General features: G+C 46.8%; 4 protein-coding genes and 3 long non-coding RNA genes across 27 annotated transcripts; 3 read left to right on the top strand and 4 right to left on the bottom strand.

Annotated features, from left to right (window-relative positions):
• Positions 1-568: 568 nt before the first annotated feature.
• On the bottom strand, positions 569-27,973 carry DMTN (dematin actin binding protein). Of its 11 annotated transcripts, none has more exons than XM_032332084.1 (16): positions 27,797-27,973; positions 11,841-12,046; positions 11,486-11,560; positions 10,936-11,091; positions 9,979-10,023; positions 9,548-9,647; positions 9,111-9,167; positions 8,747-8,899; positions 7,957-8,081; positions 7,291-7,396; positions 2,906-2,970; positions 2,719-2,767; positions 2,527-2,534; positions 2,283-2,348; positions 1,924-2,004; positions 569-1,802 (listed from the first exon to the last, which is right to left on the bottom strand). In XM_032332084.1, the coding sequence occupies exons 2-16, from the start codon at positions 11,856-11,858 to the stop codon at positions 1,689-1,691; spliced, it is 1,218 nt and encodes a 405-aa protein (XP_032187975.1). In that variant the 5' UTR covers positions 11,859-12,046; positions 27,797-27,973; the 3' UTR covers positions 569-1,688. The 11 variants fall into 11 exon arrangements, with proteins under 11 accessions (XP_032187975.1, XP_032187978.1, XP_032187974.1 ...); XM_032332087.1 differs by lacking the exon at positions 27,797-27,973 and adding an exon at positions 23,366-23,474; XM_032332083.1 differs by lacking the exon at positions 27,797-27,973 and adding an exon at positions 22,189-22,312.
• On the top strand, positions 27,850-29,838 carry LOC116584153. The gene is made up of 2 exons (XR_004283071.1): positions 27,850-27,934; positions 29,550-29,838. It is a non-coding gene; the product is annotated as an uncharacterized LOC116584153 (long non-coding RNA).
• Positions 28,277-37,003, bottom strand: FGF17 (fibroblast growth factor 17). Of its 2 annotated transcripts, none has more exons than XM_032332100.1 (5): positions 33,437-37,003; positions 33,222-33,258; positions 30,382-30,559; positions 30,068-30,174; positions 28,277-29,135 (listed from the first exon to the last, which is right to left on the bottom strand). In XM_032332100.1, exons 1-5 carry the CDS (start codon positions 33,469-33,471, stop codon positions 28,842-28,844), a joined length of 651 nt encoding a protein of 216 aa, XP_032187991.1. In that variant the 5' UTR covers positions 33,472-37,003; the 3' UTR covers positions 28,277-28,841. The 2 variants fall into 2 exon arrangements, with proteins under 2 accessions (XP_032187991.1, XP_032187992.1); XM_032332101.1 differs by having other exon boundaries at positions 30,382-30,526.
• A 23-nt stretch (positions 37,004-37,026) lies between these two features.
• On the top strand, positions 37,027-58,881 carry LOC116584152. 3 transcript variants are annotated; one of them, XR_004283069.1, is made up of 3 exons: positions 37,027-37,485; positions 44,857-45,028; positions 58,641-58,881. It is a non-coding gene; the product is annotated as an uncharacterized LOC116584152 (long non-coding RNA). The 3 variants fall into 3 exon arrangements; XR_004283068.1 differs by lacking the exon at positions 37,027-37,485 and adding an exon at positions 40,104-40,148; XR_004283070.1 differs by lacking the exons at positions 37,027-37,485; positions 58,641-58,881 and adding exons at positions 40,104-40,148; positions 45,717-46,099.
• Positions 38,549-59,458, bottom strand: NPM2 (nucleophosmin/nucleoplasmin 2). 7 transcript variants are annotated; one of them, XR_004283067.1, is made up of 7 exons: positions 59,073-59,458; positions 58,875-58,960; positions 58,574-58,699; positions 58,129-58,148; positions 40,913-41,006; positions 39,967-40,154; positions 38,549-38,949 (listed from the first exon to the last, which is right to left on the bottom strand). XR_004283067.1 is itself a non-coding variant. In XM_032332098.1 (7 exons), the coding sequence occupies exons 1-6, from the start codon at positions 59,218-59,220 to the stop codon at positions 38,938-38,940; spliced, it is 654 nt and encodes a 217-aa protein (XP_032187989.1). In that variant the 5' UTR covers positions 59,221-59,458; the 3' UTR covers positions 38,549-38,835; positions 38,916-38,937. The 7 variants fall into 7 exon arrangements, 4 of the variants coding, with proteins under 4 accessions (XP_032187989.1, XP_032187990.1, XP_032187988.1 ...); XM_032332098.1 differs by lacking the exon at positions 58,129-58,148 and having other exon boundaries at positions 38,549-38,835; positions 38,916-38,949; XM_032332099.1 differs by lacking the exon at positions 58,129-58,148 and having other exon boundaries at positions 38,549-38,700; positions 38,916-38,949.
• Positions 59,459-64,228: 4,770 nt separating this feature from the next.
• On the top strand, positions 64,229-88,727 carry LOC116584154. The gene is made up of 3 exons (XR_004283072.1): positions 64,229-65,116; positions 87,619-87,785; positions 87,882-88,727. It is a non-coding gene; the product is annotated as an uncharacterized LOC116584154 (long non-coding RNA).
• XPO7 (exportin 7) lies at positions 69,506-109,438 on the bottom strand. Of its 2 annotated transcripts, none has more exons than XM_032332081.1 (28): positions 109,332-109,438; positions 108,665-108,811; positions 106,367-106,460; positions 105,642-105,808; positions 104,518-104,610; positions 101,767-101,871; positions 100,242-100,407; positions 99,542-99,615; positions 97,336-97,455; positions 94,123-94,269; positions 92,797-92,969; positions 90,850-91,043; positions 90,074-90,179; positions 87,304-87,439; positions 86,733-86,806; positions 85,496-85,576; positions 84,340-84,403; positions 83,744-83,852; positions 82,694-82,800; positions 80,288-80,376; positions 79,440-79,547; positions 76,967-77,049; positions 76,540-76,754; positions 75,913-76,051; positions 73,986-74,146; positions 72,919-73,017; positions 72,114-72,241; positions 69,506-71,102 (listed from the first exon to the last, which is right to left on the bottom strand). In XM_032332081.1, the coding sequence occupies exons 1-28, from the start codon at positions 109,350-109,352 to the stop codon at positions 71,009-71,011; spliced, it is 3,294 nt and encodes a 1,097-aa protein (XP_032187972.1). In that variant the 5' UTR covers positions 109,353-109,438; the 3' UTR covers positions 69,506-71,008. The 2 variants fall into 2 exon arrangements, with proteins under 2 accessions (XP_032187972.1, XP_032187973.1); XM_032332082.1 differs by having other exon boundaries at positions 104,545-104,610; positions 109,332-109,437.
• Positions 109,439-117,698: the final 8,260 nt, after the last annotated feature.

Below are 117,698 nucleotides of genomic sequence, written 5' to 3'. Positions count from 1 at the left end.
ACTTCAGGTCCTTGTCTGCACCCCCTGGGAGGCCTTAGCCAAGTCACCCAAGACCATGGGACCCTTTGTCCGTCAGCCTCCACTGAACCCGGGCTCCACTAGATCTCACCCATCGTTTCTCCACTGCTTGGTTTTCCCTGCCTGCTCTTTGGTAGTCGCCTCACCCCTACTTCTCCACTGCTGACCTCCTCTGTGGTTTGGCCTCCCTGCAGACTAGGAGCATCGGGCCATGAAGGGGGCAATCACGTCCCGTGTTGATGAGGTGGATTACCAAGCTGAGCGCTCGGGGCCTCAGCACAGGACAAGCCGGCTTTGCCCCTGACTTTCTGCCCTTCCTCTGCATCTCCGTGCTCACCCAGCCCCTGAAGAGGAGGCAGCAGCTGGGACCCTGCAAGGCTAGCCCTGCTTCTGGGGCCCGGGGTTGAGGGAAGGGCAGCGGGTCTCTGCTGTTTCCCCCTCTTCCAGCCCTTGGTGCTTCCCATCTGAACCCTCACTCCCAAGACTTCCCTCAGCCTGACGTCACCTCTCCCTCCTACCCAGATCTGGTGGCTCAGAAAGAACAAACAGATTTGGGGACCCAGTGCAACCTTTTAATTCCAAGCAGAGTCCCCCTCCCACAGCATTGTCACACACACACACACACACAGTGGAAAGGGATGCCAGGGTCTGGGCAGGAACAAAACCCAGACCCGGGCAAAAATATATATATAATTATATACACATATGTATCTGTAGAGAAGAGAAGCTGGGAGTGTGATTTAGGTAGGGCAGAGAGTTAGGAGAGAAAGCAGCTGGGGGGTGCCCCAATAAATTACATTCTTTAGACAGCGTGGTGGGGGTGCATGGGAGTGGGCAGGACCTGGTGGCCAGGACACTCAGCCTGGTCTCATGATCCATCCAAGAGAGCCTGAAGGCCTGGGTTCTGACCGGGATTGGGTGCTGGAAGTCTAGCTGACTTTGCCTGGAGGCTGACGGTGGGCCGGGGTTCTGCCGAATCCCCACTCTAAGCCAAGGCTTCTGGGGAAGCCACAGGGCTGGAGCAAGAGGCTTTGAAGCTTAGGGGTCATGAGGAGAGAACAGGGTGAGCTGGAGGACAGGGTGACCTCATTGCTAGAGGCTGAGCTCAAGTCGCTCCTGCTAAGAGTCGGAGAAGCCAGAGGCCCAGGTGCAGGGGAGGCTGTCCAAGGGGAGGTGAGGAGGCGTGCCTGGGTGCCCACGGAGTCCCGTGGCTCTCCCTGCCTGCCCAGCTGCTTCTCACCATCACCCTCCTCCCAGCAGGCCCAAGGGTTCTACCCACCCACTGGTCAAGATGACCAACACACCTGCCCACTAGGTGCTGCCTTCCCTTCTCCTTACTCTCTTGGGGGGACTCTCCTGTGGAGGTGGGGTGGGAGAGGGTGCAAACATTATCTCTGTGTGTGCTGGGCTCCGGACGGGGTTTGCCCTGTGCCTCGAGGGCCAGGGGGAGGGAAAGGGGCTCCTGGCTCCTTGTGAGGAAGCGAGTTCAAGTCCCACAACCCGGGCCCTGCAGAGGTCTTGGCTTCCCCTCAGCTGGGGGTGGAGCCAACCCTACCTCCATCCCCCCGCAACCTGCTCCCTTAAGAGATGATGCCTTGGGGTCTAGCGGCCCCAGCTCCAGAGCCCCGAAGCAGCAGGGGAGAGCATCAGTCACGGAGTGGGAAGGGTGATCAGAAGAGAGAAGCCTTTTTCTTGAGTTCATTCCGCTTCCACAGGGCCAGCTTGCTAAACTCTTCAGGAGACATGGAGAATACCCTTGAGAAGTCCTCGGCTGACAGATGTCTCTGGAAAGGGGACACCCCGAGGCAGCTTAGGGACAGGGGCTTGGGGCAGGCGGGGCCAGGTGACTAATGGAACACTCAGACAGAGAGGGCCCTGGGTCTCCCACGCATTTCCTCTGCATACCTCAAGCCTCATCCGGTCCACACCTGGAGGCAACTTGGTTCTCCCCTTATTGGTCACCACAAGCATTTCGTAGGGATAGATCTGGGGGAGAGGGGAGGGAGGGGGCAGCCTTAGGCCCACAGAGCCTCCTGTCAGCGTAACCCCCCTCAATTCCCTGGGCCACCTATCAGCCTGTAAGGGCCACTGGGGCCCACGCCATTTTTGCCAACCATCTCCCCCAACTTCCCTGCTGCCCTCCCATCACTGACCCCTTAGTGCATTCGCTTCCCTGGCTTCTCCCCACCAGCTGGCTGGCCCGCCCCCACTGCAGACGGTTCTGTCCCCTGCCCACCACCCCTGGCTCTGCCCCTGCCCCTCACCTTCTGCTCCAGCACACAGGGCAGGGAGTTCCCCCGGTCCATCCTCCCCCTCTGGCCCTCTCCGTTCTGGGGAGACCAAAGCCGCAGTGAGCCAGAGTGGGGCAGGGAGACCTCCCCAGCCTTACCCGGGGGCTTCTCGTGTCTTTACCATGCAGCTCTGTGGCCCCGCACCTCCCCCCCAACACTCCCTTCACCCGTCTGTGGCTTCTGCTGCTCCGCGTGCTCCCCTCCAGAAGGAGCTCACCTGCAGGCCTGCAGGAGAGAAGAGTCACTGTCCAGAGGCAGCTCTGAGGTCAGCAGGCCTCCAAACCTGCCAGCGCCGCCTCCCCAACCTCCAGCCACAGCCCTGCCCACATCACAGCCGCAGGCTGCCCTGGGGCCTGTTGGGGCCCCTTTCCCTGCTCGCCTGACATGGGGGGGGGTCCCTGCCTCTCACCTGGGCTTCCAGTCTCACTCCCAGAGGGGCTGAAGTCTGTGGACTGTAGCTAGAAAGGACATGAAGGGGTCAGAAGGAAGCTGGGGAACTCCGCACTGCCCCCCAGGATGCCCCAGCAGCTCAGTCCCTCTGAGGCACCCAAAGGCACACTTCCCTTGCAGTCTGTGGTCTTCCTCTGTGATCTTACCCGGCTCAGCGTGGTCCTGCCATAGGCGGGGAGAGAAGATGACTTCGATGTTCCTGCATGCAAGGCTGGGAGAGAGGAAGAGGGCCTGTTCAGTGCCTTTGTTCTGACCATCATTCTTGAGAGGGCTGCCTCCCTGGCCTCCTCTGCCAGAAGCAAGGTGGTGAAGCATGGGCCTAGGGGGGCCCGGGGGGGCCCTGCTGGCTTCTGGCTAATGCCCATTACCTTCCACAAGTGCCCTGTGCTCGCGGCTCTGAACTGTCTCACTAAGTACACATCTGGGGACGCCTGAATGAATCTGTTGGTTGAGCATCTGACTTTGGCTCAGGTCATGATCCCAGGGTCCTGAGATTGAGACCCGCATAGCGCTTTTTGTTCCGCGGGGAATCTGCTTCTCCCTCTCCCTCTGTCCTCCCCCCTGCTTGTGCTCTCTCTCTAATAAATAAAATCTTTAAAACCAAATACACACACACACACACACACACACACACACACACACACACACACACACACACATCTGGGTGTAATGCCCAAGTGTTAGAATTGATAGGTCAATGATGGCCAGAGGATCACCATCCTAAAATGAAACTCAGGGCTGCAAAAATATATCTGAAATTTAGTCAAAATAATTAGAACCATTACAATCTTATCATTAGCAATACTAGTGATCAAATTTCAGACGTTTGATACTACAATACAGAAATGATCATCCTCCCCACCACCGCGCCCGCACCATGAGCTGCTAGACTGTACCAGCAGCTACTGTGCAGCACATCTGTGGGGTGCCTGGTTGGCTCCGTCTGCACAGCACAGGACTCTTGATCTCAGGGCAGAGAGTTCAAACCCCATGGCGGGTGTAAAGCTGACTTAAAATTATATATGTAGACTTCCCATTTGCAAGATCAGATGTCACTTTCAACTCACACATTTCAATGGTAGCGCTTAGCTTTCTTGCACAGCAGACTGTAACTCAAGGAAACTGGTTTTTAGTTAATAGGTTTTTCTAAAAAAGAACTTTGTAACTAATATTCTTAGTTTGGCCAGATCTCAAGACTTTCAAGTCCAAATGCTAGAAACCATTGGCATTCTATGGCAATCATTCTGAAAAAGGTTTTTAAGGTGTACTTACTTATTTAAGTAAGTAATTTCTATAGCCAATGAAAGGCTCGAACTCATGACCCCAAGATCACACACTCCTCCAACTAAGCCAGCCAGGCACCCCGACAAACGTTTTTGTTTGAAGGTTTAGCCTTAATAGATTCAAAACTGTAAGAAATTGTCTTCTTAAAACATTCCTTTAAAAGCTGTTGTTTGGAAGTTTTGTGAGAACAAAATGTGTTTTGAGGAACTTTTCTTAATACTTTTTTTTAATACTTCTTACTTTTGTACAGGAAATTATCTGTTTCTACAAAGATCAGTCATTATTGAAGTATTTCACTTTTTTTAAAAAGATTATTTATTTATTTATTTGACAGAGAGAGAGATCACAAGTAGGCAGAGAGGCAGGCAGAGAGAGGGGGAAGCAGGCTCCCCACTGAGCAGAGAGGCAGAACTCGATCCCAGGACCCTGAGGCCATGACCCTGAGCCGAGGGCAGAGCTTAACCCACTGAGCCATCCAGGCGCCCCTGAAGTATTTCACTTTATAAAAAAAGAGATTGTATTTATTAGAGAGAGAGAGAAAGAAAGAGAGAGAGCTTGCACAAGCAGGGGGAGGGGCAGAGAGAGAGAGGAAGTAGAATTCCCGCTGAGCAGAGAGCCTGAAGTGAATCTTGATCCCAGGATGCTGGGATCGTGACCTGAGTTGAAGGCAGATACTTAACGGTCTGAACCACCCAAGCACCCCAGCATTTCCCTTTCCTGAGAATAAGTAAACATTTACATTTCAAGTGACTGACAGAATTTCAACCTACAGAGCACGTAAGATTTTTACTTCAAATTACTTTTATTTATTTTCAAAGATTTTATTTATTTATTTGACAGAGAGGGACAGAGAGAGAGGGAACACAAGCAGGGGGAGTGGGAGAGGGAAAAGCAGGCTTCCCATTGAGCAGGGAGCCAGAAGCAGGGCTGGATCCCAGGACCCCAGGATCATGATCTGAGCCGAAGGCAGAGGCTTAACGGCTGAGCCACACATGCCTCCTTCAAATTACTTTTAGAAAGCTTATTTATGTTTGAAAGTGACCATTTCAATGTTACTACGAAGTCAGAATGACATTCCTGTTCATAATTCTGAAATTGTTCAGGGCCCCTGAGGGGCTCAGTGTGTTAAGTGTCCGACGTGATTTCTGCTCAGGTCATATCTCAGAGTCCTGAGATCGAGCCCCACGTTGGGCTCCGGACTCAGCGCAGAGTCTACTTGGGATTTTTTCTCTCTCTGCCCCTCCCCCTGCTTACACACATGTGCTCTCTATCTCTCTCTCTATAAGTAAATTTAAAAATCTTAAGAAAACAGTCTGAAATTGTTTAGGTGGATTAGCTATGACCGTAACCTGTGCAATCACATGATCATCATCACATACAAGTTCAGGGATGCCAAAGATGATGAGGAAGTAGACGTTTGGCTCTCCACTTTGTCAGGCCAAAACGGAAGTTGAAAGGCTAATTCTGACTGAATAGCAAAATCTGGTGGAACATGAAGACTGAATCCCACCTTCGGGGCATCTTGCCACCTGCCTCTTTCTTCACGCCTTCACTATTCTACATTCTCGAAGAAGGCCCTGTTGTAACTCTTCCCACTCATACTGAAGCATCATCCTGGGGACTCAGTGTCCCTGTGGATGACCGTGCACATTTGGCCCTTATGGCTCCTTGAAACCCCCCACGCCTGTGGCCTCCACCTGCACCCCCCGTTGAGGCAGCCCCTTACATGGCCACCCCCGGGGTCTTGTCCACAACGCCAGCACCTTGACATCCGAAGCCCCGGAATCCCACTTTGCAGCCACTGCAACATACCCTTCCTTGTTTGCAACTTCTCCTTAGCCTCACTTCCAGCACATCCATTCATCAGGGTCATGGGGACCTCCAGGATCTTGATCTCTACCCATGTCCCCGAGTTTCGCTCCATGGTCAGCAGGCCCCCGGCCCCTCCTCCCTCAGGGCCTGCCTCATGCAACCCTAACCCTGGATCAACCAGCTCCCCTGTCCCTGCAGGCCTCAGCACCCGCTCCTGGACCCAAGTCCCCAGCCCGAAGAGCAAGAGACATTTCAAGAGCAAGAGGCATTTCGAGGCCAGAAGATGGCTTCTCGCATCCTGAATCCTGCTTGGGGGCAGGTGGTGGGGTGAGCTCCAGGGCACAGCTTCAACATCCTCCCTTCCCTCTCTTCTCTGCACAATCCCATTTTCTCTCAAGGTCTTACACAAGCTGAAGACTCACCTCACCCTGCAAGCTTCCGGCTCAGTTAAGACCCGGCTCCCACCTACATGTGCTTCAAGCCCAGCATGTCCCAAACTGGTCCCTTCGTCCTTCCCCCAAGACCCACACTCCCTCATCACCTCAGTTCCAGGTTTGTCCCCACCCAGCACCCAAGCCAAGACCCCCCACTCGGCTCTCTCTCCACATCCAATCAGCCACTTAGTCTGGCTGACTCCATCTCCTGTATGTTTCTTAAGCCCACAGCCTTTCTCTGGGCCTCGGCATAGCTTTAGCCCTTACCCAGCCCCTTGGAAAATGTGGTGGAGTGTCTCCGAAGATGGCCTGCCTGTTCTCTCCCAGCCTGTGTGCCTTTGAGCCACTGCCTTCATCAGGCAATGGAATGCCTCTCCCCTCGCCCTAGTGGAGGCTGCCCGCTGAGCTGCTCTGACCAACAGGAGTGGAGCTTGGCTCCGAGACTAGGCTTTCATAGGCCTCAGAGTTTCAGGTTGGGTTCTCACATCTCCCTCCCTCTGCTGCAGCCATGCGGCTCTGGGGAAGTTCGGGGTAGACTCCAGCGATGAAGGTATAGTACCCAAAGCCCAGGCTACCGCGTCTCTGGCTGATCCGTCACCCCAAGGCACACTCTGGGTTCTGGAACTGCAGGCTCCTGCAGGCCTGTAAGCGGACCAGAACATTTCCTGTTCCTTACCTCTGCTCCCACGCTGTCCTCAGTGTCTGAAGAGAATATATCTTTTCACTCTTTATAATCCCATGTCCAGCATATGTTAGACACTCAATAAATGTTTTGTCAATGAAACAAAATTTGTTCATTCTGCTTTAGCTGATACTATCTTTTATCACCTAGTCTTATTCCACGATTGGTATCCTTGCCCTGAGGAGAGCGTGATTGCCTTGACATGCCAGTGACAGAACCTTCTGTCTCCTGTACCCCCATATGATAGACGGACTCAGACCCTGTGGTTCTGGCCTCGAGGTCTGGCCACGTGATTTGGGGCCCCAGCTGTGGCACTCACAGGTATGAAAGGGTGTCCTGTCAGGCAGAGAGCGGGTTTTCCTCCGGATAGGCAAGGACTTTTCCATCTCTTCTTTCAAGATCATCTTTCCCAAGTTGGAAGTAACCTGGAGAAAGAGAGAGGAAGACTTCCGTACTCAGTTCTTACCTCCAGCGGAGCCGGATACCTGCATTCCCAAGCCGCTGGTTTGTGCCCTGGAGCCTGTGGGGCCTGTCACTCTGGTCTGAAGCGCTGCCACACTGGGTCTGGCCACCCCCGAGAGCAAGGAGTCGGTGCTGCATCCAAGTGGCCTCTGCATCCCAGGTCACTCTCCCAGAGCACCAGCCCCAGCCACTCTTGTGGCCTTTCCATGACTCCCGACACCCTCTCTCCTGCTGTTCTTGCTCCTCTTCCCACGAACTTAGCCTCCTGAAGCCTGGCACTGGGACGGGGGCACCCTTTTCTTTCCCTTAACCCTAAGTTAACTAGTGTTCCCCCAAAGCAGCGTGAGGTCCTGGTGTCCCTTCAGCAGCAGCAACCCGATGTCCGGGAAAAAGCGGAATTCCTTATGTTCCTACAAGGATTTTCTTCAGGTACAAAACCATTCAGAACAGAACAGCTAGAGATCTGGGACTTTTGTCCCCAAGAAGATATGGGCAGGGTGGCTGGGGTGAAGCGAGATGCTACCTTACTGAGTTCCTCTCGCTGACGCTCCCTGAGAGCCTTCATCTCCTCCCCGGAGTCATCATCTTCCTCCTCTTCCTCTTCCTCTGCCCCCCTCCGAGATGCCTTCCTCTTCCTCCATTCTGTCTCTGGGGAACACGGGCACAAGCAGGCTCATCAATCAGCCATTCACTCACCAAGCATTTATTAGGCGCTGGGCTGCCCCTTCAAGAGAACACTACAGACTACTTTGTAAAAAATAAAAGGAGGGGCGCCTGGATGGCTCAGTCGGTTGGGCATCTGTCTTTGGCTCGGCTCATGATCTGGGGGTCCTAGGATCAAGCCACACATTGGGCTCCCTGCTCAGCGGGGAGCCTGCTTCTCCCTCTCCTCCCTGCTGTGCTCTCTCTCACTCTGTCTTTTTCAATAAAGCAATAAAAGCCTTAAAGAAAAATAAAAGTAATGTTCTCTAGCCTTCTGGTAAAGCTGAGTAGGCAACACATAGTCACATGACCTAATTCTCTCATTCCACTTTCTCTTTTCCAGAACAGAGCTCCAATCCTAGAGCCCGGGATGCAGACATTTGGTCAATGTCTGCTGAGTTGTCCAGTTAAGTGAATGGAAAGGGAGGGGAAGACCCACAAGCAGGACCATGTACACCAAGAGCTAGAGGAAGGCAGGGAATAGCGATGGGCCATGAGTGTCATGAAGGACAGAGGGTGGCAGTGGGGAGAAGGTGGGCTCGTGGAGCTTCAACACAGACTATGAGGTGGTGTCCCGGGCCTCCCCTCCCCTCTCCAGCACGGTCTCCTACCCACGACCGCCAGCGACGGGGGGCATGGCCAATAGTCGGTTTCAATCTTGGCCGGCTGGTTGGGGTCGGGCGGCTGGGCTGCAGGGAACTTGGAGGACTCGATGATGAGGTCCTCGATGAGGTGCTTGCTCTGAGGGCTGCCTGCCGTGGACTCTGCGGGTGGAGGCCAGGGTCAGTCCCCACCCCGAGTCAGGCCACTTCAGCCCACCCGAGCCCCCGACTCCTTCAGCTGTCCCGGTCATACCGTGGTACCATGTGTGTGAAAACAGGGCACAACAAAAAGCACTGGGCAGAGGTTACGTGCTGTTATGGATGGCTTTTCTCCCACGGCCTCCCAGCCCAGCTCAGGGAGGGGAGCCCTCACCTCTCTGCTTGTAGATGGGTGGCTTCTTGTAGATGTTGGAATCTGGGCGGGTGGTCTCTGTGGACAGGGAGCAAGAGCCGATGAGAAGGATATGCTGATGGTGGGCAAGACTGGCTCATTGAGGAGAAGGGCACAAATGGGATGGGAGAAGGCAATGAAACTCAGGGGCTCCTGCCCAGAGCCAAGACAGAACCAGAGTTTCTGGAGCTGTCTCTCAAGGGGCTGTTTTCACACTTTTCTTGTTGGGTGGGAGCAAAGGCACAACAGGGCCCATCATTTTGGGGAGTTCTGCCTGTGGTCCTGGCAAGAGGGGATCTGGCCATTCTGGAGTGAGCCTATACCCCAGAAAGTGGGGGGACTGAGAATAAGAAGCTTCGGTGCCTGTAGGAAAAAGAGATCCTCGGGGAAGGGTGCCCCACCCCGCCATAAAAACCTACCCGGATGGTGGAAATGGGGTAGCGGAGTCCGGGGGGTCCCAGTGGTTCTTGGGGCTGAAGCCTGAGAGATAGTTCCAGGGGACCGGCTCTCCGCCCATACCTGCAGAGCAGAAGTGCGGTTGGCTAAAGCTCCCAGGTCCCCCACCCTAACCCTCTCCAGCCCATGGAGACACTGCTTCACCTCACTCCACCATCTCTGTCCCCCCAACCCTAGCAGCCCACGAGCCCCCAACCCCAGGGCAGAGGAAGGGTGTCCAAGGGCTCGACCTGCTGGTGGTGTCCGACCCAGGGAGAAAGGGCTAAATGAGGTCCTGGGTCAGACAGACAGATGGCCCCAGAGCTGGTCGGCGACAGGATGAGGTCATCCTTCGGGCCCTGCATATGTGTGGGGGTGGGGAGCTGGGCAAGTGTCAGGTGTGGGGCAGACTCACCTCTGGGGATGGTGGGGGGGATGTGGATTTGGGTGACAGTGAGCGCTGCGGATGGAGAGGAGGCTGGTCAGAGCCACAAGGGTAGGGGTAAATCCTCAGCCCTAGAAACCCCGGAGGGACTGCCTCATCCCCCACCCAACTCTGCACCAGTGTCTGGCATATCTTGGAGCTGCATCTTCTCTCTCAGTCCTTGCCAGTTCCCAGCACTGGCCCTCCAGCCTTCTCCCTCTTAGTGCTCTCCTGGGCAGAGTCCTCTCTTTCTCTGCAGGCACAGAGAAGGCACGGATCTTGCGCAGTGTGCTTGTGGTCCGCAGGCCAGCTGGAGGTGGCTCTGGCCTAGCACTCAGGGTAAGGGCCAAGAACCTTGCGCATCCAGGATGGAGTCTGGGCTCCCTGCCAGGCGGTCAAGTCTCCCCCTCAAGCCTGCCTCTCGGCTCCCCTGCTCAGCGGTGCCACAACCCCTTTCTGGAATAGTTTCCAAAGCAGCTGCCGTGGGTTACCTCTGGCACTTCCATCCCCGGTGTGGAGGGTGGCCGGGGAAGTATCACCTCTATTTTACTGGAGGGGAAACTGAAACCACGCCTTCCCATTGTCACTCAGCTAGGACTTCCAGCCTCCCAGTAAAGCGTTCCGGGGGGGCTTCGGGCCAGTTTGGTCTTTCTGTGCACTCCCATGCTTCTCCTCCATGGCCCCTCACCCCCTGCTCTGCGAGGCTGCCATTCAAACGTGGCCTTCCCTGTTCTCCACGTGGAGCTACCCCCCAGCCTCCAGCCATCTCTGCCGGCTCTCCACAGACACTGAGCGGATCATTGGTTGATTTCTGCCCACAGTTCCCTTTCTTGTTTTGGAGTCTTGCCGCCAGGAAAGGAAGCAGGAGAGGGATTCCGCCTCCTCCCCTGTGTAGCTGGGGGAGCCCTTCCCCCAAGTCCCGTCCAAGAGGAGCCTCCCAGCCCTCACCTCCCGGCTTCTGGGCAGCTCCACGTGCTCCAGGAGAGAATAGGTAAAGTGTGGCTCATAGATCATGAGGTCAGGCCGCTCGATGTCCAGGATGGCCTTGTCCTTGGGGATGGCAGCCAAGTCTTTGTAGCCCAGCACCTGATTGTCCATCTTGGCCTGAAGGGAAATGGCAGGAATGAAGCAGACGTGCTGAAAGCCTCACTAGCATTCTGACCTTACAAGCTAGACTTGCCATGTCTCAGGAAGAAAACGGGCAGCATTTGAGATACCAGCTCCTATTAGTTAATAATTCTATTGTTTGAATTTTTAAAGGTCTAGAGAGTCACCTTAAAAAATGATGGTCCTTCACCTAGCACTTTGGGTACAAGGAGGCAAGACCAGACCAGTGGAAGCCGGCTGTGGGGAACCTTCTCTGGATTTCTGGCTTCTCTCTGCCTACCAGTCCCGGCAGAACCGTCGTCTGGGAGGCTCTGGGTGAAGCGGCCCAGCACGTTCCCCACCCCACTCCCTCGTCCCTGCCTGAGGGTGCTGGTGGCCGAGAGATACTCACCACGATGCTGGAGGGAGAGCCAGGAACACTGGAGTCTCGGGAGGAGCTGACGCTCCCAGGGGAGGTCAGTGGTTGCTGGGGAGAGTGAAAGGCGGGCGGGTGGGAGTGAGCGTGCGTGCCAGGGCCGGAGCGGGCAGGGCTCTCCACCGGGTGGAGGGCCGGGCGGAGGCGGGGGGGGGGTGGGGTGGAGGCGGGGGAGGGCTTCCCTAGGTCTCTGAGGACGCAAGGTGCGGCGCCGCGGGCAGCCACCAGGTGGCACCGTCGACGCCCGACCTGCCTCTCCGCGGGGAAGCCGACCCCAACCCGCTGCCCAGGCCGCCCACCGCCCGCGGACGTGGGGGCGGCCCCCGCGCACCTTCTGCAGCCGTTCCATGCAGCAGGGAGCTGGCCGGTCGGGTCACTCGCAGAGCCCCGTGCGCGAGGGGAGACGACAGGGCGTCAGGCTCTGCCCGGCTCCTGGGCGCTGCGCGCTCCGGGCCACGAGAGCAGGGAGTGCGTTCCGCCGGGCTGTGGCGTCCTCATCCCTCAGCGACTCTCCAGGCAGCTGACCGAGCGCCGGGCCTGCGAGGGGAGGGAGAGCGTGCCTGTGAGCGCGGTGGCGCCCCGGACCTCTGGGAGCTCGGGAGAGCAGGGCGGAAGGGAGCCGGCGCCCTCCAGGATCGCGGCTTTCCATTCGCTCAGCCCCAGGAGGGCCAGCGCGTGTGGACAGCGAGGCGGGAAAGCGGAGGGGCTGCACTTGTTTTTGAGCCATTGTTCTCTGGCTGGAAAGGAAATGACTGCAGGGGTCAGCCGTTCCGTGCAGCCTCCGCATTCCTGCTTTGTCACACCTGCCGGGCCCTGCCCTGTCCTGGGGCCGCAGTCGGGTTTCAGGCCCAGTTTCTCACTCCCCTTGGCCTTTGCCAAGGCTTCTCCCTCTGGCTCTGGGCTGGCCCCCGACCCTCTGCCCCACCCCCCAATCCATTGGCCATTGTGCTCCCCTCTGTCTCATAGCCCAGAGGGTTCTACTGAGCCTATGAGGTGGACAGACTATGAGGACTGGGGCTGCCCTCTGCACTGCTGCTTCAAGGCAAGGCAGCACCCCTGCCTGCACTGCTCTTTCTCGCTCCTAGAGAGTTGGGTCTTGTCTGCTGCAGTAGATTATGAGTTCCCTGGGGCCACAGTCCATGTCTTGGTGTCTCCAGCCTTCATGGGCAATTCCTTTAGCAATCCTCCTTCCCCTCTCCCCCATGTTGATCATGCAATAACCATTCAGTGAATGGCTGGCTAGGTTTCCAGCAATGGGGATAGTGGGACTCTCTGTGACCCTGGGCAAGTTACTTATTCTCTCTGTGCCTCACCCTTCTCATCTGTAAAATGGAAGTACTAGTATCTCTGTCCTGGGGCGACTCTGAGTATTAGATAAGTTATAACAGGTGAAGTGCTTAAAACATTATCAAGTCTAGGGAGAGTATTAGCTATTATTATTTCTTTTTCTTCAAGGACTAATGAACTTTGATGTCTATTCCATAGCCAGTCTTTACCACAGTGGGTAATGGCCATTAGTGCTCCCAACCTTAACACCTGTTACTTTGTATCAGGCCATTCTTGGGCTCACCCTCTCTCCACCCCCAAAACCACCTGCAGGAGCAGCCCTCACTCCCACTTCCCTGCTTCTGCGCATGCTCTCCCACTACTCTCTGTCCACCTCCTCATCTCCCGGATCCTGGATGCTCTTGCTCTGGGAGGCCTCCCCTGCTATGCTAGTCCTTCTCATAGCCCTTCACTGATATTCCAGTGCGACTGAAAAACAAACCCATATAACTTAGCCCTTCATTATATGTTGCCTAATGCAGGAACATACTTTTTCACTAACCAGAATGAGGGCGAACTTCTGGAGGGCAAAATAACAAAGCAATTGCCATCCTGTTTAGAATGCTCATGCTAGGTACTTTGATAAGCACTTTTTTTTTTTTTAAGATTTTATTTTTAAGTAATCTCTACACCCAATGTGGGGCTTAAACCTACAACCCCAAGATCAAGAGTCACATTCTCCACCAACTGAGCCAGCTGGGGGCCCTAATAAGCAGTTTAAAAGGATGATTCATCTCATCCCCTCCGATATCCCTATAATGCAGACCCATTTACAGATAAGAAAACTGAGGCTCAAAGAGGTTAAAAAGTTGTCCACAGTCATGGAGCTGAAAATGACTGTGTCTTCAGCACTGGCATGGTTCAAAGCGCCTAGCAAGTACTGTGTTGCTAGTACTGTGTCAGGTGCATTGTGGGGAATAGAAGAAAATCTGCCACATTTCTCAAGTTTCTTTTGGAATTCTAGAATCAAGTCCTCTCCAAGACAAGTCCCTGGCTGTCAGAGCCACACTAACTATTTGGTGCCCATGGAAAGACTCCATTCCAGAGCTTTATCCTTCTCCGGCCTTCTTAGCTCTCCCTTTGTAATGCTTTTATAACTAGGTGTCTGAGGATCAGCATAAACACTAATATACATTCAAAGAGCTGTTAGCTCTCTTTCACTTCTCTCCGATCTTTACTATGTTTTGTTTTTTTTTTAAAGATTTTATTTTTTTGAGAGAGAGAGAGAGAGAGCGCGCACACACAAACTAGGGGAGCAGTAGCAGAAGAGGGAGAAGCAGACTCCCTGCTGAGCAGGGAGCCTGATGTGGGACTTGATCCCAGGACTGTGGAATCATGACCTGAGCTGAAGGCAGATGCTTAACCAGCTGAGCCACCCAGGTGCCCCTACTATGTTTTTTTTTTTAAAGATTTTATTTGTTTGCCAGAAAGAGAGAGAGAGAGCACACAAATGGGGAGTGGCAGGTAGAGGGAGAAGCAGGATTCCCCACTGAGCAAGGAGGCCGATGTGGGACTTGATCCCAGGACACAGGGATCATGACCTGAGCCAAAAGCAGACACTTAAATGACTAAGTCACCTAGGCATCCTTGATCTTTACTGTGTTAATAGCCATTGTCAAACTAGCTATCTACATGGCTTAGCTTTACAGCCAAACACTCATTCATCCACGTGTCTATCCACCTATCCATCTCCATCCGTCCATCCATCCATCCATCCATTCACCCACTCACCCATCCATCCACCAGTCAACTAACCACCCACCCAGTCATATCTTGCTTTATCCATCCATTCACCAAATACTTCCTGAGCTCCTACTCTGCAATAACTGTAGGCAACGCTCTGTGATAAGTCTTACGGAGAAAAAAAAGATGAGGCAAGGGAGCCAAGCTGCCCCTGCAGAAATAAGGCGTATATGTAGATAATTCCCACGCAAAGCAGAAAATTACATATGCCAGATAAGATAATAGAAGGAGCTTTGAGAGGTCACAGGACAAGGGATCACTTCTGCTGGGGTGTCGAGAAGAGAAAATAAAAAAATATATTCTTTACAGGAGGTATTTGAGGTATGCCTTGAACGCCCAGTTTGAGTTCATGCAAAAAACTAAAGAATGGACTCTTGAAAGAGAAGGCAGCATGAGCAAAAGTAGGAGCATGGGGCCGGGGGTAGGGGGGCAGCACTGGGTCTGTCTAGGGAACAGCAAATATGGCTGAACTGTAGAGCTCATGAGGTTGAAATCTGTGTGGAGCAAGAGGTTGAGGATCAGATTATGGAGGCCTCCAACCCAGACCAGGGGATTTCAATTGCATTTTGTGGGCAACAGAAGCCATAGAATGCTTAGAAACTTCTTTCAAACAACTAAGTGATAGATCCAAGCAGTGCTTTGAGATGATGAATGTGGCTGAGAGAGAGGACTGGACAGGAAGGGGCAGCATGGACAGACCAGCCTGGAAGCTACGAGAATAGTTCTGGCAGGGACTTGTGAGGGCCCAGACCCTCGTGTGTGGCCCAAGATGGAGTAGAGGCCAATGGGAGAGATCCTAGAGGCAGAATGTGCAAAACAGACTCCATCTGGAGAGGCCCCAGGACAGAGGTGGGTGGCTGGCTGGGAGGCAGAAGAAGGGGAAGCAGTGAGCTCACTTGGTGCCCACTTGAGGTGGAGGTGGGCACCGCTGACGAGCAGGAGGACGCGGAGGCTGAGGGAGGAGTGGGCTGGAAAGAGAAATGTAGGAGCCATCTGACCAGAGGGGGTCTGAACATGAGGTCGCCAAGGGAAAGAAGTTCAAAACCAGCATCCTAGGAAACACCTAGGGGACTAGAAGAAAAATCATCACAGATGGCACAAAAGGGACCAGGAAAAGAAGATGGCTGCTCCCTGGGGGCAGGGAGTGTGTCTAGTGCCTCTGAGCACAGGGAGTTCGGACAGGTGAGAGCGAGGGTGGGAGGGAAGGGCTGAGGAAAAGCCATGAAGCCCAGTCTGTGGCCAGACAAGGAGAGACCTGCTGGATGGAGTATGGCTCTCCATGTTGGTGGCCTCTGGGAGCATTTCCAGAGGAAAAGTGAGGCCTCCTTGCAGGGTGGGCCTGGCTAGGACACAGGGGAGGGGAGTGGGGCAGAAGGGCCTGAGGGGGTCAGAGAGTGGCTTCAGAGGAGGTCTGATTGGCTGAAGGTGTTTAAGGAAAGGGGAGACTGGAACTCACTTGCAGGCACTGGGGAGGGAAGAGTGGAGAGGAAGAAGGGTCCCCTGGGTGAGGGATGCGGTCCTGGCCCAAGTGGAGGGCTGGCTTGGGAAGGGAAACTCGGCTTCCCTGGAAGGACAGAAAAGGGAAAGAAAAGAGAAACAACACAGGGCCGTGTAGCCTGGGCCAGGCTCTTATTTTTCCAGGAAAAGGGACAGGGAAGGCCATAGGCAGATCTCACAGGTCGGTGGGACAGAGGCTGCGGAGAGTAGATGAGGTTGGGGGGTAGCTTCAGGCTGAACTGCCAGGGAGAAGAGAGTTTTGGTGTGTTCTGGAGCCTCAGACTGAGCCTGGTGGTGGCTGGGGCACCCTCCCCTTGAGGACCAGCCAGTGTGGGGGTGGGAGGGGTGGGGGCGTGGGGGGGGGCAGGTGGGTACTGTGGGAAGTCGACTGTGCATCAGAGAGGAACCGCCAGGGGAAGGGCCCCTCTGAGCGAAGTCACAGTGGAGCACAATCCCACCCTGAAGCCACACTCACAGGTGTGGAAACACTGCCTTCAGGCAACGCTGCTCAGAAACGGATTCAGGCTTCGAAATAATGATGTCTCTGCTCTGGTCCCCCAACCCTATCCAAAGCAGTCTGCAAGCTGGTGCTTGTCCCCTGGGCTGGGTCTGCCCCGTGAACCTCAGGGTCTCCCTGACCCTGGGCCATACTTGAGTGTGAGGCTTGCCTTAAGAAGTGAAGTTCTTACTGATGAAATATTTGGGGTGGAGTGTCCTCTCTCTCTCTCTCAGGAGGGAGAGAGGGAGGAGAGTGAGAAGGAGGAAGGAAGGAGAGAGGGAGGGAAAGAGGGTTTTCTTGGCTTCTCTCAAATCCCATCTTGCAGGCAACTCCCTACACACACACACACACACACACACACACACACACACACACCCCGCCCTCCCTTCCCAAAGCTCCTTCCCTCTCAACACCCCCCTCCCTGTTCCCCAGTCCTGACCCTCTCTTTGTCACACACACACCCTGTCTGTGTCACACAGGCACAAGGCACAGCCCAGGTCCCAGCAGCCTCTGGTGGACAGAGACCAAGAGGGCAGGCTGCAGCAGGAAGGGAGGACAGGGTGGAAGGAAAGGGAGAGAAAGGCAGTAGAGGTAGGCAAGCCCATGTGGCGGAGAGGACCTGCCGGTGGCTCACTCCCCTCAGGGGCAGGGCTCCTCGCTTCTCCATCTCCACCCCGCACTCCCCCCCACTTCCCCCAGCAGCGGGCCTTATCAGAGCCACCAGCCCAGCCCCACCTCACACCCCCCTCCCGCCCCCACCTGGCATCTGCATGTCCAAGAGGACTAGAACCTCTGGGCTTCAGGCTGGGGGTGATAAGATCCAAGCGCCCTGGCTCCCTGGTTGGGAAGAACCACCGCTGGGGGCCTCCTGTCCTAAGCCCACCGGGGCTCCCGCTGTGCCAGCCACTAGGTGGGGACGTTCAAGCATCCCCTCTACCCTTAGGGCAGGGCAGCGCCCTCCCCACTTAGAGCCCAGGAACCACAGCTGAGAGGAGGACTTGCCAACCACCGCTCAAAGAGAAGTCGGACTGGAATTCCAACCCAGGCCTGTGTCAGGTCAAAGCCAGTGGACACTTCTCAGTGCGTCCCCGGAGATCCCACTTCAGTCTGAACTTGGCCGACATGGTGGAGCCACCCAGATCCCTGCTCCCCAGCCTGGCCTGTGGACAAGGAGCCGAGAGGCTTTGTGCCCCGGGCAGGGTCAGGCCAGGCTGGACACTGGTGGTGCAGACACTAAGGGAGTTACGAAATGAGGCAAACGAGCTGTCCAAGTGGGCTGAAGTCAGGGTGGGCAGGAATGTTGCCCCTCTCCCTTTTCTCTAGTTTCACTCGCAGTGGGACCGCCTGCCTTGCCTCCTCCCTGGTCCTTCTCCACTTCTTCTTTCCCTTCTCCTTTTCTTCTCTTTCTTCATCTTTCCTCCCTCAGCTCTGTTTCCCTTTCACCCTGTCCTGCTCCTGGCCCTACCCCCACAGTTACTGTGGCAACAGTTCCATGCCAGAAATAAAGGCAGGATCCAGCTAGGTCACCAGTTCCCAAAACAGCCTCCCATCCCAGGGTGGAGCGGGGAAGGGCGGGCAGGGGCAGACCAGCAGCAGCCGGGGAGGCCTGACGGTGTGTGTGCATGTGCACGTGCGTGTGTGTAGGACACACTCATGCTTGCCCCTATAGGGTGTGGGAGAAAAGGGGAAGGCTCCTAGCTTTGAGCTGGGGTTCGTGGACACCCCTGAAGCCTAAGCCCTCTCTCCCCTTTTCTCCATCTCCCCATCCCCCTTTTTAAAGCCCTGCTCTGTCTGCTAGGACGAGGGTTGTGGCTCCTCTAATGGCAACACTACACAGCATCCTCTCACACTCTGATAGAGCCTCAGGCAGGGGCAGGTGGGCCCCCGAGTCTGGGTCCCTGTCCGAGAATCCCCTGCTCAAGGCCCTGACTGGTCTTTGCTCCTGAGGGCAGCAGGCCTGGGCCCAGGCACCCTCTTGCATTCCCCCTACCTCACAAATATGCATCTTGTCACCCAGTTTCTCCTAGATGTCTTTTGGGTTTCTGTAGCCTTTCTCTCTCCCTTCCCTCTGAAGAGGCCTCTCTTTCCGAGCTCCCCCCAGCCCCTCAGGCTCAAGTGGTCCTCAGCACATTTATGCTCTGGCCTCTATTTATAGTCTGTCCGGCTGGTGGGTTGTGGTGTCCCTTGCAGAAGCTGGATAGAGAGGGAAGACACAAGAGTCTTGTGTCCCAAATTCAGCTTTCTGAACTCTGAGGGGATCCCTATTCTGGTACACACACACACACGCGCACGCACACACACGCACACATGCACACACGTGAGCTCCAAAAGAGGAATCCCTACAGACCTGCACCCTGAGGTGAACAGCACGACTTAAGTGTTCAGCATATGGAGAGGCCGGCAGCTTGGAGGCTCACACGTGGACACAGCACTGCACCCCCACACAGGAGCCCACGCTGACACACAGTTGCAGAACCCAGGCGCCCCGCTCGCAAGATCACGCCCCCACTCTGCCAGCAGGGCCCCCCTCCCCACTGTGACACACGGCGCCGCTGACACCCACTCACACCCATCCCCAGAGCCTCCCTGGCCCCCTGCCCACACCCACCCGTGTCACGTGCGGACACCCCCCTCCCTGAGCCAGGCACGTGTACCGGAACATACACAACAGCACCGCCCCCCCCCCATTTACCAAAGCCCAGCCACCTTCCTTCTCTTACACCTGTCCCTGCTCCCCTGACTCCCAGGCCCCAGCAACACTGTCTCCTGGGAGGGAAACACCTAGCAGCGCATCTGCCCAGCAAGGGGCACAGCCAGCAAGAGGGCGCCTCTGGGTCCTTTGGGGCCTGAGCATCTGCTCGGCCCCCAGCCCCTCCAGTCCCTCCAGCCCCTCCAGCACTCCTGCGGCAGGGGCCAGGAGTGAGCAGTGGCCAGGAGCAAGCTGGTCGGCCTGCCGCCACGCCCTGCCACCCAACCTCAGTCTGCATTTCGCTCTCACCGCAGCCTGACCAGCCAGAGCAAGAAAGGGGCTCCCCAGGTACCTCCCCACAGGGAGCCCACCCATCACCACCAGCATCCAGGTGTCGGTGTGTCTGGCTTGCCTCTCAAGATCTGTGGCTCACTGGGAGGGAGACTGCTCCCCCCACACACGCTCCCTGTTATTCAGCAAAGAAAGAACAGCGCCCCTGCTCACCCTTGTCCCCTCCATCCCATCACTTGGACTTCTGCACCACACAGCTAGGTGAAGGGAGTACTGGGGTGACAGTACGGAACAGTCCCCTTCCTCAAATCAGGTTTGAGGAGCTCAGACCCAGCTAGTCCCAGGGGCTGGCCAGGCGGGACCGGTTCTCCCACTGAACAGGGGCCACGGCTGACCCCTCCCTAAGGGATCCCTGCCACCACCCACAGTTCAAAATACCCACAGAGGGGAAGGGAGGGATGGGAGACCTTGGCACCTACCTCTTCCCAGACAGTGTGGCCCAGACGCTCTGAGGCCCCAAGGTTGGCCTGGGCAGGCGTAGGCCCAGGTCTCAGGGCTGCTGCTTTTTCTCAAGAGCCAAGGTAATAGGCGTCTTTTCCAGGAACCCAGCCGTGCTTTCCCAGAGCACAAATAACAGGGAAAAAAGCCGGCTTGGGGTAGGTGGGTGGGTGGGTGGGTGGGGGGAGCTGGCACAGGAGGGGACCTACCCTCTGGGCCCCCACCCCCTCGTCCCCACCCAGCTTCTCCGGAGCGGGTGCGTGGAGCCTGCGTCTGGCGGGGCGGGCCGCTGGCTCCCCAGGCTGCACCCTCCCCACCTCCACTGATAGCAGGCGGCTGGAGGGTGTGTGCGTTTGTGTGTGTGTCTGTGTGCGTCTGCTCTTCCACCTCGCTCGCTGCAGCTCAGTCCATTTCGAACAAGAGAAGCATTAACCAGGCATCATGACGAAGCAGAATCGGAAGCAGTCGCGGCGAGCTGCTGGCCTTTTTCCCTTTCGTATAGCCCCAGCCCTGCAACACTCATGCACGCGCATGCACACACACACATACACACACACACACACACACACAGCCCCTCAAGCCTCCTCAGAAACTGCCAGAGTTTGAGTTGGGGTAAGGGCCAAAGGGGGCTCTGCTGGTAACCCAGGGGTGACACCTGGTTTCTCCCAGCACCTGCGTCTCCTCCTCAAAACCTAAAAGCAGCCACGGAGGATCTCTGGGGGCCCTGCCTCCCTGGGGTGCTGGAGGGCACAGATGCTCAGGGGCAGAGAGAGGGCAAAGATGCCTGAATCTGTCATCCAAGGAAGGATTCTGGTGCCCCTTCTGGTGAGGCATGAGCGAGAGGATCTGAGAAACCCAGTCCTCAGCCTGGGAGATTGGGCTGGCCCTTCGGTCACCCAGAGCCCCTGGGAACTGTGAGAAGGACCCCATTTTTCGCCAGAGCAGCTGCATCTGGAGGGAATTTTCCTGCCAGGTAATGGCCCAGTCCCAGCACAGGACTACAGGATGTGCCTTCCCTGAGTGGGAAAACCTTCACCACTCCAGGACCCTGCCATTGGCCCTTTGCTTCTCCCTGGGCTCAGAGCAGAGCCTGGTTCATTTGTGATCCCTGGGGGCAGGGCAGGGAGCCCAGCTCGCTGACCCTGGCCATGGCCCCAGCCTCCTCTCCACTTCACAGCAGACTTGCCTACCTAGGCAGACCTTGCTGTTGCCCTGGTAACCGCTGCCCACAGCCGGTCAGCTGATGGTATGAGCTGTCCTTGGGGAAATGTAGAATCTGGGGAGGGGGCTCTGGGGTATTTGAATGGAAAATCACAGGGGAAGGGTTTTGAGAGGGACAGGTGAGAGTGTGCCCCAGACCTCTTTCTCAAAGAAAAGGGGACAGGAAGGGACAGGTAGGGACAGGAAGGGAAGGATGTCTGGGGTCATGGAAGACAAACGAATGCATACGGAAGGATGGGCTCCAGCGAGAAAGGAGAAATGAAGAAGGCAGGCAGCTGAATGGCTGAGGAAGGCTAGAAAGAATTTAAACTAAGCTGCTGGGGAGTGGCTGGGGAGAGGGCCCCGTAGGAAAGAACCAGAAAGCCTGGGAAGAAACATTTAATTAGGGGGGAAAAAAGGTCAGGACCTGATGCGAGAGGGGGTGTACCTTTGATGTGGCAGGAGGGGCCAAGCCCTGGAGGAGGGGGAACCAGCCCTTTATGTGTAATCAGCCGGGTCTCAGCCAGCCTCTCCGCTTTCCTGCCTTCAAGCCCACCCTCACTGGCCCGGCCCCGCCCGGCCGGTTGTGCACAACCTCCTGCCACCCTTCTGGGAGACCAAGCACCAGGTGCTTTTCCACCACAGCCTGTTAGGACCCCTGATTTTTCCTGACCTGCTCCCACTTGCCCCCTAGCAGACCCCACCCCAGGAGATTTGTCTTCCGGCGCAAGGGTGGCCAGAGGTAGGGGTGGGATGAGCTGTCCCGGGGAAGGACAGCTGTGGACAGGGGCCTGGAATGAGGGGTCTCATGAGGAATGGCTAGGAGTCGCTGGGCAGGGAGGAGGGGAACATTCTCTGTGAAAGAAGCACATCGGATAGAGTGGGGGAAGCCAGGGGAGAGGGCAGGGGGAGGGGGAGGGGAGGGCTCTCCAGTACCTTCAGGGGCCTGGGGCGTGGGGCAGGAGCGCCGCAGCTTCCTCGGTGACATACACCTCCATCCCTCCGCGTATCTCCTCTCCGCCTCCGGTTGCCAAGACAACCTGCCGGCTCAGCCGCTCGTGGCAGCAGGGAGGGGGGAGGAGGCGGCTGTGGCTCCCACTGCCTCTTCGATGATGGAGGGAGGCGGTCTGAGGGCTGCCTTGGGTGGGGGTGGGGGAGCTGCAGGGCTAGGGCTCCCACTGAGTCTCCCCTAACCCATTCCATGAGGCTCTGGGGTTGGCCCCTGAGGGCGGCCTTAGGACAGCCCTAATTCAAGGCCATATAGCAGGCCGGACTTGCGGACAGAGGCAGCCCTGAGCAGTGTCGCCCATTCCAGAAAGCTTGGTGTGCAGCTGGGGAAGAGTGATAGGAACAGGGAGGGATGACTTCTGTTGAAGGGTCAGAGGGTGGCTTCCAGCAGGAAGGCAAGGCCCTGATCATGGCTGGGGTGGACATGGGGCTGCGGGCCCAGAATTCTGCCCCCATCTGACCTCAGCTCTCCCTGAGCACCTCCTCCTAGCCCTGAACCCTCTCATTCCCCTTGACCCAGAGGAGAGTCTTCCAATCCTGCAAAGCCCATTCCCGTTGCCGCCCACTCTACAGGAATGCCCTTGCACAGGGTGGGAAAGCTACCTTGCGCAGGAAGTCTGCCTCCAGCCAGCCCTGGAACAAGGCGACTGCGGAGTTCGGGCTCCCTCTGTCGGCCTGAGGTGTGCTGGCTGTCAAGGTCATTCCTTAACTGAGAGGGATCCTGGGGTGTGTGTGTGTGTGTGTGTGTGTGTGTGTCTCTCCACCCGCCCATGGGGAGGGCACAGCCAGGACAGGAGACCCTTCTCTCACCCCCCATGCGCCCCCTCTACCCTCTACCCTCTACGTCCCCTCTGGTCTTGGCCGACAGTGAGACTTGCTCGGCCCACCAGTCCCTTCCTCCTGAGAAGGCTCCAGACTCCTCAGGGCAGGCGGACCACCCTGCCCAGTCGCTTACCTGCCTCCCCTTCAGGCTGGGATGAGAAGGGAGGCAAAATATTTTCCCAGAAGCAGGCAACACTGGACACCAGTGCCTGTTGTCCAGGACCCAGGGTAGGCTTCCTGGGCACCGCTTGGCCATACCCAGCAGCTGAGGGGACCAGCATACCTTTAAGCTCAGGAGTGCCTGGAGGCCTTGAGGATGGCCCCTTGTGTCCTTCTCAGGCAGGCAGTCCCAGGGCCCAGACACCTAGTTCTTGGCTCCTTTCTGCAGAGAGAGCACTGGTGCCGGAAGTCCTGACTGGACTCTGGCCCTGCCGCCAGCCCCCTCCGCCAGGCCTGGCAATAGGCTTCCCTCCTCTCTCAGTCTCACTCCATTGCCCCTCGCCCCTCCCCATGCGCCAGCCTGCTAAGGCTGGGAGCACCAGACACTCTCCCCTATGCCTGGGCCATCTAAACATTAACTCCTGGGGAGGCTGACTAAGGGCACCTAGGCACCTAAGGAGAAGGGAAATCTGACAAAGAACTGGGCCACAGGAATAAAAGGAAGGAGGAGGAACTAGCAGGGACCTTTTCTCAAGAGTTCAGAAGTCACACTCCCCACCTCTGTACACTGGGCCATCTGCCTCAGGGACCCCAGACCCTCAGTTCCCAGCATGCTGCCGCAAGACCAGTCTCCTCCCAAACCCTAACACCACGACTGCATGGTCACTCTCTTTCTCAAAGCCCACGCTACCACAAAGCCTTCCACAATGTGACCCAATCTTTCCCTGCCACTCCTCCAGGCAAACTTACAATTCTAGCCAAACCCATGGACTGCTCACCTTCCCCTGAACGCACCTCACATCTTCCTGCCTCAAAGCCTTTTTCCTCATGCTGTTTTCCCTGTCAGTATCTTCCCTTGCCTGTCTTTTCTGCGGACTGGAATCCTGCTCATTCTTTTATTTTGTAAGAGGTGGGGGGAGGGGCAGAGGGAGAGAGAAAGAATCTCAAGCAGACTCCCTACTGAGCTTGGAGCCTGATGTGGATCTCCGGACCCTGAGATCATGACTTGAGCCAAAATCAAGAGTTGGACACTTCCCCGACTGAGTCTTGCCCCTGAAATCTTGCTCATCCTTAAAGATCATGCAAACCCCAGCCCTGGCCCCATGCACTCTCCCGTCCCTGAACCCACCGTGCCTGGCTGGAAGTGGAGACCATCCCACTCAGGTGATCAAGAAAGGCAAGAATCTAGACGGTAACCCTCACTAGCTTCGACCACAGATGAGTTCATCTCTCTGAGTCTGCGCTGGCTCACACATGATATGGAAACAATGTCACCCCTTGAGGAAGGGGCTATATGGGGGAATGCCTCACATGCTGCCTGGAGCATCTCCAGAGTTCCATGTATATCAGTGTCTTTATTTCTAATAGCTCCTGTCTCCTTTCCCCCTCTTTTGGGATGTACCAAATGCCACTTTGCTATTTTTTTAGGTTTGAGAGAGAGATTTCCAGAAGTCCTTAAATTTCAAGTGTCTTGAGGTCTTGACAGGGGATGAAACAATATCTTGTCCACCCTTTTTGTTTGCTGAAGGGCTAGTGCAGTGTTTGTACATTGTAGGGAGTAAATAAGTATTTGGATTAACTGCTTAGGACCTGTCCCCGCCCGAGTCCCGCTAAGGATGGAGGGTGGAGGCAGGATTCTGGTTCTCCTTCTGCCTCCATCTTGAGGGACTGCAAGGTACTGGGCCAAGGGCTTCTTTCTCAACCTTCAGTTGGTTTAATTCCCTCGATAAATACTTGTGGTGTAACGCACAACCATTCCACAAGCAGGAATAAGGACAGTTCTGGACAAGCTGTGGTATGTGCCATAAGGCCAGGGCAAGTGGGCAGCCAGAGAGCCCCGTGGTACCACAAGCGACTGCTAGCCCAAGAGAGGAGGCAGGTGTACGGAGCACAACAGACAGCAGTGGTCTCCGCATGCAAGCATTCTGGAGAAAGGCGTGCTGGACAGCAGGAACCTCACGTTCAAAGATGGGCAGGGGTGCTGGCCGAATGGCAAGGGCTGCTGTTTTGCCACAGCCCCTGGAGGGGACTCATAGGGACAGGGCTGAGTGGGGTTGTACAGGAGCTAAGGAGTCCACTGGGGATCGCATAATGTGGGCAGAGCTGCGGTTTAGGGTGACGGAGGGTGAGAGAAATGTGTGATGTCCTGGAGGGGGTGGGGGTGTCGGGAGGCAGAGAGACAGGACTTGGAAAGCTACTGTAGTAACTGAGACAGACCCTAGCGAGGTCTGGCAATGGTGCAGAGTTTTCGAGTGTGGGAGAGAAAGCAGTGGTGTGCAAGGGGATGATGGCTGACGTGCTGCATTGCTAGGAGAGACTCAGCAGGAAGAACAAGACGAGAAGAGAAAGGCAGAAATCTTAGGCAATGTTTCTGTGAAGTGGAGCCAGGGAAGTGAAGGGTCCCAGTGACAGAGAATGAAGAGGTAGGAAAGAGCTTCAAAAAGGGACAGTCCTTCATGGGATCCAGGGCTGAGGCAGAGGACACCTAGGTCTGAGGCCGGGGAGCTCACTGGCCACTGAAGTATGAGGGATGGGGCTCAGTATAGTGACTTTAATACAAGCCAGCTTGCAGGGACTAGAAAATGAGTGGAGCCCCCCCCCCCCGCCCCGCCTCATCTGGCTGTTGGGAGGACAGGACAGAGGAGGCGAGATCTGTATGCGGGCTGTTCTTAGCTGGAGGTTTTGGTAATCCTGACCAGCACAGGATCTGAGGCACCTGCTGCCGCCTCCCTCTACTTGTTCACATCCTCCCAGAGATGGATGCACTCATCTTGCCCTAAGTCTTCCCCCACGGTGTCCACCCCCATTTGCACACTTGCTTAGAAACTTCTGGCCCACAGAAGCAGCTGGGATTGCTGCAGGCAGCTATGGGGTGGTCCAAGGTCCTCAAGGAAGCCTTCTCCCTCCCCTACCCATGTTAAATCCCTCGAGACCCCATGATCCGAGATCCATTGCTTTGGCCTCTTTCTTTCAGCATCTTTGAAATCAGCCCCAGTTCGGGGTGGGGGGGAATGAGCAGAACAGACTTCGCCAGAGTATGAAGAGGCCCTCTGGGTATGGAGCCTGGACTTGGCAGAGGCACGAAAAGGTGTGGTGAGAGGGTTCAGAGAGCCAAGCCTGAGACCCAAGGCCACCAGCAGGCGTCAGACGTGCCAGGCTCGGGGCTCGGGGCTCAGGGCGGGGCGAGGCGAGTCACTCTGAGATGGCACAGGCCTCAGAGGCCGTCTTCCTCCCTCACCCTGCCTACTCTCAGTCCCTCCTCACCAGGTTTCACCTCAGAAAGCAAGAAAGGAAACAGTGAGGGCTTTCTGGAGCCGGCCCCCAGAGGCCTGTCTGTGCTGGGGAGGTCAGAGAGAGGGAGGGAGGGGCAGGAGAAAGGCGGAGAAGAAAGCAGAGCAAGACAAAGGGCTCCCGTCCACCTTTGAAGCTGTCTCTAACCCAGCCAGGGAGGGTGGGGTGGGTCTGAGAAGCCGGCTGGGGGGAGGCAGTCTAGAGTTATAAAGAATGTCTTAAATTCCTGTGGAAATCAGCAGGATTGTAAGAGCCCCCCTCGCCAACACACCTCCTTCCCAGCCTCCTACCCCTGCCCCCCAAGTCCAGACCTCCACACCTGGGGGCCCCAACCCTTTGTCCTCAGGTAATTGCTGGGTGTTGCCCCTGTGTTTAAAATCCCATTGAATTCACCCGTTATCAGCTGTGGCTCCGGACCACCCTCTCTACCCCCCAACCCCCAGAAAACCACCCCCAACACATCTCCTGCAGTCTTCACCAGGATTAAGGCTCTTTGTGATGTGTGTGTGGGGGAGAGCAACCTGATGCAAAGCACTTATGACAAGCTGGGGGAGAATGTCTGTCCCAGGGCCTGGGGGACCTCCCTCTTGGCGGCTGCCTTCAACCTGCTCAGAGCTGGGGGTGTCAGACCGCTCCAGTCCTCACCGAAGGAGAGGCGAGGGACCCCCAACCCCCACCGACTCCGACTGTTTCACCCACCTCCCATTTTGACCGAACCAGGCTCCTCCCCAACTTCCAGATCGGTCCTTATAGGCCATTCTTGGGAAAAGTCGGGGAGAAGGGAGGTCTATTCATCCTTTTCCCCTCTCTCTCCACAACACTTCCCTCTAATAGCTTTGCAGAAAGAAGGGGAAACTGAGGCTGGGGGTCCGACGACAGAAGAGCGGGCTGGGGCGGGGAGCCTGCTAGCGAAGGTCTTTCCCCTCTACAAGATTAAGCGCAGAGGAGGAAAGAGGCAGCCTTTATGGCCTCTTAGTTCTACTCCCCAAAAGCACACCTGGAGGCGTCTGGGAAAGCCCACCCGAGAAGCCGGAGCGGGGGAGGGGGCGCCGGGCCCCTAACCCGCCCGCCGCGGCCCCCCTCCCCACAGGGAAGCGCGGCCCAGCCCGCCGCCTCTAATTGCGACTTCCCCTCAGGTGTGGCCCCCGCCCCCGCCCCCCGCGGGGACCCGGGGAACAAGAGGACGCATTCTCGCCCTCACTCCCCCCTTCCGCTCGGCCGAGCCCTCCTCCCCCATCCCCCGCCTCCCCTCCCCCCTCCTCACCGGAAAACAGCAATCCGGCTACCGGCGAGGAGGCTGCGGCGTCCTCCGGCCGCCCTGGCGGGCGCTCGGGCCTCTTGCCCCGACCCCGGCCCCGGCGGCTCGCCCGCCGAAGGGCTTGGGTTTGCTTCGCCCCAACAGGTAGCACGGGACGCGCCGTGCCAGCCAGGAAACCGGAGCCCGAGCGGAGGGAGGGGCGCGCCCGTGGGTCCCCGGTCCTGGGCCCGCCCCGGGGCCGCCAGCCTCGCGCCGGGCGGAGGTGCGGGGCCTTCCCGGGGCCACCCACGCCCCGCTTCCCCTGCGGGCGGCGCTGCCCTTCACGCCCCGCGCGCCGCCCCTACACCTGCCGGGTCGCGCCCGGACTCGGGCCACGGGGCTGCCGCGCGGCTCGTCCGGGCTCTGGTCCGCGCCGCTCAGCGAGGCAAGGTTGTTACCCTCGCGGTTTGGGACTTGGATCCCTCCACCCCGCCTTCAGATAACCCGTTTGCAGGAAAATGGTTTTATTCTGGGACTCGAAATTGGGGATGGGGGTGCAGGCCTGGGTAGCGGAATGTGAAGAATGGCCATCTCTCTCTCTCTTTCGCTTCCCCCCTTTTCTTTTTTCCTGAAACAAACACAAAAGTCCCTTCCTACAGTCTGGCCAGGAGGAATGTGGAGGCTGGGAGCAGACTGAGGAAGACTCCGCAGGCAGAGTTTAAAGAGAACCACCTCCGGACCGTGTCTGCAGGGCCTTGAATCTGCTGCCCTTTCCACCTGTTTTAGGGAGCCTGCATCCGAGGGAACACTACAGTTCCTCGCCTGGGGGTCTGCCCCACCCCCTCCCCCGGGGCCTATTTCAGTGCGGGGGTCTGGGGCGGCTGCCCGGAGGCCCCAGCCCTGGTTTGTGGCAGTCCCGCCCCTTTCCGGCTCGAGGCTCTGACGCTGGTTGGTCTTCCCGGTCCTCCTTGGGGGCTCTGGTTCCCCTCCCTCCACCCCAGCCCAGTCTTGGGATTAGGAAGGGAAGGGGATGGGAAGGCTGGTGAGGGGCAGCTGCCCCCAGTGTCCCCGACTACGTCAGGGGCTGTGGCCTCCGAGTGCGCTTGGTCCGGCGCGTGGGTGCTGAGCCCACGAACTCGAACTGTTTCTGCCTCTCCGCGTGGTTGGGGAAGGGCAGCTGGCCCTGGTAGAGGCGCTTGATGAAGTGAGCCTCTCGTTGGTTCTGGCGGCTGCGAGAAGCTTGGCGGGGCCGACCCTGCCTCGTGAAGGCCATGAACCATCCCTCGTGCCGGGCATTCTGGAAGGCTGTGTAGTTGTTCTCCAGCACGATCTCCGTGAACACGCAGTCTTTGCTCTTTCCGCTGGGCTGCGGAGGGAGGGAGGGAGAGGAGGGGTGTTCGTCCACCCAACCTGTCTGGTTTGTCTGACTTTTGGACCAATTTTGTGGGACAAAGGAGGGAGCGGCAGGGGGCTGTGTGCCCAGGGGTTTCTGCCTGGGGAGGTGGGTGCCCTTGTTGGAGAGGTAGAAGTGGGAGAAGGGAACAAGGTTTGCTGGGAGTCAGATCTGAACTTAAATACAGGTTTGTCATTTGGAAGTTGTACACCCTGAGCATGATGTTTAGCCAGTGGTATAGCATGGTAACTGTTGGGTGGAGGCCAAGGAGGCAACAGTCTGAGGAGAAGAATGGGCAGCTGTCTGCAGAATAAAGACTATGTAGGAGCCACACAGCCATCCATTTGGCCCTATCCAAAACCTTGACACTATGCCCATTTTTTATAGACGAGAAGCCTGAGGCTTGACCGAAATCAGCAAATATTTGGTGAGAACAGCCAGAACCAGAAGCCAGGACTGACAAATGCTAAAGGAAACGGAATTCTCCCTACGCAACAGCGCTGGACCTGCCCGAGAGCTCACACCAGCTGGTGCTTACACTAGTAGGCCCTTTGTGTGTCATCTGCCTGGAGGGATCCTGTGGACCCCGCTGACCTTGGGGGAGCTTGTGGCCATGTATGAATGCCCACTCTCAGCCCTGATCAACACTTGACCCTCAACACGGGGTCTGCAATCTCATGAAGGTGCTAAATCCTGACTCACTGATTGGACGTAGCCTGTAAATCAGAGCCCAAGACACTTAGGGATCAGTAAGTGTCTCATTTAAATGGAGAAACAAGAGTGGCTGAGTGTTGGAGTGTGAGTAGAAGTCATCTTGGCTTGAGCCCAGGGGAGGGGAGTGGGGTGCTGTGGGGCAGGCAGAAAGATGGATTCATTCCTCCCCTCGCCCTCCTCTCAGGTCTCACCTTCCCAATGAGCTTGCCCCTCTTGTTCATGCAGATGTATTTCTCACTCTCAGCACCCTTGATGCGCACGCGGCTTCCAAATGTGTCCGTCTCCACTATGAGTTTGGCTGTGATGGGGGAGGGGGAGAAAGACCTCTGTCTGTGGGAGCTGTCGGCTCAGGGGTGTGGCAGGGGGCCCCCCAGCCAGCCTGACCTCCCAACTTTGGTTGTGGGGGGGGCACCGGGAGGCTCTTCCACTTCGGGCCCCTGCCTGGGCACAGGATCTGTTAGGCCGCCAGTGGTGTGAGTGGCCTCCAGTGAGGGCTGGGTCTCACCGAACTTGTTGCCATCCTCCGCGGTGGCAGAGATGCGACGCCCGGTGACCTGCACGTGCTTGCCACTGGTCCGGCTGTAGAGCTGGTACTCTCGGATCTGCCGCCGGCTCAGCTGGTCGGTCATGGCGCCCTGGTCCCTCACGTACTGGTTAAAATTAGGAGACGGGTGATTCTCCCCCTTTGCGGTTACCAAGGGAAAAATAGTGTCAATTTGCTTTGGGTGACACCACCACTGGTCCATCCAGGGGAGAGGGGTGTGGAGGTGAGTGTGATGGGGCAGGCCACTGGTCCTAGGAAGCAGAGGTGTTGGGGAAAGGGATGTATGACCTTCCCAGGCCAGTGGGTGAGCCAATCATGATCTTTTGGCTCTCCATCTACCCAGGCTTGGGGGACACCTGTGATCTAGTGCAGACCTGGAATCGTGACTCTGGTTGCTAGAAGGAATCTTCAAAGTTATGGAACCCAAGTTCAGCACTAACGGTGGGATCCTGAGCTTCTGCATGTCTCCCCTGCCCCTCCTCCTGGGTGCTCAGGACCCTCAGAGGAGCCCGTCCACCGTTCACTGTTGTCCCTCTGGGGGTGAGGGACGTGGAGGCTGCAGCATCAGGAGGAGCCAGTGGGCGTGGTCCAGGGGTGCTCCCGGGAGGTGCCAGGATGCCTGTGCCCCTACATAACTGAGGCTGGTGGCCAGTAGGGGCGCTGTTGCCACCAGCTTCCGGGGTCCACCCAGGCGTGGTGCAAAGCCAGGATGAGCACCATCTCCAGGCCCAGTCTCTCCCTACCTATCTGCAGCAGTGAGTGGGAGAAAACCACACCACTTCCCGCTCTCTCTCCAGTGAGGTGCAAACCAGATGCCATTTCTGAACTGCTTCAACCCTAGGCTCAAATGTTTCTCTCTCCACCTGATCCTGCTGGCCCCACTCTCCCTGGCCCAGGTCCCTGAGGCCACCTTTATACCAGGCCCAATCACAGCCGCTGAGACAGACCTGGACCCAGATCAGCATCTGTTGGAGGCCACCTCTGTTGCAGAGGGAGGAGCAGGAACAGGAAGGATCAGCTTTGAGGAAGGGGGTGGTGAGTGCTGTGGTGGCTCCAGGCTGACCCTGTAACCTGTTCAGGGTTAACCCTTCGTGTGTGTCACTGCTCATTTCCCACTGCAGCTCGGCCACTGGCCAGAAGTGCCGCCAGGACCCCCACCTATGAGAGCAGGGTCTGGAGACTCAGAGCAGTAAAGTGCGTCCCGCACCCCACCGTGGAAAAACCCGAGCCCAGCATTTGGGGTGGGGGCTAGCCTCCCTGCCAGGGGGTGGGGTCTAGCTGGCCTGGGACCCTCAGTGGGGTCCAGCCCGGCCCCAGCCCCCATCCTCCTGGCCCAGGTTCAGGCCCTCCGCCCCTCTTGGCGGGCAGCCTCCTTCTGGCTGTCTGTTCCAGGTCAGGAGCAGAGAGGGCCCCCCTGAAGCCCCCTCCTCTCCTTGTCCCCCTTCAGGCCCTGCACAAAAGCAGCCCCACGCCCCCCCCCCCACAGCCCCACAGCCCACAAGTCGCTCTCCCCGCGGGACCTGGCCTGTCCCTTTCATGTTCCCGCTGCAGGGGGACCTCCCCTTCCACTGCCGCAGACAGCTGCTTGTCAGACAGCCCCTCAAGCATGGCTATGGTCCGGCCTGCCGGCCCCCCCTCCAGGGGGGGTGAGGGGGCACTTCAAGGGGGAAAGGACAGCTTTGCCACCTTCCCTGAGTCCTGAATGGGGCCTCAGCCAGGCCATAAACGCCCCGGCCAGCCTCACCATTGTGCTAATTCCCGTTCCAGAACAGGTTGGGCCCACCCCCAGCCCCCTCCCAGCCAGGCTGGGGGCTTTCTTCTTGCTCTCCCTGGATGTGTGAAGCAAAAGGCCTGGAACGGGGGCTAGAGCAAAAGGGGGAAGGAAAAGAGGGGGGGAGTTGTCTCTCTCTCTCTCCCACCCCCCCACTGCTTCAAAGGCAGCCCCTTTCCCTCTCCCAGAGAAAAGGCATTTACCTTCAAAAAAAGTCCCCACTGGATATGAAGAGAAGCGGGCCTCTGGCCTGGGAAAGCCAAGCGATCTCTCCCCAGAGCGGTTCTGGACCAGTGCATTTTAATAGCTGCACTTTTATGGAGGATCACAAAAAGGGACCAAGCCTCGCACAGGGGGCTGAGGCTTGGGGTGGGGGGTGTGCATGGGGGCGCTGGCATAGGGTGGGGGGAGTGTGGAGATGCAAACCCTGAATCTTGTCCCAAACAAACCTCTTTGGGCTTGACCTCGTTGCACTGTAGGTGAGGAGTCACCCCACCCTGGCTGGGCATTGGGACTGCCCACACTAGTCCCCCAGGGCAGCGCACCCCTGGGACATCTGTGATGGGGAGAGTGGGGTAGGAAGTGGAATGCACAAGTGGTTTTTCGTGGAAACCTGTGTTTTCAGGTAGCTCCCAGTACAAGCCTCACCTGAGCCAGCACCTCTGCCCTCTACCCATCTCCCCAGAGTCCATCCCTCAAGCCTGAGCTGCCGCATGCGGTTAGCCTTGGGGGAGGGGGGCAGAACCCGTGTGGCAGTACAGAGGGAGAAACAGAGACTCCAGGACAAGTAGGGATAGGGAGGGTCATGGAGGGAGGACAGATAAAGACCTCAGTGCATCCCCAAATGTGCCTTAGCCCCTTCTACCCGCCTCCAAAGACTGACACCTCCACCCACCCCACCACCTCAGAAACCATCTGGATTCAGGGAGAGGCCGGAACCTGCCTCTGTCCACCAAGAGGAGACTACGCCCCGCCAAGCTGGGTGGGGTGGGGGAGACAGGGAACAGCTAGTCGGGGGGCACCCGCCTACCTGAGTTTGACAGCAGAGAATCAGTAGCTGGAGGCACCTGTGTGGGAAGACAAGGCAGACCCTGGTGTGGGTGCCAGCAGTCAACCCAGAGCACCCAGGCGCCCTCCCCTCACACCCCCCCCCCCGCCCCTCCGGGTGGGAGTCCCAATAAGACGAGGTCTGCCCCAGGCTGGAAAGGGCAACGAAACTTCCATCCAGAGAGGCAGCACACTTACAGAGTGACGTGGGGCAGCAGGCGGGTGGCTCCCATCTCCGGAGAGAGTCCTTGGGGTGGTGGCCCCCCTGCCCCCAAACTCAGGAGCAAATATGGGCAGTCCCCAGGGGTAGAGAGGGGTAGAGTCCCAGAGAAGCCAAGGTCTCTTCAAGCCACAGGTTTTCAGGGGGGAGAGGAGGAGAGAGAGGGGAGGAGGGAGAGAGAGGGAGGGGAGGAGTGGGGGAGGAGGGCGTAATTGGGAGACTGAGGTGTGAGGTGTCCACCTTCCTGGCCAGTGAGCGGGCAAAGCAGCTGCTGGCGGGGGCTGCCAGCCTCTTGCGGGGCTGCCCGCGCACAGAGTCTGGAGCTGCTGGCTAAGGAGGCTGGACCCCGTGGTCTCCCACGTTTTCCCTGACCCTCAGACCTGGATGGGAGGGCCCCGCCTCCGTTCCCCAGGGGCCAGCTTCTCCTGCCCTCAGGTCTGGTGCCCCACCTCCCCAAGGGTGAGCGCAGGTATCATTCCCGGGCCAGGGGTTGCTGAGTCTGGCTCTGGGGGTGGAAATTCCCAGAAGCAGCCTTAAAAGGAGGAGCCTCCCTCCAGGGGGCAGGCGGTGGGCTTGGCTAGGAGCGCTGGCTTCCACTGCCTCTGTCACCCCTGGCTCCCCCTCTCTGCGGTCTGGCCACCCGGTTAGAGGTGTCAAGGCCGCCCCGACTGGCAGCAAATAGCAGGTGCAACAGGTTGGGGACCAGGGATGGGGGAGAAGGTGCAGCTGGGGCTGTGGGAGGACCCAGTGTGGGCTTGAGAGCTGGCCTGCTGACTCAGGACAGACAGGCTCTGAGAGGGGCTGGTGCATTGGCACAAGCTCCTTTTCTTTGGGCCCCAGGCACTTTTCTAGAAGTGGGAACAGTAATGTCAGAGGGCCAAATGAGATAACTGCACTGAGCAGATGTCAAAAGGCATAACATGTTCTTGGGCCCCACCCACCATCCTCTCTGGGGCAGTGGCTGTACCTAGGGCCTCCTCCCTGTGCCCACCAGCCCCTGCCTGGGATGAAGCGCCCACCAGCCTCTTCACATGACCTCTGGTCCCACCCTGCTGTGTGGTAGGACCAGTATTACCCCATTCTACAGACAGGGAAACTGAGATGCACTGGTAGGTAGTTAGTTCAGAATGACCCAGCCAGTGAATGGCGGGACTGGGCTCCTGAAGTCCATGCTCTTTCTGTTCCACGGAGGTCTCGTCTGGAGCCTTTCTGCTGTGTCCATGCCCTCTGGGCCAAGATATCCAAGGCCCCAGAGGCTGGTGATGGGGACTCTAATTGTCCCTTTCCTTCAGAAGGTGGGTGATGGTGACTGTGGAAGCAGGCTTGTACTTGGGGGGAATCTCTGAGGGAAGCCCCCATGTAGGGAAGCAGAGCTCACATCTCAGCTCTGGGCTCCGAGGTCTAAGCGCCCCCAGGATGGAAAGAGAAGGGGAAATGCTATGTGGATGTATTTACCTAAAGAGATGAGCAGGAGAGCTAAACTCTCACCTCCAAGCCTCCTTCTCACCTTCCTGAGCTAGATCAATCCACAAAGTTGTCTGCCACCCCTCCCCCGCCCCCAGACAAGCCCAAAGGCCACCTCCTGGCCACCTCCAACTGTCCAGGTCCAGCACCTGGCTCCCAGCTCCGCCCTGGCACCCCGCAGCGGGGCTCAGGGCCCTGTTCAGCCTGAACTGCCCTGGGGAGTGCGGGGTGGGGGGAGCCTTGTAACTGGGGGAGTCCGGGGTTGGTTCCATACTTGAATCATACTGTCCAAACTGGAAGGGTTCTTTGAGATTCTTCATCTGGTCCAGGCCCAGGGAGGGTCTCACAGCTAGTTAGTGAGGGGCACGTGACTCGGACAAGGTACCGGGTACCCAGACTCCCGGTCCAGTGCTCAGCATTTTCCATGCATGCCCCACCCTGTCCTGCTCCTCTGCTTTCATCCAGGCTGGTGCCCCTGATGATTTCCATTTTCTATATTTGTTCACTTTCAGCCCGATTTAAACTCTGCCCCTTCGAGGAAATGCCTGAGTCCATCTGTCCGCTGTGCCTGGTGCCAGCTCTGGCTTTCTTCTTGGGGCAGCCTGGGACCTCACCCACATATCTATCTGCCTGCTCCTAGCTCCCAGTAGGGTGCTCAGAGCTATCTCCTCCCACCCTCACTCCTGGGGTGACAGGTGGGAATGAACCCATGGAGGATGTAGTTCAGACTTGGGGTGGACCCAATGAATTAAGGAGTCAGGTGTGGGAAGTGCCACCTAGCGCTGTCTGGGTCCCAGTTTTCTGAACCCAAGTGCCTGGTTCTTATCAGTGGGGGAGGGGCTTGTTGTCACCTGCTAGCCCCCCAGCCAGGCCTGGGTCTCCATGGTAACAGATGCCAGCAGTCAAGCTTGGCCTGGGGCTCAGCCAGGGGCTTGGGCCAGGGGACTCTAGGGCATGGGTGAGTAGCCTATTTTATGGTGTGATACCTGCTCCTTGTCCCTTCCCATTGTGCACCTACAGGCCCGGCCTCCTGACTCAGCTTTCTCCTTTAACCCCAGGAGGCCAGTGAAGACCAGTGCTGGCTTCCAAGAGGGGAGGCAGCATGGAGAGTGTTCCATGGATTTTATCCCCATCCCCATGCCCTGTCCTCTATGGGCTGTGTGACCTATGGTAATCCCTTCATTTCTCTGGTCCCACTTCCTAATTTGTAAAAAGGAAATGGCCATTACCGATGTTGTCAAAACTGCCACCGTGAGCATCAACCGAGGTGGACACTCCCTGAAAATTATCAAGGACCAAAAGAATGGGAGCAAAAGGCCTAGATCCTCTTATGTGGCTCAGACTCAGTTTACCTCCATTTTGACCCAGTCTCTCCCTTGACTAGAGGGAGCTGGGAGGCAGAAGGTAGAGTTCATTAACATTTATGGGGGGAGGTGGCAGGAGGTGATAAGGGAAGTGAGAAGTAGCCCCGGCTGCATTGGTTAATCCCCACCCCCTAGTGCCAAGTTCAACACCCCCCAACTGAGGCGTCTCACGCCTGCTCCTTCTAACAGCCCAGCTGGTGCAGACACAGAGCCTGCAGAGCCCACCTGCAGACCTGCCACTTGTCACCACCTGCTTCGACCCCAGCTCACCCTTTTCCTGTTGAAAAACAGAAGGGCTGGAGCTGGAGCAGGGCAAAAGGCAAATGGACCCTTCCAAGACGGGGAGCCCTCCATCTTTGCCGCTCCATCCCTATAGCTGGCCAGCACCGGGAGATCAAATCGGCTGGAGTAGCTGTCCGTGTAGCTGTCGCCTGCCCTTCCGTGCAGACTCAGGGTGGAGCCAGGCTGCTGGGGCATTTGCCAGGGGCGAGGTGGAGGGAAGAAGTACCTGTGCGAACCCCCGCTGGGCTAGAAGTGGCTGGGGCTGCCCATCCCAACTAACAGACTTCATTCCAACGACTGCTTTCAGTTCAGGAGACATCCTAGCACTCGGGCTGCTGTGTGCTCTCTCCCTCTCTGCCAGAGTGGTTAGAGAGCTCTGGGGCCAGACGACCTGGCGGGAACCCTGGCCCCTCCTCTAGCTCTGGGGCCTTGGGGGCCAGTTGTTTCACCTCTCTGGGCCTCATCTTCCAGGTCTGAGAAACAGGGCTTAACAGCACCCAGCACCTTCTTCCTGCAATCACGGCAGCCTTCTCTTTGTTCAGACCTCCAAGCTTGCTCTGCTGCAGGCCCTTTGCATTCTTGGCCCCTGCTTCTGGGAGTGTCCTTCTGCCAGCAACTCCTGGCACCTGCCAACCCCTTCTTGTCACTCTTCTCCTTTGAGGGACTTCCTCTCATCTCCTAATAGTACTTCTCCAGCCCGGAAATTGGCCTGTTTCACTTCCTCCAAAGCACTGGACAGTAACTGACATTTTGTCATCGACTTTTGTTTCCACGAGACTGGAGGGGACTTAAAGGTGAGGAATTTGTCTCCTCTGTCCTGTGTCACTGTGGCATGAAGCCATGGAAAATGCCTGCAGCCCACCATCCTGGGGCCAGATGTGAACTGATGTCCCTTAGCACTGTCCAGGTAACCCGAGGTCAGTGGCTCATTCTCATTTGTTAAAGGGTGGGGTGATGCCCACATCTTTCCCAGGGGATGTAGACAGCAAAAAGCAAGAAGGCTAGCCCTACCCTCCTCCATCTCTTCTGGCTTTGAGAGAAACTGAGGCTGAACATGGACACGCAAGCCTGATTGCTGACCTTCCCGTGCCAGCCTCTCACCTTCCGGGGCCCTGCCTCAGGATCCTGGAGAGAGGCAGGACCATCTCCCCATTGGCCCACTTTAGGTTTGGTTGGTAGGGGTGTAGGGGAGGGCCAGGGAGAAGTCAGAGGGCCTGAGAGCATTAAGCCCAAGTAGGGGGCCATCTGTGTGTCACGATGGGTGACCCAGGCTTCGGGTCATTCACCCCCTTGCTATTCCAAACACTTTGGGGAGCCCTGTTCCGTGGTTCCGGGAGCTGTCCTGGGGGAAGCCTCCTCACACGGGGGTTAAGAGTGTTCACCCATCCACCCCTGTGAGAGACCCTCTACAGCCTGCCTCACTCACGTGCCCCGCCTGGAAGGGTCTCCTTGGAGGTACAGGCCTCTGGGCTCTCGCCTGACACAGAGCTTCACACAAATCACACAAATGAGCAGGAGCCCACCCTGAGCAGGAGGCAAGCCTGGGAGTGCACGGCTAGCATCCCCCCTCCTGGGTTCCACCAGATGTCCTGTGTATTTGACAACCGACAGACGTGATCAGGGCCAGGAGAAATCCTCAGGCTAGTCTGACGGGGGACAAGGCCCTTCCTGGCAGGGTGGGCGGCTCTCGCCCTTTGGTTTGGTACCTGGAAAACTGGCCAGCCACAAGGGAGTGTGGACACAGGAAGACCCACACCAGCTGGAGCTCCCTCAGGCTGGAGGCAGAGAGCTGAAGCTGGGTAAGGGGTTGAGACACTTGGTTCCCCCCACAACAAAACTGGGGGGAGGTGGGAGTTAGAGGACAAGAGAGGGAGAGAAGAGCAGCGCAGTACCCAGCTGGCACATGGTCTCCCTCTGCCGGGCACACGGGTTCACTGCATCAAGAAGGCAGGCCTCTGCGAACAGATGGCAGAAACAAGGTCCTGGCAAAGCAAATTTTATTGTGGCCCTGAGGCTGGAGTTTCCCTCCAGGTCCTGCTGAAAATTGCGTTGGGCTGAGGGTCTCTTGTGTCGCCCCTAATAGCTCCATCCCATTCAGACTCAGATGGAGAGAGGCTGGTGGTGGGGGGAACCTGCAGAACGTGCCGAGGAAGGAAGGCCAGCCTGCACGGTGCTCTAGCTGGCTCTCCCTCGGTCACTGCAGCCAGGACCCTCCTGGCCCTTCATTTCTTGGATCCGGGCTTTTTAGGTTTGAATGTGGGTTTGGCCTACAGAGAGAAGGGAGGGTGCCCATGTCCCACTCCCTCCATCTGACCGCCTCCCCCCCACCCCTTCTTCTGATACTCACCTTTTTCACAGGACTCTTGTCTTTAAGACTGGATCTGGAATTGGGTGGGGGTGGAGCAGGGAGGGGGGAGTGGGTGGGAAGGAGAGAGTGTTCAGCCTGACACCAGTAGCACAGACCCTCTTCGTGCCCACTGGGAGAGTTGGGGGCTGCAGAATTCACCTCTCCACCTGTCACCTGCCGGCGACCACTCTGACTCGCTCTTATTCTAAATAACATGTCTTGTTCTTCTCAGGCGTCCAACTGCTTTCTTTTTTCAATCACAAATAGGTCTTTTTCATCATAAAAGTAATGTTTAACTAAGTGCCACAAAATATAGCAAATAGAGAGTGTTACTTATTTTATTTCCCTACCAGTATTAACATTTTGGTGTGTTTCCTTTTGGGCTTTTTGCTTTGTTTTCTTCTAAAAACATGTGAAATAACATGAAAGTGGCTTACTATCCTATCTTTTTTAATTCTATAAACACTTCCCAGTATGCTATATTCTTCATAGACATTAGGTCACATTCCATTGGGAAAATGTGACATAGCTTAATTAGCTAGTACATTGGTTAACATTTAGAATGCTTCCATTTTTACTACTACTTAAATAATGCCTATCTCGGTGCCTATCATTTTACAAAATCCCATATTTTGGATGGGATCTTTGGGAAGGAATCGCCATAGTGGAATTTGATCAGAAGGTAAGAATACTTTCATGCTTTTCCAGGAGGTGTGGCAGCCGGCAGGGGACTCGTACCCGTGTGCACACAGGCCAGGCCCTTTCTGGCCCCATGCACCCCTGCTACAAGATTTTGGCCAAGTTAATAGATGGAAAAAGTTACCTCACTGCCTCCTCTTCTTTTTCCACCTTTTTTTTCTGGGAACCAAACAGTGGTGTTGGGCCAGTTAGGGTGGGGCCCAGGGTCAGAGCGGATGCCCGTGGGGCACCTGGGCGGAGCACCCAGGCTGAGCAACTGGCAGCCCTGCCTAGGCTTCGGCACAATCAGGCACACTCCGTGCAAAAGACCTGGCTGGGTTTCTGAGGAGCCTCTAGGGGTCCCTTCCCTCACCTTGGCAACGCTTGTCTGCTTCTGGGATCCCGGCCTCTTGACTTGTTTAACAGGGGTGTTCTCCTCTAGGGACACATCTACATCATCATCATCATCATCATTGTCGTCGTCGTCATCAACCTCCTCGCTGTCACCTTCCTCTTCTTCCTCCTCCTCCACCTCCTCCTCCTCTTCTTCCCAGGGTAGGTCTGCATGGAAAGGGGGCAGGGCCTCGGAGCTCGGGGTCTCCACCTAGCTCCCATTCCGGGCCATGGGTCTTGTTCTCAGAGCTGCCCTGGGGAAGCCGGCACCTGCTGCCACCTCAAGACAAAGTGGCCTGACAAAGTGGAGGCTTGGGTGGGGTGAGGGGTCCAGAAGCCCAGAGGGCTGGGGTGGCAGGGGAAGCGGCCAGCTGTGGCTCTGGCTGGGAAGGAGCCAGAGGAGGGCGAGGGTGGGCAGAGGGAGCAGCTCAGGAATGCAGACCTCATCCTGAAGGAAGCAGAGGCTGCCAGGGGCTTGGGGTAGGACAGTGCCCTGAGGGAGGAGGGACAACTGGACAAAGGAGGCTATGAAGGGAGTCAGCAGCTGCCTTCATAGGGAGTTAGGCTGGCTGGGGCCCATATTTCTCTCCCAGCTCCATGCTTCATGGCAGCTAACCTTCCAAGTGCGGGTCGTACTCGGCATCATGCAAACTTGTTCCTGAATATCCTGTGTATCCCTCCCAACTGCTCTTTGAAGATGAGACCAAGTACACCCCACCTTCATGCTATAGGCAAGGGGACTGTGGCCCAGAGGCGCCGGCGGGTAAAGGAGGACTTCCAGTCCAGACGACTGGCGATCATGCTGCCTTTGGGGATTTTTGCTAGTAATTCCAGAATCCCCCGAGTGCTGGAGTGCCTCTTCCCTCCTTGGCCCTGTGTGAGGCATAGCACTCTGAGACTTTCCCGGGGTCCAGGATCTGACTTACTGTAACGTTCCTGGCCACTGAGGAACACAGGCCCAGAGCCAGCCCGCAGCTGGAAAGTGACTGGAGGAGAAAGCTCCAATCCCATGAAGACAACCTGCAGGGGGAGAGATACAAGGGCAGGAGCAGAGAAGATGGGCTGGCTCAACTCTGGCAGCTGCCTGCCGGCTGGTCTCTGACAGAAACACTCAGAACGGATCCCCCAGACACCAACTAGACACACTGGGCCTCACTGTGTCATCAGCCCCTTCCTGTTGAGGTGGGTTCTGTCGGAGGAGAATGGGAATCTGATAAACCCGTTCTTGTTAAAGATCCCAGACAGGCTTCCAAACTGAGGGGCCACTGTTCCATAGAGAATCCTGACTGCTACTGAGTATCCCCCAAATTCTTATGTGAAGCCCTAACCTCCAGTGTGAGGGTATCTGCAGGTGGGGCCTTCGAGAGGTAATTAGGATTAAATGAGGTCATGAGAGCTGAGCCCTCAGGATGGGATGAGTGTCCTTGTAAAGGAGACCAGAGCGTTCCCTCTGTCGCTGTCTCTCTGCTATGGGAGTTCAGATAGCAGGCAGCCACCGGCAAGCCAGGAACAGGGTCCTTCCCCAAATCTGACCATGCTGGCACCCTGGTCTCAGACTTCAGCCTCCAGAAACTGGGACAAAATAAATGTCTGCTGTTTAAGCCCCTCACTCTGTGATATTTTGTTAGAGCAGCTCACCCAAATAAGACACTGACCAAATGGGAAAAGCAGACACTAGGTGGTATGTACAGTACCAGCAGTGTGGATGTACGTGCGAATAAGTTAGATTTCTCTTAAGTGTGAACCACAATTTTCAGTGCACAGTACAATATTTTTTTTCCTTACACTTCTGCAAACTTATCAAATTTTCTGGAGTATTGATGATGATACTCCTATTTACTGATCGCCTACTATGTGCCACGCCCTAGGCCAAGCATTTTATGGGCTTTATCCATTGAGCCCTTCCTGACAGTCCCACAATGGAGATGTCCTGACTTCACAGAGGAGGGAACGAAGGAGGCTTTGGGAGAGGAATTTAGAATTCTGAGCTAAGACGGGAAGGAGATAAGTGAAAACTGAAACTCTGCAACCAGCGACACCTTTAAATGTTGGATAAAATGTGCTCCAATGTTTTCATTGCATGGCTGCATAGTAAGACAGAAGGAAGGGGTACCGTGCACCAGAAATGAAGGTGCAGCGTGTGCAGGGGCCGAGCGCAGCTGAGGGGGGATGGGCCTGAAAACAGCTCTGGCCTGGAGTTCGTTTGCCTAAAAATTACTTACTTATTTGCTAGAGAGAGAGGCAGGCAGAGGGAGAAGCAGGCTCCCCACTGAGCAGAGAGCCTGAGGTGGGGCTCCATCCTAGGATCCTGGGATCATGACCTGAACCGAAGGCAGACGCCTATCCCACTGAGCCACCCAGGTGCCCAATGACCTTGGGTTTTAACACAAACTCATGGATAGGAGACAGGGCCTGGGCTCAAGAAAGGAGTGCTGTCACGGAGCCAGCTGAATGGAGGCTAGGACCCTTCAAGGGTTGTACCTCAATAAAAAGCTCCAGGGACAGGGTGAGGTGAGGAGACTCCAGAATTCCAAACCCACCTACCAGGAACTCCTCCTCCCCCTACCACTGATGGAAGGAAATGCAAAAGGGATTAAAGAAGTCTCCTGTGAGAACCCAAAAACCCCAAGGCTGTACCTCTCACTCACACAGAGTTTAAATTCACTTGGTGAGTACTGCCTAGTCAAGAAACTTGTCTAAAATTCCAGGCTGGTGACAGTCCTGGGCAAATGGCAGACACAAATGCAAAACTATTCCCTTGGGACACTGTCAATTTTCTTCACATGGAATCCTTTCAGGAAAAAAAAAAAAAGACCCTGAAGACATCTCCCCATCTAAAATTACAAAACATTCTTCCTCTTTCTCTGCCATTCCCTCTGGTTGTACTCTCTGGCTGTCTATCTCTCTGTCAACTAAATAACATCTTTTTTTTAAAAAAAAATATTTATTTGTCAGAGAGAGGGATAGAAAGAGCACAAGGAGGCAGAGAGAAGCAGGCTCCCTGCTGAGCAAGGAGCCTGATGTGGGACTCCATCCAGGACCCTGGGATCATGACCTGAGCTGATGGCAGATGCTTAACCAACTGGGCCACGCAGGCAACCCAATAAATAACACCTTTAAAATTACAAAACAGACAAGACACAATCCCATTAGAGTGAGCAGAAGGAAATAAAATGACGACAGACCAGCACAGGCAAGAACCTGAATCAAAAGAATAACAATCTAAACAATTGTGAAATCAGATCGATAAAAGTCAAATAAACAAAAATAGGAATCAGAACCATGAGAAGAGGTATTAGGAGAAATAGAAAGAACCAAATGCCCCTTCTAGACTGAACAAAGGGTTAAAAAGCAGAATAAACCAGCTGAAATAAGGATCAGTAAACTGGAATTATGCTGTGAAGAAACTGCCCAGTACCCAGCAGAGAGAGACAAACAAAATATGAAAGAGAACCTGAGAGGTATGGAGGACACAACGAGCAGATCCAACACGCGTCTATTCACAGTAAAGGACTAGAAGCAATGGAGTCAATACACAGAGCAATAACCAAGAGCTTCTAGAAACCATCAAGGACATAGATCCTCACATCCAGGAAACCTACGTCCTGAACATATAAATAAAAACAAATGTACACCTGAACATGCCATAGTGAAATGGTGGAAGCAAAAACAAAGAGTTTATCTTAAAATAAACCAGAGAGGAAACACAGATTTCCAAAAAAGGAACAATAACCAGACTGAAGGTTTTGACAGCAACGTCAAAAAAGAGAAGAGAATGTCATCCTCAAAGTTTTGAGGGAAACTACCTCTCTATGTAGAATTATACACAGCTAAACTATGATGAAGGGATGAGTAAAACAAAAGATATTTCCAGGCAAAGCCCAAGTAAGTTCACTACTCCCAGACCTACTCAATGAGGTCTCAAAAAAGATGATAATTAACTCATGCAGCCACTCTGGAAAACAGTATGGAGTTTCCTCCTGTTCCTTAAAAACAATATGAAGGTACCCTATGACCCAGCAACTGCACTACTAGGTATTTATCCAAAGGATGCAAACATAGTGATCCAAGGGGCACGTGCACCCCAATGTTTATAGCAACCATGCCCACAATTGCCAAACTATGGAAGGAGTCCAGATGTCCATTGGCAGATGAATGGATAAAGAAGAGGTGGTACAGAAAGGAGACAAACCATAAGAGACTTTTAATCTTAGGTAACAAACTGAGGGTTGCTGGAGCGGGGAGGGGTTGGGGAATGGGGTAACTGGGTGATAGACATCGGGGAGGGTATGTGTTGTAATGAGTGCTGGGTGTTGTGTAAGACTGATGAATCACAGACCTGTACCCCTGAAACAAATAACACATTCTATGTTAATCAACTGAAATTAAAAAAAAAAAAAAAAGAAGAGGTGGTATACACACACACACACACACACACACACACACACACAGGAATATTACTTGGTCATCAAAAAGAATGAAATCTTGCCATTTGCAATGACATGGATGGAGCTAGAGGGTATCACGCTAAATGAAATAAATGAGTCAGAGAAAGACAAATATATGATTTCATTCATATGTGGAACTTGAGAAACAAAACAGATGAACATAGGGGAAGGCAAGGAAAAATAAGATAAAAACAGGAAGGGTGGCAAACTTAAGAGACCCTTAACTCTAGGAAACTGAGGGTTGCTGGAGAGGACGTGAGTGAGGGTATGTGGTAAGTGGGTGATGGGCCTTAAGGAGGGCATGTGATGTGATGAGCACAGGGTATTATATGCAATTGGCGAATCACTCCATTCTACCCCTGAAACTAATAATACACGATATGTTAACCTAATCAAATTTAAAGATTTTTTTTTTTTTAAAGAGGGCAATTACATGGAGAAGGAAGATGTGGATACGAGCAGCAGTGGTGAGCAAGCAAGTTGGTCAACAAAGAAAAATCCAAGTAAGCATCATTGTAAAACAAATCACACTAGTATTGACTAGTATCAAGTGGGTTTAAAACAAGCTGCAACTAAGACACTGCATGGTAACAGGTAAGTTAAGAAGAGGGTAATCAGAAAATCTCCCTGGACTGTTTTGGGGCAGGGGGGATAAAATACTAATTTTAGACTAATCATGCATGATTGTTAAAAAATTAAGAATCAATACAAGTTAGAATGAGATTCAACAGCTTCCAAACCAATAGAAATGGGGAAAAGAAACCTTAATCTCATAAAAGACAGGAAAAAGAGAAAAAAGAAAAACAAAACATGAAAAAGTAAGGAATAGAGAATCACAAAGTACATGTTACAAATAAACCCAAGTATATCAGCATCATAGTAAACATAAACAGACTATATTGGCCAGACAGATTAACATAAAACATAGTTACTTACTGCATATAAGATACATGCCTAAAACATAAGCACATAGAAAGATTGAAGAAAAGATATGGAAGCATACACAGCAGGTGTGGCAGAGGCTTCTCATGCCTAATGCAATATACATTCTTCCTTTTTTCCAAATAGTATCAGTGCCCTGATACTATTCAAATACTGTACGTACCAAAGACCGTATTCCCCAGTTTCCTGTGTAGTTGGCTGGGATCATGTCACTAATTTCTGGACAAGCAGAATTTGGTGGATGGCGCTTGTGTGAAGACTCCTTAAGAGGTAGACAGAGAACTGAGAAAAGCCCCTTTGGTCTCCTCCTGTTTCTTCTCACCTATTACCCTAAATGCAGAAGTGAGAGCTGGAGCTGCAGCAGCCTTTTTGGACTGTAAGATGATCCTGAGGAAGGAAGTTTTGAACCAAGGTGAGAAGAAAGAGAAGAGAGTCTTTGGTGAACATGGAGCCATCTTACCAGCCTTGTACTGCCTATCTCTGGATGTCTTCTATCCAAGACAGAAATTAATCTTGAGTGTGTTTGAGTCCCTGTGCTTGGGTATCTGTTATTGCAAGCACACCTATTTAAAACAAAAATGAAGTGAGATGTACCACTTAGGGAGGGATGCTGGCAATGGCCGAGGCTGTGTATGTGTGGGGGTATGAAGTATATTCCTTTCGATTTTATTGTATACCTAAAACTGCTAAAAAAATAATAAAATCCTTATAAAAATGAAGCTAGTTGTATTTGTTAGGACTAGGTTTGATAACAAATAGCAGAAAACTCAATGCCACTGGCTTACATAACATAGAAGCTTGTTTCTTTGTCACATGAACTAAACCTGGATATAAGTGGTCAACTGCGGGTATACTGGTCTTCAATCACCAGGGATTTAGGCTCTTCCTATTGTGTTACTTCACCATATTTAGTACATGGCTTCTACCTTCTGGCCCAGGATGGCTGCTCATTCTAGCCATCACATCCATACTCCAGCCAGCAGGAAGGAGGAAGGGATAAAAACAGTCATGTGATCTCTCTCTAAGGACACTTTACCACTTTTGCTTACATTCCATTGGCCAGAACTTCATGGCCATGCCTTATTCGCAGTAGCTGGTGGCCAGCTAAAAGTCATGAATTCCATTACTACAGAATAAAGGAAAATGGATATTAACAGAAAATTGGAAAACAAATAAATAGCAGATGATGTAAGCTTGAATTCAATAAGCATTTTTGGGGATAAAGAACTAATATTAGTTTATCAGGAAGATAATTCTGTTAATCATACGGACCAACAACACAGTCTAAATATACATAAGACTACAGCTACAGGGGCGCCTGGGTGGCTCAGTGGGTTAAGCCGCTGCCTTCGGCTCAGGTCAGGATCTCAGGGTCCTGGGATCGAGTCCCACATCGGGCTCTCTGCTCAGCAGGGAGCCTGCTTCTCTCTCTCTCTCTGCCTGCCTCTCTGTCTACTTGTGATCTCTCTCTCTGTCAAATAAATAAATAAATAATCTTTAAAAAAAAAAATTAAAAAAAAAAAAAGACTACAGCTACAGTATCAAGACAGTGTGGTATTGGAAGGAGAGATACAAAGATCAATGAAACAAAAGACCTAGAAATAGACCCACACAGACACATGCAACTGATCATTGATAAAGGCGCGCAACTGGTTAAAGGGAGAGAGGAGAGTTTGTTCCATGAATGGTGCCGGAGCAACCAGACACCCATAGGTAAAGAGATGAAGCTTGACCTAAACCCCACAACTTCTACCATAATTACTTCTAAACAGATCATGGGCTTAAGTATAAAACAGGAAACTATAAGACTTTTGGACAAAAACCATAGAAAGTCTGTGATTTTGGAGCAGACTAAGAGTTTTCAGACTTTCTAATAGCAAAAGTCATACAAGGAAAACTGGTAAGATAGGCCTCATCAAAACTAATTTTGTTCTATAAAAGTTTATTGGAAGGGATAAAAAGACAAGTCACAGATTGGGGAGAAAATATTTGCAAACCACAGACTTGACAAAGGACTAGTGTCTAGAATCTATAAAGAACTAGCAGAACCCAACAGTAACAAAACAATCCAAGTAAAAAATGGGCAAAAGACATGAACAGACATTTTATTGAATACAGAGATGGCAAATAACAAATAAATACGACAAGGTGTTTGGCCTCATTAGCCATTAGGGAAATGCAACTCAAAAGCACCGTGACATACCAAGACACACATTTTAGAATGGCTAAAGACAGAAATAGTGACAACATTAAATGTTGGTGTTAATGCAGAAAATGGCAATCACTCATGTAAATGGTACAGCCACTTTAGAAAACAGTTTGGCAATATAGTCAAGTAAGCAGGAAACCACCATATGACCCAGAAGTTGTACTCCTGGGAATTTATCCCAGAAAAGGGAAAAGTTACACTTACATAAAATTTTTTACACAAATGTTCATAGCAGCTTCATTCATAACTGCCCCAAAGTGGAATCAGCTCAGTTTTTCCACAGATGAATGGTTGAGCTGTGGCACAGTGAGAGCACGGAATACTACTCACCAATAAAAAGAATACACAAAACAATTTGGATGAAACTCCAGGAGATTATGCTGAGAAAAAACAAACAAAACAAAACAAACAAAAAAAATCGCCTGTTCCAAAAAAGTTACATGTGTATGATACCATTTCTAGAACAAAAACTGTAGAAATGGAGACTACGTTGGTGGTTGCCAGAGGATAGGGATAGAACAGGAGGCAAAAGGGAGGTGGGTGTGGTTATAAAAGGTTAATATGAGGGATCCCTGTTGTCTCCCCTGTCCCACATTGGTGCTAAATATATGAACTTAGGTGATGAAATTGTACTGAACAAGATGGCTTGGTTGTATCAATGCCTATATCCTCATTTCAATGTTAGATTACAGTTTTGCAAAATGTTACTTGGGGAAAACTGGGCAAATATATAGGGATATCTCTGTATTATTTCTTACAGTTATATGTAAATCTACAATTATAAAAAAAACCTTTTCAACTGAAAAATAAACATATATAAAATAAATAATAAAATTATAAGAGGAACCCACTGGAAATCCACAATCATAAGAGGGAGTTTTAAACACAAATTATTTTGGTAATTGATAGATCGGGGAGACAAAATAGGTAGGTTTGAACACAATTAATAGATTTGTAATTGGACTCCCCAAGAGAGAAGTGAGGAGCAGAAAAAAGTATTTGCATAATAATGGCCAAAAATTTTCCAAATTTGATGAAAACAACGAACCCACAGATTTAAGAAGTTCAAAGAACCTCAAGGCACTTTATAAATTGTTCCAAACCTGTGATGAGGATAAAATCTTAATGCAGCCAGAGGTAAAAAAAAAAAAGAAAAGACACTGCATAAAGAGGAATTTCTGAAGATAAGGATGCTAGATTTCTCCAAATTATGCAAGCTAGAAGGCCAATGGAGCCATGTTATTAAGTGTTGAAGGCAAAAGTGTCAACCTAGAGCTCTACACAAAGTTTACCAGAAATGGTAAACATAACAATATTTTATTCTAATTTCTAATCTTTTTAAAATACAGACTGTCTAGGGGTGTCTGGCTGGTTCAGTCAGAAGAGTGTACAACCCTTGATATTAGTGTTGTGAGTTCAAGCCCCATGTTGGGTGGAGAGGTCACTAAAATAATAAACACTTAAGGGATGCCTGGGTGGCTCAGTCGGTTAAGCCTCTGACTGTCAATCTCAGCTCAGGTCTTGATCTCAGGGTCATAGGTAAAGTATTAACAATGTAGTGTGGGATTTATAGCATATGTGGAAACCAAAGTTATTACAATAATAGCACAAAGGATGGGAAATGAGAAATGAAGTGTACTGAAGCAAGATTTTCATATCATTCATGAAGTGGCATAATTCTATTTGAATATAGACTATTGTAATTTAAAGATGCATCTATAAATTCTAGAGCAACCACAAAAAAGATAATAAAGAGAGGAGATCTATCTAAGAAACCAATAGTGGAGATGAAAATGTAATCATAAAACCCACTTAGCTAACCCAAAACAAGGCCAGAAAAAAAGAAGAAAGCAACACAGACAGGACAAATAGGAAAGCTCGTATCAAGACAATAGGTTAAAATCCAGCCTTGTTGATAATTATTTTAAATATTAACAATCCAAATACTCTAATTAAAAGGCAGGGATGACTAGATTGGCTAAATAAGAAAGATTCAATTATATGGTAACTAAAGGGAACCTACTTTATAGAGAGATATGGAAGTTAAAAGTAATATGACAAAATTTAAAAAAAATAGGAAAAATTTAGCACAAACAGTAATCAAAAGGGAGCTAGAGGCTCTAATCAGACCAAGTAGACTTCAGAGTATTTACCCCAGATAAAGAGTGGCATTTCATTTTAAAGGGATCAACTAATCAAGAAGCTATAGCAATCTTAGTATATGTGCCTAATAAAATAACTTCAAAATACATGAAGTAAAAACTGATAATTGATAGGAGAAATGACAAAAGCACAGACAGTCCTTTCTTAGTAGCAGATCAAGTAGACAGAAGATGAGTAAGGATACAGAAGACTCCAACAAAATCACCCACCAGCTTTTTATAACTGACAGTAATAAAACAATACATACAACCACAGAACACACATTCTTTGAGAATTAAGGAACTATTCACCAAACTAGACCATGTTATAGGTCATAAAAGTCAGAACACAGGACGGAAATTATATACAGAGAGATCTCCTCAGACCACAATGAGATAGAACTAGAAATCAATGAGAGAATCTGCAGAAGAAAACTATAAAATAATTTAAATGGAATGAAGATGAAGACTGTACTTATCAACATTTGTGGGATGAAGTCAGAAAGGTGCTTAGAAGGATATCAAAGCATGAAATGGCTGTATCAGAAAAAGACCAACTGTCTAAAAAAAAAAAGTCAATAATATAAAATTCTGCTTTAAAAAACTAGAAGAAGAGCAAATTAAAACCCAAATAGACAGAAGAAAGGAAATAAAGAACAGAGTTTAATAAAATTCAAAAGTGGGTAAACAACAGAGAAAAGTTGAGACCGAAAGCGGGTTCCTGAAAAGATGGATAAAAACATTAAACCTGTAACCAGACTGTACAAGGAAAATGGAAAGAAGACACAAATTGCCATTATCAGGAACAAAAGAATAGAGTTTACTACAGATTTTCCAGAAAAGGAAGGGAACATTATGGACAACTCGATGCCAATGAATTTGACAACTTGATCAAAATGGAAAAATTCTTTGAAAGACATAAAGCTCTCTTAAGAAAAAACAACCCACTATGTCCTAAATCTATTAAAGAAATTTAAGTTGTAGTTAACCAGATTGCTTCACACATGAGTTCTACCAAAATATTTAAGGAAAAAAAAAATAAAAACCAAATTTCTATGAACTATTTCAGAGAACAGGAGAGTATCTTCCTTCTCATTTTATGAGGTCAGCATTACCCTAATGCTAAAACCAGACAGAAACAAGAAATGACAAGAAAACCGCAGTTCAATGTTGCTCATAAATATAGAACAAATACCTTTTTTAAAAAAGATTTTAAACAATCTCTATACTCAACAGTATACGCAACTCAGCCTTAAACTCACAACCCCGAGATCAAGTGTGGCATACTCTACTGACTGAGTCAACCAGGCGCCCCAATGCAAATATCCTTAATAAGATATCAGCAGATGGAATTCAGCAATATATAAAACTGTACATTCTTGGGATAAGTCCCAATAAATATAATGATATATTTATTGTCCTTTTATGTATTGCTGGCTCAGTCAGTAGAGCATGTCACTCTTGATCTCTGGGTTGTGAGTTTGAGCCCCATGTTAGGCATGGAGCATACCTAAAATTTAAAAAAAATTGTGAGAAATAAAATTTGAGGGATGCCTGGGTGGCTCAGTGGGTTAATCCTCTGCTTCAGCTCAGGTCATGGTCTCAGGGTCCTGGGATCGAGTCCCACATCGGGCTCTCTGCTCAGCTCTCTGCTCTGCTCCCTCCTCTCTCTGCCATCCTCTCTGCCTACTTGTGATCTGTCAAATAAATAAATAAAAATCTTAAAAAAATTAAATCTCGAGGTGCCTGGGTGGCTCAGTCAGTTGGGCGTTTGCCTTTAGCTTGGGCCACCCAGATACCCCTATAATATTTTTTTAAAGATTTTATTTATTTGAGAGAGAGCATGAGAGCGCACACAGGAGCGAGCATGAGCAGGGAGGGGCAGAGGGAGAGGATCTGGGAATATGAACCAGACTCCACACGGAGCCTGGAGCCAGATGCAGGCTTGAAGCTATGAATGTGAGATCTTGACCTGAGCTGAGATCAGGAGTGGGCACTTAACTGTGCCCCACCATTTGCATACTTTATACTGCACACAAAAAAAGGGGCACCTGGGGCTCAGTGGGTTAAGCCTCTGCCTTCAGCTCAGGTCATGATCTCAGGGTCCTGGAATCAAGCCCTGCATCGGGCTCTCTGCTCAGCGGGGAGCCTGCTTCCCCCTCTCTCTCTGCCTGCCTCTCTGCCTACTTGTGATCCCTGTCAAATAAATAAATAAAATCTTAAAAAAAAAAAAAAAAGAACTCAAAATGGGTCAGAGACTTAACTCGAAGAGCTAAAGCTATAAAACTTCTAGAAGAAAACATAGAAGCAAATTTTCATGACCTTGGATTAGGTGACGGTTTCTTAGATTCAAAGCCAGAAGCACAAGCAACAAGATAAAACATATAAATTGGACTACATCAAAATTAAAAACTTTTGTGCTGCAAATGATATCATTGAGAAAGAAGACAACTCAGAAAATGGGAGAAAAATATTTGCAAATCATCTGATAAGGGGCTTATATGCAGACAATATAAAAACCTCATGTGATTTAAAGAAGACTAATATTAAATACCAAACTCAAATGCAATTTTAAAAAATGAAAAAACACCTGAGTAGACAATGCTCCAAAAAAGATACAGAAATGACCAATAAAAACATGAAGAGAGCTTCAATGTCATTAGGTAAAGCAAATCAGAACCGCACTGGGGGCACCAGGGTGGCTCAGTCGGTTAAGCGTCCCATAACTCTTAATTTCAGCTCAGGTTATGATTTTGGGGTCCTGGGACCAAGCCCCATGTCAGTCTCCATGCTCAGTGTGGAGTTTGCTTGGTCCTCTCCCTCTGCTCCTTCCCCTGCGCTCTCTCTCAAATAAGTATATAAATAAACTCTTAAAAAAAAAACACCACGTTGAACTGCCGGTCCATACCCGATAAAACAAGTAATCAAAATGACAGACAATAAGGAGCATTGAAAGGATGTGGGAAAATCGGAATCCTCCCACCTGTGAAACGGTGCAACTACTTTGGAAAAGACTCTGGCAGTTCCTCAAAAAGTTCTATACGTCAAGCCGCCATGTGACCTGGCATTCACGCCCCCAGGTATATCCTCGAGAGAAATGAAAATATAGGTTCATCCAAAAATTTGTACATGAATGTTCACAATAGCATTCATAATAGGTAGAAATAAAACAAATTCCATAAACTGCTGAGTGGATGACTGAGATGTGGGATGGTCCAAACAGGGGATATCATTTGGCAATTAAAATAAGGACTGTTACATGCTATCGCGCAGATGAACCTTAAAAACATAGTCTTCTGTGAAAGAAGCAGCAGTCACAAAAGACCACACACTTTATGATTCATATGAACTGCCCAGAACAGGCCAATCTAGAGGGACAGAAAATAGATTAACAGTTGCCTAGTGCTGCAGGGGTAGGGGATGGGGAGTGACTGCTGGTAGGTATGGAGTTACTTTTTGGGGCGATGAGAATGTTCTAAACTAAGACTGTGATGGTCACACCACCCTTAATTTACTAAAAACTATCTGATTGTACTTTAATAGGTGAAGCTTATGGTACACGAATTATCTCTCAATAAATACATTAATGCAATTTTTGGCAGCACCCAAAATCATGCGGTATGTTGGGGTAGATTTTACAAAGTGTGTACATGACCAGTTCCTTGAACACTCCAAAATATTAGTAGCAAAGGTTAAAGTTATATTAACGACATACGCTAGGCTGAAAAATGAAAGACTTAGAGAAGCATATGTTCAATTATTAATGACTCAAAATTGTTATGATGCCAATTCCCTTCAAAAAAGTCTATATACTCAATACAACTTCCATCAAAATCCCAACAGATGATTTTTAAAGAAAGCCTATGGTATCTGGGTGGCTCAGTTGGTTAAGCCACTGCCTTCAGCTCAGGTCATGATCCCAGAATCCTGGGATGGAGCCCCATATAGGGCTTCCCCTGCTCTGCAGGGAGCCTGTTTCTCCCTCTCCCTCTGCCTGCCACTCCCCCTGCTTGTGAGCTCTGTCAAACAAATAAATAAAATCTTAAAAAAATATTAGGAAAGAAAGCCTGTTTTGAAATCTCCATGGAAATGCTCAGGACCTAGAATTGCCAACACAATTTTGGAAAGGAACAACAAAGTTGGAAGACTCATACTAATTTTAAGACTCCCTATAATTCTATGATAACCAAATCACTGTTAGGAGAGTAAAGGTAAAAAAATAAATCAACAAAATAATATAGAAATATACACATACATATATGGGCAATTGATTTACGGCAAAATGCCAATACAATTGTACAGTGAAAGGATAGTCTTTTTTAAAAATGTGGTACTAGAGCACTGGACAGACACTTGGAAAAAAAAAGTCTCATTATCCTTACTGTATACCATGTAAAAAAATTATCTTGAAATGGATCGTTGACTTAAATATAAGAGCTAAAACAACAGCACTTCTAGAAGAAAATTTAGAAGAAAACATTTGTGACCCTAGTTTAGGTAATGATTTCTCAGGACACCAAAAAAATGAACCATAAGAAAAAAAAATGTCAGGGGCACCTGGATGGCTCAGTCAGTTAAGCATCTTCCTTTGGCTTGGGTGATGATCTCAGGGTCCTGGGATCGAGTCCCTCATCAGGTTCCCTCCTCAGTGATCCTGCTTCTCCCTCTTCCCTTGCCCTTCCCCCTGCTCATGCACTCTCTCTAATAAATAAAACCTTTTTTTTAAAAAGGAGAAAAAAATGTCAAATTGGACTTTATAAAATTAAAAACTTGTGCTCTTTGAAAAAACTATTATGAAAAGGCAAGCCATGTACTAAGAGAAAATATTTGAAAAATAAATATGTGTATGTATTTTTAAAGATTTTATTTATTATTTGACAGAGAGATAGCAAGAGAGGAAACACAAGCAGGGGGAGTGGGAGAAGGAGCAGCGGGCTTCCCGCTGAGCAGGGAGCCCAATGCGGTGCTCGATCCCAGGACCCCAGGATCATGACCTGAGCTGAAATCAGATGCTTAATCAACTGAACAACCCAGGTACCCTGAAATAAATATTTTTGATAAAAGGCTTGTATCCAAAATATATAAAGAACTACAACTCAATAAGAATAATTCAACCTAAAAATGGGCAAAACATCTCAACAGGCATTTTGCAAAAGAAGATACATAAATGGCCAAAAACCAAGAAGATGGTCAATATCATTAGTTATCAAAGAAATAGAAATAAGAACCACAGTGAGATGCCACTACATACATACTAGAATGGCTAACATTAAGACTGACAATGCAAAGTGTTGGTGAGGATGTGGAACACCGGAATTCTCGTCCACTGCTGGTAGGGATGCAAAATGGTATAGTAATTTGGAAAAACAGTTTGGCAGTTTTGTAAAAAGTTGAACATAGACAAGAGGATGGGAGGGGAGAATAAAATTTAATATAGGCTTATCCGGTAGTTCGACTCCTCGGTATTCACGAGGAATGAGAACATATGTGCATACAAATACGCTCAAATGTTCATAGCAGCTTTAGTCATGGTAGTATAAAACTAGAAACTACCCAAATATCCATTAACAAGTGAGTGAATAGATCTTAACAGATATATCCCTTTGTAGAATAGAATATTACTCTGATATAAAAAAGGAGCACCTACTTTTTTTCCAACCAACAACATGGATAAAGTTCAGAACTGTTACACTAAGCGAGAAGAGCCAGGTACAAGAGAATATGCGTTGCCTGATTCCATGGAGATGAAATTCTGAAAGAGGCAGAACTATAGTGACAGAAAGTCGTAGATCAAAGGATGCCAGAGGCAGTGGTAGGTGGAAAGGGCTGACTCCAGAGAGGCATGAGGGAATTTTGGGGGGTGATGGAAATTTTCTCTACCTCAACAGCAGTGGCGGCTCCACTTGTCAAAGGCATTGAGCCCATTGGTGACTCTTACTGCGTGTAAATTATATCTCAGTAAAGCAGATATGAAAACCATCTCGGGGGCGCCTGGGTAGCTCAGTGGGTCAAAGCCTCTGCCTTCGGCTCAGGTCATGATCTCAGGGTGCTGGGATCTGAGCCCTGCCTCAGAATCTCTGCTCAGCGGGGAGCCTGCTTCCATTCCTCTCTCTCTGCCTACTCGTGATCTCTCTCTCTGTCAAATAAATAAATAAAAATCTCTAAAACAAAACAAAACAAAACAAAAACAAAAACAAAAACAAAAACACAACAAAAAAAACCAATCAAAGAAATGGAAACATTGAGACAAACGGGTCCCACACTGTTCACTTCCTTACTCACTCAATCATTCTACATTGGGTTTCCACAGTATAGAAGGCACTGTTTGATAGGCACTGTGGTGAAGGCAGTAAATGAAACAGGCAGTCCTTGCTCTCTTGGAGCTTAGATCCTGGCTGGGGAGAAAGATATGGCACAAATGAAGACTGAGCCAGTGACGGGTCCCATGGGGGAATCAAATGATTATGGAAGGGTAGGAAGAGGGGGTGCTGTTTGTGGTCAGGGAAGACTTCTTCAGTGAGAGGACATATGAGCAAAGGTTGAAGTGGGGGGTATGTGTGTCCTTCTCACGGGATCTGTAAACGCAAGACTCCTAGAAAGGGGTATGTTTGGAATTTTCAAGGTACAGTCAAGAAAGTCAGTGTGGTTTGAGCAGGGTTAAGTTGGGGAGAGTAGCAAAGGTTGAGATTAAGAGAGGTTTCAGCAGGCCAGAACGTAAAGGATCTTGGATTTCATTTGAAGTGAAAAGGGAAGCCACATGGTCTGATTTGTGTTTAAATGGATCCTTCTTAAAGCCCCTGGCTGGCTCAGTTAGAAGAGCCTGCAACTCTTGATCTCAGGGATGTTAGTCCAAGCCCCACACTGGGTGGAGAGATTACTTAAATATTTAAAAAAATTAAAAGCATCCTTCTGGCAGCTGTGCATAGAATAGATCAGGAGTTGGAGAACTTTTATCTGTAGTTATTCGGTAAATACTTTAGGCTTGTGAACCATATGGTTTCTGCGGAGACTACTCAGTTCTGCTGTTACTGAGTGAAAACTGGCATGAATAATACATACATGGAGGTGTGTGGCTGTGTTTCAATAATACTTTATTTACAAAAACAGGCAGTGGGCTGGGTTTAATTCTGTAGTTTGTTGAACCCTGGAATAGACTATAAGGAACCAAGGGAGAAGGTAGGTAGACCAGGTTGGAGGCAATAAAATTGAGCAAGAGGTAATGGTCACCTGGACCAGGGTATGGTAGGGAGGTGCTGAGTGGTGGTCAGACTGGATGGTGGATGTCTGAAGGTAGAGCCAACAGGATTTGCTGGTGATATGCAGTGTTTGAAAAGGAAGTTTTTGTCCTGATTAACTGGAAGAGCATTTTTATCCTGGGAGAGGATCAGGTTTGGGGGTAGGGGAAGAGATTATTGATAAAAACCAAGAGTTTGGGTTTGTTAAGTATGGGTTATCTCTTAGGTATCAGATACATGGAGCTAGCCAGGGGACCTGGAGCATGAAGGAAAGAGAGTGGGCTTACAGAAATAAATATCAGAGTCTCCATTTGTATAGATGGTTTTGAAATCCCTGGCAATGAATGAGATTTAGGGGAATCTCAGAGATGAAGGGAAAAAAGTTAGAGGGCAGTTTTACAGATAGGCCTCCAGATGTTCAGGGAGAGAGGATATTGGTCTTACCTTCACTGTTCTACCACATAGAAGGAGAGAACACTCCATCCCCCTGTTCAGGAGGTTAGTATGCCTTGATACCCAAATAAGATAAGGAGTTTATGGATTAATCTCACTTATGAGTGTGTAAGTTTAAAAAAAGTTTTAATATATTAGCAAAGCAAATCTAGAAGTTTATAGTATGATCAAGTAGTATTTATCTTAGGAATGAAAAGTTGGCAGAATAGTATTCTATTAATATAACTTACCATGTTAACAGGTTAAATAAAGAACCTATTATTACCTGAGTAGAAAAGCATTTGCTAACCATTTATGATTAAAATGAAGAAATCTCAGAGTGCCTGGGTGGCTCAGTTCTTAAGCATCTGCCTTGGGCTCAGGTCATGATCCCAGAGTCCTGCGATGAAGCCCCATACTGGGCCACCTGCTCAGCAGGAAGCCTGATTCTCCCTCTCCCACTCCCTCTGTTTGTGTTCCCTTTCTCGCTGCTGAGTCTCTCTCTGTCAAATAAATAAAGCCACTGGGCAGCTCAGTTGGTTAAGCGGCTCACTCTTGGTTTCAGCTCAGGTTATGATATCAGCGTCAGGAGATCCAGCTCATCATGGAGTTTGCTTAAGATTCTTCCCACCCCACGCTCACACGCACTCGCTCTCTCTCTCAAATAAATAAATCTCTAAATATATATATATATATATATGAACAAAACAAGGACATATACCGCTATAATCTTACCCAATATTATACTGGAGGTCCTAGACCGTGTAGTTGGATTTAAAAAGACAAAAAACTGCTATTAACAACGATGATTTGCATAGAGAACTCAAGATAACTTATTAGAAGTAAGAGAATTTCTGGATACACAGTCAGTATGGAAGTCATCAACAGTGTCCTGTCACCAGTATTAAAAGATTTAAAAATGTGATTTTGAAGAGGGGTTAAACTGGCCCAAGGTCACGCAGCTAGGAAAGGGTGCGCTGGGACGGACATGGGGCTCTCTGCCTCCTACGGCCCGGGCTTTTGGTCAGGGCTACTCGGTCTCTGAGGAAGGGCTAACCTGCTGGGGAACGACTGTATCCCCCCTTTGTGTCTGTCCATCCCTACCCAGGAGTTGAGGCCTGAGCAGGCCCTCCTAGCGCCGGGGCAGGCAGTCTCCCTAGGTCTGCGGGGAAAGGCCCACCATGGGTAGCACGGAGGCCTGAAGCGAGGCAATGGTGATGGGCTTGGTCTTCTTGTCTTCCTGGCAGGTTGGCGGCAGGATTTCCACGAGGTTCATCTCTTCTTTGGCTTTCTCCCCCAAGCATATCTGAGAGCGGTTGAAGACAAGACAGGCCACCTCAACACCTGAGGGCAGCGGAGGGAAACCCTGGTTCCACCTTCTGGGACCAGAGGGTCCCCCCTGCTCCTCTGCAGCTGTCCAGGTTCCTCCCGGCTGCATCCGACCACCCCTTCTGGTGTGGTGGTGGGGGGGGGGCACCCACCGTACTGAGCAGCAGTTTACAGTCCTGCTTCCCCTCCTTCTGGGCTTTGACCGTGCAAGTCCGCTTCTCCTGGTTTAGCTCACAGCCTGCGAAGGGAGGGGAGCGAGGGGGCTCGGCCGGCTCGCGGAGGGGCTCCCCGTTTCTATCACAACCCCCCACCCCCCGGGTTCGGGAGCCGCCAGGCCCTCACTCACTCACCCCAGAGCATGACCCTGGGCACTCTCTCGGCCGCGCTGCTCGTGCTGCTGAGGTTCATGCCGCCGGTGGCGGGAGCCGGGGTCCCGGCGGCTGTGCGGAACGGGCGCCCGCGGTGAGCCGAGGCCCGGCCCGCATCCCGCGCCCGCATCCCGCCCCGAGCCCACCGCGGGCACAGCGGCGCAGCCCCGGGGCAAGCGGGTCGGGTCGGGTCGGTCGGGGCGCTCGACGCCCAGTTGCCGGGGCCGGGAAGGTAACTGGGGTTACCCGGGGGCCCCCCTCGGTGCCGTCGCGATCCCAGCGGCCCGTCCCCAGTGAAGGCGGCTAGGCAGGCGCCTCGCCGGCCCCGCGCGCTGGGTGCCCCCGGCTCCCGCCCTCCAGGCTCCTCCCAGCCCCACCTGAGCGCCGTCGCCCACTGCGGGCTGTTAGGAGGCTCGCGCAGGGCCAGCAGGGCGCCGTCTACTCCGTCTTAAAGGAGAGGCCCTCCTTTCCGCGTTGCGCTCGGCCATCCCTTCCTCCTCCTCCTGCCGCGGCGCACCTGGACGGCTTGTTAAAGCGCAGGGCCAGGTCCCGTCTCCGCTGATTCCCACGGTGGAGGGCTGGGTGGAGCCAAGGCGATTTGCATTTCGAACAGGTCCCCAGGTGAAGTTGCTTGCTGTGGGCCCAGGACCACGCCGGGAGCACCACCTTCATGACCTCTGGGGACTCACTAAGTCCTGCCGGGTGAGACCGCCCAGCTTAGACTTGCTTCTCCACCCCGGTGGGAAGCAGCATTAAGGCTTCTTTACTACTCGTCGCCTTCCTTCCTGCCCTTTCTCTGCCCCCTAGATGTGGGCCTTTTCCAAGGCCAGGAGGGCGGGTCCCCCCACGGTTATGGTTCCCAGAGAAGCGCCCTGTTTCCAAAAGGATGATTTCTCGCATGGTCAGGAAGGGGTGGGAATGAGTTTGGTTACCGTAGAGGCTGCTGTGGCTCACTGCTGTGAGGAATACACCGTGGGACACACTTGACGAGGACCAGTCATTTAACAAACAGCAGTTCACGGGGCGCAGTGCAGCACTGAAATGTTTGCTTGGGCCGGGTGGGGGTAGTGAAGAGAGGCGGCTTTTCAGCTGACCACATCCCCCTCTGTCTTGCTCATGTGACATCTCTGGGAGCCAAAAATAACCAGGGATCTGATTAAATTTTTATTTCCCTCTCTTTTCCTCCCCCTCCCTTCCTTCCTTCCCTTCCTTTCCCTTATCCCCTTCCTTCCTCTCCTGTCTCCTCTCCCCTCCCCTCTTCTCTCCATCCCTCCTCAAAGTATAGTTGCTCTGATTGTATTTTTATCCTTCACTCCCATCCAGGGAACTTCTCATCTACATTTAGGTTCAATGCTTTTCTTTTCTTTCTTTCTTTCTTTCTTTCTTTTTTTTTTTTTTTTAAGGGTTTTATTTATTTGACAGAGAAAGAGTGATCACAAGTAGGCAGAGAGGCAGGCAGAGAGAGGGGACAAGCAGGCTCCCCGCTGAGCAGAGAGCCCGATGTGGGGCTTGATCCCAGGACCCTGAGATCATGACCTGAGCCGAAGGCAGAGGCTTAACCCACTGAGCCACCCCAGGCCCCCTGGTTCAATGCTTTCAACAAAAGTGCCAACGTAATTCAATAGGGATAGTCTTTTCTAAAAATGGTGCTATAGGAACTGGATAGATCTCTCTGGAACCTTGACTGGAGCTTCTACTGTGCAGGAATCAGCTCCCACCTGCCCCCAACACTTTTAACACATCAACTTTATTGAGAAATAATTTATGTACATGAATGCACTCGTTTAAAGTGTATAATTTGGAGTGCCTGGCTGGCTCAGTCAGTGGAGAAAGTGATTCTTGATCTCGGGGTTGTAGTTTCAAGTCCCACATTGGGTGTAGAGATTACTTATATTTATATAATAGAGATTACTTATATTTATAAAAATAAAATCTTTAAAAAGTGCATAATTAAAATTTGGCAAATGTATATAGCTGGGTAGCCACCACCACAGTCCAGTTATAATTTCCATCACTCTCCCAAATTTTCTTGTTTCTCTTTGCAGCCAATATCCTCACCCTAACGTCTAACTGGCATTAGGCAAACACCTATTCTGACACTGTGGATCAATACTGACTGTTCTAGAATTTCAGGTAAGTAGAATCCTACAGGGTCTTTTTGTCTGCCCTTTTTTGTTGAACAAAATGTGTCTGAGACTTATTTATCCATACCATTACTTCTATCAGTAGTTTGTCTCTGTTTATTGTTGAATAGTATTCCATAATTTGAGAAACAGACTTTTTTTAAAAAAGGTTTTATTCATTTATATGAGAGAGAGAGAGAGAGCACACGCGCTGTCAGAGGGAGAAGCAGACTCCCAGTGGAGCTGGGAGCCCGATGTGGGACTCGATCCTGAGACTCTGGGATCATGACCTGAGCCCAAGGCAGTTGCCTAACCAACTGAGCCACCCAGGCGCCCGTATGCCCCCAATTTATATACCCAGTCACCTGCTAGTCAGTTTTATGCATCAACTTGACTAAACTATCATACCCACTTATTCAAACACTAATGAAGATGTGGCTGTGAAGGCATCTTGTATAGTGATTAAAACCAATAATCAGTTGCCTTTATATAAAGATTACTCTCAGTTATGTGGGTGGGCTTGATCCCATCACTTGAAAGGCCTTAGGAGCAGAACCGAGGTTTCCCTGAAAACGTTCTGCCTGTGGACTGCAGCTTCAGCTCCTGCCAGAGACCTTCCTATTTGGTTTTCTTGATGACCTGCTCTGTGGGTTTCAGACTTGTGGTTAGCCCCCATTACTACATGAGCCAATTCCTTGTGATATGTCCCTGATACACCCTTTGATGGATATTTGGGTAGTTTTCAGTTTTACATGTATGTTATGAATAAAAATGTCATGAACATTAGAGAGGAAGTCTTTGCATGGACATATATTTTAGTTTTCCTTTTCCTTTAAAAAAAGTATTTATTTACCTGACAGAGAGAGTCACAGCGAAACAGGGAACACAAGCCTGGGGAATGCGGAGAGGGAGAAGCAGGCTTTGCGCTTAGCAGGGAACCCGATGTGGGGCTTGATCTCAGGAACCCAGGATCATAATCTGAACTGAAGTCTGATGCTTAATGACTGAGCCACCGAGGCATCCCTGTTTCAGTTTTTCTTTGACAAATACTTAGTAGTAGAATTGCTGGATCATTTTGTAAGCCTATATTAAACTTCATGTGAAACTGTAAAATTATTTTCCAAATTCCTATGCCATTTTGCATTTCTATCAGCAATGTATGAAAATTCCAATTGCCATACATCTTCATCAGCACTTGGCATTATAAGTCTTCTTAATTTTGGCCATGCTGTGGATGTGAGTGTGTGTTTACACACACACATATATATATATGTATATATATACACACATATATATACATGTATATATACATATATATATATGTATATATATGGTGTGACATCTCTTGTGTTTATTTTTATTTAACAAGTGATGTTGAGCATCTTTTGAAGCTTACTGGTCATTTGTGTATCCTCTTTTGCAAAATACCTTTTTAAATACTTGGTCCATTTTAAAATTGGGCTATTTTCGATTATTCTTTCTGAATTGTAGGGATTCTTTATACACTTTGCGTACCTATATTGTGTTATGTATATGCATTACAGATCTTTTAATCCTGCCCATGGCTTATCTTTTCATTTTTTAAAATGGCATCTTTTGAAGAGCATTTTAAAATTTGATGCAGTCCAATAAACTTTTTTCCTTTTATGGTGCATGGGTTTGGTATTTGAAGAAATCCTTGTTTAACCCAAGGCCGTGAAAGTTTTCTCCTAAGTTGTCTCCTAGTCTTATAGTTTGAACTTTTACATCTGTGATCCACTTAAAGTTTAGGTAAGTGTTGAGGTTCATTTCTTTTTTCTCTCAGGTGGATCCTCAGTTCTTCCAATGCCATTTTTGGAAAAGACTACCCTTTCTCTATTGAAATGCCTTGGCTCTCTTGTTGAGAATCAGTTAAGCATGTACATGTTGGTGTATTTCTGGACTTTTTTTCTGTCCCATAGACCTGCCTGACCTAATGCCAACACTACAGTACGGATTCCTGTAGCATTATGGTATATCTTGAAATCAGATAGGTGAGCTCTCCAACTCTGCTCTTCTATTTCAAAAACGCTATCCTGGATTTTTTGCATTTTCAAATAAATTTTAGAATCCGCTTTCCAGTTTTTAAAAAAAAAACTTTCTGGGATTTTTACTGGGATGTTGTTGAATGCATCGTTCAATTTAGGGAGAAATGACATCACAATTTTGAGTCCTCTAAACCATGAACATGTTATGATCTTTGTTTGTTTAGATTTAAAGATTGTGCTCTGCAATGTTTTATAGATTTTAGCGTGCACATTTGACACATATCATGTTAAATTTATTCCTACGTATTTCATGTTTTTGGATGCTAGAACAAGTATTATATATTTTGAAATTTCATCTTCTAATAGCTCATTTTTAGCATATAGAAATAGGTGGTTTTTTTTAATACTGACCTTGTATTTTGTGATTTGGTAAATTCAACTTATTAGTTCTAGTAGCTTTCTGAAATTGTGACATCTTTGAACAGTTTCACTTCTTTTTGATGGGTGCACCATTAATTAATTGCCTATGTGCTCTGATTAGGACCTCAAGTATAATGTTAAATTGAGGTAAAGGAGGTACCCTTTCTTTGTTCTTGACTTTAGGGGTAATATTCAGTCTTTACCATTAAATTCTGTTGGTGGCAGGCTTTTTGTAGATGCCTTTTAATAGGTAAAGAATGTTTCCTTCTATTCCTAATTTGCTGAGAATTTTCATGTGTATTGAATCTTGTCATGTGCTTTTTCTTTATCTACTGAGATGATCAGCATTTTCTCTTTGATTTTTTTTTAAAGATTTATTTGACAGACAGAGATCACAACTAGGCAGAGAGGCAGACAGAGAGAGAGGAGGAAGCAGGCTCCCTGCTGAGCAGAGAGCCCGATGTGGGGCTCGATCCCAGGACCCTGGGATCATGACCTGAGCCGAAAGCAGAGGCTTTAACCCACTGAGCCACCCAGGCGCCCTGTCTCTTTGATTTTGTTTATTCTGCTAATTACATTTATTCCTTGTATCCCTTGATCATGATGTATTATCCTTTTCATATATCCCTGGATTTAATTTGTTTGTATTTTAAGATGTTTTGCGTTTATGAGGTATATTAGTCTAAAGGCTTTTTTTTTTTTCTTTTAATGTCTTTGTCTGGTTTTGCTCTCAGCGAGATGTCTGTTCTATAAAATGGAAAGCGTTCCCCCTTGTTTTCTGATGTTTTGTCCAAGAGAAGGGAAGTCTCCTTGGATCAGAGTTCCATTTAAGCTCACCGAGGACTCTGCACTCATCCCCATACTGTTTCATGCTTCCTCCGTCTTGACTCAGCCGCTGCCCCATTCTAGAACCTGGGAATCCTATCAGAATCCTCCAGCCTTTCCTCTTCACATGCAACAAAGTCTGTTGATTCCAAGCTCCGCCCCCTAACTCCCCAATGTTTCTCAACTCTCACCCAACAGTCCTCGTCTTGATTCAAATCCTTATTACCCACTAGCTGGCAGGTTCAACCGAGACTGGTCACTAGTCTGCTCTGCGATGTAGCCTCCGAAACTTGAGGCTTTCAGGATCAAACCCCAACCTCTTGTGCCCCACCCCTCAACCTGACGCGTACAGAGCTACACTTTTCCCTCCGGCCGTGCTATTTTTGCAGCTTCTAGAAAGGTACAAGGTTTCATGCTTCGCCTTTTGGCACTACCTGAGTGTTCCTCCCTGCCTTCTTCCGAATGACTCGTTCTGCTAGGGCTAGACGTGTAGGACGGGGCGAGACCCTCCTTCCGCATTCCAAGAGTACACGGAGTCGCCAACGATCTTCTTTTCAGCCCGTTTGCCCACTCCACTGAGTCCTTCCCAGCCAAGGACCAAGTCCTTGAACAGTGCCTGTAATTACGACCGCGGATACTGGCTGAGGCCACGGTACGCGTGAGTTCGATCCCCCACCAGGCACACAGCTGGGTGGGAGTCCAGGGACCTCTTCAAGAACGATCCCTCCCCGGGCGCCTGGGTGGCTCGGTGGGTTAAAGCCTCTGCCTTCGACTGGGGTCGTGATCCCAGGGTCCTGGGATCGAGCCCCACATCAGGCTCGCTGCTCCGTGGGGAGCCTGCTTCCTCCTCTCTCTCTGCCTGCCTCTCTGCCTACTTGTGATCTCTGTCTGTCAAATAAATGAAATAATTAAAAAAAAAAAAAATCCCTCCCGCCGGAAGCCAAGGGCTAGAGAACGCCGTTAGGACACGACTGCGCTTGCGCAAGGCGGCGGAGGCGGGACGAACGACGGCACCGAGGCGACGCGCCGGGCGAGAGAGCCTTTGTGCGCAGACGCGACTGGGACGGAAGGAACGCGCGGATGCCCTTCCGGGGTGCGGCGGTTTGTTGGGGCAGAAATGCGCGTGGGCGGGAACGCTTCACCTTTTCCGTTGCCAGGTCAGGGAGGTGTTGTCAGCAACTTCTGCTCTTTTCCTTTCAGTAGGGGCTTGTGCAAACAATTGAGTTTAGCTCCCCCACACCAGGCAGCCGGGGGCCCTGTCTGCTGGGGCTTCACCCAGATTAGTCCAACCTCTTAAGCCCCACGGTTTCCTTACCAGCTGGTCCCCGCTCGCGAGGAGCACATTTTGGTTGCTGAGGCGGGGAGAGTGAGGATTAGGAATATTTCAAATAAACCTGAGTAGGCTAGAAGACTTGGGACAGGGACAATAGGGAGCGACTTCAGGGAGCGAATGGGGTTCTACTTCGGGTCATGGAAAGGGTAGGTGGGCAAAGGGCATGGAAATTCAGCCTGAGGTGACGGTTGTGCAGACGGGAAAAGGCACGAGGTAGGATGTGGAGGCAGAGATGGTAGTGGCAGTTGTCTAGTTGCACGGTAGGGCTTCTGCTGCAGCGTTTGTAGCCTGGTTGGCAAAGTTGGTAACTTGATTTGGTTTGTGGCACCTGTCTCAGACTGCCTGGTGTTAAAAGGGTGGGGCATGGGCTTCCTGATAAATAGAAACGATAATGGTCTGCTATCTTCGTCAAAAGCATTCTCATTGATTTTCCAGTTGAATTAGTTCAGCTTCTAGAGTTTGCTTAACTTTCATAGCACAGTATAATCAGTCTTTAAGAGGTGAAAGCTTGGATTTTCTGACTTCGAGAATATTGCTCTTAAATTCGCCCACCCTTTCCTATATCAGACTCTGTATAGTGGCCTCTATGAATATCACATAAGGACAATTAGTTTTCCCCCCTGAGTTTGGTTGTCCTCCAAACCTTGAATTCAGACATGCATGGACTTAATCCATTACCCAGTAGCAGAGGTTAGGAAATTGCCCTCTTGTCACTTTTCATTCCTTTGTAACTGGTAATAGGGTGGTTTGGCTCATTGGGTGATGCTGTATGTGTGAATCTATAATAGTCTGTCTTCATCATTATCAAACAGTTAAAAATATAATTGTGTACGGTGCTTCTGTAAATATGTTACCAGGTACTGTTCACTGTGTTTTGGAGTCAGTTTGTACTGTCGAGGGATCTTATGCCAAAGAGTGCTTTTGAGTTTCCTTCTCTGTTGCTGACCCATCAAAAAAGTATTTGTCCTGAAGTAGATTCTAAGTATTTGCTGAATGAACAGACAACAGCAGTCAGGAGGCTGCCCTGAGAGCCATAAGGGTTTTCTGGGGAAGGAGGATAATGTTCTAAGTTTGATTCCATCCTCCATTCTGCTCATCTGATGTCCCACTGTCTGGCAGCTAATTTATTTAGTTGACCCACTGTTCTGAAATACACCAAAGTGGCTGACCAGTGAATTCCAGTGTATCTAAAAAACGCAAGACAGATGTAATGGACCCTGGAGACAAGTTAGAGAGGCAAGAATTCTAAGATATCACCTAGCACTTACTTGGCAGTTGTACTGACTATGGTTGGTATGTACATTTTTATCCTTTCAAGTTTATTTTTTGAAATATCTAAAGTAGGACTTTAAAAAGTTATAACCATTTACATTTTTCAAGGCCTTACTGTCAGATATATGGCTTTTGCAGGTTCCCTGTAATCATCCTTGCTTTCCTTTTTTTGCTCTGGCACTTTGGCAGCATTAGAAACAACTTAGGTGTGTTTGTAGATCTAGCTAAAAATCGTGGGTGAGGGAAGTCCTGGCTGGTGGCAAACAGGATACAGAGAGGTACTTTGGCTCTCTACACTCAATTCCTGTTACCTCATGACCATGAGTATTTTTGGAAAGTGGTCTGTGTCTGCAAGTGGTTGAAATTTCATAAGGCGCTAGAACATTTTTCTACTTGGAAGGAAAAAATCCCCACAAATTCTTAAGAATAAGTTCATGTTTGAAGAATATAAAACTCTTATTTCTTAGTAGGTTGTGACTAGTCATTAGAAAATTAACAACTGGGTGAAAGTCATTATGTCTTAAATCTAAAAATGTAAAAAATTGACTCAGGACCAAATTTTTGTTCCTCTGTCTGATTTATACTTTAGTGGGGATGAACCCTTATTTGGGAAGAGTCAACAAGAACAAAAAACCAGAACCAAAACAAAAACCAAAAACCAAAACCCAACCCCCAAAAGAACCCTGTACATGCATAATACAACTTAGTAATCTGCCACAAAGACTTTAGGTTGTTTTGTCTACATAAGACAGTCTGTGTCAGGGAACACTGTCTAAAGACAACTTGATTTGATTAGCACAGTACCCAGGACAGCCTAGAAACTAATTGACTCTTGTTTTAACTGAATAAAACCTCCACATGACTTCTTGGGGGAAACGAATGTTTAAAGATAACTAGCTTTTTAAAGGATGGATCATGTTAAATTGCTGATAAATTGACCAGAAAATGTTTTCCTACTTGGCTGTTTTTTGGGTGCCCCCTCTTCTGTCATAAAAAAAAAAACAACAGCTACATTGTTTAAAAAGTCTGATGTAGTTATGGTAGATTTTAACTATTGTGGTTTGTCATGACGGGACTGCACACACGGCTGCTCCAAGGAGGCCACCATCTATGGTGAATTTGTTGCCTCTGAAATTGCTTTTGTGGAAGGGAAAGGAGTGGTCTGGGGTTTTGCTGATCAAGCAGCATCTCAAGATAGTTGGGGGACAGGGGGGTTCTTCAAGTACCTGTGAGAAAGTTTTTTTTTTTTTTAAATCTTATTTACTACAGAATTACAATTTCAGGTCACTGGGGCATGTGACCAGAGTGCTTTGCATATTAATGAAGACTGACACTGTAGTTTTCTTAGGCTCAGAGGCCGATTTAGCCAAGATGACTCAATTCTATATGCCTTCTGGCCATGAGAATACAAATTTTTGCCTTCAAAATAACTTAGGACCAAGACAGTCCCCACAATGAAACAGTGAACAAAGGTAGTAGGATATCTAGATAAGGTGAGCAAGACTGGCACCTAAGGGCTGCTTGGTAGCTCAGTCAGTTGAGTATTGATTCTTGGTTTTGGCTCAGGTTGTGATCTCATGTGCGTACAAACAGGGAGTCAGCTGGAAGGTTCTCTCCCTCTGCCCCTCCCCCTACTTGCACACACACTCTAAGGTGAATAAATCTTTTTTTTTTTTTTTTTAAGTAGCACTCTAGAGCCTGTGATTCATTGGATATAAATCCACATCAAGGTACAGTTACCATGTTCCTGGCAATTAAGTTCTCTTCTAACTAGATACTACGCAGTATGGGGATGAGAAATAGTCCTCATTAACTAGTTTTCTTCATTTGATAATTCTGGCCCATGAGGCCTACAAAGTAGTATATGGAAAAAACATATCCTTGAACTTGTCAGGGTCTAGTGAATGAGGCCAAGCCCACATAAGAGGAGCAGAGGTCAGAAAATTAACATAGGGGTACCTGGTTGACTCAGTCATTTGAGCATCAGACTTGACTCTGGCTCAGTTCATTATCTCTGGGTCCTGGGATCGAGCCCCATGCTTACTCCCTACTGCTTCTCTCCCTGTCCTTCTGCGCCTCCCTCTGCTCACCTGTGCACTCTCTTAAACAAATAAGTCTTAAAAAAAAAAAATTAACACAAAACTGGGCTTTCTGCAATTATTACTTCTCTGCTGGCTGCCATGTTATTACCTAGAAGAGGTAGCGTGGCTTCACCTTTATAGCTGTGGACAGTAGCATTATACCTCTATCTGTCTCAATTAGAACAATCGTATTTTTAAAAGAAATGAAGTCAGACTTAATTGAATGAGAAGCTAATTTTGCAAGGGTGAGAGGCACCTGTCATCCACTGGCTCTTACAAATGTTTCAAACATCTCTGTGTGTTTAGAGTGAGACATGTCCCTACAGACACACTAGACTTGATCGCTGAAGCCAGGTCAGTAGAAACCATTGAAGTTTATTGGCGGTCACAATGCTTACACTGTATGCAGCAAACACCCTTACAAGTCTATCCGCAACCTGATCACGCAAGAAAGGATTCACCACACAGTCGCCAGAGGAGAAGGAAAAAAAAATTAACAGGCTTGTTTTGGGGGGCAGAGGAGAGAAATAAAGATAAAACCTAATTGATGAGTGTCCCATGGGCAAGAGCTGAACTAGAGATGCGTACAACTAGCAGCAGCAATTGTGGAAAAAGTACAAGGCAAATAGCTTTCTCCATTAATTTTCTTCTGTAGGTTAATTTTTTTTAATATTCAAAACATTTATTATGGTTTTCATTTTATAAAAATGTATATTTTTAAGGGGGCGGGAGATTGTTAAATACTTCATGCTAGGCAGACCTTGTTATTAAGAACCCCTCCACTGCAGGAACTCCCTCCAGTTCATACATTCACGAGTGCAGGGTATGTATATAAATATCCACACGCACACATCCACACACACTGCCTCAAGGGCTGGGGAAGACTCAAAGTTATCGGCCACGCAGCTAGGCCTCTGGTGGACTCCTCCAAATCGCTCACCAGGAGAGCAAAGGGCTCAATTTCTTCTCTCTGGTCTCTATCTTTACAGAGACTGAGAACCCTAAATCACAGAGTTACATCCGACTTGTAAAAGCAAGAGGCATCTGTCTGAGGATGAGAATAAGCAAAGTGGGAGAAAGGATGAAGCTAAGAACACCAAACACTTTTAGCTGTCACTGCAAGAGGCCATGGGACCTAGGGCAGCATCTATGGTTGAAGGGGAAGGATGGTGCTCCACATGGCTTAGAGTTCCTAATAACAAGGGTAATACAGTAACAGGAAGTGATAATTTGGGGGGCAAGGAAAGGGCAATAAGAAAAAATATACATTTGGAATTTTTACTTTTTTTTTTTTTTTGCCTCTCTACACTGTGTCACTAAATATATCTCTGCACGTTCACACATCCTCGTCCAGTAAAGCTTCAGGCCACCAGAATACACATTTTTTCCTCACTCGCATACACAACCCCTCACATCAGCATTGGTGCACTAGACTCTGTAAAAATTTTTCAGTCACACTTTTTGTTTTTAAACTTGAGTCAATATAAACCTTGTTCAAAATGTTATGAAAAAATGTACATGTTTATACAAGGCAGGTTGTGGCAGGACACTGGGGGATCCCCCCACCCACCCCCTGGGGTGGCCCCAGGAGGAGGGGCTGGAGTCTCACACATTTGTGTCTCTATCTCCTCCCACCACCCTTCCCACCCAACCCCCCAGGAACCAGCAGTGCCCTGCCCCCTAGTGAGTGCATTCACACCCCTATTCCCTGGGGAAGTAGCCAGGTGACTTTGCCATTTTCCCCACACCCCTGGAGGAGGGAGCCAGGGTCAGCCAGGCCCTCTCCCTTGTAATTGTTTTGCCCCTCTGGGCCAGACCAAAGGGGCGCTGCTCTGTACAGGTAGAGTCCAAGAAGGTGTCAGCTCATCATATCATTGCTATTCACGCCATAAGTGGAATTCTTCATCGAGTCGTTGACTTCTCGACGGAATGCCGACAGGTTCTGGGTGAACCTGCAGAGGGGATGCATGTAGGTTGGGGGAGGAGTGTGGAGGGGAAAGGTCTTAGCCTAAAACATTTCTGGCAGAGAAGCAGCTACTGAGAGGCAGATTGTATGAATCTGTTTCTAAGGTCAGTTAACCTCAGTCTTCAGACCTTAAGGGAAAGCTGGACTAGTTCTCCAACCCTTTCAACATGATGACCCTGTGGCAGACCTTGAGATCTGGTCAAATCTGGGGCTTTGAGGGCCACCAAGGGCTCATGGCAAAACAAAAGGCATCTGACAGAGGTGGGAAGTAACCCTTCCAAAGTGAGGGCATGAAGAGAATGAGGCTGACTTAAAGCTTTACGCTGGAGACCTGTGGTATAGTGCTGTGCTGTCCAATATGGTAGCCACTCGACCCACAGGGTCACTGAGCCCTTGAAATGTGCCCAGTGCAACCAAGGAACTGATGCATATTAGCTGTAAGTTCAAATTCAGTTCCCTGATGTACCTTAATTAATTTTAAATTAAAATGCCATTTTTCTAATTAATTAAAATTAAATAAGACAAACATTGATTCAAAAAAGCCTGATATTCAGTTCACAACCAGACAACTTCTAAGTATGTCTGGTATACCTGAATATGGGAATCTACTTTGTCAACTGTACATTTTATGAAGTCTTAATACAAATCAAGTGTTTCAAATGAATATTTAGCATCTGACTTGAGATGCCTTGTTAAGTATACAATACACAGGAACTTGCAGACTTAGTACAATAAAAAGAATGTTAAAATTCTCAATTTTAAAATATGGAGTACATATTATCTGCATATGTTAAATTTAGTATATTAAAATGAATTTTGTCCATTTCTTTTTACCCTTTTTAATGTGGCTACTAAAAGGTTCAAAGGTAAGTACACGGCCTGCTTTTCTACTGACAGCACTGCTTTGAGATGGTCTCTAGATGAGTCTCAAGGAGTCTCCCCTGTTCGATGACTTGAGAAATTGCTTAGGACTTCTCGGAAGGGCCTCTACACTCACCTGTCTCTGTTTTTCGTAAGAAGATTTCGCTCGATCCCTTCCATCAGGTTTTCAAAACACAGATGCATAGCCTGCTGCTTCTCTGGTGGTTGGCTGTTCACGATACTATTCCTTAGGTCAGAAAAATACTATGGGGCAAAGAGTGAGAAAGGGTAAGGAGAGGAGACAGGGATTAGACCTCCCTCATCTGCAGGACTGAAGGGATGTTCTCCAAGACATGGAATTACCTACCCAAATGGGGTACCTTGTTTGTAACTACTTCCAAGACCATGTATGTTCATCTTACTTAAAAATCAGAGTTTTAAATTTGTAAACACTCTAAGGGTCATCTGATCCAGGGTCTATTTTTTTTTCTTTTAAAGGATTTTTAGTAATTTTACACCCAAAGTGCGGCTTGAATCCACAACCCTGAGATCAAGAGTCACATGCTCTATCAGCTGAGTCAGCCAGGTGCCACTGATCCAGGTTCTTCTACAGGAATCTCTAGACTTCCTTATGTTTGTGGTGGAGCAGGAACTAGAATTTAGGTCATTGGTGGTCTGCTCTCCAGGTATACTCTCTCCTGGTAACACTTCCTCATCCTTTGTCTGAATTGCTACACATGCTGACTTCTAACAGTTCAGTGATTATGTGCCATTCAAGGCATGAACAGTACATGCTCAGAAAATGGGCTGTTTTCTCCTCTGTTTCACCATCGTGGGGCATTTATACCTATAATGTTTCTCACAGTGCCCTGGAAAATGATAGCCAAACATGTGTTTACCCATGCTTCTGGCTCTGGGCACCACGGAGCTGGCTCTCTTACCTTTTCATTAAGTAGTATCAAGCCAAGTAGAGGCCGTGACATTGACCACTGGTTCCTACAGTCTTCAAAGATGATGATGTTCAGCACCGTGGACAGCATCTGGAAATGCAGAATCTGAGGCAGTGATCTAGTGTGTAGCTACAGGAGACAGACTTATAGATTCTAAACAGAAGAGTTCATTGGGTTGAAGGCCTCTTCTGTCTAGGGTAAACCAGGCAAATAGTTTATGAAGTTTTATTTTAATAATCTATTACAACTTAAATTTTCTAAGGTATTTCCTGTCCTGTTCTTTAAATGGTTTGACAATTCCTTTAAAAACGGATCTTCCATGTTCACCCTGATTTTTGTGGGGAATGGGATGGGTTAAACAGTGATCAGAGTAGGCAAAATCCCTTTACACTACAGCTCCCAGGTACTTGTCTCAGAGGAGACAGCTTTGTAATATTCTGGGAATATGATGCGAATGTGAATTATTTCAGTGTTTCTTTAGAGAACAATGCAGACAAAGATGAGATTGGTTAAAATTAACTAGTAGCTGAAAGCTAAATAATTCCATCCATCCCATTTCCTTATCTATTTTTATCTAGTATATTTTTGCAAATCTTACTTCTAGAAAGATGCCTCATACAAATAAAGCAATGGCAAATATATGGTTTGATCTCTGTGTGGTCAGTTATTTCCTTTTATCCTGTATTCTTGTTCCCATTCTGCAAATGGGAGTACAAACTTTACAACTGGAAACTGCTAACTCACGTTCCATTTACAGCAACGGGTGAGCCTGGCCATTGTTGTAGAAGGAGGTCATGTCCAAGGCTCAGGGGTTGGTGTGACACTTGGAAAAGCAATTCAGAACTTGTTTTTTTCCAGATCTTTAAAACATCTGATGATTACAGCAAATTCAAAATCCATTGCAATTTTAAGGCATGAATAATTTTTCGGCATTGCAATTTTTCGGCAGCATGAGGCTGGTGAGATAGGACTCCCCCTTTTGCTTGCCCTTTCCTCTCTCAGAGAGGTTCTTGCACTGCAGGACCCCCACACGGCCGCCTGATGCTCACGTTTCTTACCTGCTGGATCATCTCTGGATGCTGCTGCATGATATGCAGAAAGCGGTCACTCTCCTGGTTCAAGGGTGTCGTCCTCTTTTTGGTGCTCCGTGACAGTTGCTTAAAGAGGTATGTCACGATGTGGTCTAGGCAAGAGCAGCAGCCTGTGCATACCATGGTGTCTGGAATAAAGAGCGCAGAGGTGAATTCAGCAGGGGTTTGGAGCTGCTGATGGTGACGTGGGCAGCTAAGGGACTGCAGTTAGCTGAGCTCCAGTAGAGGCAGAGGTAGAAGAGGTAGAAGTACCCCGGCAGACAGGGAACTGTCCCCAGCTCAGACAAGGCCTGTGCTTGGGTGCTTCTGTTAACTTCTCACCCTCATCATATAACAAGGTCCAATTCTAAGTTTGAAAGTGAGCATGTGGTAATAGACAACATGCATTAATAATATTGACATTACTGACTCAATGTGGTGTAGATGTCTGTCTTCTGCTTCATAAAAAATAGCGAATAATTTACATACAGCAAGTACTTCTATTGTGCCAGATACTATGCTAAGGATTTTATAGATATTATCTCTAATTTATCCTCTTGAAAACTCTGGGGGTAGTTGTTCCATTTTAACAAATAAACCAAAGTTTGGAGAGGTTATATGACTTGCCTCCAGATCACACTGCTCAAAACTGGACAAGGTGTGATAAGAATCCAAAAGTCTGAGTTACTGGGGGAGGCCATTAAAGCCAGCTTCATACAGCCTCCTGAAATTTCGAGTTTGTTAGAGGTACCCTATCCTTTATCTATGAAGCATTCTGCAGGAAGCGTGGCGGGCCTGGCGGGGGTGGGGAAGCTGCACACTCATCTACACATTTTACAAAGGGGGACACCGCAGCACAGCTTGCAGACAGAGCTCTGACGAGGTGAGGCACAAGCCAGAGGACAAACGGATGAGCCCTTAAAAGAGTCAACCCTTCTGTTTCTGTTTACAAAGAGGTCCCTCAATTTTCAAGAAGCTATAAAACAGAGCAGGGTTGGAGCCCTTGGCTGTACTGTCCCAGGTATGGGTCTGCACCGTGCTGGACGTCAATGCCAATCAAAGCAGGGGCACGGAGGTGTAACTCACCACAGCAGTTAATCCAAAAGTCATTCTGTGTGCACTTGCAATATATTGTGATTTTTTACAGTTGACTTAATCTTCCTATTTGTTTTGCTCAGCTTAATATAAAAAAATGTATTTTGTTCTCTGAATACGTGCATACCTACTGAGACTGGTCGAAGGTAGCCTTGGACAAAAGGGTTGGCAGGAGCCAGGTGGAGGAGGAAAAACCCATGCAGCTGCCTGTGGGAGTGCCTTCCACAGCCTCCCTCCACAGCATAAGGCCCCTGCCTGGTCTTTGGATTTGTTCCGCCCACCTCCCTTGGGCTCCCCTGTACCAGTGGGTCCTCTGTACCGGTGTATCGGTTATCTGGCCTTCCGGACTCTCTCTTGCCTGCAGGTGCTAGTACTTGCTGTTCCTCCTGCTAGGAAGCCTCCCCACTAACCTGCTAACGCCTGTGCAGCTTTCTGGCCCATGGTTTTTCATCAGTGCTTTTGGCTAGCCTTGTTTTACCCCACTTGCTCAAAACCAGGAGCGTAGGTGTTCTTCCTCACAGCTCTCACAGCACTCCCTCCTCAGCCCCACTGTGGTGCGGAAGTAGATAAGTGCAGTAAACAGGCACTTATCGACCTGTTTAATCTACGAAATAAAAAGCTCCTAAAGGACAAGGGCTGTGGTTATTAATAATTACTGTATCCTTAGTGCCTAGCACAGTGCTTGGTCCTCAGGATAGGGTCAGTAAGTATTTCTGGATGAGAATATATCCGTGAGTCATACAAACATATACTTTTGGATACAAGAGCAAAATCTTCTCTTTCTGTTAAGAGGTAAAAAGCAACCAATCCAGGTGCTCACCAAGTGCAGTAAGTCCTTCAGAAATGGAAGAGAGAATATACATGATGACGTGAGGTTCCAGGCTTGCAATAAAGTTCATGTGGTCCTGGGTCAGGACTTCCAGTAGTGAATAGTAAGACTGGCTGAGCTTGGGATAGTCCTGTAGGAGAAGAGGACAAAAATCTGCTTAGGCACTGTGCACCTCAATATGCAGGGAGCAAGACTTTCTTTTTCTTTTTTTTTAAGATTTATTTATTTGAGAGAGAAAGCACGAGAGGGATTTAGTACTTCTAAGAAATGAAAATAAGAGTGGGAGACAGAATCTCAAGCAGACTCCCCGGTGAGCGCAGAGCCTGCTATGGGGCTTGATCTCATGACCCTGAGATCAGGGCCTGAGCTGAAAACAAGGGTTGGATGCTCAACTGACTCTGCCATCTGGGCACCCCAAAAGGGAGCAAGATCTTAAATAAAACAGCTCAGTTCCCTTCAGATGGGAAGACAAAAGAGCTAGTTCAAGTTAGTTTATAGTTCTCCAGAGAAACATTCAACCACAGTGTCAGGCAGAACAACCAAAAAGCCAAACCCCAAAACAAAAACACCTGAATACGATGAGGGGCTCAGATCTTGTCAGCAAAGCTTAGTGCTTACCAAGAGGTCACTGTGGGGAATGGAGAGGAGCAGCTTGATGAAGGTCTGGAGAGCGTTGTCCAGGGCATCATCTCCATAGAGACGGAAGACTCCAAAATTGACATAGCTCCCACTAAGGGCTGCCTTCAGCATGGAGAAGCAGATGGAGATGCCCTTGAGCTTCAGTGCATAGACCTGATCCTTTGGGACCTCTCCTAGTGTCAGGATGCGATTGCCTGAGTAGACAGACATGTGACATATACATGTATAAAACCACATTATTAATGATTGTTTAGGTCATCAGCTCAACCCTCCTACTAGGAGGCCCTCAGTGCCAGCTGGCCTTATAATACCATCCTGGCTGGTGCCAGGGCTTGCCTACACTGCATACAGTGTGGTGACTGAGCTGGAATTCCCTCCCGGGGTTATCCTCCTCTAAAGCACGTACCATACATTGTTATCATCTTGCTGGTTTCTCTGAAGAGTAAGATGCCATTGGGGGAAGAGACATCAAATTGTAGTCGCTGGGATCTGAGCAGAGAACGCAGAGGCAGAGAAAGTCAGAGGTATGCTGCTGGAAGACTGCCGTACTCAGGCTCTCATCTGAGTACCCTGGGTGATTCTTTTTGCACTAAGATGTGCAGATTACCTATCCTAATGCAGAATAACCAAGTCAAAGGTATTAGTTAGTGACAGAGCTTCTATCTTGAAGACTGACATGCTAGACTCAAGTTCTGCTTCTCAAACTGAAAACATTTAGAAGAAATGGAAGTGAGGCAGAAGATGAAACTACTCTCTTAAAATTCTCCATTTTGGTTAAAATATGGCTTCTGCAATAGTCATTTCTTAGAAGTACTCAATCAGCCCTTTAGACATTAACCTGCTTTTACCTTTATAGCTTCAGTGGCAACCAAGGGAGGGTACAAGCACTGTTACCCCTTGATAAAAAGGAAAGAGGTGAAGGGACTGGTGCTGCTACTAGAGAAAAATGGGTGAGACAAGAGTTTTAAACAACTTGGGCTCTGGGTTCCTGACTTTCCACTGAACCAGAGCCCCTCTTTGCTTTGTGCCACCTTTTAATGAGCTGCTAGTTGGGACTTTTACTGACTGTAGTTGGTTAAAGCCTCAAACTCAGGAATCCTCCTTGACCCTTCTTTCCTTTCCTCCCCACGTTGGATCCATCAAGGTCTAGCACTACATAACATGCCCGAATCTATCCAATTCCTCTATGTTCTTCTGCTTCCACTACTGCCCCTCTAGAGTTTCCTTCCTCACGTGATAGAGGGGTATCTTTCAGTACTGTCAACAAGATCCCTGTGATCCCGTGCCTCAGACTCTTTGGCAGCTTCCCGCTGGCACGAGAACATGTGTGCCTTCCTCATTGCTGCTGTACTAAGTCACCACAGGGCTGGGCTTCCACCTGCCTTTGACTCCTCCCCTCCTATGGCCTCCCTTATCCACTGTGCTCCAACCAGTGCATTTTCCTGTCTCCAGTCCCAGGGAGCTCATCCCGTCTGAGGGCTTTTGTAGCTGTTTTCAGCTGTAGGCTCCTCTGGAATGGACAGTGGTCTTTTGTAGTTGTTTTCACAGTTTAGAATGCTCTTTCTCCTTATTTTTGCAGGGCTATCAGAGTCTCTTTTGTCGTTCAGATCCCAGCTTAAATATCACCTTCTCTAACAGGTTGCTTCTCTGACCCTCCTCACCTTCAATTCCTCTATTTTATTAACTTTTTTCTTCACAGCACTTATCACTATTTGAAATGATTTCCCATGCTTGTTTTACTATTTGTTCTCCCAGAACGTAACATCTAAGAGGGGAGGGGGTTTTGTCTGGCACAACAGCTAGGAAAGTGGCTGGCAGAGAGTAGAGGCTCTAGGCTCTTTGAGTACCTACTCCCTCACTAAAGTAGTTTTAAAAATTAATCCTCTCAGGGTGCCTGGGTGGCTCAGTGGGTTAAAGCCTCTGCCTTCAGCTCAGGTCATGATCTCAGGGTTACTGGGATCAAGCCCCGCATCAGGCTCTCTGCTCAACAGGGAACCTGCTTCCTTTCCTCTCTCTGCCTACTTGTGATCTCTATCAAATTAAAAAAAAAAAAAAATTCTCTCAGGGCGCCTGGGTGGCTCAGTGGGTTAAAGCCTCTGCCTTCAGCTCAGGTCATGATCCCAGGGTCCTGGGATCAAGCCCCACATTGAGCCCCACATTGGGCTCTTTGCTCCACGGGGAGCCTGCTTCCTCCTCTCTCTGCCTGCCTCTCTGCCTACCTGTGATCTCTGTCTGTCAAACAAATAAAATCTTAAAAAAAAAAAATTTTTTTTTTTCTCTCAGGAGTGCCATGAGGGGCAGATACACAGACCTGCAATTCTAGTGAAGTCAAGGGGGTGGATTTTTCTCTTCTTCCATCCCTAAATTCTTGGGCAAATTTAAGATTTGGTATTTTGGAAGTCTGCCTTACTTTCTTCTTAAGTAAATCATTACCCATCCAGCTGCACTTTGCCAGACACCTTTCTTAAAAATGGATTATTCATATACGTCTGGCCTCACTCTCAATTGTCTTTTTTGAAATGTGAACTTTGAAATGTGGTGGACATGACACCATTACTAAATGTCAACTTTTATATATGGGCGGGGAAATTGGAGTATAGGTTGCCAGATTCACCTCTCGTAAAAATGGGTTATCTTAAGACTCTTTCCAAAGTGACTTACTTCCTGAAGCAGCTATGACTTTGTGCGGCTGGAACACCCTTCTTCCAAACAAACAAAAACATATACACATTAACTTTTAGAGACGTTTTTCAAATTCTGAAAGCAGTGAATCTTACTATCTTCTACAATCTGCCCAAACACGAGATAAAATCTCTTGTTCCAGAATCTTCTCAGATCAAAGGGCAGTTGTATTTTTTGAAAATCTTCATCCGGCTTACCTGTTATGAACTAATTCAGCCATCAGCTTGAGAACAGGAGTGGTACAGGCTGGATCATGGTACCATAACTCAATTGCCCGCTGGAGAATTGGCATGTAGGATGGGTATCTGTAAGTGAAAAGCTAAGGAAGAATTCTAAATCCAGAAAGGTATCGAACTGAAAGTAATCTCTCTGCGCTGGTTAAGCACAAACTATCCAATGAAAGTCTCACCTGCCTGTCTCCTGCTTGCTAATCTTGTAGTCTTTTTCACCCAAAGGTGCTACAGTGACTGTATGCTCCTGAAATTGTAACAAGCATCTAATAATGCACTGCCATTTACATAATGACTTGGTCCCAAAGAGCATAATGTGTCTCACATTGTTAATTTATCTTCTTTTCCCTTCTGTGACATAATAGGAAATAAGCTATTTCTGTTATATAACTATTGGAGAAACAGAGGCACTCAGCTTTGAAAGGATTTGTTCAAGGTTATGAATTCAAGGTCAGACTTTCTCTTTCCTAGGAAAGCTATCTTTTTTTGGCAGATTGAAATGTCTCTTTCTCCTGACTGTAGCAAACTTCATGTGCAGCAGTTCCATAGGCATTTATACCTGGGACTCAGAACAGAACGTGGGAAACAACCTCATTCGTTTGCCTGTCTGTCTGACCCAAGCAGGCAGCCCTCTGCCATTAAGCCACTGTGAAATGGCAGCTAACAAGACACAGGGCAGGTCTTTGGGGAAACCCTTCGCCTTCGTTGCCTCCTTTATCCTCCCCCTCCCTCTCCCTTTCCTGATGACTCCACCGCCCATCCGCACTCCAGTTAGGGCTTTCAGTGGCAGGCCTTCCTGGTCTGTATTAGGATACATCCACTCAAACAGCATCATGAAGCTGGTCTTGGCATTGAAGGCGAAAGCTATCCCTCTCAGGTCTCTTACGAGGCCAACCAGAGTTCGCTGTAGTAGAAGGCAAAAATATATTAAAATAGAAGAAAAAACCACTTGGTGGGGATTTCACCAATGTGTAATCCAATTCTTCCACCACTCAACAAATACTCCTTCCCAGACATTCTGAACTGATCTCTTCCACACTACGATGCAATCTTTTTCACTTGGAAAATTAGTTTTGGAAGCTTGTTATGTACAAAAAAAGCAGTGATTCCTGGTCCATCACAGCAAAAACAGGTTGATAAAGTTTTAAGACACTAATGTGATAATTCATTATGTAAAAAATGGAAAAGCAAAAAAGCTTGATTCAAGAAGAGTTAGAAAAAAAGAAGAAATGGCCAAAACGCTTACACAAGAAGGGGGAGAAGGAATATATATCCTAAAGGTTGGTCCCACAACTAATTACAAAGGCCCCAGTGCCACAGGAAATCAACTGCAGACCCTGCTGGGAGGAGGACAAAGAAGCCTACAGGTTACCCGCCCCTCTGGCTGGGGTGCCTGGAAATAAGACTGTCAATCCTGGAGCTGTAAAGGACACTTTTACAGAAGAGACTGCAGCCTAAGAGGTCAGATATCATGCCCAGCATTACGAGGCTAGGTGGCAAGAGGGCCAGGGTTAAGATTCATACCATCAAGACTCCAAATCCAATGCTTTTTCTCAGTAGAACTTTTACTTGTCCTATGGGCCCTGAACAGCAATTAAACTGCCTTGAAAAACTAAGTCATCACTAGGCTCAAGGACATGGCACATATGGATGCCCTGATTCATTGGTCAAAAATGACTGCACTTCTGCTAACATAACAGCCTGTTTTAAGCGAAGTTCTATTCCTAAACTAATACATAAGCTATTTTCAAATCTAAGACATGGTCACTCTAGAGACTTATTACATGAAGTGTAACAAAGACATGGATCATGCTTATAGCTCATGGTCAAAATAGTTCTTTTCATAAATTTTACTTGCTTTGTATGGAACTAAAGTGATGGGGGAAAGGGTGGCTATTCACTGATCCCCCTCAGTTATCCCTGGAACCCGCTGGTACTCAAGCTCAAGTTACCGCTGCGCTCCACACTAACAGCTTTGAATGGCGCCTATCTCAAGACACTGGTATAAAGAGGAGAGAGAGCTGGACAAAGTAGTGTTGCTCTCTGACTTCCCTGATGATTTGGAGACAGAAAACTGAGAGCCTTTCTAAAGATGAAAACAGAATTTTAGAATATTAGGTAAAGCCTGGCATTTTTGGGACCATAGTCCTGGCTATTAGGTGACTGTAATTCAGCCTCAGTGTCATTATGAACACTGCAAGAAAAGTCCTACAAATACTAATAGCCTAGTGTCTTCTGGTTTTGGTGCAGAGACCTACATAGATAAGGAGAACAGGTGTGTGTGAAGATGGGGAGACCAAAATCAAGAAATAATCATTCTGAAAGCCAAAATCAATAACTAAAGATAACTTTAAAATTCCACATACATGGAAATTCACAAAGCGTTCTAAATGACTCCTGTCATTTAAGAAGAGATCTGAATGGAAATTAAATAATACAAAGAACTGAATGATAATGAAAATGTTACATATAAAAACGGGAGGCTTAGAGCATAACAAGGTTAACATACTTAATACTATTCAACTGTACAACTAAAAATGGTTAAGCTAGTAAATTTTACGTTACATGTTTTTTTTAACAATTAAAAAAACCCAACATCCAAAACCAACATGTGGAATGATATACCTAGAGGCCTAGAGAGACAGTTATAGTTTTAAATGCTTACATTAGGAAAGGAGGGGTGAAAAGAACAACAATGGAGAAACCCCAAGAAAAAAATGAAATAGAAAATACAGATACAAGAGGTTAAACAAAGCAAAAAACAAACAAACAAACAAAAAAACCCAACTATTATTTTTGCAAAGACTAATAAATACATCTCTGGCAGGACTGATCTAGAACAAAAGAAAGCACTAATAAGCAGTATTAAAAATGAAAGGGGAACACAATACTTAAGATACAAGAGATTAAAAAGGTAATAGGAAAACATAAAATAACTTTACGTTAGAAATAACCACGTTATTACATTTGAAAATGTAGACCAAAAAATCCTAAGTGCGGCTTAGAGAACACATTTACACATTTTAGCATAAAAATAAAAGACTTTATAAATCTACTGGTTCTTCCATCTCAAAACCCCAGGAATCCAAGAGATTATATACAAAGTGAAATCAGTGGAAAATGTACGGATGAACATTATTTTCTTCAGTGCTAGCTAATCCAGTCTCTGTCAGGGGTTGCCGGAAAGCAGAAGCTGGTCAACCAGTGGGTGAAGGACTCACCTTTGCCTCTTGCTCGTTGAAACTGTTAGTGCTAAACATCTGGGCCACAGCCTCAAATGCTCCCGTGAGTGGGAGCATGAACTGCTCGTACTGATCTTCATCCTCTCCTGCCAGGGAAACAACTAGTCTGTGACTCCAGTATAAAAAATACAAAGCTGTGTATGCAAGGAAGATAAGATAGTATGACAGGCGAACAGACCCAAGGATAACTCAAGTAGGCCCCTTTACCATATACCCCATGGGTATTATTAGTAATTTCAAAATGAAATGTAAATAGATCATTTTTAATCTAGAAGAAGGCAGAAATCATCCATTGCATGGACGTCCACACTGTTTTTTGACACCAAGCCACAAACCCAGAGATTTAGATGTGTATAAGATACTACATTTTTATCTACTTCTCCTTAAGTGAGAGCTAACAGTCAGCTAAGAAAGGACTGAGTCTGGTGTATGAGAACCTGATGAGACTCAGACTTGAATCGGGTGCTTGTGGAGGCTCTCGTCACGCTTCTCTTTTCACCCATCTTCCATAAAGCAAGAAGGTTTTGTAATGTTATGTGGTAGGATGAAACTTAAATAGCTCAAAATGAGGATGGCAGCATTAAGTCTCTGTCATTAGTTGACCCAAAACTGCTAGTATCACAGCAGAGCTAGCAAGTTTCTTCAGCCCTGTGGGTTCACAAGGGCTAGTGAAAGGAAGATTCTGTTGATGGTCTTAGGTGGATTGTGCCTTCATTTGGGGTGGAGGGTTTACCTGGCCAACAAGGTGCATTTAGGACTCTAAATTCTCCTAACTTTCAGAGAAGAAATATGAATAGGTTTTAAACCCACTGCACATCAGAGGAAACTTCTGGCACATACTGTTCTTCTCTTCCAGTTACAGGGACCATGATAGCATGATGTGTTCTTGGTGAAACCAGACTTATTTCAGAGAGTTCTGTTACTGTTGAAACAACAGGAAAGACCTCCCCCACATCTAGTTTTCTGTGCTCAAGTAAGAATTGACACCGCGCCAGACTGCTGCCGAGCCTCTAGGGTTTACTGCAGTACCTAAATCCACCATGAGGAGGCGCCCAAGTGCTGTGTAGAACGTAGTCCGACACCGCATGTCTGTCAGATTGGACTGATTGTTAATGCCCAGAAACGAAAAGTGCTCGCTCTATTCAAAGAAAAGAAGACAAGTTAAAAAGGTAAAGCATGGGCACAGGCAAGCCAGGAATTTCCGAGTTCTGAGCCTTTTCAAGCTAATGGCTATCTTGTCATTCTTTTTTTTTTTTTAATTTTATCTTTTTAAATTTTTTATAAACATATAATGTATTTTTATCCCCAGGGGTACAGGTCTGTGAATCGCCAGGTTTACACACTTCACTATCTTGTCATTCTTAAGAGTATGAGTTGTTGTCTACAACTAATTAATCTTTGCATGAATAGTTGTAGGCAGTGTCATCGTAACCCCAATCACTCCACTCTCAGGGAGCCACTCAGATGTCCGTGGAGTGTGATCTGGCGGTGTGAAGGGAGTCAGCAAGCAGTCTCTGGCTGGGGAGGCACTGTGGGCCTCAACTGAGAACATCTCCTGTGTATGGCTGTGGAGGAAGCACGTGTGGCTGGCAGGAGAGGAGAGCTGGGAGGAGTGAAGCACTCACCGTGTGATTGTTCAGCATGAACTGTACCGCACTAAGCTTCACCAGTTTCCTTACACTGCTGTACGTGAAGACAAAGAGAGAAGGTCAAGGAAAGTGTGTGCAAATAAGGCATCTCTAATGCAGAATGCAGCTTTCTAGGATAAAGTAAGCAGTTTCTTTCCTGCCTTTGACTTCCATATCCAGATTCTCTTATTTTCCTTAAACACTTGAATATGACACCTGCCAAAAAAGATGTGTTCTCTTCTAAGTGGTATTTAACTGATCAATGACAGAATACCCATTCCAAATTCCAATCTGTAAGAAAAGAGATAAAACCCAGCAGTTTCCCCCAAGAATCATGAATATTCTAGGGTAGCTTCTCTCACTAGTGCTTCTAACAGGGAATTAAGCCCCAAATCCCTGCCTCAGGCACCCACTGTGTGTGGTGAATAAAGTTTTGTCCTCTGCATTTTAGAATGGTACTAGCTATGTACAATCTTTGGGATGACTGAGAAAAAAGTAACTCATTTTTTTCTTTTTTTTTTTTTTTTTAAGCAGAGAGGCAGGCAGAGAAAGAGAGAGAGAGGGAAGCAGGCTCCCCACTGAGTAGAGAGCCCGATGCAGGGCTCGATCCCAGGACCCTGAGATCATGACCTGAGCCGAAGGCAGCGGCTCAATCCACTGAGCCACCCAGGCACCCCAAAGTAACTCATTTTTATAGGGTTTAGTCTCTTGCAGACCCCTGCTAGTGGAAGTCTGTCTCAGCAATTCAAACTTTATGGCAGACTTAGTCCAAGTCAAGAAGGAGTGCAGCCACTACTTTTACTGCAGAGCTTGTAATCAGGTGGCTTCTACCAAAAGGCAGACAGATAATCAAGATGGACTCTGCATCAGGGAGGATGCAAAAATATTGGCTACGAAGTGTATACTGATCTGCTGGATCTTAGAGATAACCAGGGAGAAATCTGTAGAAACTGTCGTGGGGTGGCTACATTTGGCATCTGGAATTATCCCTCGATTCTGTATGGGTGCTGCCTTTGGCTCCCAGGAGAATGCAGGATACCTGAGCACACATAAAAACTAAATGAAAGTGGAAAGAGCAGGAGGCCATGATTTCTAAGAATGTGGCAAGGCACAGTTCCTGCTGTGCAGAGAAGCCAGCTTGGAAAAAGGATATCCAATGGAGAGGTCATTGAGAAGCTGTAGTGTCTTAGAAGTGATCGGTTCACAGCGGCCCCAGTACTTCAGGTTGGTGATGCTGGAGGACAAAAAGAAAAAAAAAAGCAGGAGATACTTTTGATTTGCCTGGTTTCCTTGAGGGCTGGGAGAAGAAGAAAATCATCCATCAAGAGTCACCACACATCTGCATCACCAATTCACAGACATCACAACCACAAAAAATGGGTATAAAATCTCCGTACTTACATTTGGTTGACTAGAAAAATTATCCTTCAGATAATCTTCACTACTTGGTTCCAAAGCTACACTGGCCCATACCCAGGCCCTTGGAATTCTGGGGCACTCCAGGGCTGATTTCTGCAGCAAGGGTAAGAGATTTCTGCGGCAGTGATAACATGCAGACGTATGCAATTCTGCACCTGCACCATCCACTGTCAGCTGCAGAATTCTAGTAGCCCTTGCTTCCGGGTTCTTGGCTGGCAGAGTCCTTTAGACCCCCTTTGTTTTGTGCATCTTAAATTATTAACCAGCTCATGGATATGAGTGTTTAGGATTGGGATGGCTGGAAGGGGGCAAAATGTCACTTTGCACACAGCCCTGGGTAAAATATTTGGCTCCTAGTGTGTGCTTTGAGATACTGAGCTCCTAAAAAGGGGAAAATGTGAACAAAGGGGCATAACTTAAAAAAACAAAAACGAAAACAAAACAAACACAAAAGGGCCAATTAGGAGTTCCAACTTTGAAGACAATTCAAATAGCACTCCATTTTGCAGATTCAGGACTCTCAAAGGGTGTGATGCTTAGTGATAGGAAAAGCCTGTTTTAAAAGTGAGGCTCTCCTCCTTGGGAGGGGGGCATCTAGTGGAAATCAGCACCAGAAAGTGAATGCCCACTCTGGGCATCCTTGGGTGATTGGGTGAGAGGCTGAGCACCAATCATGGGCGGGAGGGAGGTCCATTTTGCTAATGCCATGAAAGGGTTTCACCGGTGATTCCAGAAGCTAGAGATGAGATTCCACATGAACAAAATTAAATCCTTGCCTGTACAAGCCTGGAATGCTCTGGGGCCGGGCCATATCTCTAAGCACAGCTTGTCACACACTCAAATGCACAATTTTCTGACGCAAACGATCAATGCTAGAATACCAAGGCACTGGCAGCATAATGCCAAGATCACATTTTACAGTTGCAACAGGATTGCAAGGGACTCTTGCTGATGGCAAGCCAAACACTTACATTTTTCCTATGAAGACGCTCAGGACCATGGTCTCATCATTCAAGCACAGAACTTCTGAGAGTCGGCGGTACAGCTGGTGTTGTGTTAAGGGAAGAGAAAGTAATCAGAAAATATGGATTAGAAAAGTCACATTCCAACACTGTTTTTGTCCTTATTCAGGGGTAAGATGTGGGAAGAAAATGGACAAAAGTGTAGAGGAAGTCTCTGTTGAAGGGGTAAACTAGTTTCTAAGTATTACTTGATACTAGAGAGATGCTGAGCTATCTTACCAGTACCCTTCACCCCAAGATGACAAAGACTGTCAAAACCTTCTGCTGTTCTGAACATCAATTCATGTACAGAGACTGAGAAATGCCAACACTGAGACCACCAGATGTTTTGACCAGCCATCTGTTAAGCACTTGGAAATGGACCCAATTCTTGGATGAACCTCTCAAAATTCTACAGATTAAGAAGAGACATCTGGACCATCCTGACACTATAATCTGTGTCTGAACTGCTATCACATGTTTCTCAGCAATTCTGCAAGCATAAGTGAGAACCAAGTGGAGCCAACTGAGCGCCTGTTACCTTAGAGGATTTTTGCACCTGGTCCCCAATGTAGATCTTACGAAACTGTTCAAAAAAGCTCAGCATGGCCAATTCTAGCTTCTCATTACCCGCTTGAGCCAGGCGAGAATCTGTTAGGTTCATCAGCTGGAGCACCCTAGAGGAAGAAGAGCAATGATTCTCTCAACAGCAGGATATCCTGATCACTCTAGAAAATCCAACCTATCCTCAAACAGGCCTCTGTGTCTCCTCTCCTTACCCATCCTATCTCAAAGGCATTCTTTGCAGGCTCAGTGCTCTGCTGAGAGAACAGAATTCCCCATTTCTGCCCCACAGGAACCACAGCAGAAGAATGAATATGAGCGATTTGTTGGCTGTTTAAAAGTTCCAGTCCACCAAGACTAAAGACTGAGGCGGAACTAATAGTTGGCTTAAACATAGTGGGAAAACAAAACAAAACACTGGCACTGGGGTTATGACCTTCCTTGAAACTTTGTGAGACCGTAAGTAAAGCAATTTATTTCTGAGTCCCAGTTCCTCATCTGTAAAATGACGGAGACTGGACTAAGCTCGTGGTTCTCAATCTTTTTTTCCCACAGAGCCATGAAGGGAATGGACACATGAAGGGCAATGTCCACAGGCCGGTAAAAGTTCCAGAGACCAAGAGCAGATATGCTACCCGTGACTTCATCCCTTTACCCCCTCCCACACCTTTCCCCCCAAAAAGAAAGAATACTGGAATGCAAGTGTGTGAATACTGGATGAATAAGAATGTTACTACAAGTCAAGTCACTAGTCATTCTGATGATGTGAGAACAGGTAAACTATTCTTGACATATAATGAGTGAATAAGACTCAGGCATGATGCTGTAACACTCAGTATGAGAACCAGTACACAAGACACTCTCTAAACTCAACTTATATTATTATGACACACATGCAGTATCACACCAGGCTGCCGAATCAGATAGCTTATTAGCTTTTATCCTTATCAAATCTTTGCTGAACTCTTCAAAAAATGCCATCTGTGACATGCCATGGAGATTTTGTCAGGATTAAGGCACCTAAGGGCAGATGGGCATCATCTGATAAGAGAAAAATGGGGATTTTTTCAGAGTAAGAATTATGGACTGAAATGTCTAGGAACCAATCTATTCTAAGCCATCATGTTAAAATGTGTCTATCTCTAAGGAGAGCATTGGAAAGTTCAGAACCCTTCAGGGTGGCAGTTCCCCAGGGCTGCAGTCTGTTCGCACACAATTCTGAAACACGATCTATCCTTCTACCCGCATTCTGACAGGAGGATGCAGCGTGCTGTCCAGGGGCTACTGGCCGTGTGACACCATGACAGACTGGATGCAGATACAGATAAGAGAATCCAGCTGACTTCTGAGCTGGACATTAAAACAAAGCCACTTTCCTCATTAATTTTTTTGAAAAAAAAATTTTTTTTTAAAAAGATTTTATTTATTTGACAGAGAGAGAGAAATCACAAGTAGGCAGAAAGGCAGGCAGAGAGAGAGAGAGAAAGGAGGAAGCAGGCTCCCCGCAGAGCAGAGAGCCTGATGCGGGGCTCGATCCCAGAACCCTGGAATCATGACTTGAGCTGAAGGCAGAGGCTTTAACCCACTGAGCCACCCAGGCGCCCCTTGAAAAATATTTTAAAAAACATTACTTATGCTGACATGTAATGGGGCTTATTTTTAAGGGAATAAATTTAAATTTTCTCCGTTTTACTTTTCATTTTTTTTTTTACAAAAAGATTTAAAACATCTCTCCACCCAACGTGGGGCTCAAACTCAACCCTGAGATCAAGAGTCGCATGATCCAGCCAGGTGCCCCAGTTTTACTTTTTAATACAAAAACTATCAATAGCTATATTTTATAAACAGAAACTCTTTGAGATTCTCAATACTTTTTTAAAAAGTAATTTTTAAAATACTTCTAAATACCTTTTTAAGAAGGTGAATAGTCCTGATGAAAAGGTTAGAGAACCTCTGTGGCAGAGTATTAAAAAATCCTGCCTTTTTATTCTTTTAAAGATTCTATTTATTTGAGAGAAAGAGAGCACAAATTGGGGGGAAGGGCAGAGGGAAAGGGATAAGCAGACTCCCTACTGAGCAGGGAGCCCAACCCAGGGCTCGATCCCAGAACCCCAAGATTATGACTGAGCTGAAGGCATATGATACCCAACCAACTGAGCACCCAGGCACCCCCAAATCCTGCCTTTTTATTTCTATGTTAGGTGAATCCTTAGAAATCATTAAATGTTCATTTATAGGTTTTTAGGAAGATGGATGAGCATTACATAGACACAAAATAACCTGAAAACTTCTGGGTGGAACAGTGTATGTCAAGAGATTTGAAAGGCTGTAGAAACACTGTAATTCCGTATTTGGGGATATCTGAACCATATTTTCCTCTTAGTCTTACCCTGCTATGGAAAAAGCAGTCCACATTTCATTAACTCTAAGATATTGTCCTTAAAACTAAAAGCTACTCCCTATTCTGGTTTTCCTAATTCTGTATCCGTCATTTCCTTGCTGAATTACTGTAAATGTTTTTTCAGTAAAGACTGTAGGTAGAATTTTTGCTGTATTTATAAAATGTCTGAAGCTAGGGCTGTAACAGTCCTTCATTTTCTGGGCACCAGCTTCATGAGATTATATTCTATCAATATAGAAGGAGGAAAGCATTAATAGAAGCATGTCAAGTTCCTGTGATGTTAGGACCCAAAATGAGGGGTCTCGGTCAAAGCTGTGAAATGGAGAGACTCTGTGAGAGCACCTACCGACAGACGAGCTCGCCATCCATAGCATCTTGCTCATCAGTGCTGGCAAAGGAAACCCGGCCACCAATCACTGCGCCAATGATGTAAACCAGCCACGTCAGCCGTCCTGCAACAGGAAGAAGATCTGTTAGTGTCTAGACTCCAGCGGTCATTTCATTGACGAAATCTCCTCATAGTGAGGTGTGTTTCTTACTAGGAGCTTCTGTAATCTTAAGAACAGTACGGTAAAGCTATAGTGTCTAACTTTTCTTACTGAGCATAGCTACCACCCTGCTCTGGCAAGGGTGAGGCCAAGGGGAAATTCAGTAGATAACCAACAGTCCCCTATGAGACAAGGTCATTATTTTTAGAGTCCAGTACTTTTTTTTTCTTTTTAAAATTTTATTTATTTGAGAGAGAGAGAGAACACAAGCAGGGGAGTAGCAGGCAGAGGGAGAGGGAGAAGCAGGCTTCCCGCTGAGCAGCAAGCCTGACACAGGGCTGGATCCCAGGACTCTGGAATCATGACCTGAGCTGAAGGCAGATGTTTAACCGACTGAGCCATCCAGGAGCTCCAGAGTCCAGTACTTTCTTGGAAGTTAAAAACACATCCACCTAGACACGATTTCAGTTACTTTCCCTTAGCCCTGTGGCATTTATTCATAGTATTCTTTTGTGTAGATGGAGAAGATGGATGATTGAAGAGTCCTTTTGTGGGGCAGGAAGGAAAGAGAGGTGGCAGTGAGTGAAGAAGGAAAGACAGCACCACTTTTCAGGCCGCAGCACTGTCCACTCACCTTCCTGCACCGCGATATCCATCGGGCTGGCACTAGCACTCTGCAGCAGCTCCTGATAGGACTGGGCGGACTGGTCAAACAACTGCACGAGGAGTGCACATGTCTTCTCATACTCACAACGCCCGATGGTGGACAGCTGGTCCAGCTGCTGCTGCACCAGGCCGGTATCCTCCAGAGGGTCTTCCAGGCCATCCCTGCTCCCAAGGGAAAAGGAAGGCGGCTCTCTTAAAAGATACCACTGATTTCCCCAGTACAACACCTCTCGTTCTTCTGCATTTAGCCACCGTTTAACAACACTACATTTTACCAAGAAACATATAATATAAAAAGTGGGAAGATGGTCATACTAAAGTCATCTTCTTTAGATACACTCTGTGAGTTGGTGTCTAGCTTTTGATCTGAACTCCTGCTCCCTTAACGTCTGCCTCAATCCCTTCAGTCCTTTGCTTCATACCCTAGGAGCTCTTGGTTCTTACTCTCTTGCTTGTTCTTGGCTCTAAGTACCTTTGGGACTACACATATCCTGTCCCTGTGTGGGGCCACTGTGGCCAGATATGTTTTGGAATTCAGAGCTCTTCAGATTTTAAAGAGGCAATATGATGCTTCTAGCATGTGCTATGAACCCTCAATGGACTCTCCAGGGTAGCAACTACAGTTTTCCTGTAGCAAAATGTTTAACCATCAGGAAGAGTCATACAAAGCAGAAGTTTTCAAAAAGGCTCTAAACGGTCTCATATTAGCACATGTCAAATTTTGCCACCAAATGAGTTCTGTTTCCAACCTATGAGAAAATTTAGTTTTCACTTCTTGGATTTTAGACTCACAGAGGAGGCACTGTGAATCTATACCAGGTCCTACCTTACGTATCGGTTGCTAGACTTAAAAATCACATTGTACTCCAAGCTCCTCTTCTGTTGCTACATCACAGTATGACAACCCAGCAGCTGCACCACCATGACCATCACAACTAGAGGTCACAGCTGTGTGTATACTATGGTCCACATACAGGGCCAAGACACAGTAATTTAATCCTTTTAATAACCTGCCCAAGAGCACACAGCTATTAACTGGCTATTCCAGCCCAGAGCCCACACCTGTAACCACTCCTCAACAATGCCTCACTGAAACCAGCTGAATCCTCAGGAACAGAAACTACATGGCTGATAGAACAATGCTTTCCAGGGGACTTCACAAATACTTGCATTTTGAAAGGATTCAAGTCATTAACAATTGCGCCTATAACTCTTATGACAATTTAATGCACTTGACTCTGAGCCAATTAAGATCTGATTTAAAAAAAACACAAAACAAAACCCAGAACTTCAGAGTCCAATTCCCCTGAAAAATAACAACAAAAAATACAGATATAAATACAGATATACACACATACAAGAAAGGTCCCTCAAGAATAACTTCACTTTTTACAAGTCATTTCTGAAAGGGTCTAACATTTCTTTAGCTATAGATTTCTGGTCCAGTTAAGTCAAGGTAGACAGAAACCATGCATTCCTGTAACGCAATCGGCAATTAGCTGCGTAGGATTCTACCTCTTCTGGTAAGCTCTGGATTGTGTCGTCTTAGTTATCTACTTCTTTCTTCAGGAAACTAAAGCACCTATAACTTACACATAATTCTTATCATCTATAGCTTATAAATGTTCCTGTCATGTTAAAAAGGAATCATCGGCAAGGACAAAGAGAATACTGATGATATACCTTGTATTCAAAGAGATCACCAAGGAGGGCAGAAAAATGGGGACATGAATGAGGATGTTGCAGAGAAAGCCTGTTCTCTCAGATTTTATGCTCCACCTGCTATTCGGCTGACATGAGGAAACGGCCGTTAACGGCATCAGCTCCAAGAAGGCCCATGTCAAGTGCGCTTTCGCCAACTGGGTGTCTGACCTCTGGCACGTCTGACACCAGGCGGCTGTCCCAGTTTCCTTACCTCAGGATGATGTGCACAGATTCCAAACGGGATGTGATATAGGCTTTGGTGACCTCAGGAGTATAAGTTTCCAGCATGTGGGGCTCTGTGGCTTTCACGTATGGCACAGAGGCTGCCAGCCGCTGCCAAAGGCTCAGGAGATAGTGCACACTATTTGGGGCAAATTCCCAGTGCTAAGGAAAACCAAAAGAGCAGGAGGCATATTTCTCATTTTTTATACACATTAGTCCCATGCCATTTGACACAAAGGATAAAGGCTTAAAAAAAAAGAAAGGGATAAATGTTTATGGGCTTTGTTCTGTGCGTGACAACTCATCTAATGTGCTTATTATTATTTTGGAGATTAAGCATCTAATAAAAAGAGCTGCTCTACACTGGTTGTGTAAGCCTTCCCACAAGGAAAGCCTTGTGTAAGTGGTTCTCAAACATTAGTATCCCTGAGAATCACCTGGAGAACCTGTTTGACACAGAGACACCAAGGCTCCACTCTGCATCTAGTGAAGCAGAAATTATGGGGGTAAAACACAAGCAACCTGTGTTTTTCATCACACTTTCCAGATGATTTTGATGCAAGCCATAAAATTTGAGAACCACTGTCCTATATTACATGACTAAGAGAGGTCACTAGCTCTCTCTCGACTCTTTTGTCTATGTTCCAATCGTGTTTTTTCAGAGGGATAAGCTAAATATTATCCTTGCAATTCCCACATGTTCCTCTAACCAAACTCCTCACACTTCTTTAAGGCAAACAATCAGGCTGCAATAACTACTCTGCAGGGTTGCCCTATATTATATTCAGGCGGGGGTGGGGGAGGGAATACAGGCATACCTTGGAGATACTACTAGGGGTCTGATTCCAGACCACTGCAATAAAGCGAGTCAAATGAGTGTTTTGGTTTCCCAGTGCACATAAGAAAGTTTTGTTTCATACTACACTATTGTCCAGTAAGTGTACAATAACATTATGTCTAAAACACAAAGTACATATCTTAAGTAAAAAATATTTTGGTGCTAAAAATGCTAACCATCGCCTGAGCTTTCAGAGTTGTAATCACTGACCACAGATCACCATATTAAATATGAGAAGGCCTGAAATAGCGTGAGAATTGCCAAAATGCAACACAGACATGAAGCGAGCAAGTGCTATTGGAAAAATGGCACCGACATACTTGCTTAATGAAGGGTTGCCACAAACATTCAACTTGTAAAGAACACAGGATCCATGAAGTGCAATAAAATGAGGTATGCCCATATTCTTTTAAGTTCAAAACCAATGAGCAAGAGAAGAGGTTTCACCGTGCAGGAGAGATACGAGAGAAGACAAACCTGTAGGCTGGTCACTGTGAAGTTAGCTATCAATCGGATGACCTCAGGGTAGTTTTCCACCTTTACTAATTCTCCCAGTTGATAGTTACTCTTCAATCGGGCCAGTAGTCTGCAAAACTCATGGTAATTGTTTGGGTCTGATAAGCTCTGGTGACAGCACAGGAGGAAAATAAAATGTAAATGTATACTTTCAGAATGACAATGGGGATGGCACAAGGGGAAGGGAGAATCTACTTGAACTTCTCAGCTACAGGTCCTCACTTCTAATGACACATCCGTAGAATGTTCAAAAACAATTTTTTAGAAAATCACTTTTAAAAGAGATGGTCACATCTACTATCTCATTTGTTCAAAACAATTATCCTGTGGGATGAAATTATTAGCCTCAATTGAAAGTCTGAAATGGAGGCTCAGAAGGATCACATTACTTGCTTAAAGCTGTAAAGTTAATTAGCAACAGAAAAGGGGTACAATTGAAGATATTTCTGGTCTGTTTGCTTCCCACTGATCAAAGATCATGAAATTTTCATTTTTACCTCTGTCAAATTTATCATTAAATAAGGCTATACTCCTGTGACAAAGTCATAAAAATGTTTAATTTATTTACATTATATCATCACTGCTGTAACAATTTAATTCCTAGATTAGTATTTTTATATATTTTACTTTATACTTATATGAAAAACTTTGGATTTATTTGCATATTACACTTATATAGGTATATTTATTGTTTTCTTATATAGGTATTCCTCGATAAGCATACTTTATTTTGTTCACCACCACATCCCTGGTACATAGTAGGTGCTCTATGTATTTGTTGGATGAATAAATGCATTTTTAATAGTCTTTAATAAACGGTGCTAGGAAAACTGGACAGAAACATGCAAAAAAACCAAAACTGGACCACGTTCTTACAAATACACAAAAATAAACTCAAAATGAATTAAAGATCTAAATGTGAGACGGAAACCATAAAACTCCTTGAAGAAAATGTAGGCAGTCATCTCCTGGACATTGTCCCAGCAACACTTCTCTGAATATGTCTCCTCAGGCAAGGCAAACAAAGGCAAAAATAAACTACTGGGACTACATCAAAATAAAAAGCTTTTTGCACAGTGAAGGAAACCATCAGCAAAATGAAAAGGCAACCTACTGAATGGGAGAAGATACCTGTATATAATATATCTTATAAGGGGTTAGGATCCAAAATATATAAACAACTCAACACCAAAAAACAATCTGGTTAAAAAATGGGCAGAGGATCTGAAGAGACATTTTTCTGAAGAAGACCTACAGGTAGCCAACAGACACATGAAAACATGCTCAACATCACTCATCATCAAACCACAATGAGATATATCACCTTACACTTGTCAGAAAAAGACAAGAAGTCCTCGGGCACCTGGCTGGCTGAGTCATTAGAGCACGTTACTCTTTTTTTTTTTTTAAGAGCATATACCCTTGATCCCAGGGTTGTGAGTTCGAACCCCACACTGGGTGTACAGCTTCCTTAAAAGAACAGAACAAAACAAAAACAAAAGACCAACACCCCCCTCCCCCAAAACCCTACAAACTTGACTTCAAAAGACAAGAAAGAACAAGCGTTGGTAAGGATGTGGAGAAAAATGAACTCTCATGCACTGCTGGTGGGAATATGAACTGATAGAGCCTCTGTGGAAAACAGTATGAAGGTTCCTCAAAAAATTAAAAATAAAAATACTGTGTGATCCAGTAATTCCACTACTGGGTAACTACTCAAGGAAAACAAAAACACTAATCTGAAAAGATATATGCAACCCTATGTGTATGTGGCATTATTTACAGTAACCAAGATATGGAAGCAACCTAAGTGTACAATGATAGATGAATGGATAAAGAAGTGGTCTATATATATGTACCATATACACACACACATATATATACACATACACATACATATACATACAATGTATTACATTGCTCAACCATAAAAAAGACTCACATCTCGCCATTTGCGACAATGTAGAAGGACCTAGAGGGTATTATGTGAGTCAAAGTGAACTAAATGAGTCAAATGAAAGACAAATACCAGAGGATTTCACTTATATATAGACTCTGAAAAAATAAAACAAATGAACAAATAAACAAAAAAAAGCAGAGACAGACTCATAAATACAGAGAACAAACTGAAGGTAGCCAGAGGGGAGGCAATGGGCAGGATGGCCAAAAATGGATGAAGGGGAGTGGGAGCCACAGGCTTTCAGTTATGCAGTGAAGAAGTCATGAGGAGAAAAGGTACAGCACAGGGAATATAGTCAATGGTACTATAATAGCATTGTGTGGTGACAAATGGTAGCCACACTTGCGGTGGGCATAACACAATGTACAGAGTTGTTTCACTATGTTGTACATCTGAAACTGATGTACATTCTCAGTCAACTATACTTTGGTTAAAAAAAAAGAATTATTAAAAAGAGGGACAGAACTGAGTATATTTAAAAACAAAATGCTTGTATGGTATTTTCTAGTGTAGAGGAGTGGCACTTTAAAAAAAAGTAAGTGTTGGCTGAATCTCTGGAAATGAAAAACACAAAAAGGGCAATTGAGTTACGCAATGAATACCAGATGGGCAGTATCTCCCTTCCCATCTAAAAGCAGACCTACACACTTGGGTAAATAATGTATATTAAAAAAAAAAAAAAAATGGAAACAGAAACAAAAACCAAACTCTGAATTCTTAATTTCTTGGAAAAATGACCAGCTGTCTTATTTTCCTGTGTCCAAGTGGTCCTTTCCCCTAACTCCTGCATTCTTGAAGCTAGAGGATACAAATTCCTCATTTGGGTAAACATTTTCAAGAATCTGCCTACAGGACACCTGGGTGGCTCCGTCGGTTAAGCCGCTCAGGTCATGATGCCAGGGTCCTGGGATCAAGTCCTGCATCAGGCTCTGTGCTCAGCAGGGAGCCTGCTTCTCCCTCTGCTTGCCGCTCCCCCTGCTTGTACTCTCTGATAAATAAATAAAATCTTAAAGGAAAAAAATCTGCCGACAGATACAGACTCACTTAAACCTTCTGAGAATGACACACTGAAGTGTTCTCTAGGTTTCTGCTAAGTGTGGCTTCTAGATGGTAGTTCCTTCGGATTCAACAGAGAGGCATATACTAATTACACACATCCACACACAACATGTATTTAAATATGTATTCAAATAGTAAATTCTCAAAAATCTTACCTGTGGGTTTTCCAGTATTCGCTTAACACCATCAACAAGATGTGAGAGAAACTTGGCCCTCTCTGCATTGTTAAATAGGGATCTTCTGACTGAGGCAATCTGTACTAAGCAGGATAGTACCTAAAAACAGGCACAACCAAACACAACTGATTAAAAAGATGATACAGCTACTCCATATTATCTTTTCCCTCTTTCCCCTCCTAGAATATTCTTCCTTGCATATGCTATTAACTGTTCTTTCAACCTCCCTACTATTACCATGATACAGAAAGATAAAGAAGAGTACAACTGAGGATACTGGAAACAGCTTTATTAAAAGAAAAAAAAAGATCATTAGATCCAAGTTACCATAACAACTAGTTAAATTCAGTCTGGAAATTCACTTAGGTATTATTCTTTGACCACCCAATGGCTTCTTTGATTCTTTTAAGATATGTATTTAAGGCTTGGAAATACCATATAATTTGTAGGTTAAGAAAGCTTTAGGTGTCATTTTCTCTGCTTCACTAAGACTTTTGGCTAATCAGGCTTTGCCATAATGAAATAACCAAGCTAGATCTGTGTTCTGAAAAGAACAGGCTTTACCCTGAAAACCTTTCCCCTTTCCCCACTGTGCTAGGTATTTATACTGTCTGCCCCTCCAGATCTGTCTTCTATCCTTCTCCACACTGCTCTGTTCCCTGGGAGGCTGACTTCTTCTGTCCATTTAGAGCCACAGCTCCCCCTCCCTCCTGCCTCCAGTAGACTTCAACCACTGGAAAGTACTAGCAAGAGATTAAGGGCAGGAAGAAAGAGGTACCCCCTGTGGACCCCTGGCTAGGCCATGAATGGCAGTGTCCCTCCCTCTGCGCCCAGCCCTCGCCTAGGCCACAGCTTCAGTTCTTTCCAGGGTTTCCTACCCCTTGCCACCTGGGGCTCCCCACTACTGCACACCCTAGAGGGTATACCTCACCTCACCACCCCTGGCTAGATTCCCTTAGTGTTGCCCACATCTTTACTAATAGTCTTTTCATGAACTACCTCTCCAGTGAGCTACCTTTTCCTGAAGTAAACTTAAAGATACAAACAACACTGAATTCACATTTCTACTAAAGCTAAGGTCTACATGTGGAAAAGTACCGTAATAACCAGGAAAACAGCCTATTGTAGAAACACTGTGTAAAACACCCATTACTTTACTGTCTTCTTATCTGTGTGTTTTGTACGTTAGCAATTTACATGAAATAATCTGAAATACTAGGACAATGTCTTTCAGGACCTGGGTGAATTTTGAAATTTGACGAGGTTAATTACTGCCTTTTTTTTTTTTTTTAAAGATTTTATTTATTTATTTGACAGAGAGATCACAAGTAGGCAGAGAGGCAGGCAGAGAGAAAGAGAGGAGGAAGCAGGCTCCCTGCTGAGCAGAGAGCCCGATGCGGGGCTTGATCCCAGGACCCTGAGATCACGACCTGAGCCGAAGGCAGTGGCTTAACCCATGAGCCACCCAGGCGCCCTAATTACTGCTTTAAAGGAGAAAAATGCATCATTTCCAAGAGCTCTGTAATGTTATCCAGGATGGTATACAAATTTACCTTCTCCTCACAGCTTCCATTTATCACTTATGTAACATGTGCCTGAAGGACTTTCAAAAATTTTCTTGGGGGGCACCTGGGTGGCTCAGTGGGTTAAAGGCTCTGCCTTCGGCTCGGGTCATGATCCCAGGGTCCTGGGATTGAGCCCCACATCAGGCTCTCTGCTCAGCAGGGAGCCTGCTTCTCCCTCTCTCTGTCTGCCTTCCTCTCTGCCTACTTGTGATCTCTGTCAAATAAATAAAATCGTAAAAAAAAAAATTTTTCTTGGGTAGGATAATCTTCAGTTAGACAATACAAGCTGAATCCACCCCCAACCCCTCCAACACACACACTCTAGCTTGTGGCTGTTTGAGGTACAGTATAAAGTCAGATTCAAGATGAGACAGAAGAGCTTGGCATTTGAAGCAATTTGTCACTAGACAGGAATAATTTAAAGAGAATTAAATTAATTCTCTTCACTACGAGAACCCTTAGGCTACAAGCTTTACCACAAAAGGCTAAATAACTAACCCTAGCATTTGTATGCTCCACTTGGATGATTTTGTACGACAGAATGAATGAGCGTAAGGCTCATTCACCATTGCTACTTTTTGGATGTAGGTGGGGCTTTAGAAACTGTGGTCCTGACTCACCAGAGGTGAAAATGAAGGAGGGATGGAATGATACAGGTCAAAAAACAGCTGCAGAGTCGAAGAATCTAAGAACGCTGAAAAAAGACAAAGGAACCGTTACTGAGTACGTCGCTTGTTGCTAGTGACACACTTACAGCACTATGTACTGGGGGGCACCTCCTCTCACAGGGTTCCTTTCAAGGGATAAGCTAAGAAGGGCTTTGGGGTTTTTCCTGTTTTTTTTTTTTTTGTTTGTTTGTTTTTGTTTTGTTTTATTTTTTAAAGCACTAGGTTTTAGCTCCTCTAAAGAACAGATTCATTCCTATGACCCCCAGAGAACTTAAGACAATCAGGGCTATGTTCAAAGCAAGAAGTTTGATTCTGAAAAACGTAAAAACAAGCATAAGCACACGTTCTTTTCTTTGGTTTCATGTTTAAACCTAGAAATGACCTCAAATGAGTAAAGAATCCCTAGGTGATGAATGTGAGAAGATCAAACTCACATCTTTTAGTAACCCAGTAATTAAAAAAGTCCTCCCCAAGCTAGGAAACCCAAGTAAGGTTCCTTCAACACCCTCTTCCTCACTGTATCAAGATAGATGCTGACTTTCTAAGTTTTCTCTAAAAGCAAGCAAGGGATCTCCAGGGGTTCCTCAGACCATCCGGCAGACACGATGTGGGGCTGAGCAGCAGTCTGTTCCTGGGGGTGCAGTACTCCTACCTGATCTCCAGCTGGTGGGAATCTGTACTGTGCACAGGTCATCTGAGGACTCATCAGTAGAAGTGCCAATGAAATCAAAGTTTAGGCAGTTATGAGTGAGTTTGAGCAGTTGCATGAGTAAGCCATGCTGACTTTCATCATTCAAGTTTAGATTCTTTCCTGAAGCCTGTAAAAATTACCACATAATGAGCCCCAAACAATCACTCCTCTCTTCCAAGTTTGCTGCCAGACTCCTGAGAAGGCTGTTAAGCCAGAAAAGGAAGGCAGTATTTCAACTCAATGAAGTGATGTTTCCCCTGCAAAAGGGGCTGCACTTCTGTCACCTTAATGTCATTGTGAAAACCCTAGCTGCTTATTTACTATAAAAACACGAAACTGGTATTTAAAGAAATCCCCCTTTTGACACGTATGGTTTACATGTTGTAGACATAGTGGCCACAGGGGATTCTGAAGCCATACGGGATGGGTGGTTACTCCATTTGCTGTGAGATCCTGGTTATATCTAGATGGGGCTGGAGACCTCAGTGACTAGGTGGCTAATTGGTTTTGATGGTATCAGCCAGAAAGAGTCAATCCTCAGTTTTCTCAAAAGCTTTCCCCCTTCAGGGTGTATAACAGCTGTTGCCAGGTAGCTTGCCCAACCCAAGGATTGTTTGGGAATTCTGAGGTAGAACTAGGTAATTGAGGGAAAAGATGAACATCATTAACGTGGACAACACAAAGAATCTAAACTTGCTTCTAAAATTCACGACATAAGGGAAAATGAGACTAAGAACAAAAAAACCGCACAAAACACCAAACCAAACAACCCAAAATGAACAAACAGCCAGACGCTAACCCCATTTAGCTTTCTACAGGGAGGTCCATATAGACTGTTATAAACGTGTAGGACTCACAGGTGAGCATTTCTTTCCTAGTTCAACTCATTCATAAATGAACTTGAACATCCATTTTCCATTTTAAAACAGGTAATTTCCTTATGTGTAACTGTCTACCCCTTCAGGTTATGAAATCTAAATGGATGTTAGAAATTCAAAATCTACTTTTCCTTACAGATGCTGCTTGTTTATGTGCCGCCTGAAACTCAGCAGGGGGCAGGGGAGCCAGCCTGTTTCAGTATGCTAACAATGCAGTCAGAACCTGCTTTTAGAGCTCTAAGAATCCAAACACCATAAAGCTAACATGCTTTTATTCCATGCAGGAAGATTTTATGTGGGTATAAAAAGCAAACAACAAAATCCCAAACTTTGTGGTAAACCAGATTCCCTGGGATACGTGTTCACTTACTGTGCTTTGCTTAAGGGAAGAGCTCTGAAATAAGGCAAGCGCAATCCCCTCTCTAGAGTCAGTGGTCAGTATGGTACTTTCTTCCACATCTTGGAGACCAGTGTCGTGTGAGAGATGGTAATGGTTAGAGCTGCACCAACTCTCAAGGGGTGAGCTTAGAGCTGACCTTTAACAGGTCCCAACTCATTCTCATCCTTTCAAAGGGGACTGGGAAGCAGGATCCAACCTACAATCTCACCTGTTTTAGTAAATTGCAGGAAAGTGTGAAGATATCAAATAACGATGAATCTCGGAAAGAAGAGGCTATTTTTCTGTGCTTGGTTAAAGGATGCGTGGTGTCGGCCTGCGCAAAAAGATAAACCAATTCAAGTTTTAGAATTAATTGCAAAGAAAAAAATTTCATATAGACATAAAGTAAACTAGGATTTCCAATAAAACCAACTTACACACAAAATACCTTTTTAATGTTTAAATCACTGTTAACTCGCGAATAATGAGAGGATGCAAAGGACAATAAGCTGCTAACAGCTAGCCAGGATGGGTCTATAGCTTACAGACGGAAGACAGAAAGATAGATGAGCATCTCCACTGCAGTTTTAATTTCCTCCACATTTAGGGAGGTAAAATTTAACCAACTGCTGGCAGATACTGTTAATAATTTCTAGCATATTGTATTGTGGCTTAGTCTCAGAAACAGATAGTGGTAAAGCTTGGTAAACAATCCACCCAAGGCTAAAGTCACCACAGAATTTCCAAAGCAGTCTTTAACTGACAGCCATGAACTTAGGATGACTGACAATAGCCCATGATACTCCCTGCTTCTCTAACCTATTTTAACACATAGTCTCTATTCTAGAAGTGAGCACTTAATTGAAGGGGAGCATCAGTCTCTCACTGTTTTCCTCTGTTCCTCTCTCTTCAGCCAAACGTTAAAGGTTTTTATGGTTAAGAACTCTGTTTTTGGGGCGCCTGGGTGGCTCAGTGGTTAAGCCACTGCCTTCGGCTCAGGTCATGATCTTGGGGTCCTGGGATCGAGCCCCGCATCGGGCTCTCTGCTCAGCGGGAAGCCTGCTTCCTCCTCTCTCTCTGCCTGCTTGTGATCTCTGTCAAATAAATAAATAAAATCTTTAAAAAAAAAAAAAAAAAAAAAGAACTCTGTTTTTACTTCTTTAGTATGCCCTCTATTCTTGACACACAGGCACTTCAGTAAGCAGAATAAAGGGATTTCAAGGTTACCAAGGGAATTTTTAGTCCAACTACCTCCTGTAAGCTTAAATACCTTCTATTCTATATACCAATCAGTTCATTCAGGAGAGGGCTCATCTGCTGTTGGCATGTTAAAGAATAATGCAGCAAGATTTCTGACAATCAAGTTATGGACTCCCCTTGATTTTTCTTTTTTTTAAAGCTTTATTTACTTATATAGTCTACATCCAATGTGGGGCTCGAACTCATGACACCGAGATCAAGAGTCACATGCTCCTCTGAGCCGGCCAGGTACCCCTCCTCTTGATTTTATTTCTAAGTTCAGACAGGGCTGGTAAAAGAAATATGCTTTCTGATTTAAATCTGACAACCAAAAAAAGAAGAGAAAACTAAGTTTTGCAGAGGTTCAAAATATCCAATTCTAGCTTCAGTGTCACTGTGTTATCATAAATATCTTGGATAGTATGACATTGCCAGTTTATAGACCATTTTCCATATGTAATCAGGTATGCTGATGATAACACAGAGAATAACTGCATACATTAAGTACATTACACACATTTCTACTGTTCCATTAAGAAAGAGAAAATTTTGAAGTTTTAAAATGTATCAATATTGGTGTACTATGCGGGGCCAAGCTTCCACAAGGAGAACATTAACCCCACAATCTCTGTCCTCAGTTAATGCGTGCTCTCATATTACAAAGGTAACAGTGGCTCAATAAGAAGTTACTTGTTAAGAGCAAAGGCTCTGGAATAAGATGATGTGGGTTCAAATTCAGATATTGTTGCCTGCTAACTGTGATACCTTAGGCGAATTATTGACCCTTATGTGCTTCAGCTTCCTCATCTAGAAAATGGGACAGCCACGGAACCTACCTCCCAGGACTAAGGTGAGAATAAAAATTAGCTGCTACCAGTAAAGTGCTCAGAACAGAGCCTGCTGCATAGTAGTCACTCCATTATTATTCTGATAATTATTGACCATGGTGGGGATCGCATGTGACAGAGAACAAAGTATGGACTCCAGAGTTTAAGTAACTAGAAGCCGATGCATTTAGAACAGTACTACCTCACAGTTAAAATTTCTCAAGGTTAATAAAAAGGTCTATATAAATATGCGCAGTAGCAACAGTGATGCCAAGGTAATTCATAGCTGGCGACTGAAGGGTGAGATGTCACAACTAATATTAATACTGGCCTATTCAATAATTATAAAATTTTAGCTGGATACAAAAGTAAATGACTAAAATAAAAAATAATAGCCACAGCAAAAGAAAGCCACTGGTGTTTCCTCTGTAGTAACCTGTGACAAGGACTATTCAAAAAGTTATTGTATTTAGCAGAATGTCTTAAGCATTCTAAAAAGATGACCAGAAAAGTCTTTAATAGTAGCACTTGCGAATTGAGTTTTAAATGGTAATAAATACATGGTAATTATTTAGCAGATATTCTGTTCCACTTTTGTGATCCCCTTTTTGGATGCATTCTCTTTCATTAGCAAAGCAGTAATTTACTAAGGTTTTAACTTAGGAATGTTGCTCTCACCTCTCACAATGAACATTAATACCAGTAAGGAGAGCTGATGGGCGGATAAAATGTTCTGGAGGCAGACGGGGACCAGGATATTAAGAACGAGGTAGGCTGCACGTACAGAGGAAAATCCACTGGAACTATTGTTTCAAAGGGCATTAATCACTTACCGCAAAAGCACACAACTGCCAAAAAAGATCATCCCACACATAGCAGAAAACACCAATACTAAGAAAAAATATGGCACTTACTTCAATGAGGAAGGCTGTAGCACTTACTTGATTAATTTCATTGGTTAGCTGAGATAAAATTGTGACGCCAATGATGCAGTACTCAACACTATCCTGGTAAAAACAAGGCAAGGCAGACGTTGGTGTGTGCAGCATGACTCTGGCCATGGCCCTGCAGCCATGCTTTCGAAACGGCAGAACCCTGTGTAGCTAGGGAACTGCCGAGATAAGGCAGCAAGGAATTGTAGTTTAAAACTGTTGCTTTGCAGGACATGAAACGTAACCGCCACAGAGAAAGAGTGCTAAATCTAATTTCATCAAGACTGAAACCTTTTGAATTTAAAAAATAGTCATGTGCATTATACCATATCCATTATACAAAGAAAAACTGGCAAAATACACTTACGTGACAAAAGGATGCATAACGTAATTCACACAAAAAGACTACATGTAACAATAAGAAAAAAACCAAAAAGCCAGATTTTTAAAATTTTAAGTAAGATATAAATGGGAAGTTCACAGAAAAAAAGACTAGTAGTATATTAACGTATGAAAATTTGTTCTGTCTCATTCCTAACTCAAATGCTGAGATACTAATTCTTTTTATTTATTAAATTGGAAAAATAAAAAAGCTGAGCTCCCAGGGTGGAGGTACAGAAGAATAGGCAGCCACTCTTTTAACTGTTGTAGGGAAACAACTTTTTTTTGAGGATAATTTGGAAATATCTCTGAAAGCCAAGAATACACACATCCCTTTGATTGTATAATTCTAAGGGTAGGAATTCACCCTACAAACACACCCGTTATAATCCAAGTTTGACAGGCGTATATTATGTTTGGATATTCACTGAAGTGTTTACTTAACAGTCAAAGTACAGAACCAAACTAAATGTCTACCTACAAGACATTATTTAATTAAGCGATGGTATTTTCAGATTGGAATAGTATATAGGCATTAGAAAAAACGGTGTTTGTCTGTGCTGACATGTAAGCATGTAAAGCCAAGCAATACTAAAGGCAAAAAAGACACAGAAGATAACGTACAAAATAATTTCATTTTGTGTAATTTCTAAAAAGTAGATCACTATGTAAGCATATACATGTTGCTTCTCACATTCCTACTACATCACATATATACATCATACCTGTAAGAACCTTGTGACGTCTGTGATTGCATTTCTGAAGACGTAGTCATCCTTCTGACAGTCAAACCAGCCCAGTTTTGTGATTCTGGCATATAACTGAATAAGTGCTTGTGTCACAAAAGTAGCCAACTTTGGCCGAGTGGCAAGGTAGTTGAGCACATAGTTCCCTACAAAACAAAAAAATCCACGTAATAGAAAGCTCTGCCAGGGAAGGGCACACATCTTTATACCAAACATCCAAGACCCTTAAACCTTAAACTCTCTTAATTCTTGTTTCTGTTGTATTCCCTTAATTCTTAATGCGATTGAGAAATGGGACTTTGAATTTAAGATTAGTAGGCTTTCTAATTCAGGATGTTATACTTGTCACAATGAAGACTCAAGAGTATGGCAGCCTTTAATCCACTCCCAGATAGTTAAATAACACGCCTGCACAGAATTCAAAATCTTTAACATTTTTCTTTGTTATTAATGGCCATAAAGACTGAGTGAAAGAAACCTCCTGACAACAAAAGGGATGATTTAAGACTTTATCTAGAAATAATTATAAAAGGTCCTCTTCACTTTCAAAAGCCCTAAATTGGGGGGAGGGGGGGACTGGATTCCACATATTTTATATGCTTACCAATTTCAGAACATTATCAAACAAACAATGTGAATTTAACTATTACTAGCTCATCACTAAACAAACTAATTTCTTGAAAACAGAGTAATTCTCTACTTACGAATATCTATGCGTTGCTCCAATGGTAGAGGGTTGTTTGTGCGTGATACAAGCTTTGTAAGGCATGTAGCTGCCAGTAACTGGGAGTAAGAGGACTGTGGAAAGACGGGGAAAAGGACTCAGAATTCAGTTTTATTGAGTTAGTCAGTCATGAGGTTTTTTATTTGGAGTTCTATGCTGAGATTCAAGAAATATTAATCAGTTCCGCCATATTCGATCCTCCACATTTTAGAGGGTCTAGGAAAAATGAGTCCCACACAAAGTATATGTTCTTTGAACTGATTTCGGTTATGAACAAGGTAAGTATGACATGAATGGCCTGATCGAACTGAATCCAGGGCAGATTTTGTATCACTTAGAGGGGGCCCATACTGGAGAGGATTGCTTCAGAAAGATATTAAGAAAACAGATCTTTAGAAGATGGATCTCTTCTTTCATTTACCAAGAAATCTTCTGTCAAAATCCTCAATATAGTGATGCTTCAAAAAGTTTCAACTTAAAATAATGCTAAAGTGTACCATTACAAAGTTAAAAAAAAAAAAAAAGCAGCATTAGAGAGAGCCATTACATTATGCTGTAGAGTTAATCCCTGAACTGTATGTTTACATCAGCACAGCTATCAATCAGATACAGCTTCAGGCGATGCATATGCTAGTTTTAAAGTAAATTTGTAACAATTATTTGTGAGAAAGAAAATCTATGTACTGTGCAAGGGAATAGCATTATCATATTCTCACATGTGGATTTTATGCATTTTTAACCTTATGGAGAATAGAATATTCTGGTATACTAATCGATCATAATGTATAAAAAAGAGCCGTGAGCAAATTCTTCCATGTGGCTCTATTATGATAATGTCCTATAACAGGGACAGACTCCGGACTATTAAAACAATTTAAGGGTTAAGGATAATTTCCTGTAACACTAAAAATTTTTAAGACAGGATCCACAGGCACTGCATAATGGCATCAGTTATAAAAAAGTTTATGCTTAAGAAAAAAATCTATAAAGTGATTTTGATATGTGATTTTTATTCAACACTCCTGAGCATGGTTGGCTACTCTAAATATAGAACACAGCATACAATCGTAACTATACATTACACAACATCTAAATGGTTTTTAGACATAATTCCAATAAACCTGCTTAGTTACTAAGATGTCAGCAGAGATTAAAAGGAAGATTGCACTGTAATTGTTCTTAGTACTGCACCAATCCTGTTTTACTGCAGCTTGATTTATTTACTGACTGTCAACCTGAGGCTCCAGAGTTAACAGGGTCAGAGATGATACCGTGGGGCTCCAGTGGGAGTCAACTGGAAGAGCTGGTCATGCATCTCCCGTAGCATAAAATATACGAGTGTAAGTGGGTCAATCTTAAGACTAAGGGACTGGGAAGAAATATACAACATACTACATGCAAAAACAGAGCAGAGCACTGTACCATCTCTGACCAAGGCTCTGTAACTTTCCTATGCTTGGAAAGAGTTCGCTCTCTCAGCCACTAGAGGATAATTTTTAGCCAACTGAACAAATACTGTAACATTGTCAGTGAAAATGAAAATATGAAGTCATCTAGAATTTTACCCTCAAAACAAATTAACTGCTTTTGTTCTTTCCACATGTCCTTCCAGTCTGAGGTAAGAGTGCTAGCTGCTGGTCTAGCTGGGGCTCTGACTCTCTCAGGCCCTTTCAGGATACCCTGGTTGGATTCTTAGCTTTCCTAAGACCTCCATCTTGCCCCCAGTACTAATTTAATCAAACTATGTCTCGTATTCTACTGATCACTGCACTGCCATTTTCAAGCTCCGAGAGGCTCTGATTCCATTTTAAAACTCTTGACCTCTTGTGGTTTTCCTTGTGGAACGTTCCCCCCAGGGCTCGAGGGCAATATGCAGCAGCTGTGGCACAGGAGGCAGCACAGCGACCACTACGGCGCTTGCACGGTGACATGGGCTATGTTGAGTAAGAAGGGTCATGCGTATATAGCCCTGTCTTCTTTGTAAAGGATATGAGGTGGTACTTAAGTGTGAAAAACAGAAAGAAAGTCCCAGAAATGTGATTCAAGGTGAAAAATGACAGAACACAATATATGTTCAATGAGATTTTCCTGATGAGGCTGTGTGTCCTTTTACTGTCAACCTGGCTGTTAGCGATGGTGCTTTTTAAAGGTGAAATTAAGAAGGCAGAGAGGCACCTAGAAGAACTAAGGAACACAAGCCATCCCAATCCATCCTTAAACTTTGAATGTATTTTCCTAAACCTCTATTACCCTTCCGGATTTTTCAAATCTTACGTACACTTCCTCTTTCGAGGAGTAGCTGGCACTTGCTCAGGCAATCAGGGCTGTTGGTGAATTCAACCAAGGCTTTCTCTGCCTGGAGTCGAGTGGTTGTGTCTGTTGTCTCATAAAGCTGTTTGCACAGATTCTCTAGTTGGGCCAGGCTCTGGAAAAGATCAGTCAAGAAAGAAATCAGTCCAGCCTACTATTTATACACAAGATACTGTTCACAAAATCTCTAGATGAAGATAAGTAATAATCAATGGAGAGAGACCTGCTTCTCAACTCTGAGGAGAATCTGGGTGACCTTTATCTAACCATTTATAGCTTTTTAAATTTTATATTTTAGAAGACAAAATGGTAAAATACCTATACTTTTTAAGTCATTCTGTTAGAGATCAATTGCAAATGATATATTCATTTTTCCTTGCAAATACCCATCCTCCTAAGCTTTTCCTAAAGGCCTTCAAATAAAAATTCAGAATTTACTTTTTGTCAACAACTTCAAAACAGTACTGGAGGCAATGCTATAAAATTAAACACATAAACATACAACATAAGTGTCACATATATCTTTATATAATTTTAAGTATTTTGCCTTTTCCTAGTAGTTATTAGCTCACAATTATGTGTGCCAATAAAGATGGCCAACCTCTATGAGAAAGCTTCAGAATGCAAGTACGCACCTTCCTCCCTGGATCTCTCATGTTTCAAGTTCAGCGGACTCTCTCCTCCTGTCGTACTTTAAACTCTTGCTTCGGTTCCAAATTTAAAGTGGAAGGGTCAAAATAAATTCAACCCTCACATATGCTCAGACAGAGATAAGACCAGGGAAACGCCCCCAAACAAACCCTTCTCTCCAAATCTTGAACCAGTTCCAAGGAGGCAGGAAGGGGATGGGTGTGTGCTTTAGTCAAAAACCCAAAGGGATGCAAATCTACCTCCACTGAACGTGGTGTTGAAAAGCAAAGAGGAAAGAAACCAGTAAGAGTTCACTTAACTGTCACCTTTCACTGACTGGAGAGGGCAAACATCTGTTAGTCTTTAAAGGAATGGTTTGGACTTTAAGAAGAAATCAGCCTATTATCTACGGTAGCAAGATTAGGTTTAAACAGTATGAGGGATCCTACTATTAGAAATGACAATTCTGACAGAAACAGAAATAACAACAACAACAACAATAATAATGATAATAATTAAACAAACTGACCTGGGTAAATGGCCTACAATTTCTTACACAGCCTGACTGCCCAAGGCTTTTCATGATCACTTTATTATGGTGTTATTTTATAAATCACAGCTTTTGCACTAAGCAGGAAAACCCTTAGGGCAGGATACCTATTTTACTCAACCTGATTAATAAATTCCAAACATTAACCTAAAGGAAACAAGAAAGACAAATACTGATACTCTAAGACCAGCAGTCTCACTTCAGAGAGCTCCCCAACAACAGACCCAACATCCCCTACACCAAAACAAAATCAACCAACCACCCTTCAAAGTATCTTGGGACTCTGGCCGTATGTTTAATTTGTTCCTCTCTGACTTCCAGGAGTCTTACTTCATACCTTCTTGAATTTAAAAGCACAGAGGAAACTGCACTTGTAAAAAAGTCAGATCTCAGTGAAGTTCCATAAGTAGCACCTGATTCTTCAGAAGCTTATGAACACAAGGAATAGAGGATAAGGCGAATTAATTACATATATTTCATAAACACAAGTGAAAGTGATACACTTACAATACTGGCCCAAGATCTTACCGATAAATGAATCAGTTTAATTTTAAATCCCCACATTCCTAAGCAAGGGATTAAATCTCCTTCACAAGGTTTAGTTTCAACCTAGCAGGCTGTGTCTCCCCATCCCGCACAAAATATTCATTTAAAAAAAAAAAAAAAAAGAAGAAGAAGAAGAAGAAGAAGAAGAAAGACGGGGTGCCTGGGTGGCTCACTGGGTTGAAGCCTCTGCCTTCAGCTCAGGTCATGATTCCAGGGTCCTGGGATCGAGCCCCGCATCGGGATCTCTGCTCAGCAGGGAGCCAGCTTCCTACTCTCTCTCTGCCTGCCTCTCTGCCTACTTGTGGTCTCTGCTATCAAATAAATAAATAAAATCTTAAAAAAAAAAAAAAAAGAAGAAAGAAAAAAATTATTTTAAAAATAGTTTAACAGTGGCACCCGGCTGGCTCCATCGTTAGGACATGAGACTCTTGATCTCAGGGTTGTAAGTTTGAGCTCCAAGCTGGGTGCAGAGATTACTTTAAAAAAAAAAAAAAAGTAACACAGAAGCCATCAGCTGAAAGTCACCCTAACTAAAACTGAAAATAGCTATAAAATCTGGTATGAGGTATTGGGGAGCAGCAGCCACCTCATAACTCCACAGCCATCACACTCTGGGAGCTTTCCAATAACCTGAACAGACACTCCCTCCAAAAGTCACGCTGCTTAAGGTATAATGACTCTCCTTCAAGTCTGATCAATCAGTTCTGGCAGCAACCCCCGTGCATCTCCTGTTTATGTTTATTACAACAAAGTTCACATGACGATGGCTGGGCATCTGTCACCAGTACTCCCTTACTCCTAAAACCTACACGCAGGTTATGGTGGGCTTTCTTGGTGGTTGTTCTGTTTTGATCTGCTTTAATTTGGCAGACAAAAACATACTGCAGGGTAAAGTCTGTTAATGAGTTCTCAGCTCAGGAAACAGGTCTGTTTAAAAAACAAAAAAGTAATTTGACCATTTACATAAACAGTTTGAGCAACTACAGCCCTGTTTCTGTGTTTCCAGAACGTTTCGTTTTCCCAAACAATTAGTGAGAACATCTAAAAACCACAGGGTTAACAGTCATTTTATTTGGGAATGTTACCCACACTACCCACGGAAGGAGAGGAGAGCGATACATTCATCTTTAGGCCCTTCTGGATCCTAACGCTTCTAAAACAAATCTAACAGATTATTCTGAACCACCTTTTTTGGGACCCCAATAAAATAATTTACCCTACAATTATTTGATTAGCTATTAAAAGTAGTATTTCACATTTAGGATGGCAACAACAAGTCACGGCATTTCCCCTTTTTGCACAGTAACACCTGTATTAAACCTTCTCCCACCCACCCGTCTTATTGAGGACAACTACTATGTGATGACAGTTCAGTCACAGAAAAGCCTCCGGAGAAGAATGCCTATTTTCTATTCCTGAGACTGCCAAATGTACAATCCACAAAGAAACTTCCATCTGGTCCCACTGGAACAGAAAAAGCACACTTGGGTGAAATACTTCACAAAGCTGGAATGCGATCTGCCACTAGCAAAGCACTGCTTTAGTACAAGAAATGCAAGACAAACCCCCAAACCTCGACCATACAGATTTCAGCGTGATAGCTAAGATGAACGTACTGAAAGAAAAGTGTCTTCACTAATATTTAGCAACAATATTATTTTACAGTCTTTTAAACTTGAATAGAGAAAATGCAGCTCATTTAGTCTCATTTCAATAAAAGGTGCAACCAGTTGAGACTACAGACCTCACAATACAATGAAGAATAATTACCTAAGAATTTCCTTTAGATTAGAGGAAAATGGAGATTGTTTCTGGATGAGATGTTATACTACACAAAGCAGAATACTTAGGAACTTATTTAATTTGTAAAATACTGCTTTTTAAAAAGCCAACCAGTATGTATTTTTAAATTAGCCTCACTGCTTTAAAAAAAAAAAATTCACTTGGAGATTTCCAATCAAGGACTAGGATACTTATTAGGAAAGATTTGATAATAGTCCCATAATGCTGAGTACTGAATAGAAAACAAACAGAATCCTTGGATGACTGGTCAGAGCTGCAGATTCTCTGCAGAGTCCATCTTTAATCTGACAGCCACCAGCACCACATATCAGAAACCACCATCCTATCACAAAGTGTGAAGTGCAGGCTCCATCCAGAGACTTTCTCATGAAAAATGTGGAGTAGATTTACCAATTCAGTATCTGAATTTTCATGATCAGGATGCCTTAAAATATACAAAAAAGAACTGCTGAAAAAAATCAACCTGCTTTCAACCTGCTCATAAACTACATTAATTTACATCTTCTTTAGTTGGAACTTTTCTGTGTACTAGGAAAACACTGTGTTAATTAAAGGTGCATACTGAAACTGCCAGGTAAATCATTCTGAAGATCCTTAAGTAAGGTTAATAAAATTAATATACTAATTACATTTTATTATTTACCTACTTGATAAGGCATTCTTATTGTCAATAACGAGTACCCAATTATCATAGTAATATCTTTTAAAACTCCTAATGATCCAGTAACAACAGTCAATTATTAGGTTAAAAAGCGAGAGGCAAAGGTGTATGTAGTGTGTATCATTTCTGACATATGTTACCAAATTCAAAGAAGAAAATCTGGAGGAATACAAACCAATCATCTCTGGGAGGTGAGATTATGGGAAACTGTCAACTTCTATGTTATGTATTTCTGTAACTTGAATTTTTGACAGTCATGTATTACTTGTAAGCAGGAAAACCCCCAACAACTATACAGGTAAGTATCTTTTTAAAGAACAGATTTGAGCTACATTCTTTTTTTTTTCTTTTTTTTTTTTAAAGATTTTATTTATTTGACAAAGAGAGACACAGCAAGAAAAACAAAAAACAAGCAGGAGTGACAGAGGGAGAAGCAGGCTTCCCATTGAGCAGGGAGCCTGATGCAGGGCTTGATCCCAGGACCCTGAGATCATGACCTGAACCGAAGGCAGATGCTTAACGAATGAGCCACCTAGGCACCCCTGAGCTACATTCTCTTTCTAAATTAACTTTTTAAATTAGTAACATATTACTAGTTAACAGCTGATTCTGTTTGTAGTCAGAATTCATAAAACCAATTCAAAAAACCAAAAAGGCAAAAGGCTATTTTTAAAATGAGTTTTTTTTAAAAAAATATTTTATTTATTTGACAGAGAGACAGCACAAGTAGGCAGAGTGGCAGGCAGAGGGAGAGGGTGAAGCCGACTCTCCACTGAGCAGGGAGCCCAATGGGGGGCTCAATTCCAGGACACTGGGATCATGACCTGAGCGGGAAGGCAGCTAGCTGTTTAACTGACTGAGCCACCCAGGTTCCCCTAAAAATGAAATTTTTAAAAGCTATGTCTCTACTTATTACTTTTATTTTGTTCTCACCAACTGTAAATGCTGGTAATTTAAATGGCCTAAAAAGAACATTCCACGAAAGATTTCTCTTGTTTACGTTATCGAGAAGGCAATCCTATGGGCCAAAGCCATTATGGTTTTATACATGTATCAGCAGATACTGAAGATATTATTTGTTACAGTAGAGTCAATGGGGGAAAGTAGCTAGCTCTCCCAGGAGAATGGTTATAAAAGCAAAGTACTTATTTTTAAAAGTTAAAGAAAAGTTTACAAAGCCAGTGCACTTCACAAGATATCCATATGGTCAATAAGCAAATGACAAGGCGGTCAATCACAATAATTGTCAGGAAATTAAATTCAAACCACATGTGATATCTATTAGAATGATTAAAATTAAAAAGCCAAGATCTAGTTAGAGATCTGCTATTAGAGTCTGAATTGGTTCAAACACACTGGAAAATTGGCCCTATCTTTTAAAGTTCAAAATATGGGTACTCTATGACTTAGCTATTCCACTCCTGTGTAAGTAACCAACAGAAATTTGTGCTAAATCCACAAGAATCCCCCCCCTGCAAAAAAACAAAACACACATACACACAAAAACATACAAGAATGTTCAAGGCAGCACCAAATATAATTGTTCCTAAATGGAAAGTCAACAGTAGTATGGATAAGTATCTCATTTTCTGCTCTGGGTGCTGGTTATACAGGCACACTCATTTTGAGACAATCCGCTGAACTGTTTAATTTGTATATGTTTTTGTATGTTACGCCTCAATGAGAAGCTTTAAAAAAAGATTGAATGTCACAGTTTTCCCATAATTCTCCAGGTATTCAGTGTCATATATTTCTTTCTGATATTCATAAAAAAAGAAGTTCATCATCATAACCGGCAGGTACACTCTAGAGTTAGAATGCTGTACTTTAATATCAATTCATGATTTTAGAACCCTAACTCAATAAATAAATACGGTTTCTGGTTGCTTCTGGGGGACATTCTATGTCTGAGGGTGCTAAAAGGCTGAGTAAAACTTTGGTTGCAGATGCTGTGTAATGTCTACTGCCATAAAACAAGATAAAACACATATTTCCAGCAAGTGATAATACTATGCCAGAGCTTTGCATGCATTAGATAAGGACAGCAAGTCTGCTAACATATGAGACTGCAGAATTCTACACTTAGCCTCAAAATACTAATCAATTCGAACTTGCAATAAACACATAAGATCCTTGTACTGTGGGTAACTGGCAGCCAAAACACATGTAAACAACATTTCAAGAAGTAAACAGACAGATTAACTGTGCCTGGCCACTTAATGGCTTATTGACTTATAAACTTCACTCAAGTGTTTTCATTTAGCGTCACTAAGCCCTGGTTTTGGTTCCTTCTCATCATCACTCACAGAGCAAGGAATGAAAGTTGCAGTATCAGCGGAATCCTCTAAAGTAAGGGTTATAAAAAGTACTATTGACAGCCTCAAACCCGCCCATTGACAGTGTTGTTTTTTGTCTTACAGTGTGGTTTTAAAGTTAGATATATATACAGTTGCCAGTATTTCATAATATCTGGTTTTCCAAAAAAAAAAAAAAAAAAAAAAATCTGGTTTTCAAGCTTCCCAAGAAAAATTCAAGGATCTGGTTAATACTGGACTGGCATTTTCAAGTGTCACTAATCAGATGACACTTGCCTTGGGCAGGTTCTTGTAATTCACCACAGTTCCTGCATGCCTTTGAGTGCTTTCTCCCTGGGCTTTAATAGTAGTTTCGTCTGCGAAATATCAGTGGCTCATTCTACGATCTCAAGGGTAAAAAGTAGTGAGTATACCACAGATTTTGGCTTCATTTTGGGTACTCTTTACTGAATCTGTTTAAAACAACAAGAACTACATAAAACTTTGACAGAAGAGAGAGATTGAGAGTTAAAGCAATTTGGACACTGGTCTCAGTAATTAACTGTGTTACTTGGGGCAAGTTAATTTCCTGAAGTTTCTGTTTGCTCATGTGCAAAAGAAGTGGATTTTATTATTTTAAAAAGACACTCCCAGCTCTAAAATTCTGATTGTAATATACTATTCTTTCTCTTTCAGTTAAATAAGGAAATCAGATTTAAAAGTAAACAAATATTTAGAGATAATATTAAATTTAATATTTAATTAGTTAAATTTAAATATTAAAATTAAGATAATCATGAAAACCACAGTCAGGACAAATTTTCTTAAAGGGAGAATTACACTTAAAAAATAAATTTGGGGTGGGGGGCGTGCCTAGGTGGCTCAGTGGGTTAAAGCCTCTGCCTTCAGCTCTGGTCATGATCCCAGTGTCCTGGACCGAGCCCTGCATCCAGCTCTCTGCTCAGCAGGAAGCCTGCTTCCTCCTCTCTCTCTGCCTGCCTCTCTGCCTACTTGTGATCTCTGTCAAACAAATAAATAAAATCTTTAAATAAATAAATAAATAAATTTGGTAACACTCCCACTCATACCTCTTACATGGGAGCTTTACTCACAACAACTTCAGTGACCTAGCAGAACAAGGATCATTTTGGAAGGCAAGTTGAGTACAGTGTAATGACTAAGACCTTAGATGTCAGACAAATCCCCACTCCTCTCTTTACTAGCAGTGGGAATATAAGTTATTCAAATCTTTCAAACTAGTTTTCATTTCTTTTAAGTAGAAATATTTACCTCACGAGAATGTAAAGTCAGTAAGGTACTGTATGTCAATTGTTAATGATTGAGTTTATTACTGGCTATGATCAATTATGCTGGCTATTAAAAATGCCGGGGGTGCCTGGCTGGCTCTTGATCTCTGGGCAAGAAGTTCAAGACCCATGTTGGGTAGTAGAGAGTACTTAAAAATAAAATACTAAAAAAAATAAAACAAGGGCGCCTGGGTGGCTCAGTGGGTTAAGCCGCTGCCTTTGGCTCAGGTCACGATCTCAGGGTCCTGGGATCGAGTCCCGCATCGGGCTCTCTGCTCGGCAGGGAGCCTGCTTCCTCCTCTCTCTCTCTCTCTGCCTGCCTCTCTGCCTACTTGTAATCTCTCTCTGTCAAATAAATAAATAAAATCTTTAAAAAAAAATAAAAAAAAATAAAACAACATTTTAGAAACACATAGATAAATGCATATAAAAACTTCACTGTCAGGGCACCTGGGTGGCTCAGGACCTGGTCCCAGGATCCTGGCTGGGATGGAGCCCTGCGTCAGGCTCCCTCCTCAGTGGAGAGCCTACTTCTGTCTCTCCCCCTGTTCCTTCCCCGCTTGTGCTCTCTCTCTCTAATAAATAACATAATCTTAACAACAACAACAACACAATAACACAAACTGCACTGTTTCTTTTAGAGGGGTTATAAATGCCTTTCCCTATAAGGGTGGGTAGCTAGGCGGATTGGGGATAAGATATACAAGTGATCTTCATTATTTGTGGATTCCATATTAGTGAATTCATCTACTTGCCAAAATTTATTTGTGACCCCCAAATCAATACCTGTAGCAATCTGGTGGTCAGTTGCAGACATACTCAGAATGGTGAAAAATCTGAGTCACTTGAAATATATTCCAGCATGGGTGCAACATTCAGCTCTCTGACACTGAACAAATGTGAGCATCCTTTTTGTGCTTTATTTAATGCCTTGCTTTTCAGTTTTGTGCTTTCTGTTGTTTATCTTCTAAGTATTTTATTATTTCAAAATTCCTAATTAAAGTATAGCTGACATATTTGAGCTTATTATTTAAAATGGTTCAAGCATAGTGCTGAAGTGCTGTCTAATGTTCCAAAGCCAAGAAGGCTGTCCGAAAATACATGTTAAAGCTTCACTCAGACGTGTTAAATATGGTGCCTTTAAAGAGAAACAGAAAAAGACCAAGGTTACAGGTTAATTGGTTGATGAAAATACTGTGACCAGAGGTTTG

The sequence above is a fragment of the Mustela erminea genome, chromosome 2 (assembly GCF_009829155.1).
Source record: "Mustela erminea isolate mMusErm1 chromosome 2, mMusErm1.Pri, whole genome shotgun sequence".
NCBI classification, from domain to species: domain Eukaryota; kingdom Metazoa; phylum Chordata; class Mammalia; order Carnivora; family Mustelidae; genus Mustela; species Mustela erminea.
Note: the sequence above shows the minus strand (reverse complement) of the source record. Positions and strands in the feature narration are given on the sequence as shown.

Coding starts and splice junctions, on each gene's coding strand:
- DMTN (XM_032332084.1), bottom strand. Junction 11,092..11,485: donor GCTCTCCCTCCAGCATCGTG/GTGAGTATCTCT, acceptor ATTTCCCTTCAG/GCCAAGATGGACAATCAGGT. Junction 2,005..2,282: donor CCTGTGTGCTGGAGCAGAAG/GTGAGGGGCAGG, acceptor CCTCTCCCCCAG/ATCTATCCCTACGAAATGCT.
- FGF17 (XM_032332100.1), bottom strand. CDS start 33,471: ATGGGAGCCACCCGCCTGCTGCCCCACGTCACTCT. Junction 30,175..30,381: donor GGAGGATGGCAACAAGTTCG/GTGAGACCCAGC, acceptor CCCCCATCACAG/CCAAACTCATAGTGGAGACG. Junction 29,136..30,067: donor GGGGCAAGCTCATTGGGAAG/GTGAGACCTGAG, acceptor CTCCCTCCGCAG/CCCAGCGGAAAGAGCAAAGA.
- NPM2 (XM_032332096.1), bottom strand. CDS start 59,220: ATGCGGGCGCGGGATGCGGGCCGGGCCTCGGCTCACCGCGGGCGCCCG. Junction 58,961..59,072: donor GCCCAGGGTCATGCTCTGGG/GTGAGTGAGTGA, acceptor CTCCCTTCGCAG/GCTGTGAGCTAAACCAGGAG. Junction 58,700..58,874: donor GTAAACTGCTGCTCAGTACG/GTGGGTGCCCCC, acceptor AACCGCTCTCAG/ATATGCTTGGGGGAGAAAGC.
- XPO7 (XM_032332081.1), bottom strand. CDS start 109,352: ATGAGAGATCCAGGGAGGAAG. Junction 100,408..101,766: donor CCTGCAATTTACTAAAACAG/GTGAGATTGTAG, acceptor TAATTTTTACAG/GCTTCAGGAAAGAATCTAAA. Junction 91,044..92,796: donor TCTGTGCACATCATCCTGAG/GTAAGGAAACTG, acceptor CCTTGGGAGCAG/GGATGGCCTGGAAGACCCTC.